The sequence below is a fragment of a genome, unplaced genomic scaffold (genome assembly GCF_019419815.1).
Source record: "Pyrus x bretschneideri cultivar Hongxiangsu unplaced genomic scaffold, Pyrus_bretschneideri_v1 Contig25, whole genome shotgun sequence".
In the NCBI taxonomy this organism is placed as follows: Eukaryota; Viridiplantae; Streptophyta; class Magnoliopsida; order Rosales; family Rosaceae; genus Pyrus; species Pyrus x bretschneideri.
The window spans coordinates 3,095,674-3,214,499 of record NW_025999557.1 but is presented as its reverse complement, the minus strand read 5'-3'; the positions used below and the strand labels follow the sequence as shown (position 1 = coordinate 3,214,499).

At 36.7% G+C, this 118,826-nt stretch overlaps 13 protein-coding genes and 1 long non-coding RNA gene across 15 annotated transcripts; 9 read left to right on the top strand and 5 right to left on the bottom strand.

The window, feature by feature from the left end:
• The first annotated feature begins 2,592 nt into the window (after positions 1–2,592).
• On the top strand, positions 2,593–5,936 carry LOC103931580 (cytochrome P450 CYP72A219). Its single transcript, XM_009341098.3, has 5 exons — positions 2,593–2,918; positions 3,360–3,577; positions 4,274–4,518; positions 4,830–5,217; positions 5,401–5,936. Exons 1-5 carry the CDS (start codon positions 2,642–2,644, stop codon positions 5,827–5,829), a joined length of 1,557 nt encoding a protein of 518 aa, XP_009339373.2. The 5' UTR covers positions 2,593–2,641; the 3' UTR covers positions 5,830–5,936.
• Positions 5,937–9,193: 3,257 nt separating this feature from the next.
• Positions 9,194–12,491, bottom strand: LOC103931559 (mitochondrial inner membrane protease subunit 1). The gene is made up of 5 exons (XM_009341076.3): positions 12,310–12,491; positions 11,995–12,219; positions 10,377–10,487; positions 9,760–9,824; positions 9,194–9,477 (listed from the first exon to the last, which is right to left on the bottom strand). The coding sequence occupies exons 1-4, from the start codon at positions 12,436–12,438 to the stop codon at positions 9,789–9,791; spliced, it is 501 nt and encodes a 166-aa protein (XP_009339351.2). The 5' UTR covers positions 12,439–12,491; the 3' UTR covers positions 9,194–9,477; positions 9,760–9,788.
• Positions 12,492–13,168: 677 nt separating this feature from the next.
• On the bottom strand, positions 13,169–17,128 carry LOC103931560 (solanesyl diphosphate synthase 2, chloroplastic). Its single transcript, XM_009341080.3, has 6 exons — positions 16,505–17,128; positions 16,281–16,405; positions 14,890–15,017; positions 14,704–14,807; positions 14,159–14,286; positions 13,169–13,983 (listed from the first exon to the last, which is right to left on the bottom strand). The coding sequence occupies exons 1-6, from the start codon at positions 16,740–16,742 to the stop codon at positions 13,435–13,437; spliced, it is 1,272 nt and encodes a 423-aa protein (XP_009339355.2). The 5' UTR covers positions 16,743–17,128; the 3' UTR covers positions 13,169–13,434.
• A 4,552-nt stretch (positions 17,129–21,680) lies between these two features.
• LOC103931561 (major pollen allergen Ole e 10) lies at positions 21,681–22,480 on the bottom strand. The gene is made up of 3 exons (XM_048587013.1): positions 22,351–22,480; positions 22,022–22,256; positions 21,681–21,935 (listed from the first exon to the last, which is right to left on the bottom strand). The coding sequence occupies exons 1-3, from the start codon at positions 22,363–22,365 to the stop codon at positions 21,910–21,912; spliced, it is 276 nt and encodes a 91-aa protein (XP_048442970.1). The 5' UTR covers positions 22,366–22,480; the 3' UTR covers positions 21,681–21,909.
• Positions 22,481–23,662: 1,182 nt separating this feature from the next.
• Positions 23,663–33,740, top strand: LOC103931562 (fatty-acid-binding protein 3, chloroplastic-like). Of its 2 annotated transcripts, XM_048586979.1 has the most exons (6): positions 23,663–23,945; positions 24,844–24,951; positions 25,085–25,240; positions 25,326–25,540; positions 25,753–25,920; positions 33,605–33,740. In XM_048586979.1, exons 1-5 carry the CDS (start codon positions 23,675–23,677, stop codon positions 25,909–25,911), a joined length of 909 nt encoding a protein of 302 aa, XP_048442936.1. In that variant the 5' UTR covers positions 23,663–23,674; the 3' UTR covers positions 25,912–25,920; positions 33,605–33,740. The 2 variants fall into 2 exon arrangements, with proteins under 2 accessions (XP_048442936.1, XP_009339358.3); XM_009341083.3 differs by lacking the exon at positions 33,605–33,740 and having other exon boundaries at positions 25,753–26,067.
• On the bottom strand, positions 33,004–34,775 carry LOC103931581 (receptor-like serine/threonine-protein kinase At1g78530). The gene is made up of 5 exons (XM_009341099.3): positions 34,449–34,775; positions 33,937–34,275; positions 33,602–33,856; positions 33,366–33,499; positions 33,004–33,231 (listed from the first exon to the last, which is right to left on the bottom strand). Exons 1-5 carry the CDS (start codon positions 34,582–34,584, stop codon positions 33,046–33,048), a joined length of 1,050 nt encoding a protein of 349 aa, XP_009339374.2. The 5' UTR covers positions 34,585–34,775; the 3' UTR covers positions 33,004–33,045.
• Positions 34,776–42,854: 8,079 nt separating this feature from the next.
• LOC103931566 (actin-related protein 4-like) lies at positions 42,855–51,119 on the top strand. The gene is made up of 21 exons (XM_009341088.3): positions 42,855–42,992; positions 43,114–43,205; positions 43,961–44,134; positions 44,223–44,296; positions 44,844–44,924; positions 45,309–45,369; positions 45,508–45,557; positions 46,121–46,175; positions 46,486–46,563; positions 46,657–46,710; positions 46,977–47,030; positions 47,116–47,176; positions 47,790–47,841; positions 48,071–48,137; positions 48,914–48,976; positions 49,099–49,161; positions 49,486–49,548; positions 50,017–50,081; positions 50,461–50,529; positions 50,662–50,742; positions 50,847–51,119. Exons 1-20 carry the CDS (start codon positions 42,980–42,982, stop codon positions 50,705–50,707), a joined length of 1,335 nt encoding a protein of 444 aa, XP_009339363.2. The 5' UTR covers positions 42,855–42,979; the 3' UTR covers positions 50,708–50,742; positions 50,847–51,119.
• A 1,526-nt stretch (positions 51,120–52,645) lies between these two features.
• Positions 52,646–58,995, top strand: LOC103931564 (SH2 domain-containing protein B-like). The gene is made up of 12 exons (XM_009341086.3): positions 52,646–52,903; positions 53,237–53,428; positions 54,102–54,311; positions 54,446–54,535; positions 54,884–54,961; positions 55,068–55,232; positions 55,409–55,768; positions 56,285–56,565; positions 57,086–57,248; positions 58,026–58,375; positions 58,531–58,608; positions 58,699–58,995. The coding sequence occupies exons 1-12, from the start codon at positions 52,760–52,762 to the stop codon at positions 58,715–58,717; spliced, it is 2,130 nt and encodes a 709-aa protein (XP_009339361.1). The 5' UTR covers positions 52,646–52,759; the 3' UTR covers positions 58,718–58,995.
• Positions 58,996–63,178: 4,183 nt separating this feature from the next.
• On the top strand, positions 63,179–66,698 carry LOC103931563 (ribokinase-like). The gene is made up of 4 exons (XM_009341085.3): positions 63,179–63,873; positions 65,422–65,607; positions 65,946–66,141; positions 66,230–66,698. Exons 1-4 carry the CDS (start codon positions 63,238–63,240, stop codon positions 66,319–66,321), a joined length of 1,110 nt encoding a protein of 369 aa, XP_009339360.2. The 5' UTR covers positions 63,179–63,237; the 3' UTR covers positions 66,322–66,698.
• Positions 66,699–69,210: 2,512 nt separating this feature from the next.
• On the top strand, positions 69,211–73,996 carry LOC103965375 (asparagine--tRNA ligase, cytoplasmic 1-like). Its single transcript, XM_048586912.1, has 7 exons — positions 69,211–69,426; positions 69,909–70,473; positions 71,491–72,081; positions 72,805–73,061; positions 73,147–73,276; positions 73,380–73,438; positions 73,605–73,996. Exons 2-7 carry the CDS (start codon positions 69,985–69,987, stop codon positions 73,786–73,788), a joined length of 1,710 nt encoding a protein of 569 aa, XP_048442869.1. The 5' UTR covers positions 69,211–69,426; positions 69,909–69,984; the 3' UTR covers positions 73,789–73,996.
• Positions 73,997–74,702: 706 nt separating this feature from the next.
• On the top strand, positions 74,703–76,243 carry LOC103931568. The gene is made up of 3 exons (XR_664857.3): positions 74,703–74,932; positions 75,033–75,088; positions 75,184–76,243. It is a non-coding gene; the product is annotated as an uncharacterized LOC103931568 (long non-coding RNA).
• A 5,303-nt stretch (positions 76,244–81,546) lies between these two features.
• Positions 81,547–86,673, top strand: LOC103965377 (mitogen-activated protein kinase 19). Its single transcript, XM_009378430.3, has 10 exons — positions 81,547–82,099; positions 83,052–83,460; positions 83,674–83,801; positions 83,907–83,966; positions 84,397–84,546; positions 84,655–84,810; positions 84,913–85,124; positions 85,226–85,327; positions 85,470–85,627; positions 86,088–86,673. The coding sequence occupies exons 1-10, from the start codon at positions 82,073–82,075 to the stop codon at positions 86,510–86,512; spliced, it is 1,827 nt and encodes a 608-aa protein (XP_009376705.1). The 5' UTR covers positions 81,547–82,072; the 3' UTR covers positions 86,513–86,673.
• Positions 86,674–94,820: 8,147 nt separating this feature from the next.
• On the top strand, positions 94,821–98,558 carry LOC103965378 (protein SRG1-like). Its single transcript, XM_009378432.3, has 4 exons — positions 94,821–95,146; positions 95,694–95,941; positions 96,941–97,265; positions 98,094–98,558. Exons 1-4 carry the CDS (start codon positions 94,862–94,864, stop codon positions 98,352–98,354), a joined length of 1,119 nt encoding a protein of 372 aa, XP_009376707.1. The 5' UTR covers positions 94,821–94,861; the 3' UTR covers positions 98,355–98,558.
• Positions 98,559–104,112: 5,554 nt separating this feature from the next.
• On the bottom strand, positions 104,113–115,984 carry LOC103965379 (protein SRG1-like). The gene is made up of 4 exons (XM_009378433.3): positions 115,625–115,984; positions 106,145–106,392; positions 105,182–105,506; positions 104,113–104,523 (listed from the first exon to the last, which is right to left on the bottom strand). Exons 1-4 carry the CDS (start codon positions 115,907–115,909, stop codon positions 104,278–104,280), a joined length of 1,104 nt encoding a protein of 367 aa, XP_009376708.2. The 5' UTR covers positions 115,910–115,984; the 3' UTR covers positions 104,113–104,277.
• Between the last annotated feature and the right edge of the window lie 2,842 nt (positions 115,985–118,826).

Genomic DNA, 118,826 nt, shown 5'->3' with positions numbered 1-118,826 from the left:
AGCGGAATTAACGAATTTTGGACTACCGTCTAGTTTTTAGGAGCCTTCTTGTTCGTGAGCACGAACGGTACCACTTGTATTCAGTTGCATCTAGCGTAACTAGACTGCTTACGTATCCTAGATTGAAACTACAAAAAAATGCTGATTTTCTCACTTTGTATTATATAACCAAAAAAAGTTCTTTTCCTACAAGGATTCCAATAGGAGAATCGTAGGTATTTCTTTGTCCATATAAATAGTGGTCACTACTCTCATAAAAAAAAATGCTCATTATTGGACTTGGGCATATTATTGAATTTGGCTATGACTTCATCTTCTTCGACTTTTAAAGGTGAGATTATTCTTACAGTTTTTTTTTTTCTTTCAGGTTTTTTTTTCTTTTTCTTTTACCTGATTCAATTTCTATGCGGTATATGTTGAGAGTACGAGACCTACATCAGGAAAAGAAGACACATTACATGTACTTACAAGTAATTGAGCTCTCATATTGTCATGTTTTATGATGGAATCTCAATTTTCTTCATTGTACAGAGCAGGTTGTCCCACTAGTAAAACCCAACAACCACATATGTTATATGCTATCCAATTTGTGTTGTTCGAATGCGTGTGCTTATAAGTAATTAACAAAAGAAATACCATGTGAAATATGCGCTACGAATAGCTATCAAAACGGACGACTCTTGTATAATAAAATATTGTTGTATCCAATTAAGAGGTCTGACCTAGGATATACTGTATGGTAGCAGATTCATGAGAGAAACTTTTTCTCTAGCTCCTGCATTATTCATGGCCGACGAGATGTCGATGCCGTGGGGCAGAGGTTAGCCGAACTGCCACTTTATTTTGAGCATGATTTTTTTGGGTACGAAGAACCACCAGAATTAATTCGGTATGCTTTTATTTGATGATTGTAGTTTTGAAACGTTTATAAACGTTACTATTTTGCCTAAAGAAAATCGTTTTGATAAGACAACAATTTTATTTAAGCTAGTTTTCGTAAGACAACTATTTTACTTAAACTATTCTTATTTATGTGAAAGAACGAAACAAAGAAAACATATAAAATGTTATAATTAACTACTCTAACTTATATTTGTCACTTTTATTCCTGAATGGATTGTTTTTAGCAACTAAAAATAAAATGCACACTTAATCACTGGCGAAGCCACTGACAAAGCTGTCGTGGGCTGTAACATAAGAAGATTTATAGTAATTTGAGCTTAAAAATACTAGGACTGTTTTATTATTTTTAATTGTTATAGTCCATTCAGTAAATAAAAAATTAAAAAACTAAGACTCCTTTCAGAAAAACTAGACATAATAAATGTTTAATAAATTATTTACTTTAACCAATACCAAAATTTATTATTTTTAAATTACAAATTTTATACATACACGGTTATTAAAGAATAAAATATATTGTTAACATGATTATTTTATTTTATTTTGAATCCAAACTGACCTAGGTTTCCTAGGGAGCAGTCATAGGTTAAAATTTTATTATTTAATCAATTCACGACCTCACATGGTTTTAGGTTTTTGAGGAAGTAATTATTCGGTTTTATCATTTTATTTATTGGAATAAGTACTTACACGTTTTTAGGAAGAATTGTTAGTTTTTAAGTTTGGTTTTAATTTTGGAAATTTTAATGAAAAATTTTCGGTATTGTTGATTTGAACGAAAAATTATATTTTTATACTAAAAAGTTAATTTTGGTATTATTCACTTTACTTTTTATTTTGTGTTTATCGTTAAAATTCAAAATTTTTTAATTTTTTTAATTAATTTTCCTTTTAATTTTTTTTAAGGCGCGACTAGAACAATACGACTCGTTTCTCTAGAAAGCTACGAATCACAGTCCACACAGACAGTCTCCAAGTGTGAAAGTCCCAAACTGATTTCTCTTGTCAATTGGTAAGTTTTTTTTTACCACTTTATTCTTAATTTTTTATTAAATTTATCTGTTTATTGTTTGAAATTAAAAGTCCGTGCTTGAAATTTTAATTTTGAATTGAATATGTTTTTCTGATGGATCCAGTAGAAATATAATTTATCATATAAAATTGTGTTAATGTTGTCTAATTATAAAGTTTCAGGTGTATTATTATATAACTTTATGTAGGTAACAAAAATAATTTAAACATTTGATTTCGTAGTAATAATTTTAGTTTAGCTCACCGACAAAATATTTCATAGCTCCGCTATTGCATTTAATTACAACTTTTGCACATTATTTCGCGTAAACTCTATACGATGCTCCAAAGTCAAATACCCTTCAAGATTAGCACATCTGGAAGAATTTTTTTAAGTGCTTATTATTCAAGCTGACTCCATATGTTATAAATAAGTGGAAGGAAATAGAAAATTGTATCACTTCTTTCACTTGAATTATCACATGAATAGTATCGCTTGACTACTTGTACTTAAAAAATTCTTTTCACATCCTGACAATGAAAAATAAAATAAACACTTAGTGACAACACATCCTTGAAAATTAAAAATAAATGACACTCCAAAATGTCGAGGAAGGCTGACATCCCGACATTTAAAATTTAGTTGGCCGGCCACGATGCCATCACTTTCTTATTTAAGAGTCTTTTAAACGCCGTACTCTTTCTCATAGTGTCGACTGCCAAGAAAATGGAATTCTCAGTTAGCTCCATGGTCGTCTCCATTGTTTGTGTGGGGTTAATAACATTGGGGTGGAAAGTAGTGAACTGGATTTGGTTGAAGCCGAAGAAGCTTGAGAGGCACCTAAGGCAGCAAGGTCTTTCAGGAAATTCTTACAGGCTCTTGATTGGAGACTTGAATGACAACTCCAAGATGACCAAAGCGGCACTATCAAAGCCCATGGAGTTCTCACATGACATTGTGCCTTATGTGCTACCTCTGCTCCATGATATCTTCAACAAATACGGTACACTTCTCTAATTTTGGATCTACATATGTTCACGTTACTAATTAATATTTACCCTGTTAATTACAAAAAGTAAAAAAAATACAAAAATACGTAATTATTAATGAGAATATTTCAAGAATCAAACTATATATAAAAAGGAAACTCTTAACTATTAATTGTTAAGCGTCAGGTGTGATACTAGATAGGTGTAACAATTGTGTCTGGAGGTTCCTACCTATATTTTGATATACTTTGTGTTTTTAATCACGAAAGAGAGTTTTAAAACTTTATTTGTGTCAAGGGGTTTAAAGTTCAAGCATTTACGGTCGTACCTGAGATCTTAAAACTTTGTTTGTGAGAGTCCTAAAAAAAATTTGAAGTTTCAGACTTACGGTCGTACCTAAGGTTAATACAAATTTCAAACTGTGTGCTTACTAATTGCCCAAAATTAATTTGCAGGGAGAAAATCTTTCATTTGGCTTGGTCCAATACCGAGTGTAATCTTGTTTGACGCTGAATTAATGAGGGAAGCTTTTACAAAGTATAGGGTGTATGAGAAGTCACATTCAAACCCACTCATCTCGTTACTTGTGACTGGCCTCGTAGGTCACGAGGGTGACAAATGGGTCAAACATAGAAGGATTATCAACCCAGTTTTCCACGTTGAAAAGATGAAGGTAAGTATTTCTCATTTTTGCATGGGATTCATGGGAATGATATATCTGTTTCCTCTCTCTATCTCTCAAGCCTGATTACGTTATGTGAGAGACAGAGAGACGTGGATATTTTCTTGCAAGCAGCTAAGAAAGCTAAGAATCTCCCCATATTCAGAGATTGAGAAATTTTAAAGTTATGGAAGTAATAGTTAATTCAAAGACTAGATGGAAAGAGGTATTGCTCCTCTGCATATTTTCAAAAGGACCATAAATGTTGACAGTGTAGAGGAGATGCCCTTAAAGAAACATGGGGAGCTACAGCTCAGAAACTACATGTGACATGTTCTCTGTTGAGTCCTTGACACCAAGAGGAAAAAAAATAAAATTTTTCGCACGTTTATTTTCTTTTATCGTACACTAATAACAGTTTACAAATGTATTAGGCTAATTTAGTTTATGTTAGTCGTATAATTGATTTACCTTAACCAAGAATTTTGTCATACATAATCTTTGTAAATAAGCAAATATCTTGGTCTCACTTTTATTCACCACAAGTAAATTGAGGACATAACCAATATGTAAACATAATAGTTTTGGCATGGGATTTGAAGAACATGTACTTTCAAAAACCAAGTTTCTGAGAAGGATTTCTTCATGTCTTTTCGATACTAAACCCAGTTCTGTTTGTATGATCTCTTTCACCACATTGTTACATAGGATATGTTACCTGCATTTCATGCTGCTTCTGAAAACATGTTGAGCAAATGGGAGATGCTTTTCTCATCAAAGGGGACATGTGAAGTGGATGTGTGGCCTTATCTTTGTGCTTTTGCGGGCGATGTGATTTCTCGGGCTGCATTTGGTAGTAACTTTGAAGAAGGACAAAGGTTTTTCCAGCTCCAAAAGGAACAAGCTGCTTTTGTACGCATAGTTCTGGACTCGGTCTACATACCATTTTTCAGGTGAACTCAAACTTTGTCTACGAAGTGTGTATGCATTTGAATAGCAATACAGCATTGTCTAGATACAAGTGAAACTAGAGAAATCACTCCCCTTTTCACCTCTTGCCCTCCCCATCTTTTTTTTAGTGATTGAGTAAGCCAAATGAGAATCAAGGGACGTGATTAAACAGATCAGTGCAGAAGGTCAAAAGGAGAGCGGAAATCAGTTCTCTTACTAAATTCATTATAAAAGAAAACCACAGGGAAAACCTTGTTTTAGATTATAAGTTTGACAATTTACTAAGAGCTGCAACATAATCATCAATGTGCAGGTTTCTACCAACTAAAATGAATAGGAGGATGAAACAGATCGCCAAGGAAATGGATACTTTGTTAAGGGGAATAATTAACAAAAGAGAGAAGGCAATGAGAGCAGGAGAAGCCACTGAAGATGACTTGTTGGGTATACTTCTGAAATCCAATTTCAACGAGATTCAAGAGCATGCCAATGACAAGGATGTCGGGATGAGTATCGAAGAAGTGATAGAAGAGTGCAAATTATTCTACTTAGCTGGAGAAGAAACGACCAGAGATTTGATTAACTGGACATTAGTGCTATTGGGAAAATATCAAGATTGGCAAATGCGTGCGAGAGAAGAGGTTGTGACGATCTTTAAGAACAACAAACCAGACTATGCTGGGTTAAACTGCTTGAAAATTGTAAGTATTCTCTCTTATTACCATGTTTTTTGTTTTCTTAAAATCTTGACCTGAGTCGCCTACTACATTTTTGCAATCTAATCAATATCGTTCGTTAGCGTCAGTCCATCTATCCATATAGTTCATAACTATTTCTGTGAAACAACTCAAAATGTACATATAAGTCCCAAATATCTCTTTCAGATGAACATGATCCTGTACGAGGTTCTTAGGTTGTACCCATCAGTTAGTTTCACTAGCCGAGAGATCACGAAGGAGACGAAACTAGGAGATATTTCTCTACCACCTGGTACGCAGCTTGCAGTGCCAATCCTTTGTGTTCATCACGACAAAGAAATCTGGGGTGACGATGTCCACGAATTCAAACCCGAGAGGTTTTCTGAAGGGATCTCAAAGGCAACAAAGAATCAAGTAGCAGCATTCTTCCCATTTAGCACAGGTCCCAGGACGTGCATTGGACAAAACTTCGCGATGATTGAAGTGAAAACGATTATAACGATGATTTTACAGCGCTTTACGTTTGAGCTTTCTCCGGCCTACAGACATTCTCCTTTAAATATTCTCACTCTTGAACCTCAATATGGTACTCAAATCATTTTTCAAAAAATCTAAGACTCAAGTTCAACTTTGTTTGTTGTAATACTTCTAATGTTTCCATATAAATAACATGTAATACTTAGCACTTCAAATAAAAAGTTTGTGTAATGTTTTGCTTTGTATGAGAACTTGATTGTTCTAATGATATTTTCTGCACTAGCTTTTATATAAATTGATATTCGATGATAATTTATTTAGTATAAATTTGTCGTTGTGTAAAAAAATAAGATAACGTCTATTTTAAAGAAGTATCTTAATATATTACAATAAATAACTAATTGTATGTAATACGTCCATGATCGGAATAATCCTCCCACAAAATCCTATCTTCATCTTCCTTTTAATAGGAAAGCTTTAGCCTTAGGATGCAAGTACAAATAAGTTAGACAAGCCACTCTGTTTTGTCAAAAAAATTACCGGTGACCATGGCAACTGCCATTGTACATGAGATTTCTAGTAGTTCTAAGCATGTAATTTACTACCTTATCTGGCATGCACTTCCACTTCGAACATATACAAATTAGGGCTTCTCAGATCTTGTGTCAATCATCTAATACACCAAGAAAGAATTTCTGCCAACAAAGACGAGAAAAATGTTCCTAGAGGAGAAGATCATCGTGTCCGAAATCATATCACCCAATCCTGTTATAACAAAAACGATGGAGTGGAAAACATCTTTACCCCAGATTACAAACAAAAATAAAAATCTGTTTTGAAGTTGTGGAGATCTTTAATCACCAAAATATAAAATATGTAATATAAACTGATCAAAGCTTTCTAGCATCTAAACCCTGATAAACTTGTGATATAGAATTGGCATCGATCAATTTATCTTAAATCGTACTTGTCAATTCAATTTAGTGTTGCTACTCTACACTCTGAATAATAGCAGTGGTGAAACTAAAGGTGAAGTAAGCCACATGAGAAGATTGAAGGGAGTTTTAACGAAACACTCCCGGCAATGTTCACTTTTAATGAAGAACCATGTTTTTACCTTTTCCTGGTACTATTCACTACACCTTTATTTGTCATTTTTCATTAAAACTAAAGTTTTTTTAGATTTTTCGTTAATTTTCCTAAGATTGAAAGACATTGCTTAAAGACAATACACAAAACTGCCCAGAGGCACAATTATATCCTGCAATCCTATCAAAACCTCGACAAATTGAAAGAACTGCAGAGCAAATGAACATTATAAACATATTATACAAAGATATTGAAGTTAGTCCTATTTTTATCACATAAACTACATCCTAATTTCTATGAGGGACAGAAGTCCAACCAAAATAAGAAATGACTGAAAATACAAGTATAAACAAAATAAGATAAATCTCAGGAAGAAGTTGTGCTTCCACCATAAAATCAATTGATAGTATAAGGAGTAGTCCAACTTACTTATAAGCCCATACAAAAGTCCCTCATCCCATCAATGTGGGATTCATTCTCAATATTATTAAGACAGTAGTAGGTTTTTTCTACATAACAAGCATCCATTCAACCAATAATGGTGAGCAGTCCTGTTCTCCTAAGTATCACATGCATATTAGCCACAAGATTATATTAGTGTAGATTCAAAAACTTAAAATATTTGACAACTTAATAAAGCAAAACCAAATCAAGTTAATCATACATTTTGATGAATTCTCTTTTTTATTTGGGTGCAACATTTTGATGAGATTCTCGCTAAAAAGAAAACATTTTGATCATATGCATAGTATGCCCTAGGGTAAGTTTTTCTTACCAATGTAGGTAGATGGACAAATGCTTATGCATGTTGCTAGAATGTGAATATAAACTACACTTTCTAACAAAACCAAATATTATTTACGGTTTTTACTCACATTTCTACAACATGTCAACCAAAGTCTTGCAAAAGTACGCTTCAAATTTGCATTAGCTCATTGAGACTGCATATGCGCGGCTTTTATACAAATTTAGAGTGATCCATGGACTTATTTTCTAGCAATACTACGGCAGATAGATGGGCACAATCATATAAATTCTTTGGACAAGACATGTATTTACTGACACATCGAGAATATCTCACTTCTATCAAAAAAAAAATCTAGCTTTAACCCTATTTATTGACCGGTTAACAATTTAGGGTTTAGAATCAGATTAGAATATTTCTTTGAATGGAAACGATGGAGAGTTTAGAATTCAAGCTTTCAGTCTTGGATTGGTTAATTAATGCCTATAATATTCCTTTCAAAATGCTCGCTCTTGAACCTCAATATGGTACTCAAATCATTTTTCAAAAAATCTAGGATCTAAGTTCAACTTTGTTAATTGTAATAGTTCCATATAAATAGCGTGTAATAATTAGCACTTCAATAAAAAGTTCGTGTAATGTTTCTATTTGTATGAGAACTTGATCGTTCTAATGATATTTTCTCCACTAGCTTTTGTGTAAATAATATTCCATACTAATTTATTTAGCATAAGTATATCGTTGTGTAAATTATATTCCATACTAATTTATTTAGAATTGTTCCTAAGAAGAAAAACAGATAGAATTGAAAGGTTTAAAACCATCCAAGATTTTAAACCACTACTTACTCATGGTTTAAAATCAACCTCGCCAGTTTTAGTTTTCCTATTTCAGAAAACTAAGACTTGTCTATAAACCTCAATGATAGGAATAATATCAGAAAACTAAGACTTGTCTATAAACCTCAATATTTGAAAGGAATAATCAAGCAATTCAAGTGATATTAGAGCGCTGGATTCGACAGGATGATGTGGTTTATGGTCCTAACTCGCAGCCGACATGGCTTCTTAAGAACTTATAGGTCCCTTGTGCACAGAAAGCCAAGGTCCAAGAGAAGCTGTATGACCGACATGAACAGCTAGTGATGGTGATAGCATCACCAATTAAGAACAAGTTACAAAAGTTTTCATCTTGTGCCCTTCAAGGTGACCACCTTTACTACATGTTTCATGTCCGTCATAGGGCCTCTGTTGGACTTTCTATGCACAAGAAACGGGCCGATAAGTTCCCCGGAAGCTCAGCGTCGGTTGCGAGTTAGGACCATAAACCACCCTCATCCTCTCAGAATTGGCACTAATACACACTTGATCCAAATTTCCATTTGGAAGCGGAACTACCTTTTTAGTACGAGAGGAAACTAAAAACTTTTTGAGAAACAAAGGAAGTAGCTTAGAATTGCTTTGATCTCTACTTTGTATTGCTTGATCACTTCCTTGAGGAGGGGCGTTCTGGAAATTTGGATGATGGCCCGCAATGCCTACTCTCATTATCCAATCACATCCAAAATTGATGTGTGAAGATTACTCTTAATCCCAAAAGCACTTTAAGAAAAAAAAATGGGATACAAACTTGAAATTTGTATACAAGCGGAACACACGATAACAAAACTTGTCGAAAACAGAATTTCGATTGATAATAAGCAATACGTTCATGATCGGGACAATCCTCCCACAAAAATCGATCTCATTTTCCTTTTGATAGGAAAGTTTTAGCCTTAGGACTCAAGTACAAATAAGAAGGTTGTGTCAAAAAAATAATTACTGATGACCATGGCAACTGCCATTGTACATGAGATTTCTAGTAGTTCTACGCATACACTTCCACTTCGAATATATACAAATTAGGGCTTCTCAGATCTTGTGTCAATCATCTAATATACCAAGAAAGAATTTCTGCCAACAAAGACGTGAAATGTTATGACAATAAAGCAATATGTCAACCCTACACGAGAACAACACCATTTGAACGTATCAGATTCAAAGCAATAGCCATATGTATAGTACAGCAAGTATTAGAATGTCATAATAATGGAATCACGATTTATAAACTTCAGCACACCCAAAATTGCAGCAATACAAACAAACATGTTTTCTTTTACATAAAAGCGAATAGAAGGTGCGAAATGAAAAGTTCATATGCAAAGAGGATTCAAGTAGTGAAATGCCAAATATTACCTTCAATGTTATAATCTTCTGTGAGCTCATCAATCTAATGATCCAAAGCTATCAGGTGGCCAGACCTAGTAATGCCATGAGAAAAGAATAGAACTCTTCAGGTCACCTAAAAGTCTAAATACACAAACACTAATTACCACAAAAAGTCTTCTTAACCCATATTATAAACTAATCACAATTGGTCAGAAGCTTTCTAGCATCTAAACCCTGATAAACTTGTGATATAGAATTGGTAGCAATCGATTTCTCTTAAATCGCACACGTCAATTCAATTTAGTGTTGCTATTCTACCCTCTGAATAATAGCAGTGGTGAAACTAAAGGTGAAGTAAGCCACATGAGATGATTGAAAGACATTGCTTAAAGACAATACACAAAATTGCCCAGAGGCATAAATATATCCTGCAATCCTATCAACCTCGACAAATTGAAATAACTGCAGAGCAAGTGAGCTTTATAAACATATTACACAAAGATATTGAAGTTAGTCCTGTTTTCATCACATAAACTACATCCTAATTTCTATCAGGGACAGAAGTCCAACCAAAATAAGAAATGACTGAAAACAAAAGTATAAACAAAATAAGATAAATTTTCAGGAAGATGAAAAAGCCTTACCCTGCAAAACACTTTGCCTTGAATAAGACCATAAGGTATAGGTCCATATGTTCGTGAGTCAAAGGAGGAATAGATGTTATCCCCCTGAATCCAAACATGCCCCCTAGGCACCTAATCATCAGAGTTCAATAAAATAAAGCAACAAATTAATCACATCAATCAGAAACATTATATAATATTGTCGAAAAGGAAAAGGAAACAACTTCATAGATACTATCAACCAGCATAACAATGTATTCTTAAGACAATAGCTTTCTCAGTTTCGACATTACAAACATCCATTCAACAAATAATGGTGAGTTACATAAGAGCAGCTTTCCTACCAAGTTCATTACAGGGTGTTTTGGTTGGTGCTCTCTGCTCTGTCATTGCATATAAGCTTTGCATGATAAAGCTATGGAATAGTTGAAGAGAATGAAGAGTAAGGACACTGGCTTCTATAGGGTTGTTTCAGTGGCTTCTTGCTTAAATTTTTTATAGCTGGAATTCGTGTGTTCTTTTTAAGGTGTTACAAGGGAGGTGAAAGGATATAACAACCTAAGCAACCCAGCAATCATGCTGAGGAAGAAGGTAATCTACACTGTCCCAAAGCAGTTAATGGCAGTACAAAACTCTCGATCAAGTCTCATAACTTGACTGTTAACAGTAAGCTTCATGGTATCTACTTTAGGACTACACTTCTAATTTTGGACTGCGGAGATTTAAGCTACCCTAGTGCCCAGTTTTCAAAGTACAAAGAATTGAGTTATAAAAACATGGAAAACATAACTAGAACACTGCAAAAAATCATGGCCAACTCCAGCAAAATAAGGATTTCTGGTTTACTCTTGACGCAATCAAACATTAAAATACAATATTGCATTTACGGCGTACTAAACCAGCATTATCATAAACCAATAACTCTTAGACCATCAACGACGCACCAAATGAAGGTACGGACACGGGCACAGACGTGAACACAGGGATACGTCAAATTAACAAGAAGAATTGATGTATACCACAAGGGAATACAACACGACACGGGATATGCATCGTAGCCAGCCACTATGAAATGTATCAACCATTCGGCCCTCCTCCTAACCAGTTAACTGAGATTTTACCATGAATTCCATTATTTAATAAATTGGTCATTCTATTTTTCCGACAGAGGCCATAGAAATGTTATCAAAAGCACCACATGTTATGATGTTAGTCATCATCACAACCTAGAGCCTAACAGAGGCCATAGAAATCTATACACACAACTCCTAAAAGGAGCTCTATGGAACCGAAACGACCAATGCATCTTCTACGAGCCCAAAGACACTATATGGTAGTGATCATCGCAACCTCGAGTGATACAAAATCCATTAAAATCTATACACACTACGCCTAGAAAAAGCTCCACTGAACCGAAACGTCCAATGCATCTTTAACTAGTATGAGCAAGCCATTAAAACCACCAAAAAACACGGCATTTGATTACAAGTTACTAACTTTTTTACTAAATGAAAAATACAACATGCAGTGAAAAATTGAACTCTACCCAAGAAAAATACCAACTTGTAATCACATACAAATTACCAAAACCATCAAAATCCAACAAAATAGACAAAGAAATAGCAAAATATTCACATACCACGGTCGTATGCAACCTGTCGCTGTGCTTTGGATCGACAAAGTAGGTGACTTTATCACCCTGCATACCCAGGACACGCTTGGTCACAATCTTCCGGGGGTCCGTCGGAGACCGAACCAGGACCAAATCGCCGGGACCCACCTTCCCAATGCGATGGGACACGTGTTCGGAGAGGAGCACGTCGCCGGAGATGTTCAGGGTAGGGAGCATACTGGGGCCGTAGACCTGCAAGCAGCGGATAATCAGACGACGGCGCATTTGGAAAATGGAAATTGGGAAAGAGAAGGAGTGAGGGGATTGTTAAGAGTGACGGACGAGGGTGGAGGAGCAGAGGTAGGCGTCGGTGACGTGGAGCAAACCCATGAACTTTGCTACAGTTACTGACAGATCCATGGCTTCTTTTGCTACGCTTCGCCATTGTCCCAAGTAGCTCAGCAGCCTCATCTCTCTCTCTCTCTCTCTCTCTCTCTCTCTAGAAAGCTTGAAAGGCTGTAAATTTTGTAAGAAGTTCGATGAATTTGAAGGCTGAAGGAGTTTGCTTGTGTATCAGGCCAAGGGAAAAGCCAGGACGAGCCGACCAACGGGTCGGGTTAGGGTGTAATTTAGCCAACAGGATCCTATCCGGATCCTTTTGGTGTTGATTTTAGAATATGTGAATTGTGTACGTTTATCGTACATTATACGGTCAGCTTTTATCAAATATTGTTGTATTTAATTCTAAATAAAAATATTTAAAATCATGTGTGACGTACAATGAACAAACACGATTTACGAATCTCTGCGGATTCGTTATTTAGCGGGCAGAATTGGGCTAGTCCACAGTCAAAACTTATGATCCAACCATTTGATTTGGTTTTTTTCTTTTAATCAATAAGCGACGAACTAATTAATATTACAATCTAATAGTATTCATCTTTAATTGTAAATGAAAAATCTTATATTTGACTCGCATGTATGACATTATTAAGATAAGCACATATGAATTTGCCTAATCCCTTAAATATATCGTATATAAAATAAAATAAAATCTTGAGCATGACAAAACTTTGGAATCAAGACGCCGTTGATTGACAAGAAATTTTTCCGTGTGACAATCATTTTCCTGCATGCGAGATCTTAGTTGGAACGATACACGAAATGCGTAAGTCGTTGGAGAAGTATCAACAAGATATCAAACAGTGAAAATATACTGGTGAAGATTATTGATGACCTCAGATTTTTATTGTACAACAATGGTGAAGTATCAATTTCATTGTTATGAAGAATGTATAACTAAATCAACACTAGAAGCAGTGGCTATCGGCTCGTCATCATTGGCAGAAGCACTTTTGTGCATGTGCAGAAAAGTGCTTGCAGCGGTAGACACTTTCAATCCTTAGCCTTTCTTCATTCTGCCTGAAGAGTGCTTGTCTATACTCACGATCCAAAAAAATTAGCCCGCTAATCAATCCGTTGAAGATTGAACATCACCATATCCTCCAGTCCTAATCGAAAAGCAGTCTTGGGAAGACACTCGAGATTTTGTATTGCAAGATGAGCTTTCTCTTTCGCTAATTCTTGTGCTTGTTCAATCCCCCCACAAGCCTTAACCAATGAAATGGCTTCGTCGAGGGAACCAGTCTCGCTGAATTCTGATTCAATTATGTCTCTTAGTTTTGGTTCTTTCTTCAAAGCAAATATAACCGGGGCTGTCAGGTTTCCTTTGGCAAGGTCAGTTCCAGCAGGCTTCCCCAGCTGCTCCGCCGACTGTGTGAAATCCAATATGTCATCAACAACTTGGAAGGACAGCCCGAGATTCTTGCCATAGTCATACATTTTCTCCATTACATAGTTGTCAGCCCCACTAAAAATGGCAGCTCCTTTGGTACTTGCAGCGATTAAGGAGGCTGTTTTGTAGTAGCTCTTAAGCAAGTACTCCTCAAGTTCGACATCACAATCAAACAAGCTAGATGCCTGCTTTATTTCACCACTTGCAAAATCTTTGATAACCTGCCATAGCACTAACAGAATTACGTCTAAATTAAAGGTTGCAACTTGCAGGTATGTAAAAGACTGCAACCTCTTTCTATTTTTTTGGTTCTTCAACTTGTGAGTTTGAAAGTGTCTTTTAGAAAGAAGATTCGATTCATGAAGGCTTCAAGAGTATAAATATGACACAACTTACCTGGCTGATGAGCTTGATGACCTGAATGTTTTCTAGATTTGCAAGATACCACGACGACTGTGCAAACATGAAGTCCCCAGCAAGCACTGCCACTCTTGTACCGAACATTTGATGAACAGTTTCCTTCCCTGCAAATAGGGTTCAAATTCAATGGAATCTGATCGCAAGAGGATGGAAAATAAAACAAAGAAATGAAACAATAATCATAAATTTGGGTACCATGGTAATCGCTCTGTATTAGTCTATTAGAGAACACTGCTGCTCAATGTAACACAACTTACTGGCAATGCTTTCTAGATAATCTCTGCCCTCAGCCAATGCATACATTTCAAGCATTTATAACAACGAGGAATGTCAGGTCTAGATTTAACGTCCATTCCGTTTTCTGATAATGTTATCAAGTTCATTCAGACTACATATAATTAAAGGACATATACTGTAGTAGCTGAAATTTGGGGCCAAAAATTAGGTATGTGATATATTTTGACACGGAGACATCTCTATAATTTTACACGTGACATGCATAAGAAGATAATAATGCCTACCTCGTCGCATGTCACTTTCATCCAAAACGTCATCATGTATCAAGCTTGCTGTATGGATCATTTCGATGATCTCTGCCAATCGCCGATGCTCTTTGGTAAGTTCCCTGAACACAGAAGTTTAGAGAGAAGTTATAATCTGTTAACCTCATACAATACAGTGGTTTAAGAACATTGAATGAAACTCACTTCAATCCAACTAGTTCTGCTGTTGCTCTAGACACTAGAAACACCAATGCAGGTCTCATCCTCTTCCCACCAGCACCAAAGATCTGCTCGGCAGCTGACATTAAGACGGGGTTTTCTGCACCAACAATCTGAAACAGCATATTATCACGAAGTGTCCTTTTCTCTTAAAGTAGGTATAACAGAAAATAAGGGCCTGATAACATAACGAGTCCCCTGACACTGGTATGTGCACTAATCTAATTATCCATAAATCGTCAAGCACGTAACTTATTTATTGTACAGTAACACTTAACCACAAGGAGTAATGAGATGAAACGTTGCATTCGCATGGTTGATTTTCTTAACACTTGCTAAGTAAACTATAATTATCATATTAGCAAATCATATAATGCTATAGGATATTAGAAATAACGTCTATAACTTTATACCTGGTCAGTCTACCTCAACAAAAATCTAATCGACAAACATTTTTGGTACGACAAGGACTCCATAACTCGACAGTGAGAGAATGAAAAAAGTTGACATTTCTAGCAAAGGATGATTGATAAGAATTTTTCACAGTACAACAAGTTCAAGATTGGAAAAGTATTCCAAGAATGCAGCTCACTTAAACTAATGAATATAACACCGTCATGCCAGACTGCCACATAAATTTCTTCCTTTGCAATCGACAACATTCGGAATGAAGGAAAGGATGATAATTTCAAAAAGACAGAGAAAATTTGTAGATGGGATAAGGTAAACAAGAAAGAACAGGGTAAAGAATTATGTTGCCTACCCCAACAGTTGGAGTAAGGCCTTCTGACCTCTGCCATTGGACATGTATGCTCAACTATAACTGATAAGTGATCAAATGGATAACAGCCATATCTACATAGAACGGGAAGACATGGACAAAATAAGTGAACAAGGATGCTATTCATTCGTAAGGCCGAACAATAAAATGGGAAAGGCAAAATAACGTCCAAACAAGCATAACACTTCCACTTATCAGTACATTTATCATAATGATTCCAGCTTTAACAAGGTCCTATCGATCTTTAAAAGAGCTATCCATCGTGATGTCAAAACAACCAAAAGGTTCCAAATTGCCAGCTTCTAAACTAAGCACATTGCCACACCAGAAAACACATCCACACACATATTCTCGTTTGTCAGTGAATTACTGATTTTCGCATAGAAGCATTGCAAACTTTATTTTCGAAAAGGCTTAACGGGAAAACATAGTAACTGATAGAATCTCATCAAGCAGAAAAGGATTGTTTAAAACTAAGCTCAGCTAGGCCCCGGCACAAACAAATGATTAGATACTGTAATAACATTCTATACCATAAACTTCCTAATAACTAAAATTATCACACAGCACCAGGAAATCCAAAAGGAGTACTTACTGACTGAAGATTTTGATTTAATGTGAGGAGGTCATCAGCAACAATTTCAAACAAATTTGTCAGCGAAACCGGCTTTCTGGATTGTTTCTTTAAATTTAAAACCTGTGGAAGACCTTCAGGCACACCTGTAATTCAAGCATTTGATAGAAATAACTCATATGGTATTGAAATAAATGCAAGTAATTAAAAGTTCAAACTTGAAACAAAAAGTTCTATTATCTTACCATTCAGCAGAGCATTATCTGCCTTCTTTGGTACTGGAGTCTCAGCTGTTGTCATTGAAGAAACTCCACACCGAATTCGATTCAGCCGAGCTCCATAACCTCTACAACTGCCCTTGGAATTTGCCTTCGAGTAATTCCTCACCGAATAGCGGTCCAACAAAGCATTGGAAGAACACCCACAAGCCACAAAATCCATCACAGCTCTCCCATCAAGAGTGTGGCATGTCATTGACATCATTCTAACCAAAACCCAGGAGCCGAAATCACCAAAGCTCAATAACCCAGAAGTCAAAATCACCAAAGCTCAAAAACCCAGAAAGGAAAATCACCAAAATTTTCTCAGAAACCAAACACCAGCAAGAAAATAGTCATTAAAACAGTTGTGTGTAATGAAGAAAACTCTGTAAAAACAATCAAATGGGGCCACTTGGAATGGAAAGCTTCTGTTTTAACATTGAGCACAAGTTGGAATAGCAATTGAGTGGATCCAAGAAGCCCACGCATACGTATAAATATATAGAGAGACGGAGAGAGTTCTCTTTGCACCTCCTTATCAGCTGGGAGAGAGTGAGAAAGATGAGTGACCCTCAGAAAAAGAGTTGGCCTTTGTGTCCTCGCAATTTTTCAAGTTTGTTGGTGAAATAAGAGCCAGAAAACCAATTTCCCTCTAAACGACTGGCGGTAATGGATAATGGATTTTCCACCTATCAAAGATTTTCTCCTGAGAATGTACTGAATATTATTCTCGTCTGATTTTTTTTTTTTCACTTTAGTAATTATTATACTACACAACACAAATATTAACTCAAATAATTGTTCTATTGTGCATGTGTAGATGCGGTTTAGGTCAATTGCGTAGGGTATTATAATTGTCTGATAGTGTTAAAGTTTGAATTCTCGTGTTCGTAGGTTAGAGCAATTTAGAATAGGTATCAAATTTGTGCCCGTTAGGTCGGTTACGTAGAGTATTGTGCTTGTTTCCTAATAACAATCCTTAACTATCGTCTTGTCAAGTAAAACATATGGTAAATTTACCGAGTTATCTTATATTTATCCGGCCTCGTATAAGATCCAATGAGGGGTCCAAAGAGACCACATGGCATAATACAGGAAAAAATATATCATGTAATCCACTTAGATACATCAGGCAATCACATTAACATGATAGTTGTGCAAATATCGTTTCTTAGGAAAGAGGACACCGAAGCTCGAAAATAAAAAATATATAGTTGTGCAAGTATCATTTTATTACACGTTTTATATGTAAAATAATTAATACAGTAATGTGCAAAGTTCACTGGCTGAATGTTCACTTTTGTATTCAATAACAAAAAGAAAACAATAGCGAGCTAATTAGAGGTTTTAGAATGATAACAATACCTTTGTACTTACTTTTGGGTCGAATAAGAACACTCAAAGGTAAATAGATAATAATATATATAGAAGTGCTCAAGTGTAAACTAGTTAATAACTTAATAAGGTGCTAAGAGAAATGCTAAGGAGACTCTTTCAAAAATGAGATTTTTTATGAAGTCTCCGCCACCTTATGTTTTTTTAAGAATGTTTTATAATGTTGGTATCGAAATTGACGTTAGAATGTGAGCTGTCAGAAAGTCAATGGAGAATCCTACTTCAAGGGAGTTTCCTTAGCATTTCTCAAGGTTCTAATTACTCATTTGGGTTTACTTCACAAAGTAATCTCATGATCTAAACAATCTATTTTTTTAAGTCATTATTGTTGCAAACAATTGTTTAGATCTTTAATTATTATTGTGAACTTTTCATTGAACGATTTCTAATTTTAATAATTTTTTGTAAAAATGATCTTTCGATGATAAATTAAAAACAATGTTCATTTCAAATTACAAGAAATATCATGAGCTGAATTGAAATTAGCAACTTATGTCGTATTAAGTTATTAACTAGTTACCTCTTAAGTCAACGAAAAGCAAGACAGGAAATTAATGGACCGCATCTTTTCCTATCCCGACATCAGCTCACTTGATGCACATTGCATGGTCTTGTTTTCAATCAAAACATTAGGTGTGAGGAAAGCCTTTAAAGAAAGGGATTCTTATTTTTCAAAAAAAAAATTGAGGACATCCTTTTAACCGTTAGATTTGGCTGTAATGAGATCCTATGATTGAAATTTTGTGGCATGTGATTTAATTGCAGTTACAGAATTTCATTAAAGTCAAATCTAATAGTCAAGAAGGTGTCCCTATTTTTTTTGAAAAATGAGAATTCCTCCCTTAAAGGGCTTGTAGGTGTGAGTCTTTATTGATTGGTAGGAAGGAAAGTGTGAGTCTTTATTTATCTACTGCAGTCGGTGATGACTCTCAGCTACTATTTTAATTAATAAATCATTCAAGTTTCAACAACTAAATGTGGAAGGAAGATAGCATCAAATGGTTGTATAGGAATTATGTGTAATTTTTGTACCTACTGCCTATTAAGGTTGCATTCGTTTGATTTTATAAGATCAAATTTCGGTCCTTTATGTGGTTATTCCTACAGTATTTATATAGAAGTTTCACTTTCATCTGTGCAGTTGCGATTCACATAGAATTGATCGACTACCAGTTCTCTTTGTTTGTTTTGGTGCACTCGCTTTATATTTCTGACACACAAGGAAGGACACAATGGCAAGGAACCAGCCCCAGCCTCTATTGGGCCGATCATTCCGCTGGCATCTTGCATATGTAAATTTGAAATTTTGCGAGACATTTGTTTACTAATTGTTGTAATACAAAGATAATAGCGAAAAATGTAGAAATTGTATTTTAACTTTAATCTAATTGAAGCAATAATCTCTCATTTAAAAATTTGTGATCACTGATTTCTTAACTTATCAAAACGTGTAGCTATGGTCCTTTTGATCAATTTTTTCAAAACTTTCGTTAACATGAATCGTGTTGGAAGAATCATTACTACAATTGGATAAAAATTGAGGGTTATTTTTCCAATTGACTTAAAGTTTCTCATTTATTTTTTCATATTTGCCTTTGATTCATCCTCACATGCATGGCACGTCACTCATTTTGACTGAAGTTCTAACAGATTTGATAAAAATGATCATAGTTGCATGTTTTGATGAGTTAAGGAACAAATGGTCATGATTTTTTAGTTGAAAAATCATTGCTCCAATTGAATTAAAGCCAATGAACTATTGTTATAATTTTCTCAAGATAATAACTTGCAAGTTTCTTCACAGGAACTAGCACGTTTGAGACACATATAAGGTGTTTCACATACGAACAATTCTAATTTATTTTCACATCCTCATTCATGTACTAATTTGTCATATAAATTGAGTTTAATCCATATATTTATTCTTGAATCGCAACAATTACTTAACTACAAATTTAAAGTCTTATCAAAATCTATCCATTTGAGGTAATGTGAAAATTTGACATCCCCGGTAGAACATTAAAAGCTAAAATTCTACAAATTAACAAACAGAATTTCCTCAAGATTTCCTTCTAACGATCCCATGCACTTTCTTTTACTGAGGACTATACATAGATGCAATCACCATAACCTGCAAATCAATACAAAAATAAATAAATAAATAAAATGCCAGACAAATTAAATGAGTGACGTTCTTCATGAAAAAAATGTTACTTGAATCAGTCACGATAATGAGAGCAGAGCCTCTAAAGTCACAGCTCCACTTTGCTCTCATTGTTATGACTTAGATAACGGCGTAATTTAGATTCGATAATAGCGTTGTTTTATCCGACGAAGGTCTGGCCACACACCAAGTTGTCTGCATTTGAGTAACAGAACGAGAAAAGTTATCAATTTAAAGTGCATTGTTGTAGGTTTGTATTTGAATTTACATTCTTCATATTTTTGAGTAATTTTGGATATATTAATTACCTGTCCGTTTACCATGAGCAAAATTTTGTATTTGAATTTACATTCTTCATATTTTTGAGTAATTTTGGATATATTAATTACCTGTCCGTTTACCATGAGCAAAATTTCTGCAAAGACAACAATAAATTTGAAATTGGAGGTTCGGAACTGAGATACCTAAAATTAGACATTAACATGATAGTTGTGTAAATATCGTTTCCTAGAGAGGAGGACACCCGAGGCCCGAAAATAAAAAATAATTGTGCAATTATCATTTTATTTACACGTTTTATATGTAAAAGAATTAGTACACTAATTAACATGCAAAGTTTAATGAGTGATTATTCATCTTCGTATTCAACAACAAAAAGAAAACAATAGCGAGCTAATTATAGGTTTTAGAATGATAATAATACTTCTCTAATTTCTTTTGGGTTGAATAAGAACACCCAAAGGTAAATAGATAATATTATATTTGGGTACGCCCAAGTGCAAACCAGTTAATAACTTAATAAGATGCTAACTATTTGTTTGAATTCACTTTACAAAATAATCTCATGATTAACATCCTTCATTTTTAGGTCATTATTGTCACAAAAAAAAAAAAAAAAAAAAAAAACATTTAGATCTTTAATTATTACTGCGAACTTTCATTGATAAACTTTTAGTTTTAGCTAATTTCGGTAGGAACGATCTTTTTCTTGTTGATAAACTGAAAACAATGATGGGTTCAAATTATAAGAAACATCGTGAGCTGGGTCTCTAAATAAGTGATTTACATCATATTAAATTACTAACTAATTAGCATCTGAGGAGAGTAATGGACCAATTCTTTCCCTTCCCTGCAAACAGCAACTCACATGACGGACATTGCATGGTCTTGTTTTCAATCACATCATGTGGGTGTGTCTTTATTGATTGGTAGGAAGGAAAGTGTGCGTCTTTATTCATCTACTCCATTTCTTGTTTGATTTTGTAAGATGAAATTTGGGTCCTTTATTTGGTTATTCCTACAGCAAATATGTAGAAGTTCCACTTTCATCTGTGCAATTATGCTTGGCATAGAATAGTTCCACCCAGTTTCCCTGATTTTGTTTTCTTGGTGCACCCGCTTTATATCTCCGACACACAAGGAAGGACGCGGTGGGATGGAAGCAGCCCCAGCCTCTGTTCGGCTTATCATTCTGATGGCATCTTGCATATGTAATTTGAATTTTGTTTGAGACATTTGTTTAATAGTTGTTGTAATACAAAGAAAATAACTTGATTCTGCCAGTTTTTCACGGGAACTACCACGTTTGAGGCACACGTAAGGTGTTTCAAATACGACGTACAATTTCAATTTACTTCCACATTGCTACTCATGTTCTAAGTTTGTCACATAAATTGAGTTTAATCCATATTTGTTCTTGAATTGCAACGATTACTTTAACTACAAATCTACAAGTCTTATTAAAATTAAAAGCTAAAATTCTACAAATTAACAGCCAGAATTTCCTCAAGATTTCCTTTGAATGATCCCACGCACTTTGTTTTACCGAGGACTATGCATAAATGCAGTCACCATAACCTGCATATCAATACAAAAATAAGTAAATAAATAAATAAAATGCAAACAAATTAAATGACGTTCTTCATGAAAAAAAGGTTACTTACTTGGATCAGTCACGACAATGAGAGCAGAGCCTCTGAAGTCACAATTCCACTGGTTCTTTCCCTTGGATTGGAAATACATGTTCATGGCTATGGAGGCACGGTTCATGAGATTATCCGGCGATGAGCACGGGCATCCTTTTCGAAGAATCTGACAATCTACGTTCGCGCACGCGTAATTTAGATTCGATAAGAGCGTTGCTTGGTCGGACGAAGGCCTGGCCACACACCAAGTTTTCTGCATTTGAGAAATAGAACGAGAAAAGTTATCTAGGTTTGTATTTGAAGTTACATGTTTCATTTTTTTTAGCAACTTTTGACATATTAATTACCTGTCCATTTACCATGAGCAAAGTTTCTGCAAAGACAACAGTAAATTTGAAATTAGAGGTTCGGAATTGAGATAAGTACAGTGCATATAAGTTAGTGCCAGTCAGGTACAATGATAAAACATGTAAAGTGGAAAATCCGTCTTGAAACTGGTTATATTTTCCTTTTAGATACACGAAGAGGGAGATGGATAGAAAACGAATAGACAACACAACTTAAAATGTCAGTTGTAAAGTGATAATTAAGCAATAACTCGCATGAAATTTAGCACAATTCTATATTCCAAGAGCAAGAAAACCCAAAAGAACAAAAAATACAACACTCCAGACTCCGACGTACAAAAAGTTTTGACTGTTACATCCTAATTATTGTATCTTTGACGAAATCTAACTTGGTTTTTTGCAAGAAGTACCTGGGACAAGAGCAGGAGAAGAACAGAGAGAGCTGCTTTAGCCATCGAGAGCTGTCAGAAAGAAGAAAGAAGAAAGTTGAAATATTTTGTGTCTGCTGAGGGTGGAATGGAATTAGAGAGATAGAGACTTGGGATTTTTAAAGTGGGAGAAAAGGGCAAAGTGTAACGGCTATATTAAATGAGCCGTTTGAGAATTCTCTTGGAAAGTTGGGAAGAGCTTTTGAGAACAACATCCACGTGGAGGGAGGGAGCCTGACTGACTTTGCGTCTCCCTTTCATCATCAGCCACCTCCGATTCAACTTTTAGTTATCTGAATCAGTGACCAACTGACTGATCTTTTCACATTTTAATGATTCATATTTTTTTAATACTATTAATGGGGGATTTTTGTTTTTTTTTTTTTTTTTTTGGGTGAAGATTAATGGGGGAATTTCCCTAACCTATATCGGTTACGTTTGTAGCATTGAAGTGAAATCCCTGTTAATGGTCAAATTTACAATCCTAACTTTTGAGTTACGGTGACTTTCTTGGGTGCTTTAGTGTATCGAGTACTTAATATTTTGTTCGTTAAATTTTTATTTAAAAATAAAAAATTAAGATTTAACTTGCATTGTTAATTGTGTAACCAATAAATTAAGGAAACTTTAACGAAAATATTCCTGTATTGTTCATTTTAACGAAAAATCATATTTTTACACTAAAAAAAATTAATCTTGATACTATTCACTTTACCTTTTATTTTGTAAAATTTAAAATTTTTAAACTTTTTTCATTAATTTTCTTATAAATTAAGGCTCGAATTTACATCATGAATTTACATTCATCATGGTCTCTAGTTCTAATAAAACAATGATATGTGTAAAGTTCTAACACATGATATTATATTATTAGATTGAGACCTCAAGTTGTGATCATGAATTTGTTCCATATCTACAGTTTGGATGGAAAACAGGTTTTCCAAAAACCAAAAATTGAAGGCATGTTTGAAGCTCAAGCAATTTGCAGTCCCAAATGGCTCCAATTTCCCACTCCCACCGGGAACAGCATTCCCAAACCCAGAATTGGATTCCCGACTGGAATTTCAAACCCAAATGTTCTCATTTGCCAAACCCCCATTCACTTCCCCCGTCACAAGAACATCAAATCTCAGACCCCTTTTGCAGTAAATGCTTCCTCAGCTTCAGGTGAATAATTCCCACTTAGCTTCCTCATTTCTTGTTTCAATTATCTGCAGGATTTAATTTTAATTTCTTCTGTGTGAAGTGAAAAAAGTTTTGCTATGTTAATGTTCATTTGAAATTTCAGTTGTCATGGTAAATTATCTGCGGAGAAATTTGCTTTCTTTCTGTTAAAATCCCAATTGGGCTTTGGGGTGTTACCCCAGCAGTAACTTAGAACAAGAAATGTATGTAGAATTGTTCATCAGGCGAATAGTGTGACTGCAGAAAGCAAGCTCTGGTAAAATCTTGTAAATGTATGTGGTCGAATTTTTTGATATGATTAATGTTGTTGAATTGAGGTGGAGGAGAAGAAAGCAATCAAATTTCTGGTCAGAGAGTGAGTATATTTCCGAAAGTCGGTGACTTTAGTCGATTATGTGATTGTATTGCTTAAAATGAAACAAAAACACTTGGTGAAGTTGTAGAATTTGATACTGGTTTCGGAACTTTGAAAACATGGAGACAATCTGATAAAGATTTAACTTTATAGACACATTGAACTCCAGTTGTAAGAATGTGAAAGAATGCTACTAGACTTAAGAGTGGTTTCGCTTTCTGAAATTCCTAATGGCCAGGTCTTATATAGAACATAGAACACAGTTTTCATCATCAGGGTGATTAATCTGATGTGTTATGGTTTTTCGTTGAAGACTGAGAAGATAGAACACAATTTTAATCATCACCATGAAACAGATCTAGCTGGTTCAATATAAAATCTGTTATCAGTGGTATCGTAATCACGAGAATGCATTTAAGTTTTTGTGTTCAAGATTTACTATGCTATTCCATTTCAATCACTCATTATATTCTCCTTTGATTGCATTCATAACAAAACCTGATGTACTTTTCTAAATATACAAAGCTGCGGTTGGAAGTGCAGAATACATAGAGGAACCTGCTACCAAAGAGAAATTTCAAACATCTTTGAGTTTACCGGGTTGTTCGAGTTCATTGACGTTGCTTGGAACTGGTTAGTTGCTTCAAATCACATATAGCAAAGTGCATTCACTCTAAGAAAAAGAAGATTTCTGTGTGTTTCCTTTTGATACAAATAATTGCGTGATAAATGTAGCAAATAACCTCAATGTTGGCAATGGTTGTAGGATACAGGGAAAAGGTCTTTGCAATTATTGGCGTAAAAGTCTATGCTGCAGGACTATATGTGAACCAGTCTGTCTTAAATAGTTTGCATGCTTCGAAAGGAAGATCAGCTGCTGAGCTTCAAGAGGATTCATCCTTGTTCAACTCTATTTTTCTATGTAATAATCATAAAAAGTATGCATCTTCCTTGCCGCACACACTCGCACATATAGAGGATGCTAACTTTACCTTTCCTAATTGCAGCTCCTTTGGAGAAATCGTTACAGATTGTTCTGGTTAGAGATGTTGATGGGAAAACTTTTTGGGACGCCTTGAATGATGCCATCTCTCCAAGAATCAAATCACCAACCCCTGTTGATGAATCTGCACTGTCCACATTCCGTAGCATCTTTCAAGGGCAACCTCTTAAGAAAGGAACTTTCATATTTTTGACTTGGCCAGACCCTTCCAAAATGCTTGTAAGTTCGAATTTACTGGTTTCTTATGCATGCTAACTAGTGCAGTCTTTTGGAGTTCTATGTTTCCCTGAATTATTTCTCTCGGACTTCCTCTAACACGCATGCTAGTTTGTGTTTTCAAATCTAAACCAACATAGTTATGTTATGCTTCTTCAATGTGAATTTTTTCTGTGCATGCAATCTTATCAAATGAGATTTATTGTGATATTTAGGTCTCTATCTCGTCTGATGGGCTTCCTTCTAGTGTGGGTGCTGAAATTAAGTCAGAAAACGTGGCTTTTGCTCTTTTTGATGTATTCTTTGGAGATACTCCAGTTTCTTTCTCCTTGAAAGCTTCGGTTGTGAAAGGACTGGAATCAATCCTCAAGTAGATGCTACGAGTAAGCTTTTTCATGTTCTCTATTAGCCACTTGAGCCTGCCTTTCGTTTATGTATCTATTTGTGTACCTTGGATTGGACCAGGAAGTGGTATAAATTGAAAGAAAATATATTTCTCAACCATCTTATGGTGGCTATCTTGCCGATAACTCTCCGGTTAGAATGCAATCTACAACACAAATAAAATAATGCTTACATAACAATAAGCCATAACAGATGTCTACTTGAATTGCTCATCGTTTTTGTATATATGAGAGAAAGGGCGGAAGAAAGATCCAGGTACGGGCATTTCAAATATAAACAGATGTACGAGTTTAAGTGTCTTTTACAAGTTTATTATTATTTTTAATCTTCTCAAGCATCTTAACAGCTTCACCATGGTAGGCCTCTTTGAAGGCCTGGGTTCAAGGAAAACTAGTGCAATACTAAAAACGATGCTAATCTTGCCGACTGAACCACAACCTAAGTTACTATCAAGTACATACTCCTCCCTTCTGTCCTGAACAACCGCCCTCACCCGCAACATCATTAACCAATTGATTTGCAAGTTCTGTTTTGTTTAATGTTCTTCTTCTTGTATTAATGTTCATTCTTCCCCTGAAATTACCTTATGCACTATGCACATTTGATTGGTTGAAACAAACTTTCTTGCCAATCATCAAACCATGTTTCTAATTCTAGTCTCTAACTAGTTGCTAGACCTGCTCAGCACTGAATTCTAGTATAGATTAACGAATGCTGATTTTAGGCCTAAAACACCGTCTAGACAGGCAACATAATCAAACAAGAAGCTGCTAGCCTTCAAACCATAGGTGGCGGGGCAAGGCATGCCTTCCCGACTAACAGATTGCAAAGCTATTGAGAAACCATTGTAGGTCATTGCGATTGCAGTAGTGTAACTATCAATGTATATTCCGTAACAAAGGTTCAAACCAAATAAAACCATTAGTTGATTATGATGAGAAGGAAAGTTTGAGCCCCATTTAACGAAACTAGTGAAAATAATACCGATTTTGAATAGCAAGTGGTAGATTGTCCTAGTGATCAGGGCCTCCCTCTTCAACATAGGCATCGATAGACATGAATTTGGAACTGATAGCGAGTGGTCGTAAATACAAACAGAAAGTTCAGCTAGAAGATATATATATCACTGATAATGATTATTATAATCATGAATCAAGACCACTAAAATATGTAGTAACTAATAATTAAGAAAATATATAGTACACTTCAAAATAATCATACGGTAGGGTTGAAAAGCTGCAAGCAAGCCATAGTTCTTTGGCTGTAGAGCAATGGAAGACTTTTCTGAGTGCTGAAGGTGAGAGTTTAGCATTCATCACCGCCATCACTGCTTGATCCTTCCTGCACCATAGCTAATAGCCCAGATTAACCAGCTCTGCCTCATTGAATCTTGGACGATGAATTTGTCTGGACATCTGAGTGAGCCATCGATGTAGCATATAAGATCATAAGCTCTCAGTATGGGGACGAACAGATACCTCTAGATAATGAAGTTGGTGCCCTCCAGCTTCATAGGCATAAGATTGTGTATATTCGGAGCAGGTCAAAAATAGGACGACGTGTCAAAATAGAGTTAATTTCTTGATATTTTCATCTCCCAATCGGAGGATTTATATAGGAATACAAGCAATGATGATCAGGTATGAAACCAGTACAAGAAGTCATAAAAAAACTGCTATGAAACTACTGCCTATATCTAAATTTACTGCTTACAACTACTCTATTAATTACAATGGATTTCATGTCTGATTTCCTAATTCTTTAGTCAACAATGGCTGCTTCAGTTAACACTCCCCCTCAAGTTGGTGCATAAATATCTCGAATGCCCAACTTGCTGAGTGAAAGATGGAAAATCCTACTTGACACTGCCTTTGTTAAAATATCTGCTAGCTGGTCATCACTCTTCACATAAGGCAAGTTAATGGTACCATCAACCAACCTTTCCTTAATAAAGTGCCTATCCACTTCAACATGTTTAGTACGATCATGTTGAACTGGATTATGAGCAATGCTAATGGCGGCTTTGTTATCACAATAAAGATTTGATGGCTTTGTAGAATTGAAACCCAATTCTCTCAACAAAATCTTGAGCCATAACAATTCTTGCACGCCGTGTGCCATACCTCTAAATTCAGCTTCAGCACTGGATCTAGCCACTACATGTTGCTTCTTACTGCGCCAAGTAACTAGATTTCCTCCAACAAATGTAAAGTATCCAGAAGTCGATCTGCGATCAGTTACTGACCCAGCCCAATCTGCATCAGTGTATCCTTCAACTTCTTGATGTCCATGATTGGAAAACATCAAGCCTTTTCCAGGAGCAGACTTCAAATACGTGAGAATGCGTTGTACAGCATCCATGTGGGCTTCACTTGGCCTATGCATAAATTGACTCACCACACTTACAGCATAGGCTATGTCAGGTCGTGTATGAGACAAATAAATCAACCTCCCAACTAATCTTTGGTATCTTTCCTTGTTAGCCGAAACTTGATCAGGATAGTCTCCTAATCTATGGTTTTGCTCAATTGGTGTGTCTGCAGGTTTACAAGCTAACATCCCAGTCTCAGTTAATAAGTCTATAACATATTTCTTTTGAGAAAGAAAAATGCCATGCTTTGATCTTGCAACTTCAATACCCAAGAAATATTTCAAAGTACCCAAGTCCTTCATTTCAAATTCCTTGGCTAGATACATTTGAAGTTTTTCAATTTCCTCGACGTCATCACCTGTAACCACCATATCATCCACATAAACAATTAAGGCTATAAGTTTACCTTTATCATGCTTAAGAAATAAGGTATGGTCAGCCTGAGTTTGCTTGAACCCATAATTTCTCATCGATTGAGCGAACCTGCCAAACCATGCCCTTGGTGATTGTTTCAATCCATACAAGGACTTTCTCAACCTGCATACTTTGCCAATATCACAAGTGGTAGTGAATCCAGGAGGAAGATCCATGTATACCTCTTCATCCAAGTCTCCATGTAAAAATGCGTTTTTCACATCAAACTGTCGTAGAGGCCACCCCAGATTTGCTGCCAATGACATAAGAACCCTAATAGTGTTGATCTTTGCTACCGGCGCAAATGTCTCTTGATAATCAATGCCATAGGTTTGAGTATAACCTTTGGCTACCAATCTGGCCTTGTACCTCTCCACTGAACCATCAGCTTTATGCTTTACTGTGAACACCCATCTACACCCAACATGTTTCTTGCCTTCAGGAAGTTTAACCAGTTCCCAAGTGGAGTTTTTTCGAAGAGCTTCCATCTCTTCAATCATAGCTTTTTTCCATTTTGGATTTTTAAGAGCATCCTGTAACTTATTAGGAATTGAGACTGATGACAATTGGTTTGCAAAAGCTATATAAGAGTCTGACAAGCGATGAGATGAAACAAAATTAGATATAGGATATTGAATACCCTTTGTAGAAGAATGACCATAACGAACAAGGGGTATCCCTCGATTTTCTCGAATAGGATAACGAAAACCAGACTCATGATGTGGTTCATTTGGATCAGCACTTAATGAAATCTCATGATTGGACTCATCAAATATAGTAGGCTGAAGAGAAGGAGAATGAGTGGTTACCTCAGGATAATTCGTATGAGTAGCAGCTGATTGGTCAGAGAGTTGGTCAATGAGGGGATCTATATGTGGGTGGTCTATCTCATCAGCCACTTTTTCTTTTTCTTTTCCTTTATCTCCCCTTTTTCTTGTCCTCTCATATACCTTCAATATTTTTCCACTCTTTGCCTCATCATTAGGCAAATTTGGACCATCACCGGCATCAGACAAGTGTTCATCCGAAAAATGCATACCACCAATGTCAAGTGGCAACTGCTCTTCCTCCTTACTCCCATCTCCCCCTGAAGAGAAGTGACCGAATCTCCCTCTGAAAAATAAGCCTCTTGTTCTTGAAAGGTAACATCCATAGAGACAAAAATTTTCCCATTGGGAGGATAGTAACATCGATACCCTTTCTGAGTAGCAGAATAGCCAATAAACATACATTTGATGGCTCGAGGATCCAACTTATCACGATTTTGCATGTGGACATGAACATAGCAGACACAACCAAACACTTTTGGAGGAATATGAAGGAGTGAAGGAAGAGAATGATACTGGGAAAGGGTTTGGATAGGTGTTTGAAATTGGAGAACACGTGATGGCATGCGATTGATAAGAAAAACAGCTGTGTGAATGGCATCACCCCAAAAACGTTTAGGAACATGCATAGCAAAACATAAAGATCGAGCCACATCCAAGAGGTGATGATTTTTACGTTCTGCTATACCGTTCTGTTGAGGAGTATGTGGACAAGATGTTTGATGAATGATACCTTCTTGTTGAAAAAATGTTCCAAGTCCATAATTCAAATACTCTTTCCCATTGTCAGATCGAACAACTTGAATTTTAGCATTAAATTGGGTTTGAATCATTTGATGAAAGATTGGAAAAACAGACATAACCTCACTCTTACTTTTTAGTAAGTATACCCAAGAAACTCGAGTGCAGTCATCAATGAAAGAGACAAAGTATTTAGCACTAGTATAAGTAGGAATATGAAATGGTCCCTAAACATCAGAATGAATAAGAGAGAAAGGAACATCACTTTTATTGGAGCTTAAAGGAAATGAGACACGATGATTTTTAGAAAAGATGCAAGTTTCACAATGGAAATTAGAAACCTTGACTTTAGAAAATAAAGAAGGGAATAGATATTGCAGGTACTGAAAGGAAGGATGTCCCAATCTTTTGTGCCATAACCAAATTTTTTCAGAAGCTTCAAATTGTTTAGCTTCCACTTGACAACTGTAACTTGTCTTCTCACAATCTGGTGGTAAGTCCAAGCAGTATAGACCTCCCCTCTCTCTACCATGACCAATCAACGCTTTCGTTCGAATATCCTGAAACCAACAATGAGTAGGAGAAAAGATGGCAAGACAGTTTAGTTGATTTGTAAGTTTACCAATGGAAAGCAAATTGTGAGAAAGATTAGGAACATGTAAAACAGATGAGAGAGATAGGCATGGTGTTAATGAGATGGAGCCTGCTCCAAGCACTGTAGTGGAAATACCATTAGCAACTTTAACTGTATTTAAAGGTGGAGTAGTGTGAGAAGCAAACCATGAAGAGTTATTGGTCATATGGTCAGAAGCCCCCGAATCAATGATCCAAGGTTTATTTGGAGCACCAAATGTGGTGTTCAAGGCAAAACCAAAGTTACCTGCGTCGACTAAGGAAGTAGAAGCAGTAGTAAGAGAAACTGAGTGAGCAGATTGATCTACTCGAGGCACGGAAGGGGTTGGTGTAGACAGGTGTGCTTGTGATCCAACAATGCTTTTCTTTTGATTTTCCTTCTTTTGAACCCACCAATCAGGATATCCATGCAACTTAAAACAAGTGTCTCTAGTATGCTTATCCTTGTCACAATAAGTACACTTCCTTGTATCAGTAACTTTAGATCCACCTGATCGAGAATTCGAGACTCCACGGGGAAATCGAGACGGAGCAGCTACCATGGCTGATCCTTCCACTTGTGGGCCAACCAACATAATGGTTTGCCTACTTGCTTCAGCATTCACAAGAACACAAGCAGCACGAACAGATGGCAAAGGTGTTTGAGTCAAAACTTGACTGCGAACATGATCTAAATGAGGATCAAGGCTAGCCAGAAAATCATACAATCTTTCTTCTGAAATTTCTATCTCTCGAGCAGCAACATCATCAGCACATTTCAATTTTCCAGGACGTAAGAAATCTATTTCTTGCCATGTTTGCTGAAGTTTACCATAATATGCAGATAAAGGCTCACCATTCTGGCGAGTCGCCAGTGCTTGACGGCGAAGTTCATATAATTTTGATGCATCTTTTTCAATTGAGTAAGTTTGGGTAACAGCATCCCAAACATCTTTTGCAGTAGAGAGTCGGAGAAAAATGGCCCGCAAATCTCTAGTCATGGAGTTGAGAAGCCAAGATTGAACCATGGCATTCTCTTCCTCCCATATAGCATACGATGCATCGGCTTCTGCTGGTGCCTTCTTTTTTCCACTGACATAAGACCATTTGCCTCTGCCAGTGATGTAGATGCGGACACTTTGGGACCACGAGGAATAGTTGGACCCATCCAACTTGTCTGGGGTGATATGCAGAGACATATCATTTTGTGTAACAGCAGCTGAAACAGTGGTCTTGGAGTCACCCATTACTACTGCAACGAATTCTCTTTATTGAAACAATAGAGAGTCAGTCTCACTGAGAGAGATGCAGGAACAAAATGCAAGGAGGAAGAGGCAATGGCACGGGTTTGTTGGGTGATTCCAACGGGTATGGTTTATAGGGTATGGGGTAGTATTTAAATTTTTTTTTTTGTTTTTGTAAAGTTTTATGGGTTCGTGGAGATATTGCAAATGGACAGAAGATGGGTAGAGATGCAGCGGAATGTATATGGTTAACAAGCTCAATATGGGTAGTGATGTTGGCAGATATGGCCAAAGAGAGATTGGATTCGTATGAAAGTAGAAGGCCTACTATTCTGCAGGTCTTATGGGGTAGATGGCAGTAGTGCCAGTAGGTTAATCAGAATAGAAACTCCTTTTTTGGATCAGAATGGCTCTGATACCATGCCAAAATAGAGTTAATTTCTTGATATTTTCATCTCCCAATCGGAGGATTTATATAGGAATACAAGCAATGATGATCAGGTATGAAACCAGTACAAGAAGTCATAAAAAAACTGCTATGAAACTACTGCCTATATCTAAATTTACTGCTTACAACTACTCTATTAATTACAATGGATTTCATGTCTGATTTCCTAATTCTTTAGTCAACAATGGCTGCTTCAGTTAACACGATGCTTCACAGATAAGCAGCAGCAGCAGGAGCAGTGGGTTGACGATGTTGAAGAAGAATTAAGCGGAGATGCCATTGAAACTGGAAGTGAATTAAACGTATATATGCTTACAGAAAGCGTTTAAAATGATTTTCAAACCTTATAGGAATTTAATTTAATTTTTGTTTTCATAAGAAAGCTCTAGGTACAAACATTTTAGGTATAAACAGGTGTACAAATTTATGTGTCTTTTACAAGTTTGTTATTTTTTATTTTTGATCTGCTCAAGCATCTTGACAACCTCATCCATGGTAGGCCTCTTTGAAGGCTCCGGTTCGAGGCAAATTAATGCAATACTAAAAACAGTGTTAATCTCATCGATCGAACAGCAGCCTAAGTTACTGTCAAGTACATACTCCTCCCTTCTGTCTTGAACAACTGCCTTCACCTGCGAACATCATTAACCGATTGATTTGCAGGTAGGTTTAGTCACTGATCAACAATGGCAGCAGTTTTATGGCAATTCAAGTAAGAACATGGAGGATTGCTATTGCTTATTGAAGTGTTGAGTTCATAACTTACCCATGTCACAAGCTTTGTTCCCTCCTCAATGAATGCTTCATCCGTAGGTTTCTTTCCGGTTAGAAGCTCTAGTAAAACCACTCCAAAACTGTAAACATCGCCTTTCGCTGTTGCTCTTCCCGTATCAAAATATTCTGCAGAAAAATGGTCTGTCTTACATCAATACACAAGAAAGTAACTGAGCAGTATGCTACTGACAATATTATTGTAAATTCATGGGTGAACTTCAACTGTACCAGGAGCTAGGTATCCGAAAGTTCCAGCTACAAGTGTTGAAACATGAGTCTTATCCGGTTCCATCAAGGTGGCCAATCCGAAATCAGACACTCGAGCCTCCATGTTTTGATCCAACAAGATGTTGCTTGATTTGATATCTCTGTGGATTATGTGAGGGATGCAATCGTGATGAAGGTACGATATTCCTCTTGCCGCACCTAATGCTATTTTGTATCTGGTAGGCCAATCCAAATGCATCTTGTCCGTTGATCTTCCTGCATCATAATTTACCAGATGATCACCATAGACAAATGGAAATTTTGCAATTTTGTAAAATTTGAGTGCATATGTATACCATGCAGGACTGCATCCAAACTTCCATTAGGCATCAGTTCATATATGAGAAGATTATAGTTTGGAGCAGTGTAATATCCATGAAGGGTGACGATGTTGCGGTGTTTTATGTCCCCCATTGTTTCGAGCTCTCTCTCGAAGCCTCGATCTCTATCTGGACTTCCTCTGCTCAATCTTTTCACAGCAAAGGCTGTGGAGTCATTTACTGTCAGCTTATAAACCGTCCCGTAGCCTCCGGAACCAATGATGTCCTTGTTGCTCAACTTCAGTGTCTTCTTCAAGAACACATCCGTTTTCAGAGGTTTCATTGTTGGTGCCCCGAACAAAACCATTTTCCCACCTGTACACATGCACATTACAATACATTAATCAGGATATATAGTTTATTGCTACGAATTTCATCGAAGATTACACAAAAAATGCGTCATTTTGAGCATCGTGGATGAAGGTGTCATAAAAGATACACTCTAAGACGCGTAAAACCGAGTGTTTTCATGGAGTTTTCGAGCATACCAGAGAAGCCATCTTCATGCACCAAGTGCTTCTTCTTCCAGCGCTTATAGATGAGGACTGAAATAACAATCTTTGATATAATAAAAGCAACACAGCATATGGTTATGTAGAATGCTAAAACCAAAGCCTTTCCCATTTTTTGTTCTTCGCGAATTTGATTCACAAAGAACTACACCAAGGAAATAATTTGAAGTAATGGCCAAGTAGAAGTTTGGCTTTATCTGAGAAACAGTTCATAGAAACAAAGTGCTGTTGGATCATTGAAATTTTGACACAAGAAGTGCGTTTATTAGGGAAAGCGACCAAAGTGCTTTTCGTCTCTCTAATGCATTCACACTTTACTAGTTTGGGGCTGCGAGTGAACAAAATAATTTTCCTCTAACAGGATGTCATTTTGATGATACTTTACGTTAATCATGCACGGTTAATATTGTTAATAATGTGCGCAATGGCACTTTGTATTCACATTTTACTAGTTTGAGATTTTGCATCAAGAGTAGAACTTCCGTACAACTAATATGTCACTGTGACGTATCTCAAATTAATCATACACTGTTACATGAGAAAGTTAAAATGCATGGCCATCTTGAGTCAATAGTAGAACTTTTACAACTGAGATGCCCTATAACGGTATCTTAAATTAATCGTATACTGTTACATGAGAAAGTTAAAATGCATGACAATTATGATTGACTTAATCTATCGCAAAAATAGAGTGATTACTTAGACAAAAATCAAATAAATTAAAGTAGATAAGGACATAAAAAGAGTGGCATGACAGCAAAGTCACCAGCAACCTAAAACCCAAGAGAAAGGGGCAGCTGAATGTCGCATCATGTGAAATTCAAGCTGATGTCACAAATTATTCCACTCCACCTGTCCTTTGACATTTATGTCGGTGTTCAAAATTCACAGGACTAACACAGTACATCGCTTTTTGGTAAAGAAAACACGGCTGTTAAGTGTGACCTGTGAAGGTTATTAGCTCGATTGATTTCATCATGCGTGGTCATGAACGCATATCTCAAGGGTAGGAGATACTTTTAGTGTGATGAAAATACATAACGGTTCACTAAATAACACCGTATAATTAGTTGAGAATTTTTTTTTTTTTAAGTATTTAACTAATTGTATTATAATACTTGATGTATTGGACTGTGTTTCCGATTTACTGAAAATCTTTTCGAAGAGTGGGAATAAATAAAAAATTTGAGATGGTGTGACTATCCTGTCAAAAAAATTGTTCAGTAATTCGATGAGTGTACTGTAGGAACCATCTTTAATGAAAGTAGCAACATAATTAGCAAATTGAAAATGTTAACAACTTGCTCTTCAAATTAAAAATGCAACTTGCGTTTTTGAATTCGCCTATGTCCAACGCAATTTTAAACATAATCCTGCAGATTATTGCATAGTTAAAATTCACCCAAATCCAATTCGACTTCAACTCGATCGTTTATTGAGCTGTTTTTCCCTCTCATGCCCCCTATAGACCAACTTTTAATAGGATTGCTGATTGAACTTCAGATTACAAGACTTAAGTTTGTTGCTTGTTTTTGTTGACTTGTATTAGGATTCCTACAATTGTGGGATTCCTACCATATTTGGTTTCCTATTTCTAGGATGTAATTATTCTTTCCTTTATTCTGATAGGATTGTATATGATTGTATATATACCCTTTATTGAGATGAATATACAATAGAATTGAAAAAGCATTCTTTCTTCTTGGCACCAGAGCCGAGTTAGAAAAAAAGAAAACACCAAACCCTAACTGGGTTTGGATTTGCCCGTGACTCTGTTCAATTGCAGCGAGCAAGAAATTGTTGCTGCCCGTGTCTCTATTCAATTGCAGTGAGCAAGAAATTGTTGCTGCCCGTGTCTTTATTCAATTACAGCGAGCAAGAAATTGTTGTTGTCCCTGTTCTGTCACTTTGTTCCGCTGCCCAGTTTCTGTTGTCAGTTGATTACTGGGTCCAGATTCCAATCAACGCTGCTGCAGATTTTAGGTGATATCGACAACAAGACTGATGGCTGAAGAAAAGGGGGTCGGTTCTCAACTTATTCCCGCGGCTGCTCCAATTATGGTGCAGTCAGAGAATTCAAGCTTTAATATTGGTATGGTTTTGGATGAAAAGAACTATGATTTATGGGCTCCTCTCATTCAAATCCATATTGCTGGAAGGAAGAAGATGGGATATCTTCGTGGGTCTATCAAGGCACCTAACGAAGACGATCCTAAATATGATGATTGGTTCTCTGAAGATCAAAAGATTAAGAGTTGGCTTTTATCTTCAATGAAACCAGAGATTATGAAACGGTACATTCGGTTGTCTACTTCGAAGGAAATTTGGGACTCTCTTAAAGCAGCCTACTTTGATGAGAATGATGAAGCTAGAATTTATTCGTTGAATCAGAAGGCATCACGGCTTCGTCAGAATGGCCGGCCTTTGGCTACCTATTTCGGGGAGCTAACTGAGATTTTCCAAGAATTGGATCACTTTAATAAAGTATCTATGGAGTGTGAAAACGATGTCAAAGCGTTTCAAAAATCCACTGAGAGACAACGAGTCTATGTGTTTCTTGGTGGTCTTGATGATGGGTTTGATCAGGTTCGTGGAGAAGTGCTGAGGAAGGATCCCCCGCTTGGCCTTCAAGCTTCTTATGCATATGTTCGTCGAGAAGCTGATCGAAAAGAAGCAATGAAGACGGAGGTTAACAAGAGTGAACCTGTTGCCATGGCAGCAAAGGCCCGTGGACCATCTTCTTGGTCGAACCGAGACGGATCACAAAACCAGTCAGGACAAAATCGTCCTAGCCAGACAAGTCGGGATCGTCCCCAAGGTAAGTGCCCACATTGTGGCATGACAGGACACTCCAAGAGTCGTTGTTTTGAGTTGATTGGATATCCCGAGAATTGGGATAAAACACGTGATCCTCGGTGCAACAAATCTCGAGCCTCCGTTGCAGAAACAAAAAATAATTCAGACTCAATTGCGGACAAGGCATCTGCCATGATTGCTGCGGCAGGTAATGATGGTAAGGCTCTAAGTACTTCTACTTCTGTTATGAATAATACATGGATAATTGATTCCGGAGCTACTGAACATATGACATGTGATTCTAGACAGGTTCCATCAATAAAAACATCCACACAAACCATAGTCAATGTTGCTGACGGTAATGTCGTCCCTGTTATTGGGGAAGGCACTGTTTCCCTTTCTGATACCATGAAACTTGACACTGTTCTTGTGGTTCCTTCTCTCAATTATAATTTGTTATCCATTGCCCAAATAACCCTTGCCTTACATTGTTTGGTTATTTTTTGGCCCTACTTTTGTATTTTTAAGGACATCCGGACGCGGAAGACGATTGGTTATGGTATTAGAAGAGGGCAACTTTATTACTTGGAGTTGACGACCGGTAGTTCTGGCTCGCTGACTCAGGCTCTTTCCGTTGATGATTCTCAAGGGGCTCCTAATAAAGTGTCGGACATCTGGATGTGGCACCGGCGCCTTGGGCATGCTTCCTTTGGTTACCTGCATAAGTTATTTCCTAGTTTGTTTGTCAAGCATGATGTTTCTATGTTCAAGTGTGATGTTTGTGAAATGGCTAAAAGCCATAGAACTTCATTTCCTTCCAGTTTCAATAAAAGTACCGTTCCTTTTATGGTTGTGCATTCTGATGTATGGGGGCCGTCGAAAATAGCTACTCTTGGTGGTGCTCACTGGTTCGTTACTTTTATTGACGATTGTACCCGAATGACTTGGGTTATTTTGTTAAAGTCGAAAAGCGAAGTTAGTTCGGCCTTTCAAAAGTTCCATAAAATGGTTGATGTGCAATACAACAGGAATATCCAAGTTCTTCGAAGTGATAATGGTGGCGAATATGTTAATATGGAACTTCGTTCATTCCTTGACCTGCATGGTATTGTTCATCAGACCACGTGCCCGTATACTCCTCAACAGAATGGTGTTGCTGAACGAAAAAATCGACACCTACTAGAAATGGTTCGTGCTTCACTCATTGCGGCACATCTGCCTCTACATTATTGGGGTGAGGCACTTACCTCCGCGGCCTATCTTATTAATCGTCTTCCGTCTCGTACTGTCAACTTTCTTACGCCGTTTCAGGCTCTCACATCTCAGACTAGCAGTCCACCGACTCCAAATCTTTCCCCACGGGTCTTGGGGTGTGTTGCTTTTGTTCACCTTCATCCTCCTCAACGGAATAATAAACTTGAGCCTCGAGCCATTCGTTGTGTTTTTTTGGGTTATGCCACTACCCAGAAAGGATATCGTTGTTATCATCCTTCGAGTAAGAAAATGTTTATCACTCAGGATGTGATTTTCCATGAGAATGAAATGTTTTTTGGATCATCCGCGTCCTCACTTCAGGGGGAGTATCGAAATAGTGAAGTTCTGACTCGAGATTATAATGAGTTTTTGACATTTGATTGCTCTCCTGGTGCTAGAACCGAGCTGCATGAAGAGCAGCAGCCCATTATGGAGTCCACGGCATCTGAAGCAGAACAGCAACCCACGGTTTTTGGTGATATGTCCACTGAGCGGCAGCAACCAAATATGGTAGAAGACCAGTCCACGGGTCCCACGGAGTTTGGATTTGAAAATGAGCAACGGCCCACTAATTGTAACAGAACCGAGCAGCCACTGTCCCGAGTTTTTACTCCTGATGCTATATCAAGTCCAAGTATGAACCAACCTTCTGTTAACTCTCATAACCAATCGTCTTCTACATCGGATGCACCTCCACTCCGTTGTCTTCCAGAGCGTATTAATCGAGGTATTCCCAAACCTACTTATGAGGCAGATCCTAAGTGTAAAAACAAGTATTTTGTGAGTGAGCAAAATTCGGATTCAAGAGTGAGATATCCATTAAACAATTATGTGTCTACCTGTCACCTGTCAGAATCAAATAAGTCATTTGTAAATCAATTATCTACTGTATCTATTCCTAACAGTGTGCAGGAGGCTTTAGCAGATTCCCGCTGGAAAGATGCAATGAATGAGGAATTGAGATCGTTGAAGAAGAATGCTACCTGGGAAATAACTGACTTGCCAGCTGGAAAGAAATCTGTGGGATGCAAATGGGTCTATACAGTAAAATACAAAGCAGATGGAACGGTAGACCGCTTTAAAGCAAGATTGGTGGCAAAAGGGTATACACAAAAATATGGCATCGACTACACGGATACGTTCGCACCAGTGGCAAAGATCAATACAGTTCGTGTTCTACTGTCCTTAGCAGCAAACCTAGATTGGCCTTTGCAACAGTTCGATGTAAAAAATGCATTCCTCCATGGAGATCTAACCGAGGAGATTTACATGGACCTTCCACCAGGGTGTAATGATCCGGACACACAGAAACAAAAGGTATGTAAGCTCAAGAAATCATTGTATGGGTTAAAGCAATCTCCAAGAGCCTGGTTTGGTAGATTTACCAAATCCATGAGAGCATTCGGTTATAGGCAAAGTAATTGGGATCATACGTTGTTCCTAAAACGCCAGAACGAAAAGGTTACAGCTCTCATTGTATATGTTGATGATATGGTGGTTACCGGTAATGATCTCGTTGAGCAAGCGGCTTTAAAAAATTATTTGTCCACAGAATTCGAAATGAAGGATCTTGGTTCTTTAAAATATTTCCTTGGGATTGAAGTATCGAGATGCAAGTCTGGGATATTTCTATCACAAAGGAAGTATGTTCTTGACCTGTTAGAAGAAACAGGTATGACGGCGTGCAAACCAGTGTCTACTCCGTTGGCTGAAGGAATGAAGTTGGGTATTGATCAGAACCAAGTACCGGTTGATAAAGGGAGGTACCAAAGGTTAGTGGGAAGGTTAATGTACTTGGCCCACACTAGGCCGGACCTTGCTCATGCCTTAAGTGTAATTAGCCAATATATGCACAATCCAGGAGAACAACACATGAGTGCAGTTATGAGAATACTGAGTTACTTGAAAGGAAGCACGGGTAAAGGAATCTTGTTTCGGAAAAATGGGCATTTCAGAATTGAGTGCTATACGGATGCTGACTGGGCAGGATCGACAGATGATAGACGCTCAACATCCGGGTATTTCACCTTTGTTGGGGGAAATTTGGTAACGTGGAGAAGCAAGAAGCAGAATGTCGTATCAAGGTCAAGTGCAGAAGCTGAATTTCGAGGCATGGCACTTGGTATTTGTGAAATCTTGTGGCTTCAGTTTCTGGTACAAGATTTGGGGGTCGAACATGGTCAACCGATGAAGTTATTCTGTGATAATAAAGCTGCTCGTGATATTGCTCATAATCCAGTGCAACATGATAGGACCAAGCATGTAGAGGTTGACAGGTTCTTTATTAAAGAGAAGTTAGATAGCAAAGTAATTGAGGTTCCTCCCATAGGAACGGAAGACCAAGTAGCAGATATTCTCACTAAGGCAGTTTCAAGTGACAAGTTCTCGAGGTTTCTAGACAAGTTGGGCATGTGCAACATTTATGCACCAACTTGAGGGGGAGTGTTGACTTGTATTAGGATTCCTACAATTGTGGGATTCCTACCATATTTGGTTTCCTATTTCTAGGATGTAATTATTCTTTCCTTTATTCTGATAGGATTGTATATGATTGTATATATACCCTTTATTGAGATGAATATACAATAGAATTGAAAAAGCATTCTTTCTTCTGTTTTCATCTGGAAATGAAGTACTGTTTTTTATTTTTTTTCCTATGCGCTTTGTTATTGTTTCGTCTTTTAATCCAAACTTTACATGGTTCAAACTTCACTATTTGATTTAACTTTTAAGTAGATACCCATTTTTGGAGTTGAATTTTAAGTTTTGGCTGAGTTATGTGATTTAAGTTTAAGTAGCATTGGTTTAACTTTTAATTTTTTTTTGTAAAAAAGAGTGTTATTGGATTAAACTCTATAAATTTGGGTACCTCGTGAAAGATATAATGAATACTCAATATAATAAGAATGCTTGAATGAATAAACTCAACTCGACGAATAATGATTGAGCCTGCACGTTCATTGTACACTGTCACATTAGATGATACTGTTACAAGTGAGAGTTATCTCGAATATCAAACTGGCTCGATGTGTTCGCTTGTGAAGAAGAGCGAGAAGAGAGAAATTCAAACTGGTTCGGTTTTGGCTTATCAGTTGGCTTATCACGCCCCTGCAAGCTGAGCGATTGTTGGTGAACGAGAAGCTTGGAAATTGGGTTGGTAAATGGTGAAGAGGATAAACGTTTGGTCAAAAGATCAGCAAGCTGATTAGTTGAAGCAACACAGTCAACAACAATCTTCTTGCGAGTGACATTAATGTAATGATAATCCATGGCGCATGCGTGCTTGATACACAGGATTAGAAGCAACAGCAAGAGCACTGATATTATCACAGCACAAACGTGGAGGATCAATGAGAGATATGTAGATCACAGAAAAGGTTTCGAAACCAAGAGAAGCAATTGAAGTATCTGCAAGTTCGAAAAAAAAAGGTACATGCAAGTTGACGATATTCCGCTTCAATATTAGAACGAGACACACCCTGCTGTTTCTTAGAGCTCCATGAGATTAAATTATCTCCGACAAAGATGCGGTAACCACCAATGGAGTTACGATCATCAGGATCACCAACTTAATTTGCGTCGACATACGCAGTAATGGTAAGAGGACTTGGCTTATACATGATGCCGTGATCGTGAGTGGCTTTTAAGTAACATAGTATTCTCTTTACAGCAGCCCAATGAGCACTTGTAGAAGAATGCATGAACTGATAAACTTGATTAAATGCGAAAACGATATCAGGCCTGGTGAAAAAAAGATATTGCATAGCCCATATGAGACTCCGGAAGTCAGTACCATATGAAAGTGGTTCTCCTGCATGAAGACTTAACCGATGACCACTAGGTTTGGCATCAAGCATCTTTTGTTTTCTTGAGTAGGTCTAGGATATACTTGGACTGAGAGATATACAGATCAGTCGGCATGCGAGTCACTTCCCTCCCCAAGAAATAATGTAAGGGCCCAAGATCCTTCATAGAAATAAGCGTCGGAGGCACAACTACCATGCCACTTATGCCTCTCAGTCCTCTATACGAGTCTTCAAAAACCATAACTATTAGGCATCATTAAAAAAATTTCTTTGTTAACATAGTTGACACTATTTAAACTAAAAAAACAATCGAATTGAATTTCACATACCGCTATTGCTGTGCAACTTTTGTAACTTGTGTCACTACTGTCCAACAAAATTTCAAAAGGTAAGGGACCAATTTGTAACAAAAAAAAAAAAGAATTTAGGATTTGAGTGAAACAAATACAAAAAGTCATGGGGTAGTTTTGTAATTAGAGAGAAATAAATAAATAATGTAAATAAAAGCACTGAGCTAGTCGTTGCTGAAGTCTCCACTCCAAAGTCCAAACTTCTTTAAACCCTTCTCCCTCGCTCGTTCCTTCTCCTCCCGCACTCGCAGAGCAAATTCTCCTCCTCCGCCGAAATCTTGTCTCTCAGAAAGCTTCAATTATGTACGGAGGCGGTGAGTTCATCAAGAACCTAACTGCACTTGCATGCCATTAGATTTCTCATTCTTTTTCTTATTTTTTTTCTGATTTCTTGGTGAATTTTTTTTTGGGGATTTCTGGTTTCTTTGGTTGCAGATGAGGTATCAGCTGTCGTACTCGACCTTGGCTCCCACACTTGCAAAGCCGGCTATGCTGGCGAAGATGCGCCCAAGGCCGTCTTCCCTTCCGTATGTGCTTACTTTCTGCTCAATTTTTTACTTCAATTGTTCATAGTGGCAGTCACATTTAGTCTCTCTTTCTTTTTAAACCTTAATTTTTGTAGAAAATTTCACAACTTTGTTGGTACGTTTAACCGAAAATGTAGTACTGAGGATTTTCATTTTATAGATCCGGGAAATGTTTACCCTTTTTGCCATATTTAGTGGTAATGCAGAATGTGTGTTTTGCAATTGCCCATTTGAAAACTTTTAAGATTATAGCTAAAGATTTTGTTCTTCATAAATCCTTTTGGGTACACATTTGGCGTTTCGACCGTCCCAAAGATATTTGAATTGTAAGTTGTTTTTTACCCAGAAGAATGATGAGTCCAGAGTCCCTCGTCGCTATTTTCTATACCATGATGGATAATGTGAGACTATTGGGGGAACATCTTCAGTAGAGGGGGCGTTAAGGCTGGTCAGATATACGTGTTTAGGCGGGAAGCTCATGGTTGTGCTTAAATGACTAAGGAATTTTTGAAAAGTGGATGAAGCTTTTCATTTTATTTTATTTTTTGAATTTTTTGAACTTATTAGTTATGAAGTTTATATGCATCGAATTTCTACATATTAGAGGATGGACCTTACTTATTAAATTAGTCACATTAGGTATAAAATTTGTTTACTGTGCGTCTGTCTGTCTGTCAATTGGATATTCATCATTACTAGTTCATAAGTGAATTAAAAATTTAACCTGGTTTTGGCATCTGTTCTTGTTTGTTTAGGTTGTCGGGTCAATTGATCAAATGGAAGTTGATGCAACAGAAATGGAAAACAACTCTGGACCTGCTGTAGATCCAAAGAATAATTCAAAATCTCTTGATTCTGACAAAGCCAAGGGAAAGCGCAAATTATTTGTAGGATCTCAAGCCTTAGGGTACCGTCGGGATCATATGGAGGTCAGTTTTGAATTTAAAGCTTTTGTAATTGAAGCACAGTTTCGACCTTTTGCTTTTAGATTTTGATTAACTACTGCTGTTGTATCAGGTGCTGTCATCCATAAAGGATGGAGTAGTTGTTGACTGGGATGCTGTGGAGGGTATATGGGACCATGCTTTTAGGTAACTACTAATGGATGAATTAGTAATCTACTATGGGTTAAATTTGTTTTCTCATTTCAATTGTTGATTAATAATTTGGTTAAGTAAATATAAGGCATGCATATAATGCAACACCCTGAACGGTCGGCTTCTTCTATTACGCTTATGGTTTTAGTAACATTAGGATATAATGATCAACAAATGATAATGTTTCTAGTACTCATTTCTGTATACATCTTCACCGCAGTAATGCTTTGGTACAAATTTTTCTCACTGATCTAATTGGGTCAGAAGAATACTGATGTCATCTGTTTTTGGGGAGTGATCATCATATGTTAGAAGTTCTTTTGTTCAACCATATTCCATTATTCGCGTAATACGAGTTTGAACTTAACAGATGTACGTAATACAGTAGCAGCTCATATTCAGTACTGTTATATAGTGCGAAGGCTTGGCTGTTATCCTTTTCCCTGTGAACTGTCCATCTGGCAATATATGTTTCCCAATTATTTAGGTAGATGTTTTATTTTGGTATTACCATATCAGTAAGTGCTTGCTATTATTTCAGGGAATGTCTATTGGTTGATCCCAAAGAGCATCCAATGCTACTTGCAGAGCCATCTTCGAACACTCAACAACAAAGAGAAAGGTAATATGGTAATTATTAAATTTTCTCATCAGCTAAAATTTGTAACTATCAAGTCGAGCTAAAATGCTTATGTAATAGCTCATGTATTCTTTTGTAATAAAGTTAGACTTCACATTGACCCCTATGCCTCACAAAGCTCAGCTATACGAACTTTTGTATTTTTATTTGCAGACTGATGGCTTCTTTGTGTCTGTGTACAGTTGTTGCATACCTAGATTTTTTGTTCTTAGGTGTCTAACTTGTAATAAGTATGCCGGCCCCATTGATGAAAGGTTTTATAGAAATGATATTATTTGTTCCATCATTATTGATGGTTTAGTTGGTGTATCTTTATGCTGTTTAGTTTTTAGGTTAAGTGATTGAGTTTTGTGTTTTACCTGACAGGACGGCAGAGCTTATGTTTGAAAAGTACAAAGTTCCTGCCTTTTTTTTGGCCAAGAATGCTGTATGCCCCTGTTCACCCCTTCTCCCTGATTCCAACTTGTAGAACATGGATTACTATTTGCAGACTCTGCTCTTTGTTTCCTTTTGAAATTCAGTCTGTAATTAGTGAGTAACCGTTATAACTTTTTACTTATGTCAGGTTCTCACATCATTTGCATCAGGTCGAGCTACCTCGTTAGTAGTAGATAGGTAGGTAGATGACATCATTTTGATTCTTGCTGTATATAATTTTAGTACTTGCACATCATCTTTTGTTCTGAACCAATTGTATATAATTGGATTACCATTTCTATGATTGCATCCTTTCATTTTCACACTTATGCATAAGCTTATTTTAAGTCAATCTGTCCACTTGATGCAGACCATAGATCCACATGATTTTTGTTTTATGTTAATCCCATGAAAGAGAATGTTGATGGATACAAATCAGTAGTTCAAATTCTAATAAATGTCAAAAGAATATCTATCTCAGTGGCCTGTAGGTAAAAGTGGACAAATGCAGAAATTTCTGAAATTATGAATGTAACTTTAGGAATCATAAACCAAACGATAATGTATCAATCGAATTTAAACTTTATGAATACTACATCTATGAATTTGATATTCTTTTATATGCAATGTACAACATGATTTTTTAATATCGTTTCTAGTGTGATTTGATAATGTATTTATTGCCCCCTTTATATTTTGCCTGATTATTGCGAATGCAAAACTAATGTACGGTATTTCGCAAAAATTTAAAATTCATCTAGTGGTGGAGGATCAACTACAGTTGCTCCAGTTCATGATGGCTATGTTCTTCAAAAGGTATTTCTCACTTTCCTGTCAAATTAGATGATTGATCTTCATTCATAACAAGTTAATTTGTAGCATATTTTTATATAATTACATTTCAAGGTGCGCCACATATACATACATACATACATATATATATATATATTGTATAATGCCCTCTTGCACTCTATAAACGCCTTTAGAAACCTTCTGTAAAGTGAAATAAACCGAAAATTTATGATTGCTTGTTTCTGGATTCCATGTATAAGAATTTAACCAATCTTTGTCAAATTTTGACACCTGTTTTTTCTTTCCTATTTTGTTATTTGTCAACTTGTTACAGGCTGTGTCATCTTCTCCTATTGGGGGAGAGTTTCTTACTGATTGTTTGACAAAAAGTTTGGAAAGTAAAGGCATGATGGTGAGTGACCACCTAAATTTCGTTTTGGAGGGGAATCATTTGCCCAAAATTGCTGTTTTTAACTTATTTAGTCCTTTTCTTATTTATTTGTAGATTAAACCCAGATATTCTTTTAAGAGAAGGGAAACACGACCTGGAGAGTTTCAGGTACCTTTGGATTTTAATGGTGGATGTATTCTAAATTAATGGAATGCTAAGAGTAGCAAAATATGCTTCCAGTCTGAATATTATAGTGGTGGCTTGGTGCATACTTGCTGTTGGGTTATTAATTGTTCCTCTGTAACTATGCATCCTTCGTTTATCTTGTTATCAATTGTGAGACTTCGTCAGTATTATGGATGAATATTTTTGTTTTACTTTTTGATAGCTTAATATCATATTTGTTTAGCTTAATGATATTCTCAATGTTGTAGGTAGTAGATGTTGATTTTCCAAATACCACAGAAAGCTACAGACTCTATGCCCAGGTCTGTCTGTGATTGACCAGAATATTACTTTTTGAGATATGATATATATTTTTTTTCATTTCTGCTGAATGTTCCTTCTTGGCAGAGGATAATTGCTAGTGACATCAAAGAATGCGTGTGTAGAGCCCCGGACACTCCATATGATGGTTTGCTATATATCCCTTTCTCATGCGTTTTAATGTTTTTTAGGCTATAAACTTTGTCAGTGATGTTACGTTTTAGTCTTGATTGCAGATTTCGGGGAAAAAAAAAAAAATCAATTGGTTATTGTGTTATTTTTGCTACTGGGTTCAAAACATATTTATTTGTTTAAGACCTGATATTTGGAAGGGCAATTTTGCATTTATTCTCTTTATTCACAAATGATATCCTTGATTGTTGCTTGAAGGTCCATATATGACCTTATGTTCTCTTAAAAGTTTTTTGATCTGGAAATTCGTTCAAATGTTGATACAATTAGTACTTAAGGAGTACAGAGATAGCTTAATTCTTTGATAGCTTGATTATTGGAGTTTTCGGAGTTTTGCAGGATAGAGCATCTTAGCTCTTTGAAAACTCAATTGCTTGGAGTTTTCAAGATATTGTTTACTTTTACACGATGAATGGATGATAGTTTATTCTTTTTTCTATGATTCAACCTTGTTAGTTGTTTTCACATTGTTCATAGCTCCTGTATTAATTGCTATATTCTTCAAACAAAGATAAAAAAAATGTTCAATTAGCGTTCTAATAGGATTTTCATTTTTTTTTTTCTTCCAGAAATCGCATATTCAAACATTCCAATGACCTCATATGAGCTTCCTGATGGCCAGTGAGTCCTATTCTTTTGCATCTTGGTTTGTTGTAACTTTTCTATATTTTTAGAGGGTTACACTTTCCCCTATTGAATTCATTAGATCTGTTCTTGATCTTGTTAATTCATGGTGCACTTCGTTAAATGATGACTATCTAATTTTGCGCATATTGTATACTGTTTAATTAACTTTGATTTTTGTTTCTAGTATAAATGTATAGTTACTTTATGAACCTGCATGATACAGGACAATTGAAATCGGAGCTGATAGATTCAAGATTCCTGATATTCTCTTTAACCCATCCTTGGCTCAGGTGGATGTCTTCTAAACTATATGATGCCAGTTTTTTACACTTTCCTTGAATCCTTGAAATCTCATGGGACACATTTGCATTTCACCACGATCTTATTATTATCTGTTCAATAATTTCATTCAACTAACGGTTCCTAGTTCCCACTTCGTCTTAATATGTGAACCTTGTGCAAAGTGAGACATGACTGTTTCATCTTGAGCATTTTTTTATGGGACAAGAAAACAGGAACTTTATTGAAAAAGAAAGATAATCTACAAAGTACTATGGACACTAAGTCTATCATATGCCTTGTTCATTTTCAGCATTTCTTTATGCTTAGATAACTGCTGACTTGAAAGATATCTTGAGTTTGTTTCTGTGGGCCATTTTTGGTTTGATCAATAAATTGGCTTTCGTGGAATAGTTCATTACTTGATTACTAATATCTTCATGTCTACTAATTGTATGGGTAATATTTGGATATATGAAGGCCACTTTAAATTTTAAATGAAGAACGCTTGTGAAATAGAGCTGGGTCAGTCCCATAATTTGATTACGCTCTTGGAATTTTAGAGGATTAGATGTTACATTTTTCAAAATATTTTTTGTATGGTTGGACCACATTTTATCAATCAATTGTAAATTGCACTTCAGAAGAAAATTTGACCCCTGATAAAACTTTGGTTGAAGCAATTGCTGGATGGATTGGTTGCATAAATATAAGTTTTAATTGGTATTGAATAAAATATTTTTCCTGCATCTTATATCTGTCATATTTGTTTTTATGAAAATGTCAGACAATTCCTGGTATGGAGCATTTTGCAGAAATTGCTCCCACTGTTCGTGGTCTGCCACAAATGGTAATATCATACTTTATTTGACAATAAGTGGGTGTATCCATGCAGTTGCTTCTCTGTTTTTCTTCTCCCCTCTCCCCTCATTTTTTAATTCATGGTTAACTTTTCTTGTTTCTTCTCTCCAGGTTATCGAGAGCATTAACAAGTGTGATGTGGACATCCGCCGTGAATTGTTTAGTAGTATACTGGTAAAATGATGCAGTCACTTATTTATTATATTTTTTTGGTTGGAGCATCAATTTACTTATTTTTTGCATGAATCAGGTTTTTTTTTTTTTTCCCCAAAGAATTGACAAAAATTAATAGCATAAATTAGTTTAGTTCTGGATGCAAATTGATATCTTTTGGTAGGACTTACCGAGTAAGTGTTGCAATTTCTATGGTGAATATGCAGAATTCCTGAAAATTTTCTTAGTTTATCACATCCATTGACACCAATTTTTCCACGGAATTTCTTGACATGCAACTTGAGAATTATATGACATGGTTTTTCCTTCTGTTATTTTATACAGCTTGCCGGTGGCACAGCATCAATGCAACAGTTGAAGGAACGCCTTGAGAAAGACATGCTGGAGGTATGTCTTTTAAATGAAGCACTACCATGGTCATGTTTCTTTTTCCCTTTTTATTAATCCCAGCCAACTGTTTTTATTATTGAATTTGGCTTCTATTTGGTATATTGTTTCAATTGTCTAGCAGTAACAATTTCATGTTTTATAAATTCACTGTAAGATCTGGGTACTAAATTTGTTCTTTAATGTGTTTGTGGCATTGCAACTTAGAAGAACTAGTTTCTCATCGCCTTCGTTCTATAACTTTTGTATTGTTTATCTTAGCACATACTATCTTCAGGAAGCAAAGCACTGGCATGCTTTTCAGCATTGGCCATTGGCTTAATACATCGGTGTCGTTGAACTCTCTATCTCTCTCTCTGCATGCTAACATCATTTGTACTCAAAGTAGTTAAATTGATTTCAGCTGGTACAGTATTATTTGTGTAATTATTAGTATGAAATATCAAAATGCCATCATTCAACCTGCAGGAGTCCCCTCAAGCTGCTAGAGTTAAAGTATTGGTGGCCGGGAATTCAACCGAAAGGCGATTCAGGTAAATATAAATTGCTTCAAGTCCTTTGTTCCTCTCTTTGCCCATGCTAGCACAGAAGATCCCATACATAAGCAATTTGGCTGCAACTCTGCAACTGTTATTTGATTTTTGGATTACATTTTTCATGCGAGCACCCTGAAATTATTCTAGGGTCATGTGATGGCAGTTTGTCAGTCGCTTAACTTTGAACTTTTGCATCTCTCATAGAGAATACACTTGAGGCATGTTTAACCGTATAACTTCGAAACTCACTCAAAAGCTTTCAAGTTTCACCTTTGTGTAGTTATAGGTTATGCGCTTTTAAAAATTTAATGTTCATAATATACGTACATGCAAAATTTCTCCTTTCCTGACTTCATGTTGGTGTTTAATTTTGCAGTGTTTGGATAGGCGGAAGTATATTGGCGTCTCTCGGTTCATTCCAGCAAATGTGGTTCTCCAAGGCTGAGTAAGTTTCATGATTTCACCTGTGTCTTGCTCAGCCATATCAAACGATCTACATTGTAGATGATTAAGAAATCATGTAGAGTGTTTTGGAGTCGTCTACTGATATTTTGCTTCGTGTGATTGCAATTGACAGGTACGAGGAGCATGGGGCTTCCTACATACAACGAAAGTGCCCCTAAAATTCCTGTCTTCTGATCGAGTGCAAGTAGGAAAGGTTTGTGCTTGATGTCAACTTAGTTATTACTTCCAGACTTCAATCACAATTATTTTTTCCAGAAGAAGAAAAATATAAACACGAAATTACATTTCTACTTCCAGGCGTCACGTGCTCCATCACGCTGACCTTTTCCAGAATGATCAAAGCCTCAAAGCCTGTGTTGCCGAAACAGGACAGAGCGATGCTCTGTTTTGTATGAATCGTCACTTATCCTACGTACCGGAAGACATTTCACTGCTGTAGTTTATGTTAATGTCCATTGATTAGGGTTTTTATTGTGGTGCTCACTGTTCGGAGTGTTCATCCAGTTTTAAACCAACTTTGCTACCTCTACTGGTTATAAATGACAAAGCCATTTAACATTTCTAACACCATATGTTGCTCCCGATAGCAGCTAGTTTCTATTTATTAGCTAATCAAAGTATGGCGTTTTTCTCATTTAACCCAACCTCGCCGGGATCTTGCCGGAAAACTCAATGTGTATCATCAGAATCTCTTCCATTTGTCCCTTGCAAAGAGTTGCCGGAATGTTCCCTGAAAACTGATTGCTTGCTCATGTAGCAAATGGTTTTTGGAGCCCTCCCTTTAGCCGGGCCCGAGGCCAATCGCACTTTCTGCCCCGACTCTGGTTAGAGCATCTCCAGCAGTCACCCAATTGCCCTTGCAATTGGGTTGAACTGGTTGAACAAAGCAGGTCCAACGGAGTAAAAACAGGGGCCCCTTCAGCTGCCTTCGCATGTACTGTTGCAGGGATAGAGATCTCTCTGGATCCCTTTCACCTAATCCTCCTCATCAAACAATCCGGACCCTTGAAGTTTGATCCAACGGCTAAAAACACGGGCCTACTTTAAAAATTATAATAACTTTAGCCGTTGGATCAAATTTTAAGAGTCCAAATTGTTTGATGAGGAGGATTAGGTTGAAGGGATCTGGAGAGGATCATTTTCTCCATTGCAGCTGCCCAATTGCAGCAGTGGGACCAACACACGTGACAGCAAGTTCCCTTGCAGACCGTTGGATTTCCAACTGTTCTCTTATTTGGACCATTGGATTTTCAATTTACAAAAAAAAAATTTGAAATTACCAAACAACTCTAAAAAAACATAAATGTTTTTTAAACAACACACGTAAAATTAAACACACGTAACAAAAGGTTTAACTATCTTCTTCATTTGCCTTTTATTTTTTTATTAATTATGCTTGTTTGTAACGCTATGCTTTGTATTTAAAATTAAATTATCAGAGTTAAATAGGGAGTGTTATTTTCAAAGAACAAACTAAGTACATACTTACAAGGCATAAGACATAAAAAATTATATGTGATTAGTAATCGCCATTGTCTTTACCCTTCCTCTTCTCAAACAGGTGCACTTGCACAAAAGCAAATATTTTTCATGGTTCCCTTGCCCTCGCCCTCCAAAAACAGGTGGAGATGCTCTTAGCAAAGATAACTTCTTAGAAAAGCATTAAAAAAATGAAGGGAGATGATTTTTAATTTCTTTTGCATCTCACAAGCAACTCTTTACTTATAACCATCGAATTGACTAAATTAAACGAAAATAATGAACAAGATTAAATAGGAGCGTGTAACCACTCAGTACTACAGTCTGGTATTATTCTTTTCCACTTTGAAGTGAGAGATTTTAGGTTCGAATCTCATGGATGATGAATTCGATACAAATTAGGTTACCCATTGTGTGGCTTAACAGAACTCTTCCTCCTTTAATATAAAAATATCGGTGTACCAGAGCTTTTCGTTAAAGTTTTATTTAAAAAAAAAAAAAAAGCCTGAAAAGGCGCGTTTGGGTTCAGAAACCAAAGTACTCCGCAAAGCACTGGATCATCACCCATCTCAAACCGCAAAGTGGAACACACAGAAACAACAGTACCAACCGTTAGTTGACAGCGGTCACTCAAAACAACCGCTGTTTTTTTCTTTCCAAAAACCAGACAGAGCGAGAGTTTTAAGGTTTTTGGGAAATAAACCCCAATAATTCCCAAAACCTCGACAACAATGGCGGATGAGGCAAAAGAAAGAGAGGAATACTCGCTGCTGAAGGACTTCAGAGCGGAAATTGAACCAAAAGATGGAGCCTTTTCTCTTTGCTTTTGGCTCTACCTCACGAGCTCCGCTGCCTCTCCTGCCACGCTCATTCAGGTCTCTCTCTCTCTCTCTCTTTCCCTTCCTTTTAATTAATGTTTTTAGCTATTACAATGGATGCCCATTTCTCATTTTTGTGTTCTTGATAGTTTCTGATGATTTCTTGGACTTTTTGGTGATCAATTTTTGTTCTTTTTATGTTTTTTTTTTCTAGAGTTGTTCTATGAATTTCAATGCTTGTACAAGTTTGATCTCTGTTTTCAGTTCTTGGAGCGATTTCTGTGAACGATTATGTTCGAATTTGATTTTCCTTTTATGGTTTGGAACATTTTGTGTTTGGTTCTTTGAGTGTGTTCGATGATGTTTGTTTTTTTCGTTTCTTGTATGCAGGAGCAGTCGGGTGCCACTGGAAGTGCGCCCTTTCTTGTTTTGAGCGAGAAGAAGAAAATGGTGCTTTTGCCGTTGGGAATCTTGCACAAGGAAGCTCCTGAAACTTGTGACTTGTCTTCGTTGTCCGAAGATTCATATGTATCTACGGAGAATGAGTTTCCAACGGAGAAATGGATTCATGTTGGGTGTGAGGTATGGCTTATTAGTTATTTAAAGATAGGCTCGTTTCCAAGATTTTGTTTTTGAGCGGTAGGTTAGAATGGGTACTAAACAACAACAACATCAACTACAACAAAAAGCTTTATCCAACTAAGTGGTGTCGGCTGTATGAATCCTAGAACGCTATTGCACTCGGTTTGCGTCAAGTCTTCTGTTAGCTCCGAGTACTCCATGTCTTTTCTTAAAGTCTCTACCGCTAAAATTTTCTTAGTATGCACCTTTTGGGTACTAAAAAGAGAATAAATTTGTTATACATTGGTAGATATAGGACCATAATGCAATTAAGAAGAAATAGGTGTCAAGGAAACAAAAGAACTCAGATTCTGTTTAATGATAAGTTATGCAAATGAAGAAGTTAACTAAGATTTTTCTTGTCCAAAGAAATGAAAAAGGGAAAAAGGGGAAATATGAGAGTAAACATTCAATTTAATTAAGATCCCGTGCCTTCGTAAATAAATTTTGATTGAAACCTGATAAAAGCCGCACTTCTTTGTTGCTTAAGGTGAGGTTTATCAATGCATTATTGTTTTGTTTTTTAGTTTTTATATACTAGAAACAGTTTGACTGTGCCTTGTCGGTGGTGAGATTAGTGTGCACCTTTTGTGTTTAATATATCAAATGCTAAGAGTTTATGACTTCATTTTAGGTTTTGTCTGATACCTTGCGGCTGCATATTGATGGTGAAGCTGTGGGAAATAAATCTATGTCGTCTTTGTTCAACAAGGACTCCATTGCAAGTGGTTTGACGAAGATCATTTTGGTATCTGGTGGCAGAGAGGACAATAGTTTGCAGGGTTACATCTGCAATCACAAAGTTTTGCCTTTAACTTCATCTATTTTGGAATACTATGCTAAGGTGTGTAGACCCTTGTAATTCTTTAACGGGATTATTATAATTTGCATCTCAATTGACTAACTCTCCTAGCCCGTTTAGCCCCCTATCCACCAGAGTAAACGTCTATTCTACTAAGAAATATATTTGTATCGCAGGACCCACCGCTAAAATTATCCATTGATAATTCATCTGCTTCTGAGATTGAGGTAGACAGTGATGGTGTTTGGAGTATTGTTGGCGGCAAGGTTAGTAGTTCATTTCCACAAATTGATAATTCATCTGCTTCTGAGATTGAGGTAGACAGTGGTGGTTGATGCGTTTTATAAAATTGATTTCATTTATACCACAAATCCCAAATATGAACGATGTCAAGGATCCAGTAGTTCTTTTCACAACTTTATCGATTCAAATTTTTATCTCTTCAATTGGATATGCCTATTACTTTTTCAAAAAAAAAAATTTGTCATGCATATACATGATAATCCCAAACATTCTCTAACAATGTTACAATAATGGATGCTATCTAAAGTTAAGGGTTACTGCACTGAGATATTTTCTAACTGATATTGCCACTTTTATTTACCATATCACAGGCCTCGTGTCGCAGGATTTTTTCACTGGATGTTGTACTGTTAGATGCCTTTTCCCATCCTTCAAACCAGGAGTTGGAGGTTTGTATTTGTGTTTTGACATTTTGTACACTTTATGTACTGTTAATTTCACTTTGCAACATTGAATAAATATTAACATGCACAGTTGACGTTGGTTCTCTTTCAGGTTATTGCTTCCCTTGTGTATGCTGACAATGGGGAACCTGTGGAGAAGACAAGTGATGGGGAAGCTCCGCTTTTGGCAAGTCATGATGGGTTTGAATTTGCTTTTTCGGACAGACCAAGTAAAACATTGAAAGGGCATGCGTCTTTTAAGCTCAAGATATCCCAGGTTCTAATTTTGGAAATGAAATAAAAGATCTTTTTGGTTCCTCGTGTTACCATCCCGTAATTTTTTAATTGAAATGTTCCTTTTTCTGAGGTGCAATACACAGAGGTGTATTACTGTGATGAATTTTTTCCATGTTTGCTAGAATTTTCAGTGACTATCCTTCTTTCTCCTTTCAGCTTTCATCTAAGTGTGATAATCGGATGTTCCGCGTAATGTTTCACATCCCAAAATTGGAAAAGTATCCTTTCCTCAAGGCATTCACTCCTCCAATTCGTTGTATCTCAAGGAGCCGCACTACTCGAATATCCACTACAGCATGGAAAAGACCAGCATCTGCCAGTGATCCAGTTAGTTTATCTCAGTTATCGGGATTGGGTGATGAAACCTTAGAACTTCAGCACAGTTCTGTTAATGAAGAGAAACTGAGTCCATCATCAAAACGGTGTAGGTTGGGACAAGATAGAATACGTGCAACTGTTTCCGCCTTGGAGCAACCCGATGACGAATGCAACTCTCATGCTAGAACTGCTAAACAGGTATTCATCTTTTTTCTCTGATTTTCACAAGTGTGCTTCATGATAAGAAAATTTCGAGCGGATGCTTTTGTTTGAGATTCCTATTCTGTTGGAAGTAATATAATGACAAATTAGATAACCCGTAGAGGATAATATAATATCATAACCAAACTTGTCTTCTTCAGTATTTTTGTCACAAATCTTCCTATAGAAGGGAGTCCTTATGAGTAACCAAACTTGCTATTTTTTCCTTCTAAGGATACTGATATTGTAAGGAAAGATATATACTACATTTTCAGTATTAGAAGTATACATGATCCTTTGAGATTTGTAGTTACTACCTTTGAGCATATAATTTGATGATTATTATAGATGATATTTTATTTTTATTTTTTGGCTGGAGAGATGAAGACCGTCATGGAATGATCGTATTTTCAAAAGCTATGTAACCTTTAGAAAACATTTTGTAACATCGAGATATGGTAACGTCTGTTGTGAATATAGACAAGAGTCTGATTGAGAAAAATTGAAAATTAGGTTGAAGCACTTGCGAAAAATGTGGTTGGTAGACCCAACAGTGTTGAAGAAATAGACGACTCCCGAACTGATTCAGAGAGACCCGAAGTGAGAAACCCAGATCTTATGAGTACATCAAGTAGTAGAAATCCAATTTCAGATGCAACTATTTTCAAATACTGCCTAGCAAGTTTATCTGAGAAGACTCTTCTGCTCAAAGAGATTGCCAGCACTGCTTCCAATGAAGAAATTTTGAGTTTTTCCCATCAGGTTTCCTTGTATTCAGGATGTTCACACCACAGGTAATCACTAGTCTTTTTATTAATATAATCATATTACTGGCTGTATCGCTCGAGTTAACAGAACATGTGATGATATCCTATCATACTTGTTGGCGTTAAGAAATCGGATGATATCCTATCTTGCTTGATATTTCACGTTCTTGTTCATTATGACAGAAAAACAGAATATTGCTTGGATCCCAAATTCGCAATACTCCACTGGTGGCCAAACTTAGCTTCCGTTTTAGTTTGAGATTCCAACTAGACATTTCTGTGAAAACTGACTCATGACTGATCGAAAATAATTGTAGGAAGAAACTAGAAAGTAGCAGACCCGATGCGCTCATCTCATTAGATTACTGATAATGTAGTCACTAAACCCCCTTCCTTGTGTATATCGTGTCAATTTACACTAAAGAAAAAAATGGACAAGAGTTTGATCATCTTTTACCCACTGATCCTTGATTTTTGATTTACGGTACCGTATATTACTTATCCTTGTATAATCAGAATCCTTTTTCTTTGTTGTTTATTCCCCCAGGCACCAAGTAGAAATGGCAAAGAGTTTGGTAGAAGAAGGAACTAAAGCTTGGAATTCCATCTCACAAAATAACCGCCAGGTTCCATGGGAGAGTGCAGTTTTTGAAATTGAAGAGCATTTCATGAAGATTGCTTGTTGTAATTCTCGGTCTCTCACGCAGCAGGTACTCTCTCTCTCTCTCTCTCTCTAGTTTACTCTTGGTTGAAATATGTAAGGATTAGACATTTCGAATCTCCTGTGGGATCAAGTATCTCATGCTCATAATACACCTACACCATAATCGACTATTTATTAAAGATTGCTGTATGTCAGACAACCGAATTTGGTGGAGCAATCAACATTACATGATCAAGCTTTCAGATTAGTCGTATTTTTTTCAATAAATTTTAACTTTGTGTTCAATCCACTGAGTTTGTGAACCTTTTCTCAGAAAAGATTTTAAATTCCTAGTCTAGTAGGTTTTTTTATGTTGTATACTTTGAGTTACAGCTTGAAAATGAAAAATTATAAGGTAATATAAACGCCTTGCTAAACTCAAAATTTAAAACACCTGTTAAACGCCCTGGGCTACTTTACGAGTATAGCAGGTTTTTTATTTTTTGAGTCTGAAGCTGAAGGATTGGCGTAATTCGAAGTCTTAGTAAATTCTTAGCAACCTTGATGGTTGTCTCTTTCAAGTCTTTACTCATGTGGAGCTCCAGTGACAGCATCCATGTCATTATTTGGTTCAACTTTCGTTATCGTTGCTTGCTGCGATGAACTTTGTTAACAGAACTTGGATACAAATTATCAGTTGGTTTGTGTGATTCCACAAAGTTTAGGGGTTTATCTTGTTTTTTCTGTTTCGTTCGGCTTTTCTGAAGTTTAATTGCCAAGAAGAAATTTTGTAAAAGAATTAGCTTCCAAAAATTTAGTCTTTTCCTTTGGGAAATGCTTTCAGGACTTTGAGCTACTGAGGAGAATCGCTGGTTGCCAAGAACATCTTGCCAAAGAGAACTTTGAAAAGTTGTGGTGTTGGTTATATCCTGTAGCTTTTACGTTATCAAGAGATGGGATAAATACAATGTGGAGTTCAAAATCTCCCAAGTGGATAGAAGGGTTCATTACAAAGGAAGAATCTGAGACTTCGCTTCAAGGTTCAAGGGGTTTCCAGGAACCTGGAACATTTGTACTCCGGTTTCCTACTTCAAGGAGCTGGCCCCACCCGGATGCTGGCAGCTTAGTTGTGACTTATGTGGGCAGCAAGCACACAATTCACCACAGGCTTATCTCCCTTGATCATATGTTTAGGTGCGTAGTTCGCTTCTTTTGCATTTCCTGATAAACTTTGTTTTTAAATTGCACTTCTGTTGCTTGACTTCGATCAGTAAAGCTTTGATGTTCTGTTTGCAATCTAGTTGTTTCTTGAAATTACTGATGCTGCTGTTGCCTCCCTTATCTTGTAGTCCTGCTGAGAGAGAGCAGAATGCAAAACCACTGCAAGACATGCTTCTTGCGGAGCCTGAACTCTCTCAATTGGGAAGGCAAGAAATTTGTTCAATTTACTTCACCGTGCATTGTATTACCATTTACTAATATTATTGTTCATAAATTTGTTGCTTAAAATTTTGCAGGATAATAAGAAGTCACTAAGCGAGCTAGAGATGCGTAGATAACACCATTCTGTTCGTGCGAGATCAATTTTTTCGGGTGTCTATTATTGCAGTCGTGCATTTTATGTGTAGATTAGTCTTCTGTTATGTCAATATCTCAAAAGTGGAAATGTCCATTTTGTAGAATCCTCAGCAGATTTCAATTGCAAGATTGAACTTTTATGGCCAACTTTTTTTCTGATACAATGAGCTTTGGATGCTAGTGATGCACACAGTTGTGACATATATGTACATTAATCATATGTGATGCTTTGCACATTCCGAATGGCAAATGGCCGTATTGTCAACCTGAAACCAAGAATCAAACTTTGTAATTAATCACATTTACTGATCACTTTGCTCGTAATCTCTTTAACAAACTTGCCTCTACATTACTTATTGGCCCGAGATTTTGTTTCTCTCTATCCCACCCCTCACGTAAGGGGTGAAATAACAAGAAGGGGAGATAAAAATCCGCAACAGGTGAGTTTTCAACTTTTAGCCGTCTCGGTTGATAATACTATAAATGTGGTATAATTAATATCGGCCTTCAATTTTTTTCTCTCTTTCTTTTCGATACAATAATATTTGGAGTTGGGATTTTGAGTATGGAACTTGTCATCAATTAAGTTAGAACATTTTCCTCTCACTTACAAATGAAAATAAATCCGTTCTATAGTTTTAGTGGCAACTTAGGTCTTGTATTAAGTCGCGAATCCCTGCAAGTATGTTCAAGAATTTAGCCTTGTACTATTTGGTAGGATTTGGTAAAGTTGAGAAACGGTTGAGTCCAAATAAACATAAACATAAGGGAAATTTTATTTGGACTCAGTTGTCTTATCTCTACATTCAACTAACAAGTTTTATTGACTAAACTTCCAATTTTACCCTTAAATAAATAAGAATAAGAAAAGAAAAGAAAATAAACATTGGTGTTTTTTTCTCTACACCCCATAACTCCAAAATTGGCACACCAGTGCACTCATTCATTATTTTTGGCAAAACCCACTCAAATAACAGCAAAATATTCTCTTGAGTTCATCAACAAGTCAACTTGCTAGAAACCCTTATCAGCTCTCATTTATAATTTTAGCATAGGTTTTCGGCTGATATGTTTGCTTGTTTGAACCATTATCTGAGAGTTGCCTACTTGCATAAATTATTAAAACTAACAAGTCAGCTAGCTAGAAACCCTTGTTGCTATCTCTTCTAAATAAACACTGACATGGAAGCTTTTTTCTCATATTGCAGAAATTTGTTTCATGTCCAACGAATTGGTAAGAAGTTTTCTCTGCTGAAATTATAAATAAGGGATGCTAAGGGTTTCATGCAACAAGGGTTTCTCGCAAGCTTACTTGTTGATGAACTCAGGAGAATATTTTGTTATATGGGTGTGTTTCGTGAGAAATAATGGAGTGCAGAGGTGTCCCATTTTTTTGAGTTATTGGGTGTAGAGATAAAAATACTAATGTTTATTTTCTTTTATTTTCTTATTCTTATTTATTTAAGGGCAAACTTGAAATTTTAGTAGAGAAATTTTTTTAGTTGAGTGTAGAGATAGGATAGTTGGGTCCAAATAAAATTTCTCAAACATAATTGTATGTTTATGTTGTAAAAACCAAATCAATTTGATATCTGAAAAGACTAAAATATTTATTGTAATATTTCTTTCTAAACCTTATGTGAGTCTTCCCGGCCTCTAAAAGCGTAGACGGTGAAATCACCGACTAATTCCTTCTTTTTTTTTCCCCTATAATAAGCAACTACAACGTGTATATAAAATGGTGAAACACACTCAAAACTCAATTGCAATCCATTCTTCATCAAAATTAACTTGTATATTTTTTTTGTTTCTTCACAAAAAGATGAAAGCCATCAAATCCTCAGTCAAGCAGCTTCAGTTTTCACAATTTTCACCACCATATGGCTGCTTCAGCTTGCTTTCACTAATGGTTTGCTTGCTTTTCACTAATTCTTCAACCCTAATGTCTTGTAAATTTGGAACTTTTGTACATGCGTAACATGATAATGTAGAATTATAACTCTTTATGTTGATGTGTGAAAAATATTATGACTCCACATATTTACAAAAATCATGACCAACAAGGAAGACCTCGAGTTGACGAACCCAAATAATATAGTTGGTGGTATAGAGTTTAAGAAATTGAGCAGTGTTTTGGCAGAAAGAGAGGAAGAAGACGACGCCACAAGACAGAATGGCTGGGAGGGGTGGACGGCAAACAATTTGGGAGTTGAGTTGTGTTGTTTTTTTCGTTGGTTAATTTGGTATAGGTTGGACGGCAAGGTAAGAGAAAAAGATAAACCCTAGGACGTAAAGAGAAAACTTAGGGTCTGAGAAAAAACCTAGACGAGTGATATTATGTAGATCTATGACTCTTTATATTAATGTGTGGAAAATATTACAATATACATAGAATTATAGTAATCTCTATTTACGTAGCAATCCTACACTAATTACAACTGAAAATTACATTCCGATAATACATACTACAATTACAGTGATGATTCCAACTAACATATACCAAGTTAGATATCTAGTAAGAGAACGTTACTCTTATCCTAAACGTTAATTAATCTCGCATGCTCGTCACATTGCAGCAAGAATCGAGCCAAATGAGTACCATAAGTGTTCAAAAAACTTCATACCATAAGTGTTCAAAAAACTTCATCTCGGTGATACAATTCCCCGACGCCAAGCTCCCCTCAGGAAGGCGAGCTTTCAACGTCCAAGTTCTGAATGCGTGCCCAAGTGAGGACTGCACAATTGGGCAAATCCGTCTGAGATGTGGCTCGTTTCACTCCGAGAGACCGATTAACGGGAGAATATTCAGGCGATTGAGCAAAAATGAGTGTCTTGTAAATGATGGGTACCATATTGCCACTGGTGGAACTGTCTCCCTTGAGTATGTTGCACCCAAGCAGATCCCTCTTGCCGTTTCCTCTATATCTTACTCAAACTGATGTATTCATTATGTAATAACACCAAGTAATAAAGAATGCTAGTTTATGAATTGCGGACTTGGATAATGGGATTGAGATCGTCTCTGGATGTCTGTTTGTCGAGCTTGCGGACTAAATAATCTAGACCATTCAAATTAATACTGCGGCCAAGATCAATTTTAACTTTTAAAAATTGAACCTTCCTTTTGTTGTCTAGATTTCTTTAATAAAGAAAAAAACCTCTTTTTTTTATATTATTTTTTTAAACAAACGATATTATTATCTACATTAAGAGCACTTCCAGCGTGTGCTCTCCCTTGAGGGACAGGCCAATGAACAGTGCCAGAGAGCCCGAGCAACCAAGTCCAGCGTGTGTTGGCGGTGGAGCACGAGCGGGCCCGAGGGAAAGGTCTGGCACTAGTTGCCAGCTCGAGAGCCCGAAGGTAACGTGATGTGGGCTGACGTTAGGGTGGCGTCAACCATAATATAAAATTAATAAAAAAAATAAAATATTAATAAAAAAAATTAAAAAAGTGTAAAACCCAGGCTTCGAACTCAACGGCTCTTGCCGGAGTTCGTCGCTGAGGTTGATGAACACCCACAGACAAATGGCAGAGATCCCCCTCCGCCGCAACTGCCGTCACACCCCACACCGCCTTCACCCCCATGCACTCGTGATCCTCCTCCTTCCACTGGCGCACCAAGATTGCACGATTTGGGATTTGTTTTCTGGGGAAAGAGGAGAGAGAGAGAGAGAGAGTTTGGTAAGGGAGCGGGAAAGATCGGGACTGTTGATGGAGGCCGAGGTGGGTGGCATGGTGAAGATGGAGGAAGAGAGGCGGCGGTGGGGTGGTGAAGATGGAGGAAGAGAGGAGGAGGGTTTGCTTGCGTTGGGGGGGGTTGTGGGGGGGACATGGGTTGAAAAGAAAATGTTTGGGCTTTTGGGATGGTGCCAATGCACCATGTGAAAGAGTAGAAGAATAAAAAATAATAAAAAAAAAGGTTTTGGATTGGGATCATCATGTGAAAAGAAAAAAATAAAAAAAATAATTTTTTTTTAATAGAGAATGGTACAATGAGACCGATAAAAAATTTTATCTGAAATTACAAATAAAATTATTTTGTATTATTTAAAAAAAAACACTAATATTTTTTTATTTATTGCCAAGGCTATTCAAGTGCAGAGATGCAAAAGGTAGTTACTGTTTATTAAAAACAATTACTGTTCACTAGGTGGATTAAATAGTGAATAACCTAGGAGAGGGTTTCCCACGGTGGAAGTGCTCTAAGAGGAGATGTTGGGCTTAACCTCAGAGTTGATCAATAATAATATGATTCAAATTCATTTTTGACGATAATCGAATTAAAAATCTCTCACTTACATTTGAAGAGAAATATCATTAGATGATATATTTTCAAATTTTAAGGGTAAAATGGGAAAGTAAAACTCAGATAAGATTTTGGGTCCCAATTCTCAAACATCAAAAGCAATGAGTGCTATCGGGTATCAATAAGCGTCATCGCTCTGGAAACTTCAGTCGGAGAGAGAGACAGAGAGCAATGAGTGCTATCCGAGCTGCAGTTTTCTCACTGTCAAATCAATGGCACGAACAAGTTCAAACCCATTTCCCAACCCACCCAAACAGATCAATCAACAACGCAAACCCAAATCTTCAATCCAATAGAAGAAACCCATTTCCCTGTTTCTCCGTAGACGCATCAAAATCCCCAAACCCAGCAACCCCGCCGCTCGTGGTGGTCGGCTCAGCCAATGCCGACATCTACGTCGAAATCGACCGTCTACCCAAAGAAGGCGAGACCATATCAGCCAAGAGCGGCCAGACCCTGGCTGGCGGCAAAGGCGCCAACCAGGCTGCCTGCGGCGGCAAGCTTTCTTACCCAACATACTTCGTCGGCCAGGTGGGCGAGGACGCCCATGGGAAGCTGATCACCGAGGCTCTGGAGAGCGGCGGGGTGTGCCTGGATCGCCTGAGTGCGGTTTCTGGGGCGCCCACTGGGCATGCGGTGGTGATGTTGCAGTCTGATGGGCAGAACTCCATCATCATTGTTGGTGGGTCCAACATGGAGTGCTGGCCTGAGAGGATTTCTGATGAGGATTTGGAGGTTGTGAGAAATGCTGGGATTGTTTTGCTTCAGAGGGAGATTCCGGAATCTGTCAACGTTCAGGTTGCAAAGGTCAGGGCTTTCAGTTTTTTCAATCTATAAGTTCCCATTTTGCTTAGGATATTGCTCGATTGTGGTAGATTAGGATCAAATGATCTTGCTATCTACTTGTAGCATATGCGTGGATTCAATTAAATTTCTGTGTTATTTTCTGCCATGTTTATTCCCCACTGCTGGGCAATGAAGTGAGTTACTAATGGCAATTTATATGAAAATTATTCCACAGCTGTAAATGATTAAATTGGTGTGAAGTCCTATTGATTTTTAGGTCCTTGAGTCTTGAATTGAGGCCTGTGTCTTGTAAACAGCAGAGCACCATATAGGATCTCTGCAGGCATAAGGTAATTTGCTCAATGTGGATCCCATAGCAGATCACGTGTAGTCACGTAGCCCCTGTTTGGCACACCGTATAAGACACCGGATATTACTAATAATACGGAGTACGGTGTTTGGTGTCTGTTTGGATTAAATAGCCACCGGATTAAATAATCCGGCCCCACTTCCTTTATCCGGCTGATACCCGCTTAGTTGTACCGCCCAAAACCATGGTATTATTTAGTCGGGTAGAAGCACGCCTCTCTCTGTTCCGCCCTCCTGCAACTTCTCCTCCTCCTCCTCTGTTCCGCTCTCCTGCAACTTCTCATCCTCCTCCTTCTCTGATCACTGCGAACTGCGTAAGCGGAGGAAAGAGGAGAGTCGCGATGGACTGACGAAACTCAATGGTTGTAGCTGTCCTGCAGCAATGGCTGCAGTGACCGAGATTATCTTTATCTTCTCTGCGTTTCCCTTCACCGCGGCTGCTGCACGTTGTTGTTCCGATACTTCAATGGCTGCTGCATTCCCGTTTTGGCTTCCGTTTGACATCGGTGGTGATGCTTCAAATGACAGAGAGGTGGAGATGTGAGAGGCTTCGGTGTAGGACTCGATGAGAGAGAGGACACGAACGGGCTTTAGGATCTGCTTCTACATCTGAGGGCGTTGATGGTCTTTGTAGAGTGCCCGTCTCCATTTCATTTTGCTTTGGGAATGGGAGAAGCAAACTGCTTCTTTTTCTGCAGTGCAAAGTGAAGAAACAACAGTATAAATATTTTGAATTCCATTAATCATCAAAGTGCTTTATTTTGAATTCCATAAATATTTCTGCAAAGTGCTTTTTTTTTTTCCATTAATCATCAATTTTTATCTTAAAAGTAATAATATTTTGAATTCCTCCTATCCGGTATAATACCAAACACAGTATAAATAATACAATTATTAGTCCGATATTGCACCAAACGTCCGACTAATTTAGTCAGTACTATCCGGTGGCTATTTATCCTATCCAACATAAATAGTCAGTACAGTTCAAGCTGCCAAACAGGGCCTAAAGTACATGACAGTAGGTCTGTTTGTAGGCATCAAGAGCGACCATAACTTTCAATTCCTCACGTAAGTTTATTTACTTTGAATTTCAATGTTGTGTCCCTTTATATAGCAGATGTGACTGTAAACATTTTGATGCCATTAATTGTTGTTGTGTTCGTAACAAATTTATAAACTGATATACTATTTTGTAATTAGGCTGCCAAGAGTGCAGGTGTACCAGTCATTTTGGATGCTGGAGGGATGGACATACCAATCTCCAGAGAACTATTGAACTTTGTTGATATTTTGAGTCCCAATGAAACTGAGCTTGGTCGTTTGACAGGAATGCCGACTGAAAGCTTTGAACAGATTAGTAATGCTGTGGTGAAACTCCATAAAATGGTAAGTTGTGCGACACTGAGTAGTTTTCATAGCTTTGAACAGATTAGTCAAGCTTCTAGACTGTGTTTTCTATGATTTGAAGATTTTTGTTATTATCGTTGCATAATTTCGTATTCGGTGTTATATCATCTTGGACAAAAAGGGAAATATCTTGCAGATATCGAAATCTGATCTTTTCATGACATTCTGATACTGTTTCCATCAGCTTTATTGCATTGGCCCTTATGTTGTCAGATAGTATTGATTTTAGCTGATAGTAGGTCATGTAATCACACCGGGAAGGTGCTCTTATATTCTAGCTTGACTAAGGCGTAATTTTGTTTTATGTCTAATTTCAGGGCGTTAAGCAAGTCCTGGTGAAACTTGGGGACAAAGGGTCCGCCCTATTTGTAGATGGTGAAGAACCACTCAAACAACCAGTCATATCTGCTGCCAAAGTACTTGATACTACTGGAGCTGGTGATACTTTTACAGCCTCTTTCGCGGTGGCTCTTGTGGAGGGCAAGTCCAAACGAGAATGCTTGAGATTTGCAGGTAGGGGCGACAACACCTGTTATTCTGTTTTGAGTACGTTCCTTATAACACTTTCGTTGATGATTCTTTTCTATTCTCATTTTACCAGCTGCGGCAGCTTCTCTTTGTGTTCAAGTAAAGGGAGCCATTCCTAGCTTGCCGGAGAGAGAATCAGTTTTGAATCTTCTTCAGTCTCTCTGAGGATAGCTTCTACATAAGATAGGTACAATAAATTTTCGACATGCTTGTTGGATTTTTCCTTTATCTAAACAGTTAAGGTCTATTATATATCCCAGAAGCTACTCCTACAAGCAAGTTGGTATTGCTATGCTTTGAAAAAAAGCTGTTTCTGCTGTGCTGTGAGAATAAGCGGCTGTGAAATAAAGCAGCAGAGTGTTTGGTAAACTTTTTTGTAAAAGTGCTTTTGGAAAAAGAAAAAAAAAGCAGTATGATAGTGTTTGGTAAACTTTTATGCAAAACAGCTGTGATTGTGTGAAATGACCAAAAATGGTAGAATACTAAATGTGCTATTAATTTAATTTTCTTAACAAATAGTTAATTTTCTTTACAATTTTTAATCCACTATTGCCATTTTTTTATTTCATTCCAGCATTATCTAGTCATTATTCTTACAATATTTTAATCCACTTTGCCATTTTTTATTCCATTCCATTATTGTATGGTCTTCTTGTTCAATGATACAACTGCAAGCACTCCATCCAAATCCTCTCTTTCTCTGCAAAGCTCAAATCACCCTCTTTTATTTATTTATTTATTTTTTGTGAAAAAACCCATATCAAAATTCTTCATTTTCGTCGCCATCGGGGGTGCCCCGATCCCAATCGACCGAAACCGGTGCAATGCAGCACATCGGGTTCATCTTCAACCCCAATCAGACCATCCAATCAGACAAAAAGCGAATTCGATCGTTGAAATCCGAATCCCTTCCAGCACCAATCAAACGGCTCCAATTTATACAAATGCAAGACCCGATCCAAAGTCAAAACGAACCTTAAAGACTCGGAGCTTCTGGTTCTAGAGAGAGAAAGAAAAGAGAGAGACAGAGACTCATGAAGAGCTCTGCGCAGCAAGAAGGAGAAATGGAGGAGGGTATTTTTGAGATTGTGAAAGTTTCATTAAATTCTACTATTCACTCGCCTCTTGAAAAAAAAAAAAAGCTAGTTTTGAGAGCTGCATTTTGCTGCTTCAGCTTTTTGCCACTTTTCAGCTTCAAATGACAGTGACTTTGAAAATAAGCTAAGTTACCAAACACAAATTTTACTCCAGCTTTTTTTCATCCCAGCTTTTTTTTAAATCACCTCAACACCAAATCATACCTTAGTCCGAGGAATTCTAATGCGGGATGAAAAATGGGGGCATCAGTGATGACATGAGAGTGCATTCACTCGCTCATTCTCTCGCTCTTACATCCCGCATTTTTAAGGATTCCTCGGTTTAGTATTCGTTATGGAATCGCCCTATAGCACTCGCACTCTACGCGATGCTCCTCTGGAGGAATACATTCTCTCCGGAAGCCAGTTGTTATAGGAACCGAATATGAGCAAATTCAGAGCATCCAGATATGGTGGGGTGGGTATTTAGCACTGCCAACATTTATTTTATTTTTCTAACACTTATACTTTATGTTTTGTCAACTGATAGTGGTTTTTTAGCCCTAAAAATAAATTGGATCCATCTTGATTCATATTTGAATTCATTTATAATTTTAATTATTGGATCGATGTTGCATCGACGTTATATTTTGAATGCATAATAAAATAAAATAATATGTTATAAACCTCAAAAGGGGTCTAGTGGAGAGGGAGTAAAAATTTGGAACTCTCATTCCGAGTTTAAACTCTCACAGATGTATTCTTTGAGGTTATTGACTCCGGTTTGGCACACCGGTTAACCTAAGGGTTAAAAATACGACGCTACTTTCATATGATACTGAAGTTGTATGGGAAGGAAATTAGTTTGTCATTAATACATGACTCGTTTGGAAGTGTTTTTAAAATCGCTGAAAGCGCTTTCTTTGGATTTTAAAAGCATTTGAAGTGCTTCTGTAAGAAACATCAGTTATGTGTTTTTTTCAAAAAGCACTTTTAAGTGTTTTTTCAGGATTTACTTGTATTTTTACTAAGGATTGATTCCAAAAATATCTTCGTCAAAAGTGTTTAAACCATTTTAAAAGCATTCCCACACAAGCTCATAGAATACATCTTATAATAAAAAAGAAAAAGGAAAGTATGTAATATATTATTCTGGTTGAGTTTATCATTGTATTAGATTAACCGTAACCAATACTCCATCCATTGTCAAACCTTCAAATACGGATTGTATTCAAATTATCGTATTAAAAGTTACAATTCATATCCTATTAATTACATCAAATTTGGATCACATTTGAATCAAAATCCGATTCGCCCCTCTAATAAGAATTTTGTTTGATCAAACCCTAGTTTTTTTGCCCTTCAAGGTAAATAATGAAAAACAAAACGTAACATTTAGAGTTGAAAGCAGAAAATTTGGAAAGATAAAAAAAGTTGAAAGCAGACAAGGAAAAGAAAAAAAAAAAAATTCTATGTTTTGCCTTTTTGTGGGTAAAATTTAGGGTTTAAAATTTTTTCGATAAAATATTAAAAAATCAAAGAAAGATATGAAAATTGATGAAGAAACTTACAAGCTTGGCTAAAATCGACATTTAACATCGATACTTTCATATATGTTAAATATTAGAGAAACTTTTATATTTCGTCCAAATTATTTGTTTTTTTAACAAATAATATTTTTTACACTAAAAAGAGGATGTGAGCGTAGTCTCACAATAGACAATATTTTCATCATTTCATTCTAAATTTCCATCATTTCCACCGAAATCATATTTAGCAATATTTCTAAAAATTTACATAATCATATTTTCATGATACCAGTAGGGAAGTGTTATTGGCACTCCAAAAATCTCATTGTACATTCGTGTATTTTTCTTTCTTAATATAAGATGTTTGGAATGTAGCATGAGATTTTTGAAGTGCTAATAATAATTTTTTACCGATATTTTAAGCAGTGTAAAGATTTCTTGCCATTTCGGTCAGTCCGAGGAATAGTCTTTCCTATATTTTGGGGCGTTTCATTCTTTTCGCCCTACAACCCTTCCTTCCTTCTCTTGGGCGGCGGCAGTGAGCGACCGAGGCCCCAAGTCTTCACAACTAGGGTTTCAAGAAACCGAGACGGGGACTTCGAAATCGAAATATCACGATTAAGGTCTTGCACTGAAACGAAAAAAACCCTTCACTTCCGTGTCAGGTAACTAGATTTCCTTCTAACAATTTGGTATCAGAAATGTGGAGTCTGAAATTTGGATTTACAGTTTTAGCTTAAATGTCGTCCCTAACATTGTTTGTGTACTTGGAAATTATAGAAATTGGTGTGGAAGAAACGGGATTAGGGGTAATTTCATTGATGTTTAGTGTAAATTCATTGATGTTTAGTGTAAATTTTATTGATGTTTTCGGTTGTGCGTGTGATGGGCATATTAGATAATCAGTAAAGTTTAGAAATTTTAACAATTTATTGTTTTGGTTTGGCTGGTTGAATTTGATGCTTCGTCCATGGAGGTTTTGCATATGTGTGTGATAAATTTGGATGAAGCTTTATATGTATGTTTAGCTTTATTCCTTTTTCCGTTGTTCTTTTATTTTATTTTTCTGGATGCTTTCGAAAACACACGCGGATACTTGATTTTGCAGATTGAATTGTAATAATCAGTTGTCTTTTGCCTGTTACAGACAGTTGTTTGGGTAACAATACTCAGCTGCCGTCTCAAGCTATTTGCTTTGGCGGGAGTTTGAATTCCAACTCCTAATGGCTGACGATTCCACGCCTTCAAGTGCCCAGCTTGCGAAAGTAACCTTAAACAACGCTCCCTCCGTTCTAAAAGCAGAGTTTTCCGACAGAGTTCTCATCCGTTCCATTATTTCGCGACCTGATGGAGGGTCTGGGTTGGCCGGGCAGACGGTCCGGATTGGTGGGTGGGTGAAGACTGGTCGGAAGGCAGACAAGGATGCATTTGCATTCCTGGAGCTGAATGACGGGTCATGCGCAGGCAACCTTCAGGTGATTGTAAAAGCTGACAAGTATGACCTTGGGCAGCTTGTACAGACTGGTACTTGCCTGTCTGTGGATGGTGTGCTTAAGCTTCCCCCTGATGGGAAAAAGCAGAAGGTGGAGCTTGATGTTGAGAAGGTGGTCCATGTGGGTCCGGTTGACCCAGCTAAATACCCATTGCCCAAGACCAGGCTCACCCTTGAGTTTTTGAGGGACCATCTTCATATGCGTTCCAGAACCAACACTGTAAGTTGTTTGCATTAATTGGAAACACACTTAATCTCATAAACGCATAAACACAGATATACTAAGTGCCTGTAAACATTTAGATTTTTACTTTTACCCTTGGGTATGTTTGATCTGTCCACTTTTTCTAATTTTGTTTATCAATCTGATTAATACACTATAGTGACTATACATATACAGTATAATTTTAGTTGGTTCTGTTTGATTAGAAACTTGATTAACATGTACTTATCCATGAGTATTCTGTGGTATAAGTGGTGGAAAGGAAAAGATTTTGAATTTTTTCACTAATGGGTATATAGTAGTTATCACCTTGTTTTATGTAAAAAAAAAAATGAAGAATAGTAGTAGTTACTCAAAAGAACGATTGTGCTACGGCTAATTCCAGCTGCATGTTTTTTCCCTTCTTGTCTTAGAAGGCATAAGGCAGTTGCTGGAAGAAGCAAAAAATTTGATGGCATTGAGTTTTTTCTGCTATTTTATGGTGTTTTACCTTATTTGGTTGGAAAGGAAAAGAAGAATTTTTTGAGAATCACAATGGGAGGGGATGTATGTGTAAATGGATGAAGTGAGATTGGCCTTCTGTTTGTGCTTCAATTGTTTTCACATTATAAGTCATTACTTTTTTGTTTAGATTGGGAAGCAGCTATTTCTTAGGAGCCTAATTAATGTTTTGGTTTTCGACTTGTGTTAGAAAGTGAATTGTTTTCCATTTTAGCGTACTGCTTACTGATGTACTGCTGATTTTGGATAGCTTGTCTGCTCTTATTAATTTTTTATTAATAAATCTCTGTTTCGTATAGAAAATCATAATGGAGTATGAAATTAGTGGAGCCCTTTTGTTTTTTTCCCCTTTTAAAAAGAAGGTTGATTGAACATGACTTTGGTTTTTTATGGAGAGATGTTAAAGGGCAGTCATTGTTGATGATAATGTGTTAACTCTTAGCCTCCGTCTTGCTTGTAGAGCATCTTATACTTTTAAAAATTAATGTTTGATTAGTGTGAATCTGCTTTCAGATCTCTGCAGTTACTCGAATCAGAGATGCCTTGGCATTTGCAACCCACTCATTTTTCCATAAGCATGGATTTCTTTATGTGCAAACTCCAATTATCACCACCAGTGACTGTGAGGGTGCTGGTGAGATGTTTCAAGTCACAACCTTGATTAGTGGAGCTGAAAAGTTGGAAAAGGATCTGATTGAGAACCCTCCTCCATCAGAAGCAGACATAGAGGCTGCCAAGCTTAATGTCAAGGAGAGAGGAGATGATGTCGCTCAGCTGAAATCTGCTAAAGCAAGTAAGCAGGATATTAATGCTGCTGTGGCTGAGCTTAAAAAGGCAAAGGATAATGTCTTCAAACTAGACGAGCGATCTAAGCTTCAACCTGGTATCCCTCAAAAGGATGGGAAGATTGATTATACCCAAGATTTCTTCGCCCGTCAAGCCTTTTTGACTGTTTCTGGCCAATTACAAGTCGAATCTTATGCATGTGCTCTTAGTAGTGTCTATACATTTGGGCCTACTTTTCGAGCTGAGAACTCCCATACTTCAAGGCATTTGGCAGAGTTTTGGATGGTGGAGCCAGAAATTGCATTTGCAGAACTTGAGGTATGTGAAGCTGTATTGTGGTCAAATATGCATTTTGTACTTTAATGTTAGGTTGTATATATGCCCTCTATGTTATGTCCTTGTGTTATGATTCGGTCACTTCCACTGAATAACATGTTTATATGAAAAATCCTGGTCTCTGATCCACCTTTCAGCAGTCTCTCTTAACAGGCTTCCAATAAAGGTTTTACATGGGCCCTCTTTTCATTGTTGTTCTGGTTTAATTCCCATTTGTTTCTTCTGTCTTCATTTGAATTTTGAAGTATTGTTGAAGGCCCCTCATACTCACTGGTCACTATTGCTAGTGATGAATTATCTGCAAGATGATGGCAACTTTCATGTCGAAATGCTTTTTATATGCAATAATTTTAATAACAAAATCCTCAGCATTAGGTTCACTTCGCTACAATATGTATCTTTACAGTGGTCCAAGAAAACAACTATCTGGCCTTCTCTTAGGATTCTCTCTATTAGAATTCACATCTGCTTTCTAGTATCCTTAGTTTGAAGTATTGTTAAGGGTCCTTTATTTTCAAAGTTCATTGTTTAGATGGTTGTCTGAATTCAATTCTCTCTCTCATTTTTGAATGCTTTGTAAGATGAAGAGAATGGTTTGTTTTCTGCGGGAACATAGGAGCAGCCTCTTAACTTTCAGTTCATGATTTTTATTATTTTTGAATCCTATTGTTGTGCAGATGTCTTACAGTTCGTGTATTCATGTAGGATGATATGAACTGTGCAGAGGCATATGTGAAATTTCTGTGTCAGTGGTTACTTGATGAATGCAGGGAAGACATGGAATTTATGGCTGACAAAATTGATAAAACTTGCATTGATCGTCTAGCAATGGTTGCTAAAACACCCTTTAAACGGATTAGTTATACAGAAGCAGTGGATCTGCTAATTGATGCTGTGAAAAAGGGTAAGAAGTTTGAGAACCATGTAGAGTGGGGGATTGATTTGGCATCTGAGCACGAAAGGTAGCCCCTTAGGATTATTCCACTGGTTTGTCGTATTATGGTTACTGATTAAATTGAGCTTACCAGTTCATCCTGATTTTTGCAGATACCTGACGGAGGTATTATTTCAAAAGCCTGTTATCGTTTACAACTATCCTAAAGGTATCAAAGCATTCTACATGAGGCTCAACGATGATTTGAAAACAGTGGCTGCTATGGATGTCCTGGTACCAAAGGTGGGTATTATACTCTGAACTTTGTATCATTGAGTTCACTGCTCTGTTGTATACTTCAGCATTGTGTCTTTCACTTATCATATATGGTTTTCTTATATTTCAGGTGGGAGAGTTGATTGGGGGAAGCCAAAGGGAAGAGCGTTACGATGTTATTATCAGCAGGTATTATTCTGTTTTAGTGATTTTATCTGCCGTTATTATTTTTTTATTATTTCCAGTGGAGTCATCTCCTGCACAATTTTTTCCCCATACTTGGGAGTGGATAGTTTTATGTAATGTTTGAATAACTGACAAATGTATGTATTGCGTGATGAATCTATTACTGCAGGATTGAGGAGATGGGTCTGCCTGTTGAGCCATATGAGTGGTACCTTGACTTGCGGCGCTTTGGGACTGTCAAACATTGTGGTTTTGGTTTAGGATTCGAACGAATGGTTCTGTTTGCTACCGGGATTGACAACATTAGAGATGTGATTCCTTTCCCTAGATATCCAGGAAGGGCAGATCTTTGAATTAGTCTATAGATTGAAAGGGACATATTCGAATTAGTTGTTATGTCCTATGCCTTTATCTACGTTAAATACAGTATTGGCCGACCATCATAAGGAAGAACATAGAACAAAGAATTGCTGTTTTCAAATCGATGTCATATTCGAGAAGCATATCTATTAACATATCTGTGTTTTGTTGATTCTCAACTTTAAATTGTGTTTCGTGTGATTTCCGGAGCTCCATTTTGATCTTGATTGTGACTTCTTGCGTGTGGGAAGATTATGGATGCATGATTTGTTGCTGGTTGATGTAATTTCTCCTCCATCGATTGTTTCTTTACCTTTCTATGAGCATGTGAGAGAGTAACACCTAGTTCTTGAATGTGTGCCACGCTTTTGATTAGCTATTTCTGGCTTCCTTTTGTTGCGTTTGTTTGTAAATCCTGTCCAGATAGAAACACGATTAGCTGAAGACATTTACAAACAAAACCACAAGACGCTTACGTGCAATTTAAACACTAAGTTGGCGGTGTTCCAAACTTATCACTTTTTGTTAAGTGTCACCTATTTCATTTGGTCACAGCCGCATTGTCCTTGTTACATGCATAATTTTCCAAACACGACAAGTTCGTCTAGTCGTCCTCTTTTCGTCTCTACTCACATTTCGGACCAAAGGCTGAAACAACCAATCAAACTTGAATCAATCCTGAATGAAGCCTGCAATGGGAGGACTTATATGTCACATATACATTGTCACAGTGACGTCTTGGGCCAAGTAAAAATATGTGTAAGTTTTAGTTCATATGCCATTGTTTCATTGGTACGAGAGGTCACATGACAGTGTACCCTTACTACATAAGTAGTTCTCCTGCGATATATAAGGATGAGGTTCATATGCATACATGCGTGTGCATGCACTTTTGATAGTCGTACTACTATCTTTTCTCGTCTATATAAAACTTTCTGAACTGATCATCTCCCTACGCATTGCATTGGACCCTCTCTCTCTCTCTCTCTCTCTTCTTATCGTTGATCACCATTATTCTATCCTGATTTTTCACTTACTAATGAAACACTATGAACTTTTACTTGTTTTTTCTCCTAATCCTTCTAGTCTCCCATGATCTGTTTGCTCACTCAAGTTTGGCCACAAGAAAACTACAAGGTCTCTCTCTCTCTCTCTCTCTCTCTCTCTCACGCGCGCCCACATACACAAAATATACATTCTGATGAGTGCTACTTGACATGAACGTGTGTTTGTTCAGATATGGAGACCAAGACTAAGAAGTTAAGAGGAGCATCAAATAATTTTTGGGACAAGGTAACTACTGACCGATCATACAGCATACAAACTAGGATTATGTTTCTCTTCTCTTTCGCACACGCATTTCTTGATGTATTTCATGTCATCAGCAGCTGTACTATTCATCATCTGTCGAAGGAAATCATCATGTCAAAAGGAAAGCGTTGCACGAAGTACATTCAGGAGCAAATCCTATCAGTAATTCTATCAATTCCTGAGCATAAAGGGCGGCATCATCTTACAATCGAAGAAGTGCCCGCCCATACTCTTTTATTTCCTTCATCATATATTCTTCCTTAATTTGAATAGCTAGCTGCTCCAAAATGCATAAAAATTAATGATTAAAAATGCACTGTAGATTTCATTCAAAAGTCAAGTAATACTGTGCGTCTTTCAACTCAACGTAAAGATGTCGATTCCTTTCCCACGTTGAGTTGTGAGATAAGGCTATCAAGATTGCCATGCATCGTAAAGTATTCTAAAGTAGTGGGAAAATGACAAATTAAAGCACAAAAAAAGAAAAAAAAAAAAATCACTTCAGCCACCTATTCAGAGCACTTATCCTATGAGTTTCAAATTACAACTGTTGGTACTTTGATATAAATTTTGAAGAAAATAATTACAGGACCATCAATATCGTATGGTACTATTTTCTTATGTTAAATTTGTAGGTATACGTATTAGCAAGTTTTGCATGTATCTTGCTCACAAATCTGCCTTACTAATTAATTAGGTTCTGTTTGTAAATCTTAACGTAGTGATAAAGCAATTACGTAAAAAATGCGAAGAATTGGTTGGAAGGGGCAAGGGAAAAAATGCTGAGATTATATTATGCAAGAGAGATAAAATAATCGCGCTTTGAGTGAGACACACACACGAGGATATTCCAATCTCATCAAAGATTTTCCCCACCTATAGATGCCTACTGGTACAGGATGTTTTGCATTGTATAGATTATAGCTAGCTGCTGTAGTGATACTTCAGAGGAGATGGATTAATGGAGCAGTGACTAGAGGGCCTAAAGAGCCTGATTGATTTGCTTTAAGACGGCAGAGGGTCACAAGGCAGCAAAAGGCTAAGTTTTTAGTTGACCAATGACATATCATGAACCGAAAATATATGATGAATTTAGGAACAATTCTAGGTAAATCAACATTTTAGATTAGAGTAATGTTAGAGAGATTAAATTTTGTAAATCGCATGATGTGATTGTTGATGATTAGATTAGTACTTAATGTTGATTAATGTGCTTATTTATTATTGATGAACATTATTTGATTTGCAAATTTGGTTTCAAATTTTGGTCTCCTTAGCATTTTCCTTTAGATTAAATTGGCAAAAAAATGTTGTGTGTCATAAATATAAAATAAACACGTTAATTAATATTTAAGGAATAATTCGATCATACGTTATATGGTTTATAAAATTTGGTCTCAATAATTAGTCTCTCTAAAGTTACCGTTAAATAAAAGGCGTCTAAGTATATGTGAGCGTTTAATTTGTACAAAAGATTGACTAAAACTTAAGTGTTTATTGGTCGAGAGGTTCTAAAAAATGCAGGAGGATCCTCTTCAGATTCTGTTTGTAAGGATCTCAAAAATCATTTAATCATATTTTTTTTATTATACATCGTGCGGTCAGAAATTATTATAAATTTTTTATTTAAAATTGAATATAAATAATAACTGATAAAAATTGATCACACAATATACAATAAATAGATATAATTGAAGGATTCTTGAGCTCGTCACAAAGATGTTGAATTGATTGGTGAAGATTTTTTTGATCTAAAATTAAGCAGAAAAAGATGAAATGACATTATGAAAAGTACGATTGTACAATTATAATTAAAAAAAAAAAAAAAAAGCAAATTATTCTTTTCGTTGCTGTTTGCTTTGTAAAAGCGTTTGTGCCGGATATTTTCCCCCTAGATGGACGTTCGGTGATTTGATCAAGAGGGTCAAGATCAATGAGCATACACACAGCATTTTACTCTCTCTATTTTTCATTTTTTTTGTTTCTTTGTTTGTTAGGCATCAGAAATGTTTTGAGCTCTTGGGTTGACAGTATGTGTTGTGCAGCTATGCTTGTTCTTGTTGTGAGGTTTCAGTGCCCTCTCGGCTGTCGGAGCTATCTGACCACAAACGTTTCAAAGACTTTCTATGATTTGCTAGAATACTTCTTGGCTTCTAGTGAGTGAGTGAGTTTAGTGCTGAAGACACAAATATACTTTAGTTTTCAGTAATTCGACAAAATTATCATAAAAAATTAAAGGATTTTAAACCAAAATGGTCTCTGAGATTTGCATAACACATCACTTTAGTCATTGAGATTGAAAATCAATAGAAATGGTCTCTGAAATCTACCATCCATTATTTTGGTCATTCCGTTAAAAACTCCGTTTAGTGTCTCAGAGATCTTGGCCGAAAGTTTGAGCAATTTTCAAAGTTTCGTAACTCAATCGTTTCTAAACCAAATTTGACTTGTAATATATCAAAATGAAGATCGGAAAGTGTAGCATAAGATTATACCTATTTAGCAGTCCAATGGTTGTTGGAGATGGCCGGAAAATAGCCTGAAAGGTGACTGGTCTGGGAAAAACTGGAAAACTCACCCGAAACTGGGTAAACTTTAAACGTTCATAACTTCTTCAATACTCAACGAAATCGAGTAATTTAAAAACAAAAATCATACTTCTCAACGAGACAAAGAGAATTGTCCTTCTTGACGGCTAATTCGATGTAGTTTGGCCGGAAAACGGCTCAAAAGTGGCTAATTCGAGACCAAGACAACCACTTTTGAGCCGTTTTCCGGCCAAACCACGAAGATTTAGCCATCGGGAAAGGTACCATTATCTTCGTCTTGTCGAGAAGTATGATTTTTGTTTTTGAATCACTCGATTTCGTTGAGTATTGAAGAAGTTATGAACGAAAGTTTACCCAGTTTCCGGCTAGTTTTCTAGTTTTTCTGCGGACCAGTCACATTTCAGGCTATTTTCCGGCCATCTCCAGCAACCATTGGGCTTCCAAATAGGTATAATATTGTTCTACACTTTTCGATCTTCATTTTGATATATTATGGGTCGAATTTGGTTAAGAAACTATTGAGTTACGAAGCTTTGAAAATTGCCCAAACTTTCGGCCAAGAGCTCTGGGACATTAACGAGTTTTTAACGGAATGACCAAAATAATGGATGGTGGACAATCTTAGGGACCATTGCTATTGATTTTCAATCTCAAGGACCAAAATGATGTGTTATACAAATCTCAGGGACCATTTTGACTAAAAAGCCAAAACTAAATAACATTGACATTTCTTTATTTTCACTCTATCACTTAATCCTCGTTCAAGACCATTGGCAAGCGGATATCAAAGTTGGTTATGGCACTTCAGGACACCATCATTGAAAGAAAATTCAAGGTTGGTCATTTTATTAACCCTCCTCCTACCAATCGTCTTATAAATTATGACTCCCGACTCTATACATATTGTTTTATTGATCATAACAATACTGACTTAGCATTTAGTAATATGGTCTGGTGGTATTCCTCTTCACTTGTAAGTGAGAGGTCTTAGGTTCGAATCTTGTGGATGACGAATTTGATATCAAATTAGCTTGTCCATTGTGTGGTTTAGCCGAACTCTCACTTCCCTTTAGTGTAAAATGTATCGTTGCACTGGAAAAAAAAATACTGACCTAAAGAAAAAAAATGAAAGAGTAGTACTAAAGGGTGGGAATGTACGCTAAGCACACAAATGATATATCGGTCAAGTACTTAGCGAAATGCCTCACCGAAAAGACCAGAAAACAATTTTGACGATGTGCGCTATTATTGGGTAGATAGAGTTGTGCGCGCGTATGCTGCTACTTAATTAATTGTGCCCCAGTAAACTAATTTTTTAATTTCTCCCCGAGTGAGTTGATATACACAAGTCAGTCCATTGTGTAATATGAGCTTCAAATTGTAATAGTTGTGTGTTTGCATAAACCCTCGCTTGGTTGATGTTTGTAACCAATGCTTGTATTTGACATATATTTGATGGACAAGAAACTTTCCCATTGAGTGTTTAGTTCTCCTTCGTCAGCCCTAGTGTGTGCATATAGAAAATATGTCGACGTTGGTTGTAGTTTTGTGCATGAATGTGTACGTATGTCCGTATATATATGACCATGACGATCATCACTACGCCAACCTCCAAGAATTTGACGATCTGCTTCCTCGAGTGGATCAGAGAGAGAGAGAGAGAGAGAGAGAGAGAGAGAGAGAGAGTGTGTGTGTGTGGCAGTATACATTGGTAATTTGTGAGGTGTGTAGAGGTTGAAACAGAAACAGCAATGCATGAAAACAACGTATTGGTCAAGGAAAATCATGTTGCAGCTTACTGTACTAGTTGTGGCTACTATGACTTTGGCGGCCAACTTGATGACGATCAAGATTAATTAAGATTTGAGTTGGTGACCTTATTCTTCCGGCAACTTCAATACACAAATCACCTATGACTTGATATACAAGGCAAGTTGATTACTACGTACTCAGCTACATGTATTATAAAAAGCAAGATAAATTTTGAGCAAGATTCTGAACTTTGGTTCAATTGGAAGTTTAGTCACTGAACTAAAAATCTGTGAGTATTTGTCCCTAAACTTGTTATAATGTGGAGCAATAGTCTTTTTAGATAATAACTTTGTTAAAACTTCCATCCAAATTAAGGGGTTTAAAAATCGCAAAAAAATGGATAGAAATTCTAACAGAGTTGGCTAAAAGGACCTCAGGGATCAACACTCACGAATTTTTAGTTCAGAAACCAAAGCTCCAATTGAGCTAAAGTTGAGGGTCTATTGCTTCAATTATCTTAAAAGCAAACAATATTGTGTGTTAGAAAAAAAGATCCTCTTGGTCCATAATTAATTTCTTATATAGTGTACTAATGTCATCCTGATAATATCATTACCTTCTCTTAAGTTACTTGGTAAACAATAACTCAAGTTAAATAAAATAAAAGAAAATCGTGATAAAAATCAATTAATTAATTTAATGTTGAGCTTTTTTTTTTCTTCTAAAAACAACTTCGATGATCGAGATAGCTATAGCCATTCATTTTTTCTTAACTTTGAAATTATTGATGATGTGATACTTTTTTTCACTTGTAATTAAAAAATTTTAGATTCGAACATTGTGAATGACGAGTTCATTATAAATTTATTTTTCAACTTTTTATTGTAATAAAAGATTACTGCTATAAAAAATCCTCAAAATAAGAACTAACTATATATAGAAAATATTGTGTTTATCTATTAAAATGAGTGAATATTGTCAATTTTAATTTTTTTTTCTTTCTTTTAAAGAATGGTTCTTTAAACCAATATTTAGGGAAGATTGAAATGCCTTTATGAGTTTTCCCAGCCCTCATAAGGAATGGATCATTACGACTTGCCACAAGTTGTCTCTCTTTTTAGTAAAAAAAAAGAAAAAAGAAAAAAAAAGAAATATTTATGGTAATATTTAGGGGTGGTTCGGTATGGGATACCATACCGAAACTAGTATCCCGAATCCCAAACCGAAATTTTTCGGGACGGGAATTTGAAGACCAATCCCAAACCAAATTTTCGGGAATCCCAAATTTCGGGAATCCCGAAATATTTTCGGGATTTTGGGACAAATCGGGAATCCCAAATTGAAATATGAAATTATGAATTGTTCTTCAAATATATAATTCAAGAACACATTTATGAACTAGGAATTTCATTTCATTCACACTACCATTTAATTGAACATTGGCATGCTTTACTTTTTTTATCATAGTCAAAATTGAAATTAATTAAACTCTTTTTGCAATCTGTTGAGAGACAAAAGAATCAAGCCTTCTGAAATCATCAGCCATGGCAGCAGCAATAATAAAATCCACATGAATATCAAACAGAACATGAAAAATATGCAAGGTGTAGGACATTCTAGGTTGCTAAGCATGAATTAGAAACTACTAGCATCAATTATAAAAGAATAATATATATATGTATAAATATATATAATAATTAATATTATATATTTTCGGTTTGGTATGGGATTCCCGAAATATCGAGAAGCCAATCCCGAATCCCATACCAAAATTTTGGGATTGGTTCTGGATAGCATCCCGAAAATTTCGGGAATTTCGGTTTGGGAAATTTTTGGTTTGGAATTGGGATTTTTTCGGTTCGGTTCGGGATTTTTGGGAATTTTTTCCACCCCTAGTAATATTAACTTACGAACTCGTAATAAATTTGAACACGTGTAAAATATAGTTCAGTGGATTCAAATTGGATAAGCTGGAATTTATTGTTCTCCATGGTTAAATGACCGAAAGAGGCATAGTATCTGAAAGAATTACGAATACGGCCACTGACGCGTGCGCCAGCAGTATACACTAGCGGTATTGGACGGACAAATTTAAAAATATAAAAAAAAGTCCGTTGCGGTGGGTAAATCGAACAAATCAAAATTATCAATTAAATAAAAAAAAAGACGACGACGACGACGATCTCTCTCTCTCTCTCTCTCTCTCTCTCTCTCTCTCTCTCTCTTCCTTTTCTTTGAATTCCCTTCCACTTCTCTCCGATCCGACGCCGCCACCGCCGCCCTACGGGATCTCTCGTTCCCAAAGAGAGCCTAGGGTTTCCAATTTCAAATTTCGAGCAATCCTTGTGGGGTTTGGAAATTGGATTTTTCCAAAGTTTCTAGGGTTTCCTTTCTGAATTTGGGGTGGATTTTGGGATTGCTGGATCTGTGGAAATTGGGAAATTGAGGGGAGGGTGTGGATTTGGATAAGAGAGGAGGTTGGTGGTGTATGCGTTTGTGCTAGAACGGACTCTGGACTCGTCGTTCGGACTGGGGCAAATGTGGATAGTTTAATTTTCTTCTTCTTGTTCTTCCTGGTGCAAAGATTTTGTATTTATAGCTTTATCAGTCGTCGTTTCCTTTTGGAGTTCGAATTTTGTTCGATTACTAAAAGAGCAAGAAGAAGATGATGCGTCCTGATCACCAAAAAAAGGTATCTTTCGTTATCTCTCTGTATTTTTTTTTTTGGAGTTTTTGAAGAACTGGGTTGTGGTTATCATCATCGATTTGGTTGCTTAGAGAATGTTTTCCAGAATTTGGAAGATATCATTCAAAATTTAATGGGTTTATGATTTTCTTTTAACATTTTACTATGGGTCATGTAAAATTGTCGTCATATTATCCATATTTATAGGGTTAGTAATAAACCCAATTTGGTTTTTGGGTGGCATTCTTTTTCCAGTTTCCAGTTTCTTGGGTGAACTGTTCAATTGCTTTTTCTCTCGGGTTGTTTTGTTGATGCTACTGTTTTTGTAGTAATTATTACTATTGGTGCTATTTATTTTGTTTTGGTCACTCCAATAAGCAGAATAGTTTAATTACTGAATGTGTTTTGAATATTCTTTTTTATGTGGTGTTGGTACAGATTGTGTTTTATTTTTTGTTTTCTGATTCTTTGTGGTGGAATTGCACTCAAAGCAAGGAATCTAGTCCCTTTTACAACTGTTAGATACTCCACCATAGCATACTGTTTTAATTTGCTCCCTTTTCTTCTGGCACCTGATTCTATTCTCCTGTTCTATTACTTTCTTCGAGGGCCATTTGAGTTTGTAGTTATTGCAATGTATACCTCGGTTCCTATGTAAACAAAAAGGGTCTCTTGGTAACTCTTTAACAGAACTTTAACAAACTGAGATATGTTAAGGAAACCTTGACCTTAGGAAGAAGCATTTGTTATGAAATCATTGGTGCTTTGTGATCGATCGTAAGCTGTTTCTTTCAGTTCATGAAAATTTGCTGGATTTTTCTGCTTACCACCTAGTTGATCATAAAACTTATGTTATGACATTGTATTTTGTTGTAAAAAGGAAGTTGCAATTTGTTTGATTTTTGGAATTTATATATGCACGTTCATGTTTTTCTAAATCTATTCTTGCTATTTTCAGGAGCTGAAAGAGATGGACTTTTTCACGGAATATGGTGAAGCTAATAGATATAAGATTCTTGAAGTCATAGGGAAAGGAAGTTATGGGGTTGTTTGTGCAGCTATTGACACACATACTGGGGAGAAAGTTGCGATAAAGAAAATACATGGTATCTTTGAGCACATCTCCGATGCTATTAGGATCTTGCGTGAAGTTAAGTTGCTTAGACTTTTAAGACATCCTGATATTGTCGAAATTAAGCGCATCATGTTGCCACCTTCAAAGAGGGAGTTCAAAGATATTTATGTTGTTTTCGAGCTCATGGAGTCTGATCTTCACCAAGTTATCAAGGCTAATGATGACTTGACCTGCGAACACCATCAATTCTTTCTTTACCAGATGCTACGTGCATTGAAATATATGCATACAGGTGACTCTCCTGTTTTTCTCATTTATGCTCATTGTTCTTTATTTGTTTTTTCCATACATTGTTAAATTTCGTAAACAATGTGTTTAAGTACGGAATGTATCCATAGTTGTATTAATTCTTGAATGGTAGATATATTCTATTTTTAGGTTTTTTTGTTATTTATGGAAAGCCAAGGGGGAATTTCATGATAAGTATAAGTGTTTTTGGTTGCAGCCAATGTGTATCATAGAGATCTTAAGCCAAAAAATATACTGGCAAATGCAAATTGCAAGCTTAAAGTTTGTGATTTCGGACTAGCAAGAGTTGCTTTTAATGATACTCCAACAACAATATTTTGGACAGTAAGTAATTTTCAAGCTTCTAATTTCCTTCAAAAGAATTTTATACGTTTCAAACCTGCTTATCAATTAATGTCATCTATGTTGCTTCTTTTGATGCACTTATAGGACTATGTGGCAACACGGTGGTATAGAGCTCCAGAACTATGTGGGTCATTCTTTTCCAAGGTATGGATTTTCTACCATCAATGACTTATATTCAGATTTCAGAGCCAATGGCAATATAGATAGATCATTCTCCATTTTCTTTCGACTGTAAAACTGGTTCTGTTATGATGTTGTATGGTTTGTTATTGACTTTTCTCTTAGGACAGTCTCCTGTTGAATTTCTACTTGTTTTAAATTTACTTGGTTTGACATAGGTGAAATCATGCTTTTATTTCTGTCTGGAATGTCTTCTGAGTGCTTTATAGTAAGCAGTAATACTAGATTATAATAATTCTTGTTCAGGGAGGACTATTGAATTCTCCTGGAAGTTGTATCTGTCATTCAGGTAATTGTGTCAGGTTATGTCCGTTTCTCTGGAGTGATTTAAGTGCTTCATGAGCTTTCAAATTCTGGTTCCATGATCTAATTTTTGCTTGCATCTTGTTTGCAGTACACACCTGCAATTGATATATGGAGTATTGGCTGCATCTTTGCCGAGGTATTGACAGGGAAGCCATTGTTTCCTGGTAAAAGTGTCATTCATCAATTAGATTTGATCACTGATCTCCTTGGAACACCTCCGCTAGAGACCATCTCTGGAGTACGTGCCATTTATTCCCCCTCTCTCTCTCTCTCTCTCTCAAGCACACATGCGTGTGTATTGCTGTTTTTCCCTAGTTACTAATGCCATGGCTATTTTTGCATTCAGGTTAGAAATGAGAAGGCAAGGAAATACTTGATGGAAATGCGGAGAAAACCTCCTGTGCCATTTACACAAAAATTTCCCAAGGCAGATCCTCTAGCACTCTGCCTATTACAAAGGCTATTGGCTTTTGACCCAAAGGACAGACCAACTGCCGAGCAGGTTTGTGTTATGTCTAATTGAGTGCTTTCACCAGATGAATTTTTCCTCAAAATGCATTTAGCACAGTTGGGACTAAAACCTCTTTCTGTTTGTTTTATATAGGCACTAGCTGATCCTTACTTTAAGGGCCTAGCCAAAGTTGAGAGAGAACACTCTTGTCAGCCTATTTCGAAGATGGAATTTGAATTTGAAAGGCGAAGGGTCATAAAAGAGGACATAAGAGAACTAATTTACCGGGAAATACTAGAATACCATCCTCAGCTACTTAAGGACTACATGAATGGAACTGAAGGCACAAGTTTTATGTATCCAAGGTTGAGAGTTTACTTCTTATCAATCCTATAATCCTCTTACATTTTTTCTTGTTATATAGAATTTGCTGTTTCCATATATTTATAACATTTGTTCAATGCAGTGCTATAGGCCAATTCAGAAAGCAGTTTGCTTATCTTGAGGAAAATGGTGGGAAAACTGGATCGGTTGTTCCTCCAGAGAGGAAGCACGTCTCCCTTCCACGGTATGTTATTTTCAAGTTCCTTTCATTGTAGGTCAATGTTAGTCTTATGCTTTCATCAGTAAAGATTTTGATTTTGAGAGTTTTTCTTTGATTATGCATGTTATTATGAATTTGCGCATCCAATCACATTCCTTGTCTTCAGGTCCACTGTTCACTCGAGTACAATCCCCCCTAATGCACAGCCAAATTTGCTATCATATGAAAACTGGCAGACACAGGAGGCTTCCAGCAGTTTTAGAGTAACAGACGCTTCTGGAAATGCACCAAAGGTTTCACGGCCGCCGCCGAGGGTGCCAACAGGTAATCCACTGCCTTCTTGTCAAGCATTAGCTATGGGATGTGATAATATCTAGCTAATCTTATTTTACAGTATGCAATTTCAAATTCGAAGTGGCAGAATTTATTACAATGTACTGATGATTTGTGATGAGGCAGAGTTGGTTTTGGAACCAATAATCCCTCTTTGTGTTCCCCAACACTTACTGTTCTGTTCTGACATTGACTATACCTAATAGTCACATTGGGTCTTAGCTTCAGAAGCGTTAATGACTTTAGTTTTGTCTATTGTTTGATTTATGGCATTCCAGGGTTCCCCCGCGGGGGGGGGGGGGGGGGGGGGGGGGGGTGGTGGTGGTGTGTGTGCGCGGTAGTTCAGATCTGTCCGTTTTGTTTTTGCTTTTGCTCTAGTACTATTACATTGGTGCATCTATTCGTTTTGTTTTTGCTTTACCAGTTTTAATTATATTTCCTTCCCCTACAGCAAAACCTGGGCGAGTTGTTGGACCAGTTCTTCCATATGAGAATGGCAGAAATGTGAGGGAAACCTATGATCCAAGGACATTCTCTAGAAACGCAGTTCCTCCTCAGTCTGTCACTCCACACTGCTTCTTCAGAACTCATACTGCCAATCAAGACAAGGCTGGAGCGGAGATACGGAGGGATGAATCACATGCTAAACTGCAACCCCAGCCCGAACAGCGCAGCTTAGCAGCAAAACCTTTGCCGGGCATGGCCATTGAAGTCAACACGAACCCATACTACCCACCACCCACCAAAGTAGATCAATTAAACTCGATAGATTCAAAATTACTGCAGGCGCAATCTCAGTTTGGTCCTGTAGGTGCTGCAGCCGTAGCTGTAGCTGCTCACCGGAACACTGGAGCTGTTCAGTATGGATTGTCTTAAGTGGGTTTAATGGGGGTATTCAAGAGGAGTGAGAGTCTTTAGATTTGAGGAGGGTGGAGTGGTAGTGTAATCCCAATTTTTTCCTTTCCAATTGTGCCTTCTGTAATTATGTGTATGCACTGTTGGATAATAGTAATTAATAGTAAAGCTTTGTTTTCTAATCTTGTATATATATTGACTTAATGGATAAGGCAAATGATACTTGTAGAGTAACTGAAATTATGCTACTGCCCAAACTATCCAAGCTTGAGGGCGTCGACGAGAGCTCTTGGGAGTCATCAGCTTGTTATTTCCGGCGTACCTTTGATTCGTTGAGCGAGAGCCCTTCCACACGGGAGTCCTAGATCATTGTGGTCGAGGTTCATCTTTGTTCAACAAGTAGGTCTGACAGTCAGGCAAGCTTATACCATTACGCGAGGAAAGAGGCCCCTTTTCCCTTCGCTCAATTGAAATTGCGCGCTTCACTAATATAAGGCTCAAGTAAAAGGCTTTAATGTCAAAGGTGTTTTCAAAACCTTTAGGACGTTCACTGTTCATTCCTGTTAAGGTTAAATATCCAACAACAGAAACATGAGTGAGATGTTGGGCCTTCAACAGGCCAACTGTTTAATTTTAGTCCAAACAAGGTGGTCAAGATGAAAACGTCAGACCAATCGAGTTTTTGGTTTTCAGAAACTACGAAGGCCTGTCCAAAACCTTCAGTGTCTCCTGGTTCTTGCCAAAACTTTTTCTTTTCTTCCATGGGTAGGTTGAAGAACTCTTTTGAGTTTCTGTCTTCATTTTCTCCAACAAGGAAGACCTCACACAGTGGTTTACCACTGCAACATACATAGATATGATGCCTTCATGATTGCTTTCTAATTGCCAAGTTAGTTAGTGAAAGAACCTACATATTTGCGGTTAAAATTATTTAAGAACGCAGCGAAAATCATACGAAATAGCAAATTTAAAATACGTAGGCAAAGTGTAAGTATAGTAGCCAACATGACTAGGGAAAAAAAAACTTGAATTTAGAGTAATAATACATTTACCCCTTTTTTTATACCATATTTGTATCATCTCTTTAATAGAGATAAGACCTACTAATACATATAGGTCCCATCTCTATTAGAAAGATAGTACAAATATGGTACGGATAATAGTTTTGTTGAATTTATATTGTAGCTCATCAAAGATTTTAAGTTCCGTGAAGAACTTACTTACAAATTTAAGTAATCTTGTTCGTATTGATCTTTTCACAAACTAACACAGTACATTTGCATTGTAGTATATATATGTAACTAAGGTAGCTTACAGACTAAGCTAATAGATATAACAAACTCTTAACTAATTGTCTAATCTTATGACACATGTCAAGAGAATAACCTTTAGATTGACTACTCCTTTTAGTTCATATGTTAGCAAACTGCTTAAGTGAAGAAACAAATTGAACCAACAACACCTGTTTTGCCACCCGTTCCCTCACAAAATGGACATCAATTTCAATATGTTTTGTTCGCTGATGTTAGACAGGATTACATGTAAGAGCAATGGCTGAGAGATTATCACAATATAGAGTAGGTGTTCCAGAAATAGGAACTTGCAAAAACTGTAACAATTGTTTTATCCAATCAATCTCAGCAGCTGTTGTAGACAATGCTTGATATTCAGCTTCATTGGAAGAACGAGATATAGTATTTTGTTTCTTGGAGGGCCATGAGATGGGGTTTGAGCCAAGAAAAACAACCAACCCTGTAGTGGATCTCCTATCATTGGGATCCCCTACCCAAGCACATCACTGAATGCTTGTAAATCCAATCTTCATTTGGTATAATGAAGTCCACAGCCTTTAGTAGCCTTGAGATACCTTAGAATTCGTTTAACTGCCACGGCGAATGCAATATCAGGTTGAGTAAAGATGAGGTATTGAAGTGCTCCCACAAGGCTTCTATATAATGCTGGATTATTGTAAAGCTTCCCATCATCATTCAACAATCTATTGTAAGGTAGGCAAGGAGTATCACATGGTTTAGACAATTCCGTTCCAGACTTAATGAGCAAATCATTAACATATTTGTCTTGAGATAGGCAGAAGCCATCTTTCTTATGAACAACCTAAATACCAGGGAAGTAATGTAATGGCCCAAACTCTTGAGTAAGAGCATGTATAACATCTGATATTGCTTGAGATGCACTCTCCGTGATGATAATGTCATCCACCTATAAGAGGAGAATCACAACCATTCACAACTTTAACAAATAAAGAGGAATCACTATAGGTGAATTTAAAACCCAAAGTCGGCAAGAAACTAGTGAATCTGTCATTCCAAGCCCTTGGGGCTTGCTTGAGACCATATAAGGACTTATGTAACTCACAAACATAGTCATTATGAGTGGAATCAAGAAAACAACGAGGTTGAGCTATATAGATTTCCTCTTGTAGCACACCATGCAGAAAAGCATTTTTCATATCAAGTTGTCGAAGATTCCAATTAAAATGAGCAACCAAAGGAAGGACTAACCGCACAGTGGTTGGTTTAACCACGGGACTAAATGTCTCACCATAGTCTATACCTTCCTCTTGATTGAAACCCTTTGCAGCCAATCGAGCCTTATACCTCCCTATTGAACCATCTGCATTGTAACATCCCACATCGCCCAGGGGAGTGTATCCTGTAAGCCTTATATATATATTCCCATCTCTACCTAGCACGAGGCCTTTTGGGAGCTCACTGGCTTCGAGTTCCATTGGAACTTCGAAGTTAAGCGAGTTCGCGCGAGAGCAATCCCAGGATGGATGACCCACCGGGAAATTCTCGTGTGAGTTCCTAGAAACAAAACGATGATTGTATGGTCGGGGCCCAAAGTGGACAATATTGTGCTACGGTGGAGATGAGCCTGAGATGTGGTGGGGGCTAGGGTCGGGATGTGACAATTTGGTATCAGAGCTGATCCCTGGTCGGATGTGTGTTGACGAGGACGTCGGGCCCCTACAGGGGGTGGATTGTAACATCCCATATCGCCTAGGGAAATGGATCCTGTAAGCCTTATATGTATATTACCATCTCTAACTTGCATGAAGCCTTTTGAGAGCTCATTGGCTTCGGGTTCCATTGGAACTTCGAAGTTAAGCTAGTTCGCGAGAGAGCATTCCCAGGATGGGTGACCCACTGGGAAATTCTCATATGAGTTCCCAGAAACAAAACCTTGAGGGCATGGTCAGGGCTTAAAGCGGACAATATTGTGCTACGGTGGAGATAGGCCCGGGATGTGATGGGGGCCCGGGCCGGGATGTGACATGCATTTTTTTTAATCTTGAACACCCACTTGTAGCCTACCAAGTCTCTGTGAGGAGGAAGAGGTACAAGAGACAAGGTTCCTTGATTATGTAGAGCACTCAACTCATCTTGCATTGCAGCCAACCATACTGGAGATTTTAATGTTGATTTGTATGTTGCAGGTTCAACTTTGGTAAGATCAGCACCACCATTTTCATGAACAGAAGCTAGTAGAGCAATCTTTTCAGAAATGTCACTCTTGGACCGAGTTTGCATAGGGTGAAGATGGTATGGACAAAATCACTTGAAGTTGTTCTCCCTGAAATTCAGGAACCACATAGAGTGAATGAGAGGATTGTTGTGCAGTGCCAGTAATAGGTGGAGTGGCAGTAGAGAAACTGGAGCTTGAATCACTTAAAGTAGCAGAAATGTGATCATTCAAATTTGTAGGACTAATTGCAGCTGATAGAGGCATAAATTCTAGGCTTGGTGTATGAGAGACTAATGGTATAGTAGGCATACAGTTAAACTGAAGTGTGACGATAACATTGTTAAGATTTAGGGTTAACACAGGTGTGGATGTGGAAACAATAGGCAATGGAGTAAGTACATTAGAGCATTGAGAAACCAGAGTAATGTATGGGTATTCTGTCTCATCAAATAGAACATGATGAGATATAAACACTCTTCTTTCTGTGAACCTCAAAACAGATATAGCCTTTATACTTTGAGGCATACCCCAAGAAAATACATTTTGTGGTTTTAGGTTGCAGTTTAGTATGATTATAAGGTCTAAGCAAAGGATAGCATGAACAACCAAATACTCTAAGGTGATTAATCTCAGGAATGGAGTTAAACAAGGCCTCAAAAGGTGATTTATTTTCCAATGTTGATGACAGCATCCTATTGATGAGATAGACCGAAGCTTGACAAGCAAATGACCAAAATGAAGGTGGTAAATAGGCTGTTTGTAATAAGGTAATGGATGTCTCGATAATGTGTCTATGTTTCCTCTCGGCAAGCTTGTGTTGTTCTGGGGTATGTGGACAAGACATGTGGTGAATAATGCCTTTGTCCACCAGAAAATTTTGAAATGGTTTGCCTATATGTTCATCTCCACCATCACTCTGAAACACTTTAACATAAGCATTAAATTGGTTGACAATAAAGTGATAAAAAAAGACAAATGTAGTACCAACTTCACTTTTATTGCAGATTTGGAAAATCCAACAAAAACTAGTACATTCATCAATGAAAGTAACATAATATTTGAAGCCTTCAACAGAAATACAAGGAGCCAGGCCCCAAACATCACTATGTATTATCTCAAAAGGTTTTGCAGATTTGGATGGAGACATGGGAAAGGGAAGTTTACTAAATTTTCCTTCGAGACATGGAGAACAAACAATAGGTAAAGAATCAGAGGTACGAGAGACATTTGAATTTCTAAGAATATGAGATACAATGGTATTAGAGGGATGACTTAATCTATGATGCCAAAGTCTTGATGTAACTTGATGTCCAAGATATGTAGCCACATACGCCTTCTGTGTTGAAACTGGATGTGTTGGATAAATGATCGGATATAACCCATTACAGCACTGCCCTTTGTACAAAATCCTCCCTGTGGTTTTGTCCTAAATCCAGAAATAAAAGGCATAAAAAATTAACCAGCAATTATTATCCAAACATATTGGATGGACATATAACAGATTTTGTGTCAACTTTGGAACATAGAGAATTAGATTTTAATTGAAATGACTGCAGTGGAGTATGAAGAGTTGAAGAGCCAATGTGAGAGAGAGATAAACCTTCACCTTTGGCTGTTTGAATAGACTCATGACATAGATATGATGTAGCAAGAGAAAGATTATTCAAATCGATGGTCATATGATTGGTAGCACCCGTATCAGTAATCCAAACTTGTTGAGGTGGTGCAGAGGGCAGTTGAGTTGATATTGAATTGCCAGAAGCATTGTTGACATACATTGCAGTCATTGGAGATGATGATCTTTTTTGAAAACAGAACTCAGCACTATGATTTGAATTCCCACAAATTTGACAACCATTAGATTAAGATGCATTTCTGAATCTGCAAGTAGCAGCCATGTGATTGTTCTTGCCACAAATTTGACACCTTTGATAAGATCTAAACCATCATTGTTAGCCAAATGATTTGTCTTCACACAAATTTGACAAGGGATGATATGAGGATTGCCAAATTGAGGAGCAGAACCAAGGATTCTAGAACCAGGATTACCATTATTGAAAACTTGCTTTAAGTTTTTGAACCTGTTATTCAATTTAAATCTGCCATTGTTCTGATTATTGAAAGATTTGTAACCAGAGTTGGAGTTATAGAAAGTGTATGGCCCACCAGATTGCGTCTGAGACTGAAAATTTGAAGGTCTCTGAGTAAAATTAGGTGAATGAGCCACTAATGCATTAAGCATTGGAGAAGTATGAAGAGTCTCAATCATTACTTCTATAACAAGCAATTATGACTGAAGATCTTTCAGAGAAATAACAGATTCACGCCCCTTAATCACATACCTGATTGTATTATACGCAGATGGTAGGCCATTAAGTGTAAGGATCACAATATCATCATCTTCAAAATAGACACCAGCAACAGACAAATAATCGCTAGCTTCTTTGATTATTTGAAGATACACATTAATGGAATCAATACCTTTCTTGATAGTTTGCAACTCAGATTTCATCTGAAATATGCTTGTCCGAGTAACAGTAGAAAACTATTCCCTGAGGCGAGTCCATAGGTCCTGAGCACTTGTGCTTCCAATCACACAGGAAATGGCTGGTGGTGATAAAATAGTTGTGATAAGCTACATCAATGCTCTATCACGCATCCTCCAAACCAAATATTCATCAGATTCCTTGCAAGCAAGAAACTGATCAGACTGTTGTCTAGAAGAAATTTCGGAATCACCAAAATCTGGAGTTAGAAACCGAGATGGACATGGTGTAGAACCATCGATAAACCCCATAATTCCATGACATTCCAGTAAAAACTGCATTTGGAAATGCCAAGTCAAGTAATTGGTATCATCCAATTTCATGGTTACAAAGGTTGAAACCGATGAAATTAGAGAAGTAATAGGAGACTGCAATATCTGTAACTGATTGGCGGTCACCATTGTTGAATCTTCAAGAAAATGATGTATAGAGAACAAAACACAAATAGTTGGTGTGCATTACTTGAATCGAAGAAAGTGTCCCAAAATTAGAGACGCAGAATCCTAAATCAGAAAGAAAGAACCTGTGATCGAAGAACAAGAATGTATCACGAGAAGATTGTAGTAGTAGTAGCGGAAGCAAAGATTCCAAGATCGAAGAACCGTCAAGTCTTTACACTTGTGCTGGTGAAAGAGCTGATGAAGCTTGAATGGTGATTGATACCATGTTAACCAAGATTGATCTGTTGCAGTAGAGAAGATGAGTGCAGCAGAGACCGCAAAAACAGAGAGAGAGAGAGAGAGAGAGAGAGAAAGAGAATTAGAGAGAGAAGTAATCTTGTTCGTATTGATCTTTTCACTAACAAACACAGTACATTTACATTGTAGTACATATATGTAACTAAGGTAGCTTATAGACTAAGCTAACAGATATAACAAACTCTTAACTAATTGCCTAATCTTATGACACATGTCAAGAGAATAACCCTTACATTGCCTAATCTTAGGGATGCCAATGGTGGTGGGTCGGGTCGGGTCGGGGAATGCAAATATCATAACCGCTCTGTTATAGGACACCTCCATCGCGTATACGTACATGGCACCGTCATAAGTTTATTGAAATCATATAGAACTTGTTTGGATGTACTTTTAAAATAACTGAAAGCGCTTTTAGTGAAAATGTTTTTAAAACCAATCTTTAATAAAAATACGAGTGAATCTTGGAAAAGCATTTAAAGTACTTTCTGGAAGAAACACATAACTTGTACTGGAATCTATAATAATTTTCTTTAAAAACACTTTCAATCATTTTAAAAACATATTCAAACAACCCATAATGTTGAAAGCAACATTAAATACTAAAAAGATGACTCCTAAATTTGAACAGTGAAGAAAACGAGAACTTCAAAGATTATAAAATTACATCTTTATAATATTATTAACTGTATCGGGACGGGGTTATCAAATTTGCACCATCGCGTTTAAAAAAAGGAATCATCCCCACGATTATGATTCATATACACAAAGAATTTTAAATGTGTGTGGAATAAGGGATGATACATTACATGTAACAATATAATTGGTGAGATAATTGTATTAAAAGAATTAGCAACTTGAAAATAAAATTTTATTCTACTTATATAATGGCACATGGTATACCATCTATGTTTCGGACACACTAAAAAATAATTCGAGATAGAAAATGGATAGAAAGTGTGATTGAAGATGAATTTTTTCTAATGCTCTCTAAAATTTAGCTAAGAGTTCATTTAAGACATTCATTATCATTGGAGATAATGTAATTTATTATTCACGTGAGTTGATCTTAATTGATATCTTGTTGATTAAGAATAAGATTACACCGGAAAAAATAGACATATTCCTTTTTAATTATAAAGGCCGAAACCGCTTGACTTTCTGGAAAAAAGAGAGACAATTCTAATCAGATAAAACGTGGGTTGGTGACTGGTCCATATCGGGGAGAAAATTTTTGTTGTGATCGGAATATGAATAATACATCATGTTTTTTTATATAAATGGTGAAAAATTATGGTTTTTAAGTTATTAGTTTTTTAACATACATATTTCATCATATGTATAATGACACGTGATATACCATCTTATGTTCCGATCATATTAAAAAATCTCTCCGTATCGAGACACAAAGGACAAAGTCTCTATAGGTAACAAAGCTAACTTTGATCATCAGCCGTTGTAGCACCGAAGAGAAAGGGACAATATCCACCGAAGAGAGAGGGACAATATCGTAGCACCGAAGAGAGAGGAACAATATCCACACACACACACACACACACACACCCACACCCACACACACAAATATTTTAGTATAAATACCATTACCAGAGCCTGTCTAAAACACCCATTACGCAAAAGCTATGGAAGAAAAGGCATCTGCCGGAAAGAGCATGTACGGTGGTTCTCTTCTTGTGCCTAGTGTTCAAGAATTAGTAAAGAAGCCCATAACCACAATCCCACCAAGATACATACAGCCTCATCATCAAGATGGTAACCAAGAGCATGAAATGATCATCAATTCTGATCATCATGCTCATCAAATACCATCCATTGACATGCAGAAATTGCTTTCCCAAGAATCAACCAGTTCCGAATCTGAACTAGCTAGGCTCCATTTTGCTTGCAAAGAATGGGGTTTCTTCCAGGTAATTAGATTACCTAGCTTATTCCACTTACATCTTTCATCAGATTGTTCTGATTGTTTTTTGTCCATGAGAACTTCTCGATGATCATTTAGTCCAGTATGTCATCTAGTCTTCGTTGGCGATGTGAAGATCAGTACATAAATATGTAATCATGTAATTAAATATAAGGTTTTTATCAAAAATCGTCTATGAAATTGGCTCCCACCATCAAGATAATCTCTGATCTTGGAAATCGATCAATGTAGTCTCTGAAAATAGGTGTCGCAAATCAATGTAGTCTTTTGTCACAATTCTGTCAAAAATCATGTTGTATGCTGATATGGCACATAAATATGTCCCACAAGATGTATAGATTTTTATCACAAATAGTCTTTTAAACTGACTCACACCATCAAAGTATATTTAGTTTTTTTGTTCTTTTTCTGGGTGAACTTGGCTACTTTCTAGTCCTAACCTATCCTTTTTCACCTTGCCTGCATACTGAATTTTTAGAATTTGCTAATTCGTAGGCTTTTGGCCATAGTATTCACTCTATATATTTTTACAGTTGGTAAACCATGGTGTGAGCTCTTCCTTGGTGGGGAAAATAAAGACAGAAATTCAAGACTTCTTCAACCTACCCACAGAAGAGAAGAAAAAGTTTTGGCAACAGCCAGGAGACGTGGAAGGTTTTGGACAAGCCTTTGTAATTTCTGAAGACCAAAAACTCGACTGGGCTGACATGTTCTTCTTGAACACTCTTCCTGTCCAATTGAGGAGGCCTCACCTATTCCCAAAGCTCCCTTCTCCTTTCAGGTCCTCTTGTGATCTCAAACATATGTGTTTATCTTGATTTTGTGCATTATGAATGTGAATCCAGGGATATATCGAAAAGTAATGTTGTTTAGTTTATAAAATAAAAAAAATAAAAAAATAAAAACTGACCTTATTGCTTACAATCTCTGATAGACCAACATCCCACCAAACGGTAAAAACCTACCCGCACAACCGCAACACCACCCAGACCATCACTCGAATTCCAACCGCTGCAGGACCACCACCGCTCCAAAACCTCCCCACCTTCGCCCATCTAACCCTCCTCTGTACACTACTTTCTCGTCGCAGAACTCGAATCGAGACGGCACAGCATCACGAAAGAGCGAGAAGAACCCAGACACTAGATAAAGAAAACAAGCATAGGTCAATCGGCGTGTTCGCGGACATGGCGATTGACAACCCATTGCGAGCCTCGAACCAATCATGACGTCCCGGACATAGCGGTTGGCAACCCATTACGAGCCGGCATCGACGCCGCTGTGAGGGAGGATATGCAGACGAGGCAAGGCATCTGATTGTTACCAGTCTTCGAACTCAAAATCACGAGGATCTATGCTATATTGCTATAGCACTTTACAACCAAAGCTGGGTTGCGATTCTGATCTTAGGTTTTTTTTATAAAGTACATAAATTATGTTATATTTGGTCAATGATAACAAATATTATGTCGTGAAATCTTAAAGTGGATGAGAACATAAGACACTAAGCTAGAATATCAACCCTCTAAAAAAATCGTTGACATTAATCCAATTTTCTATTTTACAATTTAAAAGACTAAAAACTAATTTATTTTGAAATTCCTTAGAAATAGACCCTTGCAACTTCTATTTTTTAGACAAAAACCTACCTAACTTTAAATATCTAACTAAAACCCAAAAATATTTCAACTCATGCCACTATATCCAAATCATATATTGGGCACATTTTATTATTATCAGATATATCTGAAAATAATTCACCTATATTTTTACAATGCAGAGAGACTTTCGAAACTTACTCATTGGAACTGAAAAACCTAGCCATGACTATACTATCACACATGGAAAAAGCTTTGCAGACGGAAGCCAAGGAAGTGACCAACTTATTCGAAGATGGATTGCAAGCGGTGAGGATGAACTATTACCCTCCGTGTCCTCAGCCGGAGACAGTCATCGGTCTGACCCCTCACTCTGATGCTATTGGCCTCACCGTCCTCCTACAAATCAACGAAATGGATGGCCTCCAAGTAAAGAAAGATGGGATTTGGTTTCCTGTGAAACCATTACCTGATGCCTTTATTGTGAATATTGGAGACATTCTAGAGGTAATGATGTTCACTGGTAACTTAAACATTTTGAATATTATCTTGCTAGATACATGGATGAAAATGTTATCTGACTGTCAAATTTCATATAATTGATTATCTGGTGAATGTGAATCCTACATCTGAAAAAGAAGAAATCTTACATGTGCTTATAAGAGATTAGGTTATTCATATATTACTAATTGGTTTTATGGTAGAACTCTAACTTTTTTCATGGTACTAGAGAAAGTTGGCCCATGTGCGAAGCTTAACAGCCACACGTGCTCCACGTCACCCAGTTAGTGTTGTCCACGTGTTTAGCTTGAAAATTTGTCACACGTGAGGGGGTGTGTGAGGATGTGAAAGCAAAAGACTCTCACATCGGTGAAAACCTTGTAAGGGCTTATAAGATGTTAGACTACTCTCCATAATAGTTTATGTTCAAATTTAATTTTACACCGTGACTTACAAAAATATCTGGAAATTTTTTTTTTTTTTACTCCAGAATTACCCAGTACCAATATTCACTCTGGTGAGGATAAAAATATCTGGTAAAAAAAATTTTTACTCCAACATTACCCATTACCAATATTAACTCTAATGAGGATAAAGACTGTAGCGTTATTCATGTCATTTATTAACTATATTGCTAAGCATGTAAATCTTTCACATAGCTTAATCTTTAAAATTTTTTAGTGCGTGAGTGCGTCCTATATTTTCTGAGAGACATGTTGAACAATTATTTAAAAAAAAAAAAAAAAAAGAAAGCTTGATCCTTAATAATTTATACCTATTGCAGCTATTACTTTTCATTTTTAGTGGTCAAGTATGTGCATGTATGCATGGCAGATTATAACAAATGGGACGTATCATAGCATTGAGCATCGGGCAACTGTGAACTCTGAAAAAGAAAGGCTCTCAGTCGCCACATTTTACTCCCCCAGATTTGGTGCTGAGATTGGCCCGGCCTCCAGCTTGATCACTAAGCAAACACCTGCAGCATACACAAGGGTGGCAGTTGAAGAATATTTCAAAGCATTATTTGAACGTAAGCTTAATGGAAAGTCTTTTCTTGACGAAATGAAGATTAAGTATAATGTTAATCAGTAGAGAGAGATCTCTGAAGAGAATAAAAGGTGTATGTTGTAAAATTAATATGCCCAAATTAACAAGTGTGGATGCCATCTCTAGTTGTATCGTGAGACAAACTAGGAGTAATGCTAAGGAATTACATTTTTGTATCACATTGATATACCATCTTATATGGCAAGTAATGCATACAATAACATTCAACAAGACAAGTTCATTAATTGATGTGGCACTTGCCTCATGAGATAATATACTGATGTGTAAAAAAAAGGGTCTCCTTAACATTTTCCGACAAACTATGGTTATATTTTCTTTCTTGGATATGATGCTATATTTGACAAACTCATAGTTGAAAACCTTTACAATGAATACATGAGAACACCCCAAATTTGAAAAAGACATGAGACGTAACACTATTATGTAATCAAGTTTTCTAAAAAGATAATGTTAGGGAGACTAATATATTAAACTAAATTTACAAATAAAATAATGTGTCATCAATAAGAAATAAAATTAACCAACAGTTAATTAATAATTCAATCATTAACAACCTTACCATGTAATTTACAAAATTATTTTAAAATTTTAATCTTCTTAGTATTTTTCAAAAATATATTCTCATTGCACGCAAGTTCCTGCCGTCAAGCTTGGACAGTTTAAGCAATGGCAGTTCAGTGGTAACTCTACCTACTATTATTCTACATGCACTACTGCCTTGTAGACAATATTTTTAAAAGAATAGAAAACAACTTGCGTACACATAATTACAAAAGGCACAAGTGGAAAGAAAAGAATGTGGATTATACAATCACTCCGACAGAAATCAAATATATAATTGTGATCCCTCCAACCAATGATTTGTTGTGTAACGATTCCTTCTGGCTTGACTTATGCGACCACTGATGTGAGCAAAATCCATGAAATTCCTTTGAGAAATTAAACAATATGAATATGATAAAGATGCATGGGATGCTATCTAGACCACTAAACCAGGCTTTGGACAGTTACACACACAGTGGCGAAGCTGCAAAGGGACAAGGAGGGACGTCCGCCCCTCCCTCTCGCCGGAAATTAAGCATAGGAGTGGTGGTTCTGCCCCTCTGATCCTGTCAGAAGTTATGGTTGCTTGGCCTGCTTTCTGGTTCCAGATTCCTGTTGCTATGCAGCAGTGTTTGTTTGTTTTTGTTTGTTTGTTTTTTTTTTTTTTTCTGAATTTTTTTTTCTAACCAAATGATGCGTTTAAATTAGTATGATTAAAAGAAAATAATTGAAGTGGGGACCACTGGTCCCCCATTACCTCTGCCCTCACACGTCCCCCTTTCATGTTGTTTTTTTTATTCTTTTTTTATTTCTTACTTTATATTATACTTAACCCCAATTGATTAATTAATACGAAATTTTAATTAATATAGAATCACAAAGTAATACACTAATATAGTTATTGATTACTGATTAATTGAATTGAATTTTGGTATATTGAATAATTCATATGATTATTGGCATTAATTAATTGAATTGCTGGTTTAATTACTTAGTAGTCATATAGTATATTTTACTCAAGGATTAAGAGTCTAAAACCGGGAGGAATTAGTGACCTTGCAAAGGAGTTGGTGAAGATCGGGAGGCATGCAAGCTATATGATAGCGTATAAGCTTCTTATATTAGTTTTGGTGTTAGTAGCTGCAACCGCTTCAATGGAGAGAGCTTTTTCTGCTATAATAAACATCATTGTGTACAAAATGGGAGATCAAGGATTGAGGAATAACATGATTGTTTACACTGAGAGAGATATATTTGCTTTTATTGATAATGAGTCTATTATGCGACATTTTTATGACACGAAATCTAGCCAGCAACAATTGAAATTTGTTTGTATTGATAAATTATGGAAGACACTACTATATAAAAGGATTAGGTTGTTGACATATTTTTGAACATTGCACTCTTTTAAATAAGTTCACCCATCCCCCCAACAATTTCTGACTTTGCCACTACACACACGTGCCGGCACCTATAGAGTGGAATTGTCGGGAATTTCTTGACTCATAGAACAATAGAAGGGAGATGGGGTGAGCAGTGGCTGGATAGGAGACGTGTTGGCCAAATGACGAGGATGATGAAAGGGACCTGTACAAGAATTTTGGAGTAGATAACTGAAGTAACGTGGAGCATGTGTTCAAATGTGGAATAACTTGCTCTTGTCCATTAAAACAGTCGAGGTTCCACTCCAAAATCAAAAGGAACTAGCTTGATTAGAGAAAGATATATATAACTGAACACGAACATGAGAGAGAGAGAGAGAGAGAGAGAGAGAGAGAGAGAGAATGTAAAAAGATCTTATATGTCCAAAACATCCTTTGCTTACACCATAGGCACTAGGCAAAGCTATGGAAGAAAATTGAGGGAAATTGGCCTTGAAATTGGGAAATTCACACCGGGAAGGGGTGCGACAAGGTTCCTTGTCGGCAATCCGTCGTTTTTGAAATTAACTCCAGCCACCATCACCACTAATGGACTCCTCATGAACCCAGGAACATGTCCTAAGCCTTGGTTGGGTGGCGGAGCACTAGAGGTGGTGGATCGAGGCCACTAAATTTCTAGGGTTCCGACTGGTTTCCAGGCAAATTGGAGTTTCTCCGGCCAAATTGGACTTAGCCACAGGTATAAAGTTTGTTTTACACTTCGAGATCTTCATTTCAGTAAATTTTGAGAATTTTTAGAAATAGTTGAAATTTTCTGGCAGGTTCGGGCGACCAACCGCCATCCAAGGTGATGCGTGGCCAGAGGGCCGTCAATGCTATTTTTAGGCTAAATTTGATGTCCTGAATTTAGTTTTGATATTCATATGACGTAGGTTGATCATTTGAACCTAAATTCACTACAATACCTTACTTGATCAATTTGTGAATCGATGATCCGAATGTTAGATCATCACCAAATTTTGAGACCTTATCGTACATAATATCTGAGGACCTTAGGAACTTACAGATTGGGAATCCGACGTACGAATCTTCCCAAATTGGATTTGCAAGTTTGTAAAGTAAAACGTTGACCGCCACTTGATTTCGTGATTGGCGGAGATCCGACCATTGGATTTGAATGAAATTGTAGTATGTTATTCTAGAAGCGTAAGGTGAACTACGAATGGCTTGATCCCTTCGTTTAGGATACGTAGGCAATCTAACCAGGATGTTAGATGCATCCATAAATTTAAAAAAATGATTATTTTTTAGTGTGGTTAGTTAGAATTATAATTAACCATTATTTTATTGTGGCCTACCTGTGTATTTGGCTTCCAAATTAGAAATTTTGGGTTGTTACACATAGAGTGGGGGTCCCAGGTAATTAAATTACCTAGCCTTTTGACTTAAGATTCATTAAAAGTTTTTTTTTTTTACATCTTCATAAATGAGAAAATTACACCACAAATCAGATATATACATATATATATATATATATATATTAATTGTATGTATCTTTGTGCAGCACAATATAATTTCTACTGATGGCAAAAATTGTCGTGTATATGAAGAGACTTTTCACTATGCCCGAAACATGAGGTAGAATACCATATATCATTATACAATTGAAGGGACATTCGAAAAAACACTTCCCACCAATTGTATAATAACGTGTGGTGTTCCGCCCATATTCTGGGTAGATTGGATAATCTCTCCTAAATTAGAGACTATGATTGGTATAGAATTTTTTTAAAGAGCTCCTAAAATAACTTTTTAGTCTTTTTAGTTACAATTTAACTAAAAAAATAAAGATCACAGTTGGATATGTTTTTGTAAATTTAATTATGGCTGACCTGTTATATATGTAGCTAAATTTAGCACCCCTAATATTGTTCTATCAAACAAAAAGAAAAGATATACAGGATAATGAAGAAAGATGAAATTGAACACAAACCCTCAATTAAGGGATAATTGATCTTTGATCACTTAAGTTGCACGCTGCTAATTCATTATTACAAAAGTACCCAGTAGTGTCATTTAAAAAAAAAAAAAAAAGACAAGAAAAACTCTTTTATGTCGAATATTAGCCAAAATCCGACAGAAATTCATGTAATGGTGGATAAAAGAACCGACAGTATTGTTTGCGTCACGAAAAGGCTATTGTTGTCAGTTACTTCCCTTAAACTGTTGGATAAATAGATACTATTGTCGTCCATAATTACCACTAAATCAATTAATAATTAAAAAAATAAAAATATGTTTTAATAAAATAAAAAATAAAGTTCAAAGAGAATAGCATTTACACAGATTTATAAAAACGCACCGGACATGATCCAAAACGATTCAAAGTTTACAGGGATTCAACAACTAGCTATTTATTTCTTCAATCTTTGTTTTATTTACTCTTTGTTTCTCTAAAAGGCATCGACCCACTTTCGCAATGGCCGAGCAGCTTTGCTGCTGTCTGGAGGTATCTGGCTAGCCTTCATCTTTGCTCCTTCTTTCACCATTGTAACTTACTAAGTTTGTTAGCAGTAGTCTAGCGACAAGAAAAATACTTAAAGAGACTTTTAGAGAAAATGCACTAAAAGAAACTCCATGAGTTCACCATTAGGATAAATTAAGAAACCCCAAATTTTCTTTTAGAGAAAGTGCATTAAAAGAAATTCAAGATTCCAGTAACGCAATAACATAATCAAAATTCAAAACACAAACTCGATTTAATACAAATAAGTTAAAACTCACCACTTCTAGGATACTCAAGTTGCTCCTCGAATTGTTCATCCATGGACAGTGAAGGAGAAGTGTAGTAGGGAAGGGGAAGAGGAGTGCAATGGGGAAGGGGAAAAGGGAATGGGAGTGCAGCAGGGAAGGGGAAGGGGAGTGCAGTAGGGAAAGGGAATGAGAAGGGGGTGCAGCGGGCAAGGGGAAGGGAAAGGGAAGGGAAGTGCAAAGGCGCAGGAAGAGTGAAGGAGAAAGAGATGCACGAGGGTTTTGAAATAGGGTATTTTCATATTCCTGTCAGATAAAAGCGCCAGTAATTGTAAATAACGTCAGCAAAACTGACACCAACTCTGAAAAAATGAAAAACCTACTTCAATCAGTATCTGACACAAACTGCAATGTTGTCGGTTAAAACCGACACCATTATATGCCAATTCCCCAATTCCTAATTCCGTCGGTTACAACTAACACCGCCAATTCCTCGTGCAAAAAAAGCAAGAAGTTTGAAAATTAAAACATATCTTTTCGGCTGAAAGCGCCATAAATTATTTCTGTTGGATAACAATGCATTAGTGTCGGTTATAGCCAACACTTTTAGTTTATGTTGATTATAAGTGACATAAATGGTTTGTCATCCAACATCATGTAAAAAGACTGTCGAAAATTTCTTATCTGACAATATATTGTATAAAATCGCCACCAGCCTTTGATACATTAAGCCAATTTTGTAGTAGTGACTAAAGGGACAACTGCTTGATAGTAAAGCAAACGGATTGCAAAACATACAAATATTATAAAGATTTATGGAAATAATATGAACATTATTGGAAGAAATTTGGAGATACACGCTTTTGATACACATTTTGATACTTGTTTTTGTGAGACTCACTCCATAATGTGAGTTAGCGATCCACATTTTTTAACCACATTAGTGTACCATCTAATGTGGTAAGTGATGTGTACATACCACGCCAGTCAATTAATTTATCTCATTGGATGTTGGTTGTATGCATCATCGCCACATATGATGATACATCAATATGGTACAAAAATATAGTCTCACTAACATTATTACTAGTTTGTCTCATTATAACAACCAGAAAATGGCATCCATGCTTATTATTAGATGATAATTTCTGCCAATTAAGACATCATTTGGTGGCATATTAATTTTACAACATACACCTTTTTATTCTCTTCAGAAATTAACATAAACCTTTTTATTCTCTTTAGATAGATCTCTCTACTGCTTAACATCATTACTTAATCCTCAATTCGTCAAGACAAGACTTCCCATGAAGCTTACGTTCAAAAAATATTTTGAAATATTCTTCAACTCCCAGCCTTTTATATGTTGCTGGGGTTTGCTCAGTAATCAAGCTAGAGGCCGGGCCGATTTCACCATCAACTCTGGGGTTGTAAAATGTGGCGATTGAGAGCCTTTCTTTTTCAGAGTTCACAGTTGCACGATGTTCAATGCTACGATACGTCCCATTTGTTATAATCTGCCATGCATACATGCATATATTTAAACACTAAAAGTAAAAAGGTGGCAGTAGCTGCAATAGGTATAAATTATTAAGGATCAAGATTTTGTTTGAAATAATTGTTCAACACATCTCTCACAAAATATAGGACACACTCACGCAGTAAAACGTTATTGAAGATTAAGTTATGAGCGAAAGATTTACATGCTTAACAATATGGTCAGTAAACATGATATGGATAACATTACACTTTTTTTTGTTTTCCGGTAATAAAAAGTTTAGAGCGAGAGGAGGCTACCCAATTCCAGGTTTAGGGCATACCGGCTACATGCCTCTTTGAGGGCTTACAGAGCGGATTTTAGCCCTTTTTTTTTGTTTTTACAAGTTGCTCACTAAGATGGACTGGCAGCAGGGAGACTCTAACTTAAGCATTGGTTTAGCAAAGAGAACGATCCTTATCAACTCAACTAACTTTCGTTCGCAACACTACACTCTTTATATAATATTTTCCTACGGTGTAAACTAAATTGAAATATGAACTATATATAAATTTAAAAAAGAATTGATCACCTGACGGTCAATGGTATGACAATGACAGTTGGATAACATTTTCATCTATTTATGTATCGAGCAAGATAATATTCAAATGGTTAAAGTTACCCGTGAAAATCATTACCTCTAGAACGTCTCCAATATTCACAATAAAGGCATCCGGTAGTGGCTTCACAGGAACCCAAATCCCATCCTTCTTCACTTGAAGGCCATCCATTTCATTGACTTGAAGGAGGATGGTGAGAGCTCCACCATCAGAGTGAGGCGTCAGACCGAGGACTTTCCCCGGCTGAGGACACGGAGGGTAATAGTTCACCCTCACCGCTTGCAATCCACCTTCGAATATGTTGGTCACTTCCTTGGCTTCCATCTGCAAAGCTTTTTCCATTTGTGATAGGATAGCCATGGCTAGGTTTTTCAGTTCCGATGAGTAAGTTTCTAAAGTCTCTCTGCATTAAAAAAATATAGGTGAATTATTTGTACATCTATCTTATCATTCTAAAATGTGCCTAAATATATTACAATATATGCAAAATAATTTACCTACAAAATAAAGCAGTGTTATTTGATTCAACATTAATTTACTTACTATTTGTACATATATCTTATAATAATAAAATGTGCCCAGTATATGTAGAATGAATAATGCAAAATGAATTACTTAATTACATAATTGAAAGAATTGTTATTTGCTTAAAAAATAATTTACCTATAATTATAAAATTATAAATTAATTATTTGACAATACATAGCTCAATATATGTAACAATACATACAAAATAATTTACATATAAAAACAAATTATTTGCTCATTACCAATTTTGTAGAGGTAAACTAATTGGTATAATATTTTCGTACGTATATGTAGCACTATAAATAATTTATATATAATTAAGGTAATAATATGTGTAATAATTATTTGCTCGTTATAATTAAGGTTAGCAGTAACATTTGTTGACATTATTTGCTCATTATATGTAGCACTATATATCAGCAATGAGGTCACTTTTTTTTTCTTTTACTAAATAACATTACTCTTCAATATATTCATGCATTCACATTCATATTGCACAAAATCGCAGAGGACCTGAAAGGAGAAGGGAGCTTTGGGAGTAGGTGAGGCTTCCTCAATTGGACAGGAAGGGTGGTCAAGAAGAAAATGTCAGACCAATCGAGTTTTTGGTCTTCAGAAACTACAAATGCTTGTCCAAAACCTTCAATGTCTCCTGGCTGTTGCGAGAACTTTTTTTTCTCTTCCATGGGTAGGTTGAAGAACTCTTGAGTTTCTGTCTTCATTTTCTCCAACACGGAAGAGCTCACACCATGGTTTACCATCTGTAAAAATATATAGAGTGAATACTATGACCAAAAACCTACGAAATAGCAAATTATAAAAAATTCAGTATGCAAGCAAGGTGAAAAAGCATAGGTTAGGAAAGTAGACAAGTTCACCAAGGAAAAGAACAACAAAAAACTTGATATATTTTGTAGCAACCTATTAACCAAATTTTTGTTGTGGCAACCTAATTTATAGCTTAATCCCTAGGCTTCCGTAAACTTTCTTCTCAATAGCAGAGCATGTGGTCTCACATATGAAGTTCAACGGCCACATGTACTTTACATCATCCAATTTGTGTTGTCCATGTGTTGGCTTGAAAATTGCTACACGTGAGTGGCAGTGTTGAGAGTATGAATCTCAAATACGGGAGAGAAGAAACTTTGCATGTGCTTATAAGTAGTTGGATTACACCCTATGTTGCCACTTGATTTTATTGTAAAACCTCAACTTTTTTCTTGTCAGCCCATTAAATTAATACCAAAATATGGTTTTATCCACAAAAACGGTCCTTAAATAATCAAAAGGGTGAAGCCATGAATTTCCAAAAGGGTGGGCTGACTATTTTTTTTTCAAACGATATTATCTACACTAAGGGAGTGGGCTAAGCCTCACAATGGGCTAGCAATAATGTGGTTCAAATTTATCATTAGCGAAAATTAAACCTAAGACCTCTTACTTATAAGTAAAGATAAATATCAATAGACCGTAGTACTACGGCTGGTGGGCTGGCCATTTTTAAGTTTAACTCACTTGATTTCAACCAACGACAAATTAATCAAGGGAAAGTTTAATAATAGAAGTGGGACTACTAATTAAGCTTAATTTGAGGTGAATCCGTGACACTATTTTTTAACACCATATTTTTTTACGCAAGATTTGACACAAATTTTAAACAATTAGATTATCCCACTATCAATGGTTAAGATTTAGTCTGATAGCTAATTAATTATTATTAATTTCCCTTCATAAGAAATTATTATTACTTTTTTTAACTTATATACAAAATAACAGTTAAATGCACAGTAATGATTCAAGCCTCGTATGTTGCGGATTTCAAAGGTTAATCAAGTAAGAAAACTCTTAATGGCTCTCCATCTCCAGTTTTTGTTCACCATTCCAGGCCAAGGAAGAGCATGCTCTCCCCCACGCAGGCAACCCTTCATATTGAATGTAGGAGTTTGAGACCCTCTTGTCCCACATTGGTCAATAGTAACTTTTTACTAGCCTTTATATAGGCTTGTTCCTTCATTTTAGTAATTAGAACTTGGACCATTTGGAAATGGATTGAAGGCTTGTGCCTTATGGTTGTGTAGATTAGGCTTGAATATAATATACTCTAAATACAATTAATATTAATTAATCAAGACAAGGGCCTTGGGCCCTGGGGCCTTGGGCCCTGGGGCCTTGGAATTTAAAATTAATCAGATTCATTAATTTTAATTTTCGGATTAAGTTTTTTAATTAATTTATTAATTAAAAAACGTTTTGATCAAAAGACACAGCTATTAGAAAGAGTTATAATTTTTGATTAAAAGATACAGCTATTAGAAAGAGTTGTGTACTTTCAAATACACTGAATAGGTATTTGAAAGGATGTGAAACAACCTATATATTTGCAATCACAGTATCCAAGTGATAATTATCTTTTCTTCCTCCTTATCTTCTGTACAAAATTTTCAGAGAGTAAACACACAAAGCAATTCGCTAGAGTTCTATAATCCAGTGTGGGTTGTAGAATTAGTTAATTGTATCTTGGTCGAGCAGACGTTGTAGAACCACAAGCACAAGAGTGGGACGAAAATATTGTTCGAAGGACATATATAGCTTTTACGCTAGCCTCTACTTTCTATGATTAAGTTAGTATCATTGATATTTTTATATTAGTTTATGTATTTATTGTATAATTTCATTCTACACATCAAGTATATTTGGTAAATAAAATATTAGAATTTCAAGTTCTGTTTATTTCTATTATTTTTGTTTATTTCTAAATTGTTCTCCAACATTGAATTTTCAGAGTTGTTCGTTTCTTTTCCTTTATCACATTGTGAAAGAACCTAAATTTGATTTGATTTTAAAAAATTGATTATCTTCCTAATCCAATATATTCATTTCTTCTTTAGTTTTAATCTGGGTAATTTTGAGATTAATCGGGTTCCTCTTTTTCGACTTTAGTATCAAGAAACAAAATTGTACTATCTCCGCCAACGCTATTTCTTCCCCTTCCTTGTTATTTATCTCTTGAATTCAGAATATGACTTGCATAACAATTAATATATGACATCGGTTAGCAGAAGCAAAAAATTACCTCAAGTGAGGATGGATAGAGAAGAGAGATGGAAGTTTTTTTTTTTTGGTCAGACTGTATGAAGTATGAACTTCAAGTTAGAGTTAACTTTCAACAAGTTAGAGTTAACTTTCAATAAGGAAATCACAGAACATGAGAGATTGTTGGTAAAAGACCAAGAGAAAAGGAAAAAAAAAAAATGGAATTTAATGGATTTGGGGAGAGAATCAGAGTCATAATTAATTAATTAAAAAAGGTTCCATATATTTTTTTTCCAATGTATGTTTTTATTTTTTTTTAAAAATCAAGGTTAAAATCTCAATTATTGATAGTGGGATAATTTAAGTTTAAAACCCGGTCAAATTTTGTGCCACGAGTCCGTGTCTTTAATTATATGATGACCCCTTTATGTATTAATCTTCACATCGCCAACGAAGACTAGATGAAGATACTAGACTGAGAGCGCGTTTACGTAAGGATGAGGGTGTTGGGAATAAAAACGAAATTAAATTCCGATTACAAATTGTTTCGTGTTGTAAAATTGACGATGTGTGTGCAGTGGAATAAATAAAACAAGACACAAAATTTACGAGGTTCCTCTACAGTCAGTGTGACTGGAGTACGTCCTCGGGCAGCAGTGATGCTTTCATTATAATTTGAAATAATAGGAGTACAAAGAAAACTCTATGTATTCTCTTCTCTCCTCTTCCTCTCTTTCTTTTTCTGCTCTTTCTTCAAAGCATACGGAGTGCTCTATTTATAGAGCAACTCCAAGCACACATCTTTGACAATATAATCTTTTCCCAAGTCAAGATTGATTTTATGGGCATTGAAAATCCACCCAATGTCTGCAGTTTCTATGTGGGCATTCAATACCCACTAGACTTTTCAACACTCCCCCTTGGATGCCCACATATCATCAACATGAGTTGCCTCGTTAAGATCTTGATCTATTTTTGGATGCTCCCCCTTGATGAGTATCTCCCCCTGATTTCAAATTATTTAGGCTGATCATTGATCCTGCTGCTTTAGTCTTTTAGCGGTGATAGTTGCCGAATGAGGTGTTTCACTTGTTGTTAACTTTCCACAGGCTTGTTCTTGAACTGGGTTGGAGGGCCTTCGGCTAGACTTTCTCCAAATGTCTGAATTTACCTATTTCATCTGGAGCTGAATTTGATTCAAGGGTGGTGGACACTTGATCTTGAATCGGACTTGTGATTTCTTCAAAGGCCGTTTACACTTGATCTTGAATGAAATTGGATCATAAGGAGCTTCATGTGACAAGTGATCTTAGACTTTGTCGGGGATGAACTGACATGTGTTTGTTGTGGTTGTCTCCACATGCTTCAATGTATCATTTTCACTTGCCTTACTTGCTCCCCTTGCAGAAGTGGTATTTTCCTTATGCAGGTTTGGCATCTTCTCTTGTAGTATTTGTCTTCTGAGACAGGAGTGGAATGCAAACCTTGTATTTGAATGGACCATCACTTCTTGGTGGCAGCGCAAGTTTGAGTGGAGGTTCCGACATATTGCTTTCTCTGTCCTTGTCTTGGCAGGTAAGAACAAGGACAAAGGAAAGGACAGGGAGATTACATGATATGAGATACTCTTGCTCTCGTCCCTGATGATATGAGATACTCTTACTCTGGTGTGACTTGTTTGTAGAGGTATTCTCAGAGAGGAAGAAAACTGAGTATTTCGAGATGCTTTGTGAAAGATGCATTCTCGGAGATGAGGAAGAGTTAGATATTTTTCAGTTCTGCCTTGCCATGGAGGACAGAGGTTGACATATATATTGATTTTCCAATAGCAGGTAGTAGTGTTGTGCCTTTACTCTTGTCAGCAACTGTGGTGTAATTAGAACAGTAAGATTCACGCGTTTTCAACTTTATCAGAGATCTTTAACAAAGTTGCACGTGATATCCAAGAGCTGAGATTGTGTCTAAGAAATGTTGACAGACGTCATGCAGGGAAATCCAACTTTTGAAATTCGAAAATCGGTGTCTCTTCGATTTTTGAATAAGTGGTCCTGTTGCCCCTCATTTTATAGAGATATCAATTTTGTTCAGAAACACTCAGAAAATTGTTGCCTGCAGAAATTTCCCTTTCTTGCACTTCTGAGATTTTATCTGACTTCCTTCATCATTTCTAAAAATGGCTTGCCCATCTAACATTTGCTTAGATTTGAGTCTCAAGATTGATACAGACGAGCAGCGTCAGGATAACATATGGCGCCCGTCCTTCTCATCTTCTAATGGTCCTCTTACGGTTGAGGACTCTGTGATGTAGAATAACATAACTGCTACAGTGGTAGCCAGGAATCTTCTAACTCCAAAGGACAACAGAATCCTTTCAAACCGGTCTGATGAGGCGGCCGTTCAAGACTCATTGGCTTTCAGTGTTCAATGTGCGGGCTCTGTATCCAATATGGGCCAGCGCCTACTTGCTCGAACTCACCAAGTTGAATCATTAATGGCTGAGGTGGCAAGTCTTAAATAAGAGATTAGAGGGCTCAAGCATGAGAATAGAGTTTTACACATGCTTGCAAATAATTACTCTACGAGCATGAAAAGAAAGCTCGACCAGCTACTGGAATCCGAAGGTCGGACTCAAAATGACAATCGAGGGTTCGAGTCTTTATTCCAAAGACATCCATTGTCTTAGCTGTCTGGAGTTCCACCAAGTATTGAGACTCCAAATAATCAACTTCTGGTGTCTTCCCCTTCTGGGGTACTTCCGAGTACTGAGGTTTCACATGAGTAACCTTTGTGAAGGTTCCTTTCTGTTTGTTTGTTTTAACTCATGTGTATGTAATTTCTCGGAGATATTAATAGATAAGCTTTATTTCATTCAGTGTATTGTGTTAAATACAATAAAGCATATATTTCACTAAGATATGGTACTTCTGGACCAAATATCAATTTATCTTTACCCTCGCGAAGATAAATGATTATTCTTAGTGTCTAAATCATTTGAGTATTCTACTCATAATCTTCAATCCATATGATTCTATAATGTCATAAATATCGTGGATAAGATTCGTGTTGGCATATTGTTCGATTCTGCAGTTCGAGACAATATTTCTCTCAACACTTTATAATCTTTCTTGACTCTTCAGGAGTCCCAATTTAATATTATCAACTCTTGCAAGAGATTTTAGTATGTTGCAACAATACCATAATGGAAGTACTCACTAAGGCAATTTATACCATCCATTGGTATTGAGTACATATTTCATGCTTTACCTTTCCGGGGCTTTCTTCAAGCAATTTGAATCCTTCAGGGATTTTCTACACTTCATGACACATTTTCCTTTAGAATTTATACAGAGCAATTCGCTTCTATGTATATTTGAGGGATTTACTCATGGAGATATGATGTGGGCGACTCATAACCCTTCGTATATAATTCTCCATTCATATGAATTCCTTTACAACCTTGTGTCATATCATGTGAATGTATTTCACAGTATTACAAATGCCCATATGTAACCTTCTAGGTTCAACATCTTTTGGCTATTTGTATTGTATCCAAGTACATAGGTCTATTTTTCCACGTTCTTACAAAATTGTAATGGAATTGCCTTTCTCCATTTTGGCCCATAATTTCGTTGATGGAAAAAGAACGGGACTCAATATCACCACAGCTTATTGATGAATTTAATAGCTACTTGTAAAAACCAAAATTACTATTGGTTATCATCAATATGTGATCCCATATTCTCATGTACATGCGCATGCATAAAAACTTTTCATTTCTTTTGGAATATCCATTGCCTCTTCAAGGGCATTACACTATCTCTTCCAGGATAGTTATAATTTAGAGAATACGGATCATAACCTCCTTTTGAGCGTTATAGAGCTTGGATTTTAATCTCCACTTCGGGAGTTGAGTTATTGGAACCTATATATCTATCATGCTTCATGCATGAGATATCAATATTCCCATGTCCACAGATTAATCTTTTCGGGACAAGTATCCTTGCGGCAACTGTTATGCGTCTGGCATGTGACAGTTATGCAATAGTTCAGTAGTGCCATATTCTTCTTCTTTCGAAGGACTGAACCTTTTGAGTCTGAGGATCTGCCACGCTTCAGGCGTGTAATAGATAAATCATTTGCTGCCATATTATTTTGTCCAATAGGGACATTAATTCTTGTAGGCACATTTTCAGCAAGCATATGTGATTTCATCACTTTCGTTGTATCATTAAATGCATCTAGCATTTGATTTGCATATCGTTGCATCATTCAATTATTCTCACTTCGTTTTGTATATTGATTGCTTCATGAATCAAAATACGACAAATTCTCTTCGTTCTTCTGAAACAAAGTTATTTTCTTCCCCTAACGACGGAAAAATTGTCTTATCAAAATGACAGTCCGCAAACCACGCGGTAAATATATTCCCAGTCAAGGGTTTTAAATATTGAATGATAGATGATGTTCAACATCAATGCCTAATCCTCAATGATGCTTCATTTCAGTATGTTGTGGCAGTGTAATAGGCACATAGATAACACAACCAAAAACTCGTAAATGTATAATGTTTGGCTGGTTCCCAAACACGAGTTGTACTGAGAAGTATTGATGGTTGTCAACAGGTCTCAACCAAATCAATAATGCATCATGTAAAATGACATGTACCCATGTAAAAACGGGCAATTTTATTTTCGTGAGCAGAGCACGGGTAATCTATTTCATCCTTAATAAATGCTTCTGCTAAACCATTTTTGAGTATGGACATAAGGAACTTCTGGTCCTTATTTAATAGTTTTACAGACCGAGACTCTTATGGCTTTTATTGCAATTAAGTTGAGGCACTGTGGCACTTCAAACTTAAGATACTTATCAAGGAACTTTATGTCCTAATCTTGAGGATCAAGGGATTTCATGCCCTATCTTTTTATTTGATGGAACTTCAGGTCCAATCATTTTTATTTGATGAGGATCAAGAAACTGCAGGTTCTGATCTGATCAAGGAACTTCGGGTCCAGTATGTACTCATCGTAACAAAAAAGAAGTACAATAAATAAATTAAAGCAATAGGCGGTAATTCCAGCCATAATGAATAAATTGCATTTAAGTAAATAAAGCTTGTGACAAGGGCTTTAATTCAGCACCATTCACATAAATCAAAACTTAAAGCAATAGGCGGTAAAACCGTTCATGATAAATAAATTGCTTTAAAGGAAATAGAACTTGTGAAAGGGTTTTAAACCAACACAAATTCACATAAATAACAAGAAGTATCATACCTCCTTTTATTTATTATTTTTCTTTCTTTTGTCAGTACTTATTCAAACCTTACTTTTCTTATTTCTGTAGCATGGTGCTATGCACCAACAGAAACCTATTTATATCATTTTGACTAAATGGTGTCATGCACCATTCAAATCCTTTTTATATATATTTTTTTTCTTATGTTGCAGTCAACATCCCTTTTTTTCTTCTTCACATGTGCCTTGCCATTCCATCAATCCCCCTTTTCTATTATTTTTCTTCCTTTTGTGTCTCTGCCAGTCTCGAAACACAAGGCCAGCTGGGTAGTTATGGAGGTTGCCCAAATTCAATTCAATCCAAAAGGCTACTAGAGACTGGCGTTGTTCTTGCATGACCCAGGGAACATGTCATCGTTAAGCAAGAACTTCTTTACAGAGACATAGATGACAGTGGGGATGACGAAGGCACAAGAGAGGGAGGCCTGTGTGGATTCATTCTTGCCATCACCATCTCAAACAACCAAGTATTCATGGGAGTTCTCAAGATCCGTCGAAAACAACGTGATCTGGATTTCCAAGTCTGATGAGATTCTTCTGGATCTCTGGAAACCAGTTGTCAAGTACGAGTTTTCTCATCTCGTGACGACTTCAAGTCGTAAATTTCAATTCTCACCAGAATTCGGTGGGGCGCTTCTGGCGCAATGGGAGAGACGAAAAATGGACATACCTTTTATTCTGTGATATTTTAGATGACGGAGATGAGAGGTGGATAGTGCTTCATCGGATTTATGGCGTTGTGTTTTCCACTGACATGAGAGCTTTTCGTGCTGATAACGTGTTGTAAAATTGACGATGTGTGTGCAGTGGAATAAATAAAACAAGACACAAAATTTACGAGGTTCCTCTACAGTCAGTGTGACTGGAGTACGTCCTCGGGCAGCAGTGATGCTTTCATTATAATTTGGAATAATAGGAGTACAAAGAAAACTCTATGTATTCTCTTCTCGCCTCTTCCTCTCTTTCTTTTTCTGCTCTTTCTTCAAAGCATACGGAGTGCTCTATTTATAGAACAACTCCAAGCACACATCTTTGACAATATAATCTTTTCCCAAGTCAAGATTGATTTTATGGGCATTGAAAATCCACCCAATGTCTGCAGTTTCTATGTGGGCATTCAATACCCACTAGACTTTTCAACATTTCGATGTTTACTAAATACTGGGAATCAACAGTGTGGTGAATCCCACCTGAAATAAGGAATGCAATTTCTGAAATTGGAAGAGTCAGATTCCTTGGATGGATGAGGTATTTGAATTTCGGGAGGATGAGGGAATTGGAAATGCAGAAGATGATTTGGCTGAGGGTTTTTTAACTCCAGTTTAATCAAAAAAATAAAAATATATAAAGATAAAATAAAAAAGATAAGGGCATTTTAATGATCATATTAATTTATACTCTCATCCAAGTGAATTGGTAAATAACTCATATGAATTCAATTTATACTCCGATTTCATAACATGTAAGTAAACAACTTCAACAAGAATTTGATTTTGATTCCTCTTCATTCCAACACCTTATCCATTCATTTCCTCTTATTTTAATTACGGTTACGCAAACGAGACATAAATAATTATCGACAAATTCTTCGAACTCATGGGCGAAAAACAATCAGAACTATTTGATGAAAGATATAAGTGGAAAAGCTAGTTTACTTAATTACCTGGAAGAAACCCCACTCTTTGCAAGCAAAATGGAGCCTGGCTAGTTCAGCTTCAGAATCGGTTGATTCTTGGGAAAGCAATTTCTGCATGTCAATGGATGGTATTTGAGGAGCATGATGATCAGAATTGATGATCATCTCATGCTCTTGGTTACCATCTTGATCATGAGGCTGTAAGTATCTTGTTGGGATTGTGAGTATTGGCTTCTTTACGAATTCCTGAACACTAGGAACATGAAGAGAACCACCGTACAAGCTCTTCCCGGCAGATGCCTTTTTATCCATACTTAGCTTTTTCGTACGCTGTGAGCAATGGGTGTTTTAGATGGGTTCTGGTAATGGTTATGCTAATGATGTAGAATAGTTGTGCGCGCGCGCGTATATACATATAGGTAGATAGAGAGGAGGGAAGAGATTCTTATTTTTTTTATAAAAATAAGGATTAGTCGAATTTTAACTATTTGAACCGTTTATTTTTCAACTTGTACCACATAAATCATTTTTGTAAAATATTAACCAACCAAAAAATAATTAAAACATATAATTGGATTCAAAAAAATGAACGAATATTTTGTTATATAAGAAACAATGAAATTTGATATTGATAATTAAATAGGCAAATGGTTTCGAATTAAATTGAATTTTGTAAAAATGATCTATAAATCGATATTAACAAAATAAACGATTCAAAACGTTAAAATTCGATGTAAAATGAATCCTACATCTAATTCTTATTTTTTTTAAAAAAATAAAGATCTCCCTGTATAAAAGGTCTATATATATATATATATATATATATATATATATATATATATATATATTTTTTGTTCCTCTCTCTTGTACTCGCCGTCGGTGCTACGACGACTGATTATCAAAGGTTGCTTTATCATTGGAAGGTGGATTGTCGGCCATCTTATTTTCATACTCTTTTTATGTTTAGTTGTAAGATTGAGTTACGTTAATATTTTCTATTAATTTTTTATAAAAATAATAAAACAAAATGTAATGTTGATATGATTTAACTGTGATCATATAAACAAAAGAATACAAAAAGAGTATAGAAATGGAAGGATAAACAATCCACCTCCTTGTTATTGAGACTTTGTCCTTTGTGCCGCACTTTCCGTGTGACCTCAGTAGTTGGATATGGCCCTGTCAGGCTGTCACCAACTGACCTTTGAATATTGGTCTGATTTAGAGCAACTCCAGCGTTGGAGCCCTCCCCCCTGGCAATACACTATTCAATCCACCTAATGAACAGTAATTGCCTTTAATAAACAGTAAGTAGCCCTGGCAATAGATTTTGCATCTCCACCGTTACACTTCTATAGCCATGGCAATAGGCAATAAAATATTAGTATTTTATTTATTTATAAAATTAATACAAAATAATTTTAAATGTAATATCGGATAAGATTTTTAATCGTTGTCGGTGCGCCACGTGTCATTATCCTAAGTATTATTAAATAATACAAAATAAATAATTATAATATGGATTTCTGATAAGATTATTAACCAATCACATCGCGCCACGTGTCATAATCGGTTCACAATCTTTGAGGATAGATTTCCATAAGATTTTAAACGAATGACGGCATGCCACGTGTCATAATCTGTTAACAATCTTGGATGATAGATTTCCATCAGATTTTTAACGAATGACGGCATGCCACGTGGCATTATGCAGAACCTAATCCTTTATGAATCCTCTATATAATCCACCATCCATCTTCACAAATCTCACACCAAAATTCTCAAGATCTCTATCATTATTCATAATTTCTGCTTCCTTATTCACAAAAATCAGTTTCAATATTCATAGTTTCTGTTTCTTTCTTTCAATGTCTTCTTCTTCTTCCTCAAGGATGATGTGGGAATTGAATCAGGAAGAGGAAGACTTGTTTAACCAATCAGAATCAATGTTCAATCACCAGGGGGTAAGAAATGAGAGGGAAGAAGATGAGGAGCGTCAAATGAGAGATGACGACGTAAGAAGGGGCAGAGCCTCACATTCCCGTCGAGTCATCCAAGCTGCGGCTCAGATCTGCAGGCCCAGGCGTTCCGGAAACCTTGATAGAAGCAGGCAACGACGAGGTATGGAACTCTTGGATGATTATTTTGTTCCTAATAGTGCATTCCCTGATACGTACTTTAGACGTCGTTTTAGAATGGAACGACATTTGTTCAACAAAATCATGATTGCTGTTTGCAACCATGATTCTTATTTTGTGCAAAAAAAAGATGCTTTTGGTGCTATGGGTCTACTGCCGGAGCAAAAAATTACTGCTGCCTTGCGGATGCTTGCATATGGAGCATTTGCAGACCAAGTGGATGAGATAACGAGGATGGGGCAATCAACCATTCTTGAGTCCCTGATGAGGTTTTGCGGAGCAATCGAATCTATCTACACCGCTGAGTACCTCCGCAAACCCACACACATGGACTTGGAGCGGCTGTTGAAGAAGGCAGAGATGCGTGGCTTTCCTGGGATGATTGGAAGCATTGATTGTATGCACTGGACGTGGAAAAACTGTCCAAGTGCATGGCAAGGCGCTTACAGGGACAGAAAATGGGCAAAAAGTATCATTCTGGAGGCGGTGGCATCTTTTGATACATGGATTTGGCACGCCTTTTTCGGGGTCCCGGGAGCTCAAAATGACATCAACGTCCTTGCCCAATCCCCAGTGTTCAACGATGTCCTACAAGGAAAGGCACCAAAAGTTACATATGAGGTCAACGGACGTATGTACGACGGGCCATACTACCTAGCTGACGGCATCTACCCGCGCTGGTCAACATTTGTCAAAACAGTGCCACGTCCGCGGAGTGCGAAGGAAAAACACTTTGCAAGCTGTCAAGAGGGGTGCAGGAAGGATGTGGAGCGTTGTTTTGGTATCCTCCAAGCTCGCTGGGCGATCGTCAGGGGTGCTGCCATATTGTTTGATGTAGAGTCGCTTCGATCCATCATGATGACGTGCATCATTCTTCACAACATGATTGTGGAAGATGAGTACGATTATGAAGCTGTTGATGAATATGAGCTAGACCCGATGAACAATTCAAGAACACGTATATATTGTGCTCATGACGCCACCGATGACCCCGTGCAACATGAGCCATTACAAAGGGATGGACATTACAATGAAAGGCTCATTCAACGATATACTGCATTTCAAATGCCAGACATGCACAATGCCCGACA

Coding starts and splice junctions, on each gene's coding strand:
- LOC103931580 (XM_009341098.3), top strand. CDS start 2,642: ATGGAATTCTCAGTTAGCTCCATGGTCGTCTCCATTGTTTGTGTGGGG. Junction 3,578..4,273: donor TCCACGTTGAAAAGATGAAG/GTAAGTATTTCT, acceptor ATTGTTACATAG/GATATGTTACCTGCATTTCA. Junction 5,218..5,400: donor GGTTAAACTGCTTGAAAATT/GTAAGTATTCTC, acceptor TATCTCTTTCAG/ATGAACATGATCCTGTACGA.
- LOC103931559 (XM_009341076.3), bottom strand. CDS start 12,438: ATGAGGCTGCTGAGCTACTTGGGACAATGGCGAAGCGTAGCAAAAGAA. Junction 10,488..11,994: donor ACAGGTTGCATACGACCGTG/GTATGTGAATAT, acceptor TCTGATGATTAG/GTGCCTAGGGGGCATGTTTG. Junction 9,825..10,376: donor AAGGCAAAGTGTTTTGCAGG/GTAAGGCTTTTT, acceptor TGGCATTACTAG/GTCTGGCCACCTGATAGCTT.
- LOC103931560 (XM_009341080.3), bottom strand. CDS start 16,742: ATGATGTCAATGACATGCCACACTCTTGATGGGAGAGCTGTGATGGAT. Junction 14,808..14,889: donor GCAGAACTAGTTGGATTGAA/GTGAGTTTCATT, acceptor TTCTGTGTTCAG/GGAACTTACCAAAGAGCATC. Junction 14,287..14,703: donor TGAAAGTGACATGCGACGAG/GTAGGCATTATT, acceptor CCCTATTTGCAG/GGAAGGAAACTGTTCATCAA.
- LOC103931561 (XM_048587013.1), bottom strand. Junction 21,936..22,021: donor CATTGTCGTGACTGATCCAA/GTAAGTAACCTT, acceptor ATTGATATGCAG/GTTATGGTGACTGCATTTAT.
- LOC103931562 (XM_048586979.1), top strand. CDS start 23,675: ATGAATTTGTTCCATATCTACAGTTTGGATGGAAAACAGGTTTTCCAA. Junction 25,241..25,325: donor GTTCAACTCTATTTTTCTAT/GTAATAATCATA, acceptor TCCTAATTGCAG/CTCCTTTGGAGAAATCGTTA. Junction 25,541..25,752: donor CAGACCCTTCCAAAATGCTT/GTAAGTTCGAAT, acceptor TGTGATATTTAG/GTCTCTATCTCGTCTGATGG.
- LOC103931581 (XM_009341099.3), bottom strand. CDS start 34,584: ATGGGAAAGGCTTTGGTTTTAGCATTCTACATAACCATATGCTGTGTT. Junction 33,857..33,936: donor TTTGGATGCAGTCCTGCATG/GTATACATATGC, acceptor ATTATGATGCAG/GAAGATCAACGGACAAGATG. Junction 33,232..33,365: donor GAACAAAGCTTGTGACATGG/GTAAGTTATGAA, acceptor TGATGTTCGCAG/GTGAAGGCAGTTGTTCAAGA.
- LOC103931566 (XM_009341088.3), top strand. Junction 44,925..45,308: donor ACTCAACAACAAAGAGAAAG/GTAATATGGTAA, acceptor TTTACCTGACAG/GACGGCAGAGCTTATGTTTG. Junction 47,177..47,789: donor CCCGGACACTCCATATGATG/GTTTGCTATATA, acceptor TTTTTCTTCCAG/AAATCGCATATTCAAACATT.
- LOC103931564 (XM_009341086.3), top strand. CDS start 52,760: ATGGCGGATGAGGCAAAAGAAAGAGAGGAATACTCGCTGCTGAAGGAC. Junction 52,904..53,236: donor CTCCTGCCACGCTCATTCAG/GTCTCTCTCTCT, acceptor TCTTGTATGCAG/GAGCAGTCGGGTGCCACTGG. Junction 54,536..54,883: donor GGAGTATTGTTGGCGGCAAG/GTTAGTAGTTCA, acceptor ACCATATCACAG/GCCTCGTGTCGCAGGATTTT.
- LOC103931563 (XM_009341085.3), top strand. CDS start 63,238: ATGAGTGCTATCCGAGCTGCAGTTTTCTCACTGTCAAATCAATGGCAC. Junction 63,874..65,421: donor TCAACGTTCAGGTTGCAAAG/GTCAGGGCTTTC, acceptor TTTTGTAATTAG/GCTGCCAAGAGTGCAGGTGT. Junction 65,608..65,945: donor TGGTGAAACTCCATAAAATG/GTAAGTTGTGCG, acceptor GTCTAATTTCAG/GGCGTTAAGCAAGTCCTGGT.
- LOC103965375 (XM_048586912.1), top strand. CDS start 69,985: ATGGCTGACGATTCCACGCCTTCAAGTGCCCAGCTTGCGAAAGTAACC. Junction 72,082..72,804: donor TTGCATTTGCAGAACTTGAG/GTATGTGAAGCT, acceptor GTATTCATGTAG/GATGATATGAACTGTGCAGA. Junction 73,062..73,146: donor TTGGCATCTGAGCACGAAAG/GTAGCCCCTTAG, acceptor TGATTTTTGCAG/ATACCTGACGGAGGTATTAT.
- LOC103965377 (XM_009378430.3), top strand. CDS start 82,073: ATGATGCGTCCTGATCACCAAAAAAAG. Junction 82,100..83,051: donor GTCCTGATCACCAAAAAAAG/GTATCTTTCGTT, acceptor TGCTATTTTCAG/GAGCTGAAAGAGATGGACTT. Junction 83,461..83,673: donor ATTGAAATATATGCATACAG/GTGACTCTCCTG, acceptor TTTTGGTTGCAG/CCAATGTGTATCATAGAGAT.
- LOC103965378 (XM_009378432.3), top strand. CDS start 94,862: ATGGAAGAAAAGGCATCTGCCGGAAAGAGCATGTACGGTGGTTCTCTT. Junction 95,147..95,693: donor AAGAATGGGGTTTCTTCCAG/GTAATTAGATTA, acceptor ATATTTTTACAG/TTGGTAAACCATGGTGTGAG. Junction 97,266..98,093: donor ATATTGGAGACATTCTAGAG/GTAATGATGTTC, acceptor TATGCATGGCAG/ATTATAACAAATGGGACGTA.
- LOC103965379 (XM_009378433.3), bottom strand. CDS start 115,909: ATGGATAAAAAGGCATCTGCCGGGAAGAGCTTGTACGGTGGTTCTCTT. Junction 106,393..115,624: donor AAGAGTGGGGTTTCTTCCAG/GTAATTAAGTAA, acceptor ATATTTTTACAG/ATGGTAAACCATGGTGTGAG. Junction 104,524..105,181: donor ATATTGGAGACGTTCTAGAG/GTAATGATTTTC, acceptor TATGCATGGCAG/ATTATAACAAATGGGACGTA.